At 42.4% G+C, this 144,179-nt stretch overlaps 1 protein-coding gene and 1 pseudogene across 1 annotated transcript; both read right to left on the bottom strand.

Annotated features, from left to right (window-relative positions):
• The window catches only part of LOC121286100, a 24,254-nt pseudogene extending 6,100 nt beyond the window's left edge, over nucleotides 1-18,154 (bottom strand).
• Nucleotides 18,155-34,701: 16,547 nt separating this feature from the next.
• Nucleotides 34,702-90,726, bottom strand: lta4h (leukotriene A4 hydrolase). The gene is made up of 19 exons (XM_041203429.1): nucleotides 90,553-90,726; nucleotides 86,206-86,336; nucleotides 83,215-83,335; nucleotides 76,113-76,181; nucleotides 73,449-73,553; nucleotides 69,419-69,471; nucleotides 66,820-66,892; nucleotides 62,931-63,071; nucleotides 62,666-62,689; nucleotides 61,354-61,424; nucleotides 49,534-49,645; nucleotides 46,760-46,904; nucleotides 46,561-46,664; nucleotides 43,668-43,738; nucleotides 42,199-42,253; nucleotides 41,034-41,129; nucleotides 40,198-40,280; nucleotides 39,318-39,422; nucleotides 34,702-35,064 (listed from the first exon to the last, which is right to left on the bottom strand). The coding sequence occupies exons 1-19, from the start codon at nucleotides 90,706-90,708 to the stop codon at nucleotides 34,947-34,949; spliced, it is 1,833 nt and encodes a 610-aa protein (XP_041059363.1). The 5' UTR covers nucleotides 90,709-90,726; the 3' UTR covers nucleotides 34,702-34,946.
• Nucleotides 90,727-144,179: the final 53,453 nt, after the last annotated feature.

Below are 144,179 nucleotides of genomic sequence, written 5' to 3'. Positions count from 1 at the left end.
GCCAGTACCTTCCTTCCATCATCAGGTCAGAAGTGGGGATGCTCGCTGATGATTGCACAATGTTCGGCACCATTCACAACTCCTCAGATACTGAAGCAGTCCATGTCCAAATGCAGCAAGACCTGGACAATATCCAGGCTTGAGCCGACAAGTGGAAAGTAACATTCATGCCACAGAAGTATCAGGCAATGACCATCTCCAAGAAGAGAGAATTCAACCATCGCCCCTTGACATTCAATGGCATTACCATCGTTGAATCCTCCACTAACATCAGCCTGGGGGTTACCGTTGACCAGAAACTGAACTGGACTAGCCATATAAATATTATGGCTACAAGAGCAGGTCAGAGGCTAGGAATCCTCTGGTGAGTAACTCACCTCCTGGCTCCCCAAAGCCTACCCACCATCTACAAGGCACAAGTCAGAAGTGTGATGGAATACTCCCCACTTGCCTGGATGAGTGCAGCTCCCACAACACTCAAGAAGCTTGGCACCATCCAGGAGAAAGCTGACTGCTTGATAGGCACCCCATCCACCAACCTAAACATCCACACCCTCCACCATTGATAGTAGCAGCAGTGTGCACCATCTACAAGATGCACTGCAGCTACTCTCCAACAAGCCTCTTTCGACAGCACCTTTCAAACCCATGACCACTATCATTAGAAGGACAAGGGCAGCAGATAGATGGGAACATCACCACTTGGAAGTTCCCCTCCAAATCCCTCACCATCCTGACTTGGAAATATATCACCGTTTCTTCACTGTCGCTGGGTCAAAATCCTGGAACTCCCTCTCCAGCAGCACAGTCGGAGTACCTACACCACATGGACTGCTTAAGGACAATTAGGGATAGGCAACAAATGCCGGCCTAGTCAGCGACGCCCACATCCCATGAAATATTTTTAAGTATTCTTTAAACTTGGAAATTAGTTGCATATTCCTTCTTAACATATAATCAGAGAATGATTATTACAAAGAGATGAAGATATATAAGTCTTTAAATGAGTGAAGAACAATCAATCAATCGAGCTTGATATTTTAGTGACTCCGTCACTTGCATCTTTTTTGATGCTGGCATTCTCATTCACTTAGAGTTGTTTTAAACCAGGACACTTCTGGACTAGATCATAAAATGTCCTTTGCAGGCTGAACACTTACTTTAGCAGGGTATTCACCATGGAAATTCCCACCTGAAATAATTTCTCCCCTCTCTGCAAACACAATCTGAAAACTAATTAAGGGAAAAACATGTTCTGATTTTGAAGAATGTAAACAGGTTCACATTATAAATAAAGCTGAGTTAGGATACCAATATTAAAAAAAACTTCTTCCAACTGATTGGTTGACTGAAGGTTAGCTAGGTGTGACAGTTCAGAGATTATTTTCTTTTTTTTACCCTGTGAAACTAAACATCTTCAAAATGGAAGAGACTGGAAAAATAGTTTGAAAACACTTGTCAGGTTTTGTCTGATAATTATAATCTGAAATTAAAGATGCTCATCATTTGTGTTAACTGGCACATCAGAATGATTCGATTGCCCATCAGACAGTATCACAATCGGACTAAACCCGGTCTTTGGAACCCAGTCAGGGAAATCATCACTCAAGCCTCAACTTGTTAGAATTTCAAAGCAGAAATTGCTTGAGTTTCTATTCTTCTAATCACCCAATCACTATAATATTTACAACTAAGTTTTTTAGATGCTTGTCAGTCTAAGCGTCCAATTTTAAATGGAAACAGAAAATGCTGGAAAAACTCAGCAGGTCTGACAGCATCTGTGGAGAAACAGAGTTAATGTTTCGAGTCTGTATGACCCCTCTACAGGTTCAAAACGTTAACTCTGTTTCTCTCTCCACAGATGCTGTCAGACCTGCTGAATTTTTCCTGCATTTTCTGTTTCCATTTCAGATTTCCAGCATCCACAGTATTTCGTTTTTATCTCAGTGTCCAATTTTAAAATCTTCCTCAACTAATATGTCTAAAATAAGTAGTAGAAAGCAAAACTGGCATTTATATAATGCCTTTCATGACCTCAGAATGTCTGAAAATACTTTACCGCCAGTGAACTACTTTTAAACATAATCAGTGTTGTAATGTAGACAAACTGGCAGCCAATTTGCATACAGCTAAATCCCTAACATCAAGAAATCATTAGAAAATCTGTTCTTGTGATGTTGGTTAAGGGATAAATGTTGGTCAGGATACTGGGAGAATTCTCCTGCTGTTCTTCCAGTGGTGTCATGGGGTTTTTTTTAGTCCACCTTAGAGGCCTTGCTTAAATGTCTCATCCAAAAGATGTATCTCTGACAATGCAGCATTCCCTCAGTGCTGCACCACAGCGTCAGCCTGGATTTTGCACTCCAGTCTCTGGAGTGGGTCTTAAACCCATGACCTTCAGTGATTCAGAAGTAAAAGTGCTATCAGCTGCCACAGCTGATGCCTAAATAAACGTTGGGGACATAAATGAACGGTGCACTTGCTGCCTTTATGTTACTGTTAATTAATTTTATTGTTTATTCACTGAATATGCTGAGATCATTTTGAGGGTGCAGCAGACCTGTTATTGCACTGAAGTTAGCCTCACAGAAGGATACTGGGTTATCAGTAACACTGTTCATTTCAGTCACCAAAATAGTCTTCACAAATGCAATTGTGTCATTGACCACACCATGGACCTGGAAGAGAGAAAACTCATATCAGGAGAAATGTGCAATTTATTGAAACCTGGACATTTGGCCACTTGGTTTACAGTGATTAGACTAGAATAAGGAATAAATACAAATGTCTCGTAATGTTAGTGCTTTGTGATACCTACCTGTGGGCAGCAGCATAGGGTGTAGGGATCCTGAACGCGTTCACAGAGTCTGTGGCTTCCTGTGAAAGTTTCACACGGTTACAAGGTTAGAGTCTCACAGACCTTTCAAACAGCGGGTAAATTGTTACAAGACCAATGCTTTACCTGCGATTTCAGACGGATGAACATCAGAATGCAAGAGTGACCGCAAATGAGCAGCTACTTTTACCTGGCCTGGATGAGGTCGGAGATCGTGGATATCTGTTTAATGTACAAGATAACAGCACTGTGTTAACCACTAGTCAAAGGCTCAAAGGAACATAGGAGCAGGAGAACATTCAACCCATTGAGCCTGCTCTGCCATTCAATACAATCATGGCTGATAATCCCCTTCAATGCGTTTCTCCCCCATGCGATGTTCAAGCCCCTTAAGCTGATCATTCAAATAGGGTTGTAATGTGTGACTAAATGTATTCCTGGAGGTTTCATCACATGACTTGCCCCCCATGCTCCAGCCATTAGTTGGCCAACACATCCATCATTGTGACTTACTACCTTCCTATGTCAATTGGAAAGCAAAAAGACTCATTACCCAATTGGATGAGACTTGACTGTCAGCCAAACAGCCCTTCCCCGCATCCCCCTGCCCCCGCACCCCCACCCCCCCATCCCGCCCCGGCTATTTTCAATATTTTTATATCTGGTGAGGAGATCTGGTGAGGAGAAAAGTTCAAAGAAAATGACAAAAATAAAAACAACCTCAGACACTAAGATTGTCTCAATGATTTTTCTCCAGGGTTGCACACAGCAGTGTCCTGGAGATTGATCCTCAACTTCTGGAGGCTCCAGGTCAATCCTGGAGGGTTGGCAACCCTACATTCAAAGCATCAGGAGGAGGAAGACCTTCACTTCAGTAGAACAGTCTGCATAGAGACTGTATAACATGTTACTCACCACTGTCAAAGGCTCTGGTTGTGCCTTTCAGAACCTCCAGTGTAAGAGCTGCTATAATGTCTGCCTGCCGGGCTATCGCTGTCGCTCTCTCCACTGCCTCAGCCCCCAACGATGTGATCATCTGAGTCCCATTGATCAGGGCCAGTCCCTAAACATGAATCACCAATTGAATTAGATGGAAAATCATTTCAATAAACATCTAACAGAATAACTGAGTCATAACTCCACACTTAAAACACAAATCTGTAGGAATGATCACTTGGCCCTGAGATATCTGTAAACGTTTCCAAATGCTTTATTTATGGAGAGAGCAGTGGGCAGAGTGTAACCCTCGTTGACCAGCTTGTACAGCTAAACAGATGAGATAACCAATACGTGCCATAAACTATCAATTCATTCAGTAAATAAAGTGATTTGGTAACTATAGTAACCTACAATATGGCCAATCGCAGAAAAGAAAGCAATTTGCGCTCTTAAGCTTTAAATCAACATCAAATAATTTGGCGAGACTCGTCATTATTTTAAACAGGGAGAACTCTTACAGAGCTGCAGTATGTGCTGGCTCTTATACATCTCTTCAACAAATCATATGACAGTGAACAACCAGCCTTTAAGCAAAAATAATGATTGAAAATAAAGAACTGTCAGAGGTACAGTAAATAGATCATGCTTTTGCTTCTTGAGATATGAGTTAGTAATACCTAGAAATTTGTTCACGTTGTTTAAATCCCATTTTATAGAGAAAAACAATGTACTGTTTTATTACCTCTTTAGCTTTGAGTGAAATCGGCTGGAGTCCATGAGCTTGCAAAACCTGATGAAGTGAGTTAGAGTTACTTGTCTGGACAGTATCACCATCAAATTGTACAGAATCAGGGAATCACATCTTCTTCAGTTTGCTGCCAAAAGGCAGGTCTGACCCACAGTGCCACCATGGGTAGGTGAGTCAGGTCCCTAATCCACCCCAGCCAAAGCAGGGATCAAACCCCGTATCATTGGCACCATTCTGACCCACACCAGCTGTCCTCCCAAGGAGGAAGAGTTGCTGTGGCAACATACACTTATACATGCATGTTGTAGTCTGGATCTATGAACGGTGATGGTAGAGGCTCCAATGTTATTCCCATCACACAGCTGACCAGGAATCTCTGCCACTCTTACCGTTTGCATGTGTTGGAAGGATTTGCAGGTTGATACTCAACCAGTTTGACCACGTTATGAATGTACTGTCCTTGGCCATCAAGTCCCAGAGAGAACCCAGAGCTTCTGCTTCAGAGGCAGCAACACTACCCACTGTGCCACAAGACCTCCACTTTAGGATCACATAGAATCATATAACAACAACATTTTGAATTTACATAGCACCTTTAAGGTAATAAAATATCCCAATGCAATTCACAAAGGCATTATAAAACACAATAAGACACTGGGCCACATAAGGAGACATTAGGTCAAATGACCAAAAGTTTGATCAAAGAAGTAGGTTTTAAGTAATGTTTTAGTGAGGAACAGAGGCAGAGTGTCTTTGGGAGGGAATTCCAGAGCTTAGGGCCTAGGCAACTAAAGGCATCGTGACCAAGGCTGGAGTACAGATAATTAAAATCAGGAACGCTTAAGAGGCCAGGATCAGAGGAAGACAGATATCTCAAAGGTTTGTGGGTCTGGAGGAGATTACAGAGATAGGGAAGGAATGAGGCCATGGAGGGATTTGAAAACAAGGACAAAACCTTTAAACTGGGAGTCAGTATGGGTCAGCGAGCACAGTGGACATGGGTGAACAGCATTTGACATGAGTTAGGACATGGGCAGCAGAGTTTTGGATGACCTCAAGTTTATGGAGGGCAGAATATGGGTGACCAGCCAGGAATGTGTTGGGCGAGTTGAGTCTGGAGGTAAGGAAGGCATGGATGAGGGTTACAGCAGGAGAGGAGCTGAGACAGGGCGGAGTCCGGTGATGGAAATAGGTGATATCAGCGAAAGTGCAGATACGTGTTTGAAAGCTCATCTCAAGGTCAAATATGACACCCAAGTTGTACACGGTCAGGAACACCCTCAGACAGTTGTCAGGGAGAGGATGGAGTTGATGGTGGGGGACCGTAGACAATGGCTTCAGTTCAATGTTTAGTTGGAGGAATCCTTTTCTCATCCAGTACTGGATGTCGGATAAGCAGTCTGACAATTTTGAGCCAGTGGAGGGGTCGAAAGTTCTGGGTATTGTCAGCGTAAATGTAGAAATCAATGACATTTTTTCAGATTTTGTCATTGAGAGGCAGCGTGTAGATGAGAATTAGGAGGGTCTAAGGCTATATCCCTGGGGAACACCAGAGGTAACTGCAGGAATGGAAAAAGAAGCCATTGATGGCAATTCTCTGGCTATGATTAGATATGAATGGAACCAGGGGAGCGCAGTCCCATCCAGCTGGATGACAGTGGAGAGAAATTAGAGCATGATGGTGTGGTCAACTGTGCCAAAGGCTACAGACAGGTCAAGAAGGAAAGGGGGACAAGTTTACCTTTGTCACAGTCAAGTACGCTGTCATTTGTGACTTTAACGAGAGACATATTGGTAATGTGGCAGGGGCAGGTGTCTGATTTGAGAGATTCAAGCAAGGAGTTCAGGGAAAGATAAGTACAGATTTGGGAAACAACAACATATTAAAGGACTTTGAAGATGAAAGGGAGGTTGAAGTTGGGGCAGTAATTTGTAAGGACGGAGAGGTCAAGAATTGGTTTTTTATAGGATAATCACATAGAATCAGAGAATTACATAAGATAATACACCATACAGGATCACAGACCATACAGGATCACAGGCCTTACAGCACAGAAAGCAGCCATTCAGCCCACTGTGTCTGTTCAAAAAAAAAAGTTTTAATTGGTTGAAATCCTCATAAAAAACAGTGAACAGGAATTACCGGCAACTTACATATTTGGCATCAGCCCAGCCACTTTTTGGTGACCACATTTTGCCTTCACCCATCAGTCCCAGGGCAAGATGAGCAAGCGGGGCAAGATCTCCACTCGCCCCAACTGTTCCCTTCTCTGGGATGTAGGAGAGGCAGGAAGCTACAAGTGGGAATGTAGAGTAAAGGTTAATAGTTATGTTAATTAGACAATGATGTTAGCAGTGATGTAAGCATGATATCAGAGTCAAATGACCAAGAGACTCCAAGGGAGCAAGACGCAGAACAGCCTGTGTCCAGAGAGTAATGTACTTACCACGAGGTTTTGTAATTGTTGTAAATAAATAGTTTTAAGAAAAACCTAATATAGGCAATGTCCAAGTCACTCATAGAGAAAGAGAAGCCTCATCAAGCCAGAAGACAACACAGGTAAAGGGAAACAAGTCAAGCCAGGGAAAGAGAGAGAGAGAGAGAGAGAGAGACAGAGAGAGAAAGCGGAGCAGGATCACAGATTGATATAACATAGGGCAGAATTTTAATGGGCCCCAGGGTAGCAGGAATGGAGGTAGGAACCACACTCAGATGTCTTCCAGATTCAGTCCCAATAATGGGGATGTTTCCAACGGCGGGAACAATGGAAGCTTAGCTGCCATGGAAATGGGCAGTAATTTCAATGATTAATGATCCAATTAAGGGCCATTTTCCTGGGCCATTGACATTTTTCCAATGGTGGAGTGGCCCCTTCTGCTCCATGGAGAGCCCGCCAGTTGTATGGAGGGAGGAGGGGCATCAGAGCTAGAGGCTCCTGGCACAGGGTGGGGCCCACCAGCAAATGACACCCTGCAACCCCAGAACTGCCAAGGGAGGGATTTCCCCTCTGTTCTCTTAGCATGTTTGGCCCACCTAAGGATATATTTAATGCTCACTTTCCAAGGACCTCTCAAATGTGCCCCCCGATCTCCTCACTGCCTCAGCAGCACCCACCTCTCTTAGTGACACTGCCAAGTCTCTAGTGCTCCTGCCCTCTGATTGGCCATGAAAGACCCTTCTGCTCTCCTTAATTGCACCCACCTTCCCAGCAATATTGCAGAGTAAAGTCCTGCCTCCTGCCTGAATGTGACAGCCACTCAGAAACCACCTCAATGGTAGGACCTCCACCATTTTGGCAAGATTTTACCCATATCCTTTTATTAAATCAATAATATTTGTAATATATCTTGCATATAGGACACAGTAAGGTACAAAGTAAGGTGGCATTACCATTAAATGCCTGGATCATTTGACTTAAGGTCTCTAAGGAGATTCCGCTGTAACCCTTGGCAAGAACATTGATCCTGAGGGCCAGCAGCATACGGGACCTCTCTGGTGACAAGGGATCCCCAACACCTGCAGGAGAAACATCAGGCAAAAAACACAGATTCATCTTCTAGTTCTTAAACAAGTTCATAGGAACATAGGGCTTAGAAACAGGAGTAGGCCATTTGGCCCTTCGAGCCTGCTCTGCCATTCAATAAGAACATGACTGACCTGATACTGGCCTCAGTGCCACTTTCCTGTCTGCTGCCTCATTATGTGTTCTTGGCTGAGAGCCCAGACATCCATTAAAGTTTGAAAATACCTGAGCCCCAGAGAAAACATTGTTTTTTTTAAACACATATAGGATTCATTGGTTCTATACCATGCATAGTGGGTGATTGGACATGGAAGTTCCATAGTTGGCATGGGGAGCATAAGGGGCATAGGGGGTGGGCAGGGGGCATACCTTGGCATGGGAGGCATGAGAAGGACCTTTTGAACTTATCTTTTCATAGGTTCTCTCGTGCAGACACTTCTGAGGGGCCATAAACCATGACTCATGGAAAACCTGGTCTTACTCCATGAACCAAGAGGACAAGGATGTACCTATCCCCGCAATGGAGCCGTTCAGGTCGGGAATGCAGGGTGTGGGCTCCTGATCTGAACCAACCCGTGCCCTTTAATGGTACTCCTGAAAATCAGGTGGCCCAGAAATGGGGTCATCCTGACTTGGTAAAAACCCAGGCCCTTGACATTGGATTGGTTACAGACTAATTGGCAGAGATTGATTGGTGTGATTATCAACAACTCCATTTGTATTACCAGGCTTCCAGGAGTGGTGGCAGAGGAGCTAGATGGAGTTTGGTCTTTCTCATCTAGAAATTCCAATGTTTGAATTTAATAGTCATTATTTGCTTTGTAACCCTCCATTTAAATAACACGGACAGATTTTGCTTTTATCAGAGCTATTTTAACTAAATATTCACCACATCACTTGACAGCTTTCAGTTTCTTTGTTAATAATATGTTGAAGCAGTGAGGGAAAAGCCAAATTTGGATGCAAAGAAAAGGACAGCTCTCAAGTGCAGTGGTTAACAAAGTGCTGGATAATGAAAATAGCAAAAGGCATTATTTCTCTCACCCACGGCTGTGGAGCGTACAACATTTTCCTGCAGCTCCCTGTGAAAACAGAAGGCTTCATAATCAAGGGGGCAATGGAAAGTTATATCAAACAGAAAGACATCAGATTGTACTCACTTGAGATTATCACGAGGGATAACTGTCCTGGCAAATTTCCCAAAACCTGTGTTTATTCCATACACCACTGTAAAACATAACATCATGGTGATGGTATCCATCAGACAGACATGTTGGTTTTAAAGTTGCTTCATTAAATTTATTAATTATACGACAATTCTGCACACTGGGTTGTAGAATATGGATTCAAATTCAAATAAAGTTCCTGCATTTTTTGCACACAAATTTTTAAATGAAATAATATGTGACCTTGGTTTTCATTGATGACTTTTTCTACAAGGTCCCTTGATTTGTTGACCCTCCTTTCAGCTTCTGGGGTAAGCTAAAAAAATCACAGGGACTTGTGTAATGTCACATTGTTGTATGTTTTTGCACAATTGTATTTCACTTGAAATGGGAGTGAATATCTCCCTCACCTTGATTTCGTAAGTTCCATCACCAAGCTGGAGGAGCTGTTCTGTTGTTAAGCTATTTCCATCCAAGTAAATGTACTATATAAGGGAGGAAATATCACTCAGAAGATGAACTAGAATCTGTTGTTGTAGACAATTTATTATTTTTCCAGATTTGTCTTCATTAGAATTATCCATTCACAATTATTTAATCTAAATTAACAGTCATTTATGAAATATCACTGTTTTAATCACAAAAAGACACATACTTAAAGGGAGAATTTGAATTCCTAACTCCCCTCACTCACCTGCTGAGCCTCTTGATGTTTTCTGTATTTAATTATTAAGAATGTATATGATAAAATTATTGCTGTAGCTACTTACAATCTATATTAATGACTTAGACAGAGACCAAGAGTACTGTGTCTAAGTACAAAGCTGTAGAGCAGGAAATAAGAGTCTGCAAAGGTTAAGTGAATGGACAACAAGATGGCAGATGGGATATAATGGGGGAAGTGTGAGGTTATTCACTTTGATAGTAAGGATAGAAAAAGTAGAATATTATTTAAAAGCATGAAACTTGTAAATGTTGATGTTCAGAGAGTCTTGGGTGTACTGGTACAAGGAACACTGAAAGTTAACATGCAGGTACAGCAAGCAATTGGGAAGGCAAATGGCATGTTAGCCTTTATTGCAAGGGGATTGGAGCACATGAATAAGGAAGTCTTGCTACAGTTGCACAGGGTTTTGCTAAGGCCAAACATGGAATACTGTGTGCAGTTTTAGCCTTCGCATCAATGTTTGCATTGGAAGAGGTACAGTGAAGGTTCAATAGACTGATTCCTGGGATGAGAGGGATTTCCTCTGATGTGCATTTGTTCTATTCTCTCTAGAGTGCACAAGAATGAGAGGTGATCTCATGGAAACATACAAGATTCTGAAGGGCAACAAAAAATGCTGAAAAAACTCAACAGGTCTGGCAGCTTCTGTGGAGAGAGAAATAGAGTTAACATTTTGAGTCCAATATGACTCTTCTTTAGAACTGAAGAAAGGCAGAAATGTAATGGGTTTTATATTGTTGAAAAAGGGGCAGGTAGAACACTTCTGCCTTCACCCCTTCCCCTCTCACCGTCCCAGAACCTTAATAGAGTTCCCGTTCCATACCACCAGCCTCCACATTCAAAGGATCATCCTCCACCATTTCTGCAAACTCCAGTGTGATGCCACCACCAAACATATCTTCCCCTCAACATTCCCTCTGTGACACTCCTCTATCACCCCCAACACCTCCCCATGCAATTAATTGCAGGAGGTGTAATACCTGCCCCTTTACCTCCTCCCTCCTCACTGTCCAAGGCCTCAAACACTCTTTTCAGGTGAAGCAGTGATTCACTCGCATCTCCTTCAATTTGGTCTGCTGCATTCGCTGCTCCCAGTGCGGTCTCCTCTACATTGGAGAGACCAAATGCAGATTGAGTGACCGTACCCTCATTCAGTCCACAAGCATGATCCTGATCTTCCTGTCACTTGCCATTTCAATTTACCATCCTGCTCTCATGCCCACTTTTCTGTCCTCAGGCTGCTACAATGTTCCAGTGAAGCCCAATGCAAACTGGAGGAACAGCACTTCATCTTCCGATTAGACACTTCCAGGCTTAACATTGGGTTTAACAACTTCAGACCATGAACTCTGTCCTCCATTTTGATTTTCTTTTTGCCAAGTGCCAGTCTGTATCATGCTTTCATGTTTTGCTTTCTCACAGAGCTATCCTTCATTCTGCCATTAATACTTACTCTGACCAATGCTTTGTTTCTTTACAACAACCATTCCCATTACCTTTGCCTTTTGTTCCATGACATTTTTGTCCTTTAACCTAACCCACCCTGTAACCCATCCCTGACCTTCCCTTTTGTTCGACACGACCCACCTCTTTCAACAGCAGAAAACCCATCACATTTTTACCTCTCTTTAGTTCTGAAGAAAAGTCATAGGGACACGAAGCATTAATTGTTTCACTCTATCACTGCTGCCAGACCTGCTGAGGTCTTCCAGCACTTTGTTTTTATTTCAGATTTCCAACATCTGCAGTATTTTGCTTTTATTTTATTAAGATTATGAAAGGGCTTGACAGGGGAGACATACTGAGAGGCTTTTACCTCTGACTAGGGAATCTAGAATATGGGAGCACAGTTTCAGGTTATGGGGCTAATCATTTAGGACTGAGGTGAGGAGAAATTTCTTAACTTGGGAATCTTTGGAATTCTCTAGCCCAGTGGTTGTGGATGCTCCGTCACTGAATGTATTTAAGGCTGCGATAGGCAGATTTTTGATCTCTCAGGGAATCGAGGAATATGGAGAGCAGGAAAATGGAGTTAAAACAGAAGGGTCAGCCATGATTGTGTTGAACGTTGGAGCAGGCTCAAAATTATGTATCATTTGCAACCACGTGTTAATCAAATATGGAAGGGTTGCAAAAACGAATGCATGGAATTGGACCAAAGGTCAGACTGCTGGAGGTAGAGGATCATCTTCCGAGTTTGGTGTTATGGATGAGAATTTTCTCCCCATCGGGGGGGCTGAGCGGGAGCGGGCATGGGTGGGTGCGCAGCTGATTGCCACCCGCGATCGGCTGCGTGCCACCATTTTACGTGGGTGGGCCAATTAAGGCCCACCCAGCGTGACATGCACCCGGAAGTGCTCAGTGCTCCGTGTACAGGAGGGGGTAGGAGGCTGAGTCAAGGCCTGTGCGTGCAAAAGAGTGCAGAAATCTTCCTGAGGCACAGAGCTGCCTCAAGGAGTTTAACTTCATTATTAAAAATTTAAATAAAGAAAAAAAACATTTCAGACATGTCCCCTCACGTGACAGTGTCATGTGAGCTGGGACATGTCAATGAATTTTAATGAAAAAATTGATTTGATTTATAAATCTTTCATGAAACCTCATTCTGCCTGTGGTTGAGGTTTCATGATAAATGCGAAGGCCGCCTGGGCTCTTCGCCTGCCCACCGACCTTAAGGTTGGATGGGCAGCTCTGTTAATCCTTTTAATTAGTTTTTAAATGGCCTCAATAGGCTTTTGACAGTTCAGCGGGTGCGCAGCCAACACCAGTGCGTGCCCGCCAAACTGAGAATCAGAATGACACGTGGTGTCATCAGGAAGCACGGCCAACATCACCACGTGTCATTTTACACGTCAGCAAGTGGGACCTGCCCCCACACACCGACCCGAAGATTCTGGCCATGACATTACTGCAGTGCAAACTGTGCTCATCCTGATTGAGGAGACCCCAGGTTACCTTTTACCTCAATGAACATAGTAACCAATGTTACAAACTTACACAAGTACCTTTAAGTGGCAAGACACGTTGAAAATGCTGTTAAAAGAGCATATGTGATCCTTGGCGTTATTAATAGAGGAACAGAGGCGATGATGTAGTGATATTGTAGCTGGACTAGTAATCCGGGTAATGCTCTGGGGGCCCAGTTTCGAATTTTGCCATGGCAGATGGTGGAATTTGAATTCAATAAAAATATGGAATTAAAAGTCTCATGATAAACCCATCGTCGATTGACAACCATTGAAAAAACCCACCTGGTTCACAAATGGGAAACAAGGAAAGGTCTGGCCTGGTCTGGTTGTGACTCAGACTCTGAAATGCCCTTTTCAAACTGCTACAAAGCCTTAAAAAAGGAATGAAACCAGACATCCTGGCATAGACCTAGGCACTGGAAACAACAACAACAAACTCAGCCCTGTTGACCTTGCATCTGGGGGCTAGTGCCAAAATTGGGAGAGCTATCTCACAGACTAATCAAGCAATAGCCTGACATAGTCATCCACATGCAATCATATCTGACAGATAATGTCCCAGACACCTCCATCACCATCCCTGGGTACGTCTATCCCACTGGCAGGACAGGCCCAGCAGAGGTGGTGGCACAGTATGGTATAAAGTCAGGAGGGAGTTGCCCTGGGAGTCCTCAACATTGACTCCGGACCCCATAAGTCTCATGGCATCAGATCAAACATGGGCAAGGAAACCTCCTGCTGATTACCACATACCACCCCCCCCCCTCAGCTGATGAATCAGCGCTCCTCCATGTTGAACAGAATGTACTCTGTTGGGGGACTTCAATGTCCATCACCAGGAGCAGCTCGGTAGCACCACTACTGACCAAGTTGGCTGAGTCTTAAATGACATAGCTGCTAGACTGGGTCTGCAGCAGGTGTTGAGGGAACCAAGAAGAGGGAAAAAGATACTTGACCTCATCCTCACCAACCTGCCTCCCGCAGGTCCATGACAATATCAGTAGGAATGACCAAGACACAGTCCTTGTGGAAATGAAGTCCCGCCTTCACATTGAGGATACTCTCCATGTGCTGTGTCCATGAATTGTTCGGTTATGTCCTGTACATCGCACTAAAAGGGATAGATTTTGAATAGATCTAGCAACTCAAGACTGGGCATCTCTGAAGCACTGTGGGCCATCAGCAGCAGCAGAATTGTACTCAAACGCAATCTGTAATCTCATGGCCCGGCATATTCCCCCACTCTACCATTACCATCAAGCCAGGGGATCAACCCTGGTTCAATGAAAAGTGCAGGAAGGCATGCCAGGAGCAGCACCAGGCATACCTAAAAATGAGGTGTCAACCTGATGAAGCTACAACACAGGACTACTTGCATGCCAAACAGCATAAGCAGCAAGTGATGGACAGAGCTAAGTGATCCCACAACCAACAGATCAGACCTAAGCTCTGCAGTGCTGCCACATCCAGTCGTGAATGGTGGTGGACAATTAAACAACTCTCTGGAAGAGGAGGCTCTACAAATATCCCCATCCTCAATGATGGAGGAGCCCAGCATATCAGTGCAATAAATAAGGCTAAAGCATTTGCAACAATCTTCAGCCAGAAGTGATGAATGGACGATCCATCTCAGCCTTCTCTGGAGGTCCCCAGCATCACAGATGCCAGTCTTCAGCCAATTTGATTCACTCCAGGTGATGTCAAGAAATGGCTGGGAGCACTGGATACTGCAAATGCTATGGGCCCTGACAATATTCCAGAAACAGTACTGAAGACTTGTGCTCCAGAACTTGCCGCGCCCCTAGCCAAGCTGTGTACAGCTACAACACTGGCATCTACCCGGCTATGTGGAAAATTGCTCAAGTATCTCCTGTTCGTAAAAAGCAGGACAAATCCAATCTGGTCAATTATCACCCATCAGTCTGGTCTCCATCATCAATAAAGTGATGGAAGGTGCCATCAACAGTGCTACCAAACAGCACTTGCTTAGCACTATATTGCACACTAACTCCCAGTTTGGGTTCCACCAGGGCCACTCAGCTCCTGCCCTCGTTACAGCCTTGGTTCAAACATGAGCAAAAGACCTGAACTCCTGAGGTGAAGTGAGAGTGACTGCCCTTGACATCAAGGCAGCATTTAACCAAGTGTGGCATCAAGGAGCCCTAGCAAAACTGGAGTCAATGGGAATCAGGGGGAAAACTCACCACTGGTTGGAGTCATACTTAGCATGAAGGAAGATGGTTGTGGTTGTTGGGGGTCAGTCATCTCAGTTTCAGGACATCACTGCAGGAGTTCCTCAGGGTAATGTCCTCGGACCAACCATCTTCAGCTGCTTCATCAGTGACCTTCCTTCCATCATAAGGTCAGAAGTGAGGATGTTCGCTGATAACTGCACAATGTTCAGCACCATTTGCGACTCCTCAGATACAGATGCAGTCCATGTCCAAATGCAGCAAGACCTGGACAATATCCAGGCTTGAGCTGGCAAGTGGCAAGTAACATTCATACCATACAAGTGTCAGGCACTAACCATCTCCAATAAAAGAGAATCTAACCATCGACCCTTGATGTTCAATGGCATTACCATCACTGAGTCCCCCACTATCAACATCTTTGGGGTTACCATTACCCAGAAACTGAACTAGGCTAGCCATGTAAATACTATGGCTACAACAGCAGGTCAGAGCCTAGGAATCCTGCGACGAGTAACTCACCTACTGACTCCCCAAAGCCTGTCCACCATCTACAAGGTACAAGTCAGGAGTGTGATGGAATACTCCCCACTTGCCTGGATGAGTGCAGCTCCCACAACACTCAAGAAGCTTGACACCATCCAGGACAAAGCAGCCTGCTTGATTGGCACCAGATGTATATGATTATGAGAATTTCAATAACATTAGAAAAATGAATTCCTTAAAAATGAACACACTTAGCAAAAACAGAATTCTGTAGCAATCAATGTGAAATGCAACTTCTGAAAAACAAGAGCAAAGAAAAGCAAGTTGACCTAGTGCAGAATCAAGGAGCTTAACTGTGAAATATCTGGAGGAGTTCCCTGACTGTTCGTGATAAACCCAAAAGAAAGGATACAGAGAGGCCATGTCAGATTCCACTGGCTCAAGTTTCACTTCTTCCCCTTGGATAACTATAACAGAGAAGTTCAGAATACCACAATTAATGATGCTAAATGTCTTTGGGAGAAAAGCTGTAGTTGCTTTTTATCTGAGAAAATAAATGGAATTTGCAAATGTCAAAACTGATCTTTATTCTGAGCTGGTGACTGAAAGCAAAACATTGACTTTTATTGTGTCTGGTAATTTCTAACCAATCTGGATAAAATAATTGTTTTCCAGGACATCCCTGATCTAATAGACCCAATCCCTGACACCGTCTCACTGAGAACTTGATGTCATCTACACAATCCAGGTCACCACTGCATACTTCATTCCTCAGGTAGCGTCTCAGAACTTCCTGTCCCAACCATTGAATATTAAAGGAAGGGTCTTTACAGGGAATAGTCAGCCATTCCTCCCTCACACGCGCATTGAAACAAAGAATTTCTAAAAAGATGGTCAGAGTCCCTGGAAAGGATCTCCAAGCAAATACCTTCTTCAACTAGAATTTATAAATCTGCTGTCAGTGAGTAGATATAGTCCATTAAAAATTGCCAGTCTTTGCTGTAAAATCTAAATCTTTGTTCATTCACTTCAAATATCCATTCCCACTTAACCTGCCACCAGCTGTTGGAACAAATCAGTGAAGGAATTAGTTTGGTTTTAGTAAATTAACACCTAATGTATTATATTTTGGGTGTCATTGAAAATGGGCACAGCTGACACAGATTCAGATGAAACAAGCAGATGTCTTATGGCTGCCTCTGATCAGAGGTTACCCAGTGAGGGGCTATAATGCTGGGGTGTGTGAGCACTGGTGGATTGTACTCTGTGGAGTATAATGGATTAAGAGTTATGGTAAAGAGTTAGTGATGTGTTTCATGATATAACAGTGGCATCAGCAGTCAGATTCTAGAGACTCTGTAGAGCAGATGGAATAGTCTGCACTCAAGAGAGATGTGCCTACCTAGTAGCTCATCATGTATATAGTGCAAATAAAGCAGTTTGAAGTAACCTACCTGAGTTAGAACCCAAGTCGGCTACGTGCCTGCCGAACTGTCAAAGGCTTGTTAAGGCCATTAATTAACTAATTAAGGTTATTGAGAAAGCTGCCCATCCAACCTTAAGGTTGGCAGGCAGGTGAAGAGCCCAGGCGGCCTTTGTATTTTTCATGGAACCTCATCCATGGGCGGGATGAGGTTTCATGAAGGGTTTATAAATTAAATTTTTTCATTAAAGTTCATTGACATGTCCCAGCTCATGTGACTCTGTCATATGAGGGGACATGTCTTAAATTTTTTTTGTTTCTTTATTAAAATTTTTAAAACTTAAAATTTATCTCCCTGAGGTACCTCTGTGCTCAGGGAGATTTCTGAGCTCTTTCATGTGCACATGCGCGAAAGAGCACACTCCCAACGCAGGGAACACCTCCCCCACCAGCACAGGGAGTGCACAGCGCTTCCAGGCGCACATCACTCTGGGTTGGCCTTAATTGGCCAGCCCATGTAAAATGGCGACGTAGGCCCTAATCAGTGGCGCCAATCGGGTCTGCACCTGCCCCCGCCCAACCACCCCCTCCTCCCCACCTTCCCCCCCCCCCCAAAGGGGGGGAGGATTCTCTCCTATATTTCTAGCTAGCTTTCTCTCATACTCTATTTTCTCCTTCCTTATCAATCTTTTGGTTATTCTTTGCTGTTTTTTTAATATTCTGTCCAATCTTCTGTCCTGCCACCCATCTTTGCACAATTATATACTTTTTCTTTAAATTTGATACTATCTTTATTTTTTAAGGTAACCATGGATGGTGGGTCCTCCAGTTGGAATTTTTCTTTCTCGTTGGAATGCATCTATTCTGTGTATTCTGAAATATCCCTTTAAATATCTGCCACTGCATCTCTTAACCTTATCCCTTAACTTAATTTTCCAGTTCACTTTAGCTAGCTGTGTTTTCATACCCTCATAATTGCCCTTATTTAAGTTTAAAATACTAGGCCGGTATTTTCCAGCCCTGCCGAAAGTCAATGTACTTTTGGCTGGCCCGCCATGTCTCCTGCCATGGTGGGGCTGAAAAATCCCAGCTCTAGTTTTGGGCCACTCTTCTCTCCCTCAAAGTGAAAGTCAAATTCAATCATATTATGACCATTGCTACCTAGGGGCACTTTCAATATGAGATAATTAATTAATCCTATCTTGTTGCAAAATATCAGGTCTAGTATAGCCTGCACTCTGGTTGGCTCCAGAACGTGCTGGTCTAAGAAACTATCCTGAAAACATTTTATGAACTCCTCATCTAGGCCACCTTTGTCCATCTGATTTTTCCAGTCTACATGCAGATTAAAATCCCCCTTGATTATCGCCGTACCTTTCTGACAAGCTCCCATTATTCTTCCTTTATAAGCTGTCCTACTGTATGGATTACTGTTAGGGGACCTGTACACCACTCCCACAAGTGATTTCTTGCCTTTATCATTTCTCATCTCTACCCAAACCATTTCTACATCTTGGTTTCCTGAATTTAGGTCAGCCCTCTCTAATCTGCTATAACCATCATTAATTAACAAAGCCACTCCTCTACCTTTTCCTTGCTTCCTGCCCTTTCTAAATGTCATGTATCCTTCAATGTTCAGGTCCCAATCTATGTCATCCTGCAGCCATGTCTCTGTAATGGCGATCAGATTGTACTTATTTGTTTTGAATGCTAATTGCATTCAGATACAGAGCCTTAGGTTTTGTCCTGTTATTATTTTGTATCCTCTTGCCTTATCTGTTGGTTTATTCTTAGACTTGTACTCGCTGTCCCTTCCTGTCATGGTCTCTTTATCACTTTCTACATTAATACCTTCTTTTCTTACCCTGTCCCTATTCTTTGATATACCGCACATTCCCACATTTGATCTCTTGCCCCACTATTTAGTTTAAAACCTTTTCTACTTCCCTAGTTTTGCAATTCACAAGAATGCTGGTTCCAGCATGGTTCAGGTGTAGACCATCCCAATGGTACAGCCCTCACTTTCCCTGGTACTGGTTTCAATGCCCCACAAACAGGAATCCACTTGTACCACACCAGTCATTCAGGCCTCTATTCATGTCTCTAGTCTTATTTGTCCTATGCTGATTTTCACATGGCTCAGGCAATAATCCAGAGATTATTACCTTTGAGGTTGTGCTTCTTAATTTGGTGCCGAGCTCATAATACTGACTATGCAGAGCCTCTTTCCTTGTTCTACCTATGTCATTGGTACCTACATAGATCACGATGACTGGATCCTCCCCCTCCCACTGCATGTGCCTCTCCAGCCCTGAGCAGGTGTCCCAAACTCCGGCACTAGGCACGAAACACAGCCTTCTGGACTCTCGCTCTTTGCTGCAGAGAACAATGTCAATCACCCTTACTATACTGTCCCCTTTTACCACTACATTTCTGTTTGCTCCACCAGCTTGAACAGCTTTCTGTACCATGGTACCATGGCCAGTCTACTTGTGCACCATGCAGACCTCGCTTTCATCCACAGAGGCTGCAAGCATCTTGTACCTCTTTGACAATTGTAAAGTCTAAGGCTTCTCTGTTTCTGTCTGCTCATTCCTTTACCTGCCTCATTCACAGAACAAAGTGTCCAGGTATTTCTCACCCTCCCTTATGTTGTGCTGTGTCTGCAGTTTGGCTTCCAGATCAATAATCCTGATCCAGAATTTCTCTAGCTGCTTACATTTTCAGCAGGTGTTTGTGTCCTGAATCGCCTTGGTGTCTAAATGAACCCACATTCCACAGCTGCAACATAACACCTGTCTTGCCATTGTTTTTATGTTGTCTAGTTAATTTAATTTAATTACTTTCTTAATTAACTTAGAGTAATTCCTATGTATGCTACAATTTACTGTGCTTATTAAATGCTAGACGATTAAAAGTTAACGACACAGGTATGTGTTTTAGGTGTTTATTTTAATTATTTTATTTGAATTTGAAAGTTTTAGCTTTTTTATTTCACAGAATCATAGTGCAGAAGAGGGCCTTTGGCCCATTGAGTCTGCACCAACACATGAGAAACACCTGACCTACCTACCTAATCCCATTTACCAGCACTTGGCCTATAGCCTTGAATGTTATGACGTGCCAAGTGCTCATCCAGGTACTTTTTAAAGGATGTGAGGCAACCCACCTCCACCACCCTCCCAGGCAGCGCATTTCAGACCATCACCACTCTCTGGGTAAAAATGTTTTTCCTCATATCCCCCCTAAACCTCCTGCCTCTCATCTTGAACTTGTGTCCCCTCGTGACTGATCCTTCAACTAAGGGGAACAGCTGCTCCCCATCCACCCTGTCTATGCCCCTCATAATCTTGTACACCTCAATCAGGTCGCCCCTCAGTCTTCTCTGCTCCAACAAAAACAACCCATGTCTATTCAACCTCTCTTCATAACTTAAATGTTTCATCCCAGGCAACATGCTAGTGAATCTCCTCTGCACCCTCTCCAGTGCAATCACATCCTTCCTATAATGTGGCGACCAGAACTGCACACAGTACAGCTGTGGCCTCACCAAGGTTCTATACAACTCCAACATGACCTCCCTACTTTTGTAATCAATGCCTTGATTGATAAAGGCAAGTGTCCCATATGCCTTTTTCATCACCCCACTAACATGCCCCTCTGCCTTCAGAGATCTATGGACACATACACCAAGGTCCCTTTGTTCCTCAGAACTTCCTAGTGTCATGTCATTCATTGAATACTTCCTTGTCAAATTACTCCTTCCAAAGTGTATCACCTCACACTTTTCAAGGTTAAATTCCATCTGCCACTTATCTGCCCATTTGGCCATCCTGTCTATATCTTCCTATAGCCCAAGACACTCAACCTCACTGTTAACCACCCAGCCAATCTTTGTGTCATCTGCAAACTTACTAATCCTAACTCCCACATAGTCATGTATGTTATTTATATAAATGACAAATAATAGGGGACTGAGCACAGATCCCTGTGGTACGCCACTGGACACTGGCTTCCAGTCACCCTCTGTCTCCTACAACTAAGCCAATTTTGAATCCACCTTATCAAATTACCCTGTATCCCATGTGCATTTACCTTCTTTATAAGTCTCCCATGTGGGACCTTGTCAAAGGCTTTGCTGAAATCCATAAAAACTACATCAACTGCACTACCTTCTTCTACACACCTGGTCACCTCCTCAAAAAATTCAATCAAATTTGTTAGGCATGACCTCCCTCTGACAAAGCTATGCTGACTATCCCTGATCAAACCTTGCCTCGACAAGTGGAGAAAGATTCTCTCCTTCAGAATTTTCTCCAGTAGTTTCCCTACCACTGACGTGAAACTCATTGGCCTGTAGTTCCCTGGCTTATTTCTACAACCCTTCTTAAATAGCGGAACCACATTAGCTGTTCTCCAGTCCTCTGACACCTTCCCCGTGCCCAGGGAGGAGTTAAAAATTTGGGTCAGAGCCCCTGCAATCTCCTCCCTTGCCTCCCTCAGCAGACTGGGACACAAATCATCCAGGCCTGGAGATTTGTCTACTTTTAAGCCTGCCAACACCTCCAATACCTTGTAACTCCCGATATCAAGTGGCTTAAGAACCTTGCAGTTTCTCTCCCTGAGTTTGATACCTTCATCCTCATTCCCTTGGGTGAAAACGGACGTGAAGTATTCATTCAACACTCTATCGATGTCACCTGGCTCCACCCATAGATTGCCTCCTTGATCCCTTATGGGCCCTACTCTTTCCCTGGTTATCCTCTTCCCATTGATATACTTATAGAATATCTTGGGCTTTTCCCTACTTTTACCAGCCAGAGCTTTCTCATATCCCCTCTTTGCTCTCCTAATTGCTTTCTAAAGCTCCATCCTGCACTTTCTGTACTCCACTAATGCATCTGCTGATTTGCTTCTCTTGTACCTGCTAAAAGCCTCTCTTTTCCTTCTCATCGTAACCTGGATTGCTCTGGTCATCCATGGTTCTCTGGGCTTGTTACTCCTTCCTATGACCCTAGAGGGAACACGTTGAGCCTGTACCCTCCACATTTCCTTTTTGAATGCCCCCCACTGCTCCTCTGTAGATTTCCCCACAAGTAACTGTTCCCAGTCTACCTTGGCCAGATCCTGCCTTATTTTACTAAAATCCACTCTCCCCCAATCCAAAGCATTTTGTAACTTGTTTATTTCTTTGTCCATAACAAACTTAAACTGTACCATGTTGTGGTCGCTATCGCTAAAATGCTCGCCCACAACAACCTCAGCCAACTGCCCGGCTTCATTCCCCAGAATCAGGTCCAGCAATACGCCATCCCTTGTTGGACACTCTACATATTGATCGAAAAAGTTCTCCTGTACACATTTCAAGAAATCCACTCCATCCAAGTTCTTAACACTATGTCTATCCCAATCAATGTTGGGAAAGTGGAAATCACAATATAATTACCCTATTGTTATTGTTTTTACACACCTCCGCAAATTGTGCACATATTTGCTCCTCAATTTCCCACTGATTATATGGGGGTCTATAATAAACACCTAACAATGTCGTTGCCCCTTTTTTATTCCTAAGCTCTACCCACAAAGCTTCATTCGATGTCCCCTCCAAGGTATCATCTCTCCTTACTGCAGTAACTGACTCCTTAACTAATAATGCAATGCCTCCTCCACTTTTACCCCCGCCCCTGTCCCACCTGAAGATTCTATATCCCGGAATGTTGAGCTGCCAATCCTGCCCCTCCCTCAACCACGTCTCAGTGGCGGCTACTATATCACAATTCCCCATGTCAATCCTCACCCTTAACTCATCCATTTTCCCTGTAATACTCCTGGCAATAAAATAGAGGCCATCCAGCCTTGCCTTACTCCCTTGAAACTTAATGCAGCTGTACTCCTTCTGACTTGATTGTTTTACTGTATTACGATGCATTCCTATTCTGCTAACATTGTGTCCCCTCCCCCGCCGAACTAGTTTAAACTCCTCCCAACAGCACTAGCAAACCCACCCGCAAGGATGTTAGTCCCACTCTGGTTCAGATGTAGACCGTCCCGCTTGTACAGGTCCCACCTTCCCCAGAAACGGTCCCAGTTATCCAGGAATCTAAAACCCTCCCTCCTGCACCAGCTCTTAAGCCACGTATTCATCTGCGCTATTCTCCTATTCCTGAGCTCGCTAGCATGTGGCACTGGGAGTAATCCAGAGATTACAACCTGAGAGGTCTTGCTTTTTAGTCTACTGCCTAACTCTCTGAATTCTTGATGCAAGACCTCACCCCTCTTTCTACCTATGTCATTGGTACCAACATGTACCATGACCTCCGCCTTATCACCTTCCCCCTTCAGGATGCCCTGCAGCCGTTCAGTGACATCCCGGACCCTGGCACCAGGGAGGCAACATACCATCCTGGAGTCACGCTGACGGCCACAGTAGTGCCTATCTGTTCCCCTGAATATAGAATCCCCTATTACTATTGCTCTTCCTCCCCTCTTGTACAGACAGGCTGCTTTTGGTGTCAGAAGCTTGGCTCTGTCCAGAACCAGCACCCTGATCAGCCTCCAAAATGGAATACCGATTTGCTAGCGGGACCCCAGGGGACTCCAGCCTGTTTTGCTTGGACTGCCTGGTGGCCATCTATTCCCTTCATTCCTCAAGTCCCTTCATCTATGGTGTGACCACCTCTCTGAATGTGCTATCCACGATGCTCTCAGATTCTCGGATGCTCCACAGTGTCCCCAGCCACTGTTCCAGCTCTAAAACCCGAGCTTCCAGGAGCTGCGGCTGGACACACTTCCTGCACACATGCTGGTCCCGGGCACTGGAAATGTCCCCAGCTTCCCACATGGAGCACGAGAAGCATGCCACAGCTTTGAGCTCTCCTGTCATGACTTATCCCTTTAAATTAAACCTTTTAAATCAATTACTCAAGGGCCTTTCTTTCCTGATCTTCGTTACTATAGAATATACAAACTATAAACCACAAAAATACCTTAAACTATAAACGGTTAAAATAATAAATACTTACCCGACCTGACCCACTACTTACCAGTGATTCCTTTGCCTTGTAGCCGCTAGTGCTGCAGCAGGGCAAGACCACGCTCTGAAGTTAAAGAAGTTGGATCGCAAAGGAAAAATGCAAAGAGCACTTCTTCCCCTATGCACCAATTTGCCAATACCCACACTTACTCTGGCTGTATCTCACTCAGTATGAGCTCACTCCCTTGTCCGTGTGCAAGCACACTGTAGTATGCTTTCTTAAACAGAGCTGAGTTGACTCACACTTGTTAAGCTTCATATAGATCTACCTGAACTCGTGTTCTAAGCTGGCTATTAACACACTGTCCCTAACACTAAGCAGTTACCGACCAATCAACTTATTGGCAACTTACAAAAGTACAGCTCCTATACCATTTTAAATCTATGAATCGCCCGACTCTCTCACCACTCGCGCTGTTTTCAATCACCCAACTCTCTCTCCCCACTCACCCCATTTTCAATCTCCCGACTCTCTCTCCACTCACCCTGTTTTCAATCTGCCGACTCTCTCTCCACTTGCCCTGTTTTCAATCTCCCGACTCTCTCTCCACTTGCCCTGTTTTCAATCTCCCGACTCTCTCCCCACTCGGGCTGTTTTCCATCTCTCAACTCTCTCTCCACTCGGGCTGTTTTCAATCACCCGACTCTCTCCCCACTCGCCCTGTTTCCAATCTCCCAACTCTCTCTCCACTCACGCTGTTTTCCATCTCTCAACTTTCTCTCCACTCGCGCTGTTTTCAATTTCCCGACTCTCTTTCCACTCAGGCTGTTTTCAATCTCCCGACTCTCTCCACTCGGGCTGTTTTCAATCTCCCGACTCTCTCTCTCTCCACTCGGGCTGTTTTCAATCTTCCGACTCTCTCTCTCCACTCGGGCTGTTTTCAATCTCCTGACTCTCTCTCTCTACTCGGGCTGTTTTCAATCTCCCGACTCTCTCTCCACTCAACCCGTTTCCAATCTTCCAACTCTCTCCCCACTCGCGCTGTTTTCAATCTCCTGACTCCCTCTTTCCACTCAGGCTGTTTTCAATCTCCCGTCTGCCTCTCCACTCAGGCTTTCAATCTCCCGACTCTCTCTGCACTTGGGCTGTTTTCAATCTCCCGACTCTCTCTGCACTTGGGCTGTTTTCAATCTCCCGACTCTCTCTGCACTTGGGCTGTTTTCAATCTCCCGACTCTCTCTGCACTTGGGCTGTTTTCAATCTCCCGACTCTCTTTCCACTTGCGCTGTTTTCAATCTCCCGACTCTCTCTCCACTCGGGCTGTTTTCAATCTCCCGTCTGCCTCTCCACTCACCCTGTTTTCAATCTCCCGACTCTCTCTCCACTCACCCTGTTTTCAATCTCCCGACTCTCTCTGCACTTGGGCTGTTTTCAATCTGTCGACTCTCTCTCCACTTGCGCTGTTTTCAATCTGTCGACTCTCTCTCCACTCGCGCTGTTTTCAATCTCCCGACTCTCTCTCCACTCGCGCTGTTTTCCATCTCTCAACTCTCTCTCCACTCGCGCTGTTTTCAATCTCCCGACTCTCTCCCCACTCGCCCTGTTTCCAATCTCCCAACTCTCTCTCCACTCGGGCTGTTTTCCATCTCTCAACTCTCTCTCCACTCACCCTGTTTTCAATCTCCCGACTCCCTCTCCACTCGCCCTGTTTTCAATCTCCCGACTCTCACTGCACTTGGGCTGTTTTCAATCTGTCGACTCTCTCTCCACTCGCGCTGTTTTCAATCTGTCGACTCTCTCTCCACTCGCCCTGTTTTCAATCTCCCGACTCTCTCTCCACTCGCACTGTTTTCAATCTCCCGACTCTCTCTCCACTCGCGCTGTTTTCAATCTCCCGACTCTCTCCCCACTCGCCCTGTTTCCAATCTCCCAACTCTCTCTCCACTCGGGCTGTTTTCCATCTCTCAACTCTCTCTCCACTCGCACTGTTTTCAATCTCCCGACTCTCTCTCCACTCGGGCTGTTTTCAATCTCCCGACTCTCTCTCCACTCACCCTGTTTTCAATCTCCCGACTCTCTCTCTCCACTTGGGTTGTTTTCAATCTTCCGACTCTCTCTCCACTCGCGCTGTTTTCAATTTCCCGACTCTCTCCCCACCCGCGCTGTTTTCAATCTTCCGACTCTCTCTCCACTCGGGCTATTTTCAATTTCCCGACTCTCTTTCCATTCGGGCTATTTTCAATCTCCCGACTCTCTCTCCACTCGGGCTGTTTTCAATTTCCCGACTCTCTCTCCACTCGGGCTGTTTTCAATCTCCCGACTCTCTTTCCACTCGGGCTGTTTTCAATCTCCCGTCTGCCTCTCCACTCACCCTGTTTTCTATCTCAATGCTCCCTATGCAGTGCCTCTTTCCTGGTTGTAGCTGGTATCCACATGGACCACAACGACTAGATCCTTCCCCTCCTATTGCAAATTCCTCTCCAGCTTTGAGCAGATGTCCCAAACCCAGGCACTGGGCAGACAACACAGCTGTCAAGACTCTGGCTTTTTGCGGCAGAGAACACTGTCAATCCCCCTCATTATATTGTCCCCTACTACCACTGCATTCCTTTTTCCACCCCCCACTTGAATGGCTTCCTGTTCCATGGCACCATGGCCAGTTTGCTCATCCATCCTGCAGCCCCCGCCCTCATCCAAACAAGCTGAGAACATAAAACCTGTTGGACAATTGCATGGGCTGAGGTTCCTGCACTCCTGCCCTCTCGGTTCCCTTACCTGCCTCAATTGCAGTCGCACTCTCCCTTCACTGACCAAGTCGGAAGACCCTATCCTAAGTAGTGTGACTGCCTCCTGGTATAAAGCATCCAGGTAACTTTCCCCCTCTCTGTTGTGTCACAGAGTCTGCAGCTCAGTATCCAGCTCACTGACTCTGAGTCGAAGTTCCTCGAGACACAAACACTTACTGCAGATGTGTTTGCCCTGGACCACAATGTTATCTAGGAGCTCCCACATGCTGCAGCCTTGACACATCACTTGTCCTGCCATCCTTAATGTATTTTAATTAATTTTCCTTTTTTGACATATTATCAACTTTACCACCAGTTCATATACTATTTTAAACCTTGGGACTGGAACAGTTCTTAACCACTGAACACTCACCAAACACTTAGCTCCTTTCCCTGTCATAGAGTAAGAACCAATTCTACACTGAACTGTTGGAGGTTAAGGAAGGTGAGTGAAAGCCACCTAGCAGGTAGTGTCACTCATGGAAGATGGGTTCAACTGGAGCATAGGATCCAAATGTCCCACTGCCAAAGGAGGTCATCAACTCAATGCTCCAGCACCTAACTGCTTATTTATTATTCATTCTTGGGATGAGAGAGAGCCTGGCAGGCCAGCATTTATTGCCCATCCACGATTGTCCTCCAGAAAGTGATGGGTCATTTTCTTGAACTGCTGCAGTTCATGCGGTGAAGGTGGCTAAATGCCAACACACTGACATTACCTCCTACCTACTCCTGGCCCAAGACTACACCACTGAACATCAAGCCATTGTTTCCAGGACTGCCACTGATCTCCTCTGCTATGGAGATCTTCACCCCACAGCCTCCAACCACAGAGGCACCCAACCCTGAACATCCCTCTTCAACCACCTTCCAAACTTCCACAACCAGGACTGCCCTGGTAGAACCATAATTTCAACCTGTTCCTGCCAGAGTGAATGGATTTCTTCCTGTCTCATTTTTACCCCTTGTCTAGAGTCTTTATACTTACATTTTCAACTCCTCTGCTGCCCATCATCACATTAAAAGTTTCCAATTTCCTGGCCCTAACCATCTTCTCCTCACCAGGAGTGTCCATTTCATCTCTCTCTCCCCCATCAGGATGGTTTGAGAGCTCTACACTACATCATCGAACAGAGGCCTAACCAGTCTCAATCTACCACCACCATCCTCCTCCTGACTGAACCTGTTCTTACATTGAACAACTTATTCTTCAATAATTCTCACTCCTCCAAATACAAGTTGTTGCTACGGGTAGCTGCACGGATCCTAGTTATACCTTCCTTTTTGTGGGGCACATGAAACGTTACTTGTTCCAGTACTACTCAGCAACGCACCCCCCCCCCCCCACGCCCAAACATCTATTTTCTGGTACATTGATGATTGAGGTGCTGTTTCCTACCCTGAAATTGGAAAATTGCGTCAACTTAGTTTCCAGTTTCCGCCCTTCTCCCAACTTCACGTGCTCCAGCTCTGACTCTTTCCCTTCCCTCACTCCATTTCTGGGGATAGGCTATCTACTAATATCCATTATAAGCTCACCGACTCCCACAGCTACACTTTCTCCCACCAGCTTCCTGTAAGGATTCTATTCCATTTCCCCCCCCCCCCCCCCCATTATTGTTCTAATGATGCAACCTTGCCGACCTGGGCTTCTGATAAGTCTTCCTTTTTCCTCACCATTGTGATTGACAGGGTCCCTTCCATTTCCCATACTTTCACTCTCATGCCTTCCCTCCATCCCAGAACCATGATTGAGTTCCCCTTGTTCTCATCTTCCAACTCACCAATCTCAATGTTCAATAGAACATCCTCCACTACCAGCGTGATGCCATCGCCAAACTATTCTTCCTTATCCCTCCCCTTTCAGCATTCTGAAGGGACGATTCCCTTCACAACACCCTGGTCCACTCCTCAGCCACCTCAACACCACTTCCCACAGCTGCTTCCTGTGCAAGAGCAGATGTGCAATCCTTGCCCTTTTATCTCTTCCATTCCCACTGTCCAAGGCCCCAAACACTTCTTTCAGGTAAAACAGAGATTCACTCATACTCCTTTGAATTTAATACTTTACATTCACTACTCATGGATGTGGTTTCCTTTATGCTGGGGAGAGCAAAGGTACACCAGATGACTGCTTAGAGGAACACATCCATTCAGTCCACAAGCATGACCCTGAGCTTCCTGTTGCATATCATTTTTATTCTCCACCCCACTCCTTCCGACCTCGGCCTCCTGCAGTGTTCCAATGGAACTCAACATAAGCTCAAGGAACAGCACCTCATCTTTCAAATGGGGACTTCCAGGCTCAACACCAAGTTCAAAAATTTTTGCCTCCACTTTTTATTTTCTGTGTGTTTTATTTGTTTTTGTACAGCAAGTGCTGGTGATGATTCTGCTTTTCCTGTTTCCACCTCCTCTAGGCCATCTCCTCTCCCATCTTCTGTCTTACAATCGTTCTGTCATTTCATCTCTGCCTTCCACTGTCAGACTTTCCCTTTTGCACTTGCCTGTTTCCCTGTCTCTGCTGTTGTTTAAAACCCATCACATTTCTAAATTTTCTCAGTTCAGATGAAGGTCACTGACCTGAAACGTTAACTCTTTGTTACTCTCTCCACAGTTGCCACCCGACCTGCTGAGTTTGGGCACTTCAGCACTGTTCCTGAGGTGCTTGAGCAGCGAGAATGAGGACCGCAAATCCTGAGATAGCTGTCTGAAGTACGTGAAGGGCAATGGGGAAGATGTCTCAGTGTTGAGGGTGAGAAAAACTGAAGATATGGTCAGATTTCACCCAGATCTTTTATAAGCCGTTAGCAGAGAGGGAGCCTAAGCCTCTTGCAGTCATCAGAATAACCAGCTGCGAGCAATAGTGCTTACACAAGCTATTTTTTACTAACATTAAAGGGCACAATGTTCTATTACACAATTTGCTGATCGCAAAGCTTCAAAGGTTCTTCCACTATGCAAACTATGATATCTTTTTAGACATCTCTACAGTCCCAGCAGTGCTTGAATATTGGAGAGCAGAGATAACAAGCCTTAACATTAAACAGTGGTGAATAATGTGACTTCATGGCAGACTGATTGCCAAGTGGTGAAAGACCACAATCTAGAAGCACCTGTCCTCAAAAGAAAACATGGTTTAGATTTGCCACCTCAAGCCAGTAACAACACATCTTAGATGATATAGTCAACAAATCTCAACAAGCTGAATATTGTATATCCTGGAGTGATTAGGGAACTGCATATGCTGAGGCCTTCATTAATGCTGCCTAACCAGTCTTTGGACCATAGATATGAATCAAGAACTTAAATTGATACATTTTTCAAATTAACTTAATACCACAAGGCTTTGTTGAGAGGCTAGAGGATGTCATTTTCTCTTTGGAGCAAGGGTGCAACAGGGAGAAAGGTAAAACCGCACAGGAACCAGTTCAATATTGAATGTGGGATGCTCCGGGATTAAACTTGGATCCAGGGAGCAAAAGGGAAAAAAGAGATGGGCACCAAGAAGACAGTAACACCCATAAATTCAAAAGAAAAATACAGTCCTTTAACATATTAAAACCTCCCAAGGCATTTCACAGGGGCATTAAAAATAAGATATGACAGAGTCAAATAGGGAGATATTAAGGCAGGTAACCAAAAGATTGATCAAAGAGGTTTAAGGAACATCTTAAAGGAGGAAAGGGAGGTAGAAAAGCAGAGAGGTGTAGAGGAAATTCCAGAGCTCAGGCTCTAGGCAACTGAAAGCACAGTCACAATTGTATAGTAAACATGGAACATTCAAGAAATCAAAATGAGAGATACCTGTGTTCTGAGAGTTATGGAGGTAAAGATTACAGAGGTAGGGAGGAATGAGGCATGAAAGGATTTGAAAATAAGGGTGAGAATTCTAAAACGGCGACCTTGCTTAACAGGAGCAAATATAAGGTCAATGAGCACAGGAGTGATGGGTGAATAGTGCAAGTTAGGACACAGGGTGTTTTGGATGACCTCAAATTTGTGCAGAGTAGAACTTGGAAGTTTAGCCCGGAATAGTGAAGTCTGGAGGTAGAAAGGCACGTGGGTTTCAGCAACAGATTAAGCTAAGATGGGCAGAGTTCGGCAACACTAGAGGTGAAACAAAAACAGCAAATGCTGGAAAAACTCAGCATCTGTGGAGAGAGAAAAAAATAAAGTTAACATTTCAAGTCCTTATGACCCTTCTTTAGTGCTGAGAAGTGGAATAGTGATTAAATTTATACTGTTTAAGGTGGTGGGGGTGGGGCAGGTGGAGCTGGATAGAAGGCCAGCAATAGACAGGGACATGGAGGGGTTGACAAACCTGAACAAGAGAAGAAAGGGAGTGTTAATGGTGGTGGTTGGTGCTAATAGCATAAAGGTAAGGAAGCAAAATGTGATTGTAGTAGAACAAGTGTGAAAACATAATGTGATTGTAGTAGAACAAGTGTGAAAACATTGTGTGAAAGAACACGGAACAAGTGACAGATGGCCCTGAAGGGGATGCAGGGAAATAAAGGATAAAAATGTGGAAAAAAGGGGATAAACTGCGGATAAATGAATAATAAAACAAGTGGGTAAAAAATGAATGTAGAAGAAAGGGGATGAAAAAAGTGGGTAAGGATGGAGGAGACAGTTCATGGTCTGAAGTTGTTGAACTCAATGTTAAGCCCAGAAGGCTGTAAAGCGCCTAGTTGGAAGATGAGGTGCTGTTCCTCCAGTTTGCGTTGGGCTTCACTGGAACATTTCTGCAGGCTAAGGACAGACATGTGGGCATGAGAGCAGGATGGTGTGTTGAAATGGCGCCAGGAAGGTCTGGTCATGCTAGCGGACAGGTGTTCTGCAAAACGGTCACCCAGTCTGCGTTTGTTCTCTCCGATGTAGAGGAGACTGCATTGGGAGCAGCAAATGCAGTCGACCAAACTGAAGGAGGTACAAGTGAGGAGCTGCTTCACCTGAATGGATTGTTTGGGCCCTTGGATGGTGAGGAGAGAGGTGGTAAAGGAGCAGGTGTTGCACCTTCTGCGATTGCATGGAAAGGTGACGTGGGAAGGGAATGAGGTGGGGGGTGATGGAGGAGTGGACCAGGGTGTCCCGGTGGGAACGGTCCCTATGGAATGCTGACAGGGGGCTGGAGGGTAAGGTGGTTGGTGGTGGAATAATTCTGAAGTTGGCGGAAATGGCGGAGGCTGTGGGGTGAAAAGTGAGGATACAATTAGCACCGTTTTTAGCACTAATCACTACCCTTACTAATCCCTTTGTCCTCTTGTTCACGACATCTTTGTCAATCCCTCCTGTGTCCCCACCTATCGCTGGCCTTCTTTCCAGCTTCACCTGCCCCACCCCACTTAAACAATATAAACTTCATCACATTTCCACTTCTCCTCAGCTCTGAAGGGTCATACGAACTCGAAACGAACTTTTGTTTTTTTTCTTCTAGCATTTTCTGTTTTTGTTTCAGATTTCCAACATCCGAAGTATTTTACTTTTACTACAGAGGTGAAACTAGGCAATCTTAATGAGGGTTTGAATATGTAGTCAGAAGCTCATCTTGGAGTCAAATACAGCACTAAGATTGTATGGAGTTTGCAGAGGAGTGGAGTAATTGGGTAGGGAGCAGAGTTGCAGCAGGGGCTGAAGACAATAGCTTTGGTATTCCCAATATTTAATTGGAGGTTTCTGCTCATCTGATACTGTATGCTTAACACCAGTCTGACAATTTAGAAAGCACGGAGGCAGCAAGAAAACAGGCTGAGGATAGAACTAGATGTCATCAGAGTACAAGTGGAAAACGATATTTTCCTTTTGGATGATGCCACTGAGTAGCATGGAGCTGAATAACGGAAGGAGGCTAAGGATAGATCCTTGGGGGGCACCAGAGATAACTGTGTAGGAACAGCAAAAGCCATTACAGGGTTTCTCTGGCTATGATTAGGTAGATAAGAATGGAAACAGGGAAGTGCAGTCCTACCCGGCAGGATGTAGGTAGAAAGGCATTGGAGGAGAATGGCATGATCAAAGGTGTCAAGAGGCTTCAGTGAGGTTGAAAAACACACGGAGGGATACTTTACCTTTGTCACATTCACACTGGATGTAATTTGAGATTTCGATAAGAGCTGTTTCAGTACTGTACCAGGGGCAGAAATCGGATTGGAAGGGTTCGAATATAGAGATCAGGAAAAGTAAGCACGAATTTGGGAGGTGGTAATATGTTCAAGGACTTGGAGGAAAGGGGGGTTGGAGATGATATGTAGTTTGCAAGGATGAAGGGGTAAAGGGTTAGTTTTTTTTTGGACATATTGGTGATGATGGCATATTCAAAGGGGGACGGGATAGCGCCCAAGAGAAAACAGTTAACTATCAACTAACATAGGAGCTAGGAAATGAAGTTGGGTAGTCAGTGGTTTAGTGGGAATCAGGTCAAAAAAGCTGATGGGTCTTGTGGACAAGACAATTTTGAAAAGAGCATGCAGAGAGATAGGAGAGAAACTAGAGAAAGATATAAATTTAGAGCTAGGGCTGTACAAAACCTTAAAGTAACTTTGGTCCAATAAGCTCGGGAAAGGAGGGAAACTGGCAGAGGCAGCCGATCCATTGATCTCAATCCTTGCGACAATGAAATCCATGAGTTCCCTGCACTTGTTCAAGATATGGTTGAAGGAGACAGGGCAGATAGGTTTAAGACTTGTGCACCAGATAAAAGAAGCTGGGGCTACCTTTGCATTCCAGGGTGATCCTGAAAGTGAGCAGTTTTTCACAGACAAAGCAGGACCGATAATACTTTATATGATCAAACCATACCTGGGAGTGAATGGCTAAACCAGTTGTCTGCCACAGTCTTTCAAGCCTGTGTCCCTTGGACTTGAGGAAAGACAAAAACCAAGCAGAAACAACTTGAAAAATCACAAATTTTATTTCAAACAATGCCCTTACTGATTTCATGGAGCAATACAATCCATTCAAAGTTTCGATTAGAATAATTCTATTTCAGTATTGCTGAAAAGAGACATGTTGGCGAAGCTTTTTGTCTTGCACTCATCAGGACAGTTCACAAGGACACCAATAGTAAAGGGAACAACAATTTATACTGCATAAGAGAGTGCTGCTTGGTTGGCAAGTGTACTCTGATTGGTAGAGGTGTTGGCATGGAGAATGCATCAGGGAACAGTTAACTGCCAATCTTTTGCTCAATTTCAAACCAGGCAGGTCAACTCTGATTGGTCAAGACATTGCTATGGACAATGAACCTGGAAATGGCTATCCCCCAAGCACTTGTTACACATCTGAGCAAAAGATGCAGCAGCAGCACGAGTGGTATTTTCCACTAACAGGATGCTACCATCAAGTCAAAAAGATGTTCTGCCTATCACACAAATTATTAATGTGGTATATGAATTTCAGTTCCAGTGTGATGCTTGGTATGTAGGCCATATATCCCAAAGGCTGGCAGATCGTATGAAATTGCACATCCCTTTGGCTGATCTTAACAGGCAAGAACAGGCCGTACCCAACCAGCCCATGCTTGCAAAAGCCAAAATGATGCTCAACACTTGCTAAACAAACCTGATTGTGCTAAGAATTACACTGAAAACCAATTTAAGATCATCAGTTGGGCTCGTAGTGTTGGTCACTTATGCAGACAAGAGACGACATATATTCACATACAGGGCCTTGTTCTTTGCAGACAGAAGGAACATGTCTATGCATTGTGCCTTTTTCAATTAAACAAAAGCTTGGGGAACATCCATTCCCTGGTTCATTCCCCAGTCCAATGCCTTGACCGGAGTTGACTTGCCTGGTCTGAATTTGAACAAAAACTTGGCAGTTAACTGCTCCCTGGCTTCTCCATGGCAATACCTCTACCAATCAGAGTCCACTTGCCAACCAAGCAGCACTCGCTTCTCATGCAGTATAAGTTGTTATTCCCTTTACTATTGGTATTCTTACGAACTGTCTTGATGAGTGCAAGACAAAAAGCTTCGCCAACATGTCTCTTTTTTCAGCAATACTCAAGACCTGTACTACCAAACGATTAATTCTGTTTCACCGTAAACTGCTGAAAATGAATGAACAAACTTAGTTGATTCCAATCTGTTGAGAATGTGCCACTATTACCAAAGTGCTTCATTCTGCAATGTTAACTGAAAAAGAGTGCTGCTGCAGTAATGGTCAATTATCAGACAAGGTGGAGGTCCTTAGCAACCAGTGCAGCTGTGATTGGGTGCATGGAGGGCTTGTTCTTCTTAAAGGTTTCGACTGCTTGTGGACGAGCTTTTTCAAAGTTGTACAGGTCTCTGTAACATACATTTAAAAACAAACATGATGTAGTTGTGACTTACACAGTATTAATGAACAGCCTTTACAGTCTTTGATTCAGGCATCTCAGTTTTAACTCAGTTTCCATATAAATATTTGCACATGTTCATAGAGGGAAAATGAGTGATCTGCATTCTCCCCCAAACATTGTCACACGTTTAATGCCACCGAGATTAAGGGGAGATAGTAGACATGGGCAAGACAAGGAGCAATGAGCTACAAAAACAATACTACTATCACGGACTAAAATATCTCAGCTTTGAAGCTGGGTTTTTTTTTTTGCAATGTTGCAATTGAATTGCAACACATATGTACACAGGAAAGTCGGCTAAATAAACTGATGACAAATTTCAAACTATACAAGGAAAGTTATAATCCAACAATTCCTAGAAAAATCAGGGAGTGTTCTTACAGAAATAGTGATACTGCAGTCACTAACAGCTTAGGGTGCTGTACTTGCTTGTTTGCATTGATCAACTCCCCTCCCCAGAAAATGTTTCAAACTGCTACGTGGGTAAACATTTAGCAGCTAAACAGTCAACTCGGGCACCAGCCAATATTAATGCTACAAACTGTCTTTCATGGTCTCAACCCCTCCCTATTTCTGTAATCTCTTCACAACCCTCAGACATCTGCACTCTTTGAATGCTGGCCTCTTGAGCATCCCTGAATTTAGTCACTCCACCTTCGATGGCCACACCTTCAGTTGCCAAGATCCAAAAGCTCTGGGAACATTAATTGGGATAGACATAGTGTTAAGGGCTTGGACGGAGTGGATTTCTTGAAATGTGTACAGGAGAACTTTTTAGGTCAATATGTAGACAGCCCAGCAAGGGACGATGCATTGCTAGACCTAATTCTGGGGAATGAAGCCGGACAGGGGACTGAGGTGGTGGTGGGGCAGCATTTTAGCGATAGCGACGGTTGCAAAAAAATGTTTTGGACTGGGGGAAGAGTGGATTTTAGTAAAATAAGGCAGGATCTGGCGAGGTAGACTGGGAACAGTTACTTGTGGGGAAATCTACAGTGGAACAGTGGGGGTTGTTCAAAAAGGAAATGGGGAGGGTACAGGCTCAACATGTTCCCTCTAGGGTGATAGGAAGGAATAACAAGCCCAGGGAACCTTGGGTGAACAGAGATATTTAGGTTACAATCAGAAGGAAAAGAGAGGCTTTTAGCAGAAACAAGGGAAGCAAATCAGCAGATGCATTAGTGGAGTACAGAAAGTGCAGGGTGGAGCTTAGGAAAGCAAAGAGGGGATATGAGAAAGCTCTGGCTGGTAAAAGTAGGGAAAAGCCCAAGATATTCTATAAGTATATCAATGGGAAGAGGATAACCAGGGAAACAGTAGGGCCTATAAGGGACCAAGGGGGCAATCTATGGGTGGAGCCAGAGGACATCGCTAGAGTGTTGAATGAATACTTCACGTCCGTCTTCACCCAAGAGAACGAGGATGAAGGTATCAAACTCGGGGAGAGAAGCTGCGAAGTTCTTAAGCAAATTGATATCGGGAGTGATAAGGTATTGGGGGTGCTGGCAGGCTTAAAAGTGGACAAATCTCCAGGTCCGGATGATTTGTGTCCCAGACTGCTGAGGGAGGCAAGGAAGGAGATCGCAGGGGCTCTGACCCAAATATTTAATTCCTCTCTGGCCATGGAGAAGGTGTCAGAGGACTGGAGAACAGCTAATGTGGTTCCGCTATTTAAGAAGGGTTGTAGAGATAAGTCAGGGAACTACAGGCCAGTGAGTTTCACGTCAGTGGTAAGGAAACTACTGGAGAAAATTCTGAAGGAGAGTATCTGTCTCCACTTGGAGAGGCAAGGCTTGATCAGTGATAGTCAGTATGGCTTTGTCAGAGGGAGGTCATGCCTAACAAATTTGATTGAATTTTTTGAGGAGGTGACCAGGTGTGTAGATGAAGGTAGTGCAGTTGATGTTGTTTATATGGATTTCAGCAAAGCCTTTGACAAGGTCCCACATGGGAGACTAATAAAGAAGGCAAATGCACATGGGATACAGGGTAATTTGATAAGGTGGATCAAAATTGGCTTAGTTGTAGGAGGCAGAGGGTGATGACAGAAGGATGCTTTAGTGACTAGAAGCCAGTGTCCAGTGGCGTGCCACAGGGATCTGTGCTCGGTCCCCTATTATTTGTCATTTATATAAACAACATACTAATCCTACCCCTTACATAGTCATGTAAGTTTGTGGATGACACAAAGATTGGCTGGGTGGTTAACAGTGAGGTTGAGTGTCTTGGGCTACAGGAAGATATAGATGGGATGGTCAAATGGGCAGATAAGTGGTAGATGGAATTTAACCCTGAAAAGTGTGAGGTGATACACTTTGGAAGAAGTAATTTGACAAGGAAGTATTCAATGAACAGCATGGAGCACTAGGAAGTTCTAAGGAACAAAGGGACCTTAGCGTGTGTGTGTCCATAGATCTCTGAAGGTGGAGGGGCACGTTAGTAGGGTGGTGAAAAAGGCATATGGGACACTTGCCTTTATCAATCGAGACATAGATTACAAAAGTAGGGAAGTTATGCTGGAGTTATATAGAACCTTGGTGAGGCCACAGCTGGAGTACTGTGTGCAGTTCTGGTCGCCACATTACAGGAAGGATGTGATTGTACTGGAATGGGTACAGAGGAGATTCACCAAGATTTGCCTGGGATGAAACATTTAAGTTATGAAGAGAGGTTGGATAGACTTGGGTTGCTTTTGTTGAAGCAGAGAAGACTGAGGGGTGACCTGATCGAGGTGTACAAGATTATGAGGGTAATGGACAGGGGTGGATGGGGAGCAGCTGTTCCCCTTAGTTGAAGGGTCAGTCACAAGGGGGCATAAGTTCAAGGTGAGGGGCAGGAGGTTTAGGGGGGATGTGAGGAAAAACTTTTTTACCCAGAGGGTGGTGACGGTTTGGATTGCACTGCCTGGGAGGGTAGTGGAGGTGGGTTGCCTCACATCCTTTAAAAAGTACCTGGATGAGCACTTGGCACGCCATGACATTCAAGGCTATGGGCCAAGTGCTGGGAGATGGGATTAGGTAGGTAGGTCAGGTGTTTCTCATGTGACAGTGCAAACTCGATGGGCCGAAGGGCCTCTTCTGCACTGTGATTCTATGATGCTGTCCCTACACCTCTCTGCCTCGCTTTCCTCCTTTACGACATTCCTTAAAACCTACCACTTTAACCAAGCTCATCTGACCTAATCTCCTTAGGTGAGTCAGTGTCATATTTTGTTTCATAATGCCCTTGTGAAGCACCTTGGAACATTTTATTATGTTAAAGACACTATAAAAGTTGTGGTTGAAGAAAGTTACTTTTTTTTTTATAAAAACTCATTGCTTCATTTCTCTGTAGGTTTGTTCAATAAATCGTAGAAAATTAGACTATTAAACTTCAAAAGTTAAATATTTTTCAATACATAACAACTAATCATGGTCATCTGTGTATGTTACCTCTGGACCCAACTATTCCACAGCATTACAGGTCGGCCTCCCACAATTCTACATCTATGAACTTGGTCATCCAAAAACCACTGTTGTCTGCATCTTAACTTGCAACTAGTTCTATTCACCCATCAGCCCTGTGCTCACTGATCTAAAATGCTTCCTGGTTAAACAACAATAGTATTTTAAATTCTCATCCTCGTTTTCAAATCCTTCCATGACATTGCTCCATCCTATCTCTGTAACCTCCAGCTTTACAACCCACAGAGATATCTGAGCTCCTCTAATTCTGTTCTCTTTATCATCCTTGATTTTAATTGCTCCATAATTCAGTGGTCATGCCTTCAACTGTCTAAGCTCCAAGCTCTGGAATTCCCTCCCTAAATTTCTCCCCCTCTTTTTCCTCAAATGTGTTTGTAAAAACCTACTTTTTTGACCAAATCTTTGGCCATCTACCCTTATGTGGCCTTGGTATCAATTGTTGCTTTATGCCTGGGATATTTTAATATATTGAAGGTGCTATATAAGCTGTTGGTTTAAAATATTGCTAAACTTCAACGACAACCCGATTTGGTTTAATCACAGTAATTAATAAGCTGCTTAATTAAAAGCAGCTAGGATTTTTATATTTAAAAACTTTAAGCAGCCTTCTATTTTGATCATTTGTCTTTCTAACCTATATCTTACTCATTACCTTAAGGACAGAAAGTCCAGTGATGGCCAGTTCAATTTACTGAAGATGACACAGCAATTATTCAATTTTAAATTGAAATGATACCTGTAAAGAGGACGAGTGAACTTCATTCTACCCTGCACAGTAACCATTTCCAAAGCAAGAGGAATAGCTTTTTCCCACAGAGCTCGGAGGCACAAACGCAGCCATCTTGAGTGGAAAGAAAAAGATCTTGAGTTTTCAAACAAAGAAAACTGAGGCAATTTTACTTAAGTTTCTATCAGTAGATTCAAACACAGTAATTAAATGACGAAGGATACAGTCTATAGCACAGTCTATAGAGAGGCCAATGGTATTGGTTTTAGACTCTTCAGCACAATATGATGGAGCAAATTGCCTTTGTGCTGTTAATTTTATGGTCTTATTGCTCTTGATGCAGCTGCTGAATTCAATTGTCTTAATTTCCATATTGTTGTGTTGACATTGCTTAATTTAAATTATTGGATTATTCAAATTTTAAGCGCAAAAACTCTGAATTACCAGGAGTAGACTTTATGCTCTTGCATGATGCCCTTAACTTATAAATCACCTCAATTTGTTTTCAAAACGACAGAGCCATAACCAATATATTTTGCAGCATTTTGTCCGTTAATGTTTTTAATCTCTGTTGACTATATTTCTCTACTGAAATACTCATTTTGGGATGTCATTCCAGTATTAACCCTAGAGTAGCTAACTCAAGTAGTCATTCATTATGTGCAAGCCTCTGTACCCAGAGTGGGCAGGCTGTTTGAACGTGGGATGACGGGGCTACTGCCAATGGGCAAATTCCCATTTTCCCAGAATTTCCACACATTTCTCAGCAGGGATTCAATTGAATAGCGATGAAGGCAAGAAGCCCTGGTTGATTTTCCTATCCCTAGCCCATGTACGCAAAAGCTGGCAGCAGCACCCCATCAGTTTAATGATTTTCACTAAATTATACCTGAATTTTATCTCTGCATTTTTGACATCATTGAATTTGTAAACGTCCTGCATTCGTTTCACATTGTTGAGACGCAGCGGAGGCTAAAGGCCAAAAAGACAAGTGGTTACTGCAATAAAGAACAGCACTACATATTTATTTAACATTAACTGAAGCAGTGGTCCTGTTCAAGATCATTTTCTTACTCTTTGTATTAACCACTCCCTTTATTTGTGGGGGAAATTATGAAATAAAATTCCTCTTAAATTCAGCCACATTAGAATCATTTACATCATCTTTTCTAATCCAGCCCTAAGTACTAGTTAGGCAACAGAATAATCCAATAGAAAGTGTTAATGATGTGCCTAAAGATTCTATTCACTGCACAGCATCCATCAATTCATTATGAAGTGTAGTACTTTAAAATCCTTCAAGGGGTGAAATCAAAGATACAAACTCAATGTTGAATTTAAACAGGGAAGGGGGACATCAGTTAAGTTAAGATAATCTGTAACATTGACACAATTTAATCCAAAATCCTACAGACAAAAACTCCATTGCAGTTCTAAATACAAATTTCCTCTTTTGAACATGTTCACCTTTAAAATGAATATCTAATCAGAAAACAGAAACTTAAACATATATTACTAATCAATTTTCTAAGGTCACATTTTAATATGGTTTTTCGGTGAAGTTCATAAAAGGGGCAGCCAATGCTATTTAATCCATGCTTAACTGAGGATTATACTTAATTCTTTGCAATTAGTAAACATTTATTATCTCCACTTCAATAAACCAATCTAAGTAGCCATTTTTTTGGCACACTGCATTTCAATCCACTGAAACCCATATCCTACCTGCAATAACAAAAGAGCAAGAAATTCAATTTTTTGCTGTGATGTCATTAGCTTCAGATCCGTGTCCGTAAAGCAGTCCAACTCGACATCTGTGGCCTGAAAACAATGATTCAGTTCAATATACACGTGTATCATTTTTTAAAAAATGAACTTCACATTTACAAGCCAGCCTCAGTATTGGCATCAAATCTGTTTTAATTGACATATGTAAATTAATGGTCAAGGTAGTTATCAATAAAATATCTGAGTTTACAAATTTCAAACTAGAAGGTAAAATCAGTGTAATCAGATTCAGGACAATATAGATCTTTTAAACAACTGGACCAATAGGTGGTGGAGTCAGTTCAATCACACACAAATTAAAGCAACAAACCAAAAGCAGTCTTTACTTTAAAAAAATCAAATTCATGGAAAATTCAACCTTCATGCATTAATTCCTATTTTGCTGCATTACGCTGCTTAAAGGACATATATAATTTTATTTTTTTTAAAAAACACTTCAGATTATCAGGAGCAGACTGCATCTGTTAAATGGATCAGTACTACAGTGCGTTGTTCAGGAAAGAGATTGAAGGTTTCAGATATAATTATCAAAGTACCAACCCAGTTCTTGCCTGCATTGAAAGCAAGGCAGATAAGGTACTGGGATGCATAAGAAGGATGATGCACCAGTCAAATGTGGAAGCAAGGTCATGCCCCATCATAACTATTGTGGTAGTTTAGGTTGCCCAGTCACAGGAAATATATTATTTTTTTAAAAAAAACAAATCCCTCAGTGGGCAGTGGATTACGAATGGAATAAATTAAGTTTTCAATTTGTACCATTTTTAAGATTACATTTTAGTTTGTAAATGATCAATGAATAATTCTAATTTCCAGGAAGAAATGCTACACCAACAGTGGTGCAATATGATAACAGAAATATATAGACAGAAGTGGGTCATTGCAATAGGTTTAGCAACAGGGTTTAACAGAATCACACTAATGCCAGGTGGAAATATACAATTCAGCCAGCACCTGTAAAAGCAAGACAAGACATTTTGGACTTTTACGCATCATCAGAATCAAATGTCTCAACACATTAATAACTGGAGGCTGGCTGACTGACTTGTATCTCTGGAATTTGTAACTTTAAAAAAAATTTAAACAGAATAATTTTACTCACTATGCTCCATCGTTTACAAAGAGATATGCAGGCATCATTCATAGAGGTGTCGTACCTGTAAACCAAATGCCATGATACTCATTAGTTTTGTCCCAAGAGTTAACCATAAAAGATCAAAGAGAATTGATTCAACAACAAGCTGTGCAATGAAGACAGCATTTTCCATAAAGTAACCATCCACAGTTCAACTTTGGTACTTTCGTTTGATACAGGTTTGAAATGCATTGTTTGTGACAAATGAAATCTGTACTGCACAATTATTCTAACAATCTATGGTTATAGATTCCAACAACAAGGTCAATGGAAGAAAGCACACTCACTCATCATCGAACAATTCTGATTTTCAAGTCTTAGACAAAATGTGTTTAACAGTTTACTAAAATGGACCAACAGGGCAGCTTTTCAGTTGCACATTTTGTACTATGCCTACATTTTGAGAGGCGCATGAGTTTAATGCAATGATTAATTACATTTAATTTGGAAGGTATTTGTAGGAGAGAGCACAGGATTAGTTTATCAAAGTGAATAAGGCCTTATTTCTAAAAGCCATTCAAGTCCTTTTAAAATCAAAATAGATTTGGTCAAATTAAGCAACATATCAATACTTGTGGCACAAGCATATTTAGATATGGTTCCAGATTGTCAGGTATTGTAGTGAAAGGAATGTGAAAGGAGACCAGCACCTCTTCTATTCCATAAAACCTGATAAAATTTAAATAAAAGATAAGCAAATTAACGCATGGTGAAGGAATGTTTAAATGTATGAACCAAAACAAAAATAGCTCACAGCGTTCTTGTGCCCAAAAATTACAGGAAAAATTACTTGTGCAATTTAGTGAAAAATCTCCCAAACTGGAATATGAAATTGAGGTGACATACTGCAATTACACGTGCGTACACAGCTTCAAAAGGAGATGGTGCAGATTAAAGCCACATCAAATGATTTTTCAAGTTTACTTCTCCAGAACAGAACACCAAGCCACTTCTAGTTGAGATGGCAATAATGAAAAATGATATGCACCTCAGTCTTCAAGTGAAACTGATAAATTAACATGCATATTAAATAAATTAAGTAAAGTGCGATTGATCTTCCTCTCAGGTAGACAACCCCATCAGTATCTTACATATATACACTTCTACATATAAAATAATATATCGTGTGAATTAGTTCATTTGGATTCAAAAATAATTTCTTAAATTCACGTGATCAAAGGTTTTCAGCCCAATTTAGGAAATTTTAAAAACTGCTAAATTATGGAGTTCCAAATTGCTTTTTGTGTGGACCATCTGTTCACTTGATAAACAGTGTTGTCGTTTTCCTTACTCTCTGACATATTTAGTACTGAAGCATTAGGTGAATGTTAAGTGATCTTATGCTGAAATTTCACTCAATTTTAGAAGTGTTAACCTATTTATATGCCATTGTTTAATTTCAGAAGCCGTACTGAAATAAGGGAGAGGAGACTCACCGTGGTGTGAATGGTGGCATTCCAGGAGAATGAAACCAGGCATTCCAGTCAACCTGATTCAAAATCTCAGTCTAGTGAAAAGCAAAAATATTAATGAAATAGTGCAGTATATCATGCATATTGATCAAAGTCCCAACTTCTAATGCAAAAACATGCTCTTATGTAATGAAATAGAATAAATTTAAGGTTGCAGCTTCAAGTTGCGGCCTCTCAACATGTATAGGCACAGGTTACAAATTTGAGTCCGTCATAGGTACCTTCACAGATACTGTTAAGTATGAGTCACTCTCTAATCAGATCCCATGCCCATCACATTCTGAAACTACTCTCACTAATCAATATCTACATATTACTAAACCTAAGGGATATCACAAATCATGTCTTTACATTCAAATTGGATATTATGGCCCTCAATATTTACTAGGAAGGGCTTTTTAAGCTTCCCAAACACCATGCAGCTTTAGCTCCATGGCAACAGACTCGGATGTCTGGAGGGAACAGTGGAAAAGGCTGTAGCCGAGGATAAGACAAATTGTGTGGTGGTAGTGAAATAAGAGCATAAGAAATAGGAGGTGGCCATTTGGCCCCTCAAGCCTGCCCTGCCATTCAATAAGGTCATGGTTGATCCGCTCCAGGCCTCAACTCTTCTTTTGTGTCAGCTCCTCATAGCCCTCAACTCCCTGATATTTCAAAAATCTATCCTCTTTAAATATTTTGTGATCTAGTCTCCACAACTCTCTGGAGTAGAAAATTCCAGACATTCACGACCCTCAGAGAAATTGTTCCTTCACATCTAAGTTTTAAATGCGTGCCCCCTTATTCTGTAATTATGTCACCTAGTTTGAGATTCCCCCACCAGTGGAAACATCTTCCCAACATCTACCCTGTCAAGCCCCCACAGAATCTTGTACGTTTCAATAAGATCACCCCTCATTCTTCTAAATAGAGGCCTAACTTGTTTAGCCGTTCTTGATAAGTCAACCCCTTCATCCCAGGAATCAGCCTAGTGAATCTCTTTTGAACTGCCTCCAATGCCAGTATATCTTTTCTTAAATATGGGGACCAAACTGTACACAGTACTCCAGGTGCGGCCTCACCAGCACCCTGTACAGTTGTGACAAGTCTTTCCTATTTTTAAACTCCAAAGGCAGGGGAATCAACTGAAGAGCAGACGTTAGGAAAGAAATCAGGGTGGGGAAGGTTTGGAGATGGTGGCTGAGAAATCCGAGAAAGATCAGCAGGCATCAGGGATGTCTGTGTTGTGAGGAGTGGTGGAATTGAGGAGTTGGGGATGTTTATAGGTTACTTTGTTCGGACTGAATGGAACTAATTCCTCCTGGTCCATAAGCTTACCCGAAGGCACTTACCTGATGGATCCAGTCCTTCTCACTCCTTTTTGCTTGTTGGATTTCCCAAGGCCTAGGGAATCCAGCCAACATGTTAAAAATAGAAACCCCATAAAAATGGAAGGACTCAGCTAACTTAAAACCTTTCAACAACCAAACTGCCTCAGAGTGGATTGGTTACTTGCCTTGTCCCACCTCCGTTAATGCCAGGAGTCAGCAGGTTGAATTTCTGTTTCAGGTTTTTAATCTGACCCAAAATCTCAAGTTTTTGGAAGTTAAAATTATCCTGCATCTTTCACTTGCCCCAATTGAGCTTCTTCAATCCTTCAGCAGTTCAATTGTTCACACTTCCGTGAAGTACGGCCAGAACAAACATTTAGCCATTTTATTTCCAAATGAGCACAACAGTTATGATCAGACTCACTCAATTCAATCAGTGTAACCTTATTCATGTGGTAATGGAATACAACGGACACTCGACCCTTGCCTAGTCAATGAGTTCTTTGCATAACAATCTCCTACATTCTAACCTCAAATCTAACAAACACACACTCTAGCAGCTTTGTGTTCAAAAACCCAATTGACTTGTGTTCCTGAGTTTTTTATTTCCATGTCCACAATCAGAGGGAAGGACCCATGTCAGACATGATGGCATAGAAAGTACCCAGGTCAAGAAACCCCAAAACACAATGAATGAAAGATATCTATTGATTACCTAGATCAGCTAACAAATTGCTCACTGCATTTGTTCTGTGAGTGAACAACTTAAACACCAAACCAATGAACGATTTAGCTACCTTTTGTCTTGTAGTTTTAATATGGAGCCAGAAGCTTATAAAAACTCAATGTTTTGGTGGCAGACTGCAGCAGCCCAATTAAGGACCACTAGTTAGGGAACATGTAGACCTGGTTCTATTGAACATCGTTTTTTCGCCTTTATCAATATGGCAGATGGTGCACTTCTAGCTTGTAATGTCCTGCTATATTGGAGGCTTTGTTGCTTGTTTTGTGTTTGAAAAATGGGCAAGGTGCCATTGAATTTCTAGGACCTGTTCTCAAATGGTTAATCCAAGAATCTTAAGGAAATGTTTTTGGTGAGCATGGAAGGCTTACCAATGTTAGGATCGCACATGCGAGGATAGAGACGCTGCATTTAACATGGTCAATAATAATAATAATAATATAACCAGTGTAATAGAAACTAAATTAAACTTAGACTACTAATTCTTGCAGTGTCATGTGGTTGTTAGGCATGGTGGCTGGCCCATTCCATGGCGTAAGGCTACTCTTCAGCTAGCAAGTGGAAGGTGGGGAGAGGCGTGGATTCCAAATGTTCCCTCTGAGGCACCATTGTTATTGTTTTTCTATGAATGAAGTTAACAGTGAAAACTGCAAAACAAAAACTTAAAGACCTGCATCTACAAGCTAATAATTTTCAGATTTTTATTTTTCTGAAATTACTAACATTTAAAGAGATGCAGAGAAAGTCCAAACTAAAACAATGACAAAAAATATTTTATTTCACATACCAATTTAAAGGTACGCACCTTATCACTAAAATATGAATACAAACAATTCTTCCAGTCTTCCGTGGTCACACTACTGTAGGCAAATATCTGAATATATGCCTTGAGGAACCCCATGAAGATGTCTAGGAAAAGTTCAGAAAAATAGATTTAAGTTTGACAGATCTATAGAAATTCCACTTACAAAGCTGAATATTAATTTCTAACATGTAACATTTACCTGGTCCTCCAAGTAGCTCCTCCAAATGATACAGTAAAGCAAATCCCTTTTCATATGGAACTGATGAGAACGCATCATCAGGATCAGTATCACAGAGCCCGGGGACCAGGCTGGTCAGAGGATTAGTAGCACCAAATGTCTCAATCTAACAGAAAAAATGAATTTTAATTACCTATCAATTTCTGAAAAGATACCACATATTAACGAGATTATAAGGACCTATTAACAGTTTAAAGTTTATGCTTCATCCTTGTGCACAGAAAATCAAACCAAAATTAGTACAAAAGCAACATATTGCAGATGCTGGAGATCTGAAACAAAAAGAGGATAATACCAATTGTCAGATCAGGCAGCATCTGTGGAGAACACCAAAACTAAAATTAGTTCCTTTTTTAAAAATCAACTCAGAGGCCAGGGGTTAATATATTTTTATCCCTCTCTGCAGGCTTACTGATGTCTTTAAAATAGTTACTAAATTGCAATTTTTTCAAATGCAAGGGCTGTAGTGCTATAAATTAAAGAAAATCATTTATATAATTGGTTTTATTTTCAACAGCAGTGACCCATAGAAGTGAAATGCACATTATTAGTGATTCGACTGTTGGAAATTGAGAGATAATATTTGATGTAGAACTCAATGTTGCTGTAAAAGAACAAACTACCACATTCTGCCCAAACAGCACTCAAAACAATGGCTCTCGTCTGTCACTTGCGTTAGGTGTAGTAAACATCTTCCCATGATACTACTGTTACAGTTCAGGCTTCCAGCCAACAATTTTGCCTTGTGATAAAGGCAAAATGATGGTATTGACTAGCAAATAGTCTATGAACCAAAATGGTGTCCTTCCAGGTACTGCAAATGCATGAGCTTGCCCAGAGTTAGCAATTGACCTCTAATTGCAGAATCGCTAGAGATCACATGGGATCTTTAAACTCTCCTGTTATTTTTGAATGTCCAGGAAATGGAAACCACAAAACTAAAGCTAGGTTATGAATGCCATAGAAGCTGTGAAACAGAAAATAGAGCAATTTGCTTAAAAACAAAAGATGAAATTAATCTTTATTGGATCAAGAAATCCTTGGAGGAAATATTTCTTACAGCTTCATTAGTGAGAGAATATCTGGACAAAATAATCTTTTGCAGACCCGTCACTGAATGTGGACAATGCAAATCTCAATGCGTCTCCAGATTTCATATCTCTAGCAGAAGGAAAGACTAATTTCCTAGTATTTAAATCAGTGGAAGACAGAACTACACATCATAATTGAAGAGACAATGGTGCAAACTGGTTCATTTAATATTGAGCAGATGCTCTCACACTGTCTAATTTCTGAGCACCTATTAATTTCGTGGCCACGTACAAATTAATTAGCAAAAGGAACAAAGTCTCCATTCCCTGACTAATTTCCAGATCAATTATCTGGTCTGGTCTTAAAGAGCAAGCATTTCAACCTTAATTGGTATTTTAGGAAGGTAGCTTTTTGAACTCTATCTTTTCAGGAAAGTACAAGATAGAATACTGGAATTTCTCATTGGAACTGAACCTTTGTATATGTGTAATTGAAACCCTGCTGAAAATGACCTTACTTCATCTTTTATTGTCAAAGCAAGAAACATTACCAATAAATTCAGCTCGACAGATAACACAAATATCTTGAAATTAAAAGGATTTTAAAATAGCCAAGTGCAAGTTACAATGCCTCGACACAGGAGACACAACTGCATAACTTAGGCCACTAGAACTCACTTAACAATTAAAGGATCAGTAACTTGCTTTTTAAAAGAACAATGCAGAAACAAATCTATTAGATGTATTCAGTTATATTTGCACATATAATTACAAACAGTATGAGAAAGTGGAAACAATGCTGTCGACTCAAGGAAAGACAAAAAGACTTCACTTCTGTTTAAAATTAGGTTAATTCCAAGAATTCCACACAAAATTTGTGATTAGAAAATTATAAAATTTAAACAAGGCAACAGCTCCATCCACTGGAAGAAAGATGCTACATGAATAAACTAAAGACAGATAGGTTTTAAAAGCTGCCACTTACACACATCTCAAAAACCTCTTTTGGTAATTAATATCTATCCATTAGTCTTTTGTGCATCACCCCACCATGCCTCCCCCTCCCCTCTAAGCTCTGGAATTCCTTCCCTAAATGTCTACAACCCTCTCTCCTCCTTTAAGATGTTCCTTAAAACCCTACTCTTTAGCAAAGCTTTTGGTCGTCTATCCCAAGGTCTTTTACTTTGGCTCAGCGTCAATTTTGTTTTACACTCCTATTGTAGTAAAATGTCAAAAGGTGCTTCAATGAAGTGCTATATAAATGCAAGTTGTTGTGGTGGTCATTGCACTGCTGTCCATGTCATAGGGAATGCTGCTGTCAATGTCAGGCCAATCCCTTGTCCAGTCTCCCGCTGCTTAGCTTGAGCCTCAGCCCTGGCTCCCACTCTTGCTGTATTCATAACTAAACAGCGAAATAAGAAAAATGCTGTAATCACAGGCACAAAGGAGGGCTCAAAATGGTAATTAAACTGACAGAAAGAGGGAGCTAACTGAGCTGCTGTGGTCAATCTTCATCTCACACAACTTATCCCAATCTCTCTCCAATTACTTGAAGAGGAGTGTAACATTGCACTAAGTATCTAAATGGTCTAATTATTTATTCTTAAAATAAAGTACAAGACACTTTAATCGGAAAGAGCATTAACTGTAATGTGTACACCAATCCATAATTATTAGGATTACCATAACAATTAATTAACTCACCGCTTGGAGCAGATCCTTCCAGCCTCCAATAGCTGCAAATTGCCTGTATTTCTCGTCAAACATGGAACGGCCTATCATTCGCTCCAAATACACTGTATGGCCTTCATTTAACCTAATGTCATTAAAGAAATACATCAATATTCACTCCAAGTGTGATCAAAAGCCCTGCAAGGTAATGAATGGGGTCAACAAATTATTTTATGAATGGAAAATATATTCTACATGCCATGCCTGACTGGAAGAGCAGCCAGGCAGACACTGACAGCATAAGGGAGCACATAAGTGGTGCAGTGAGCTTTCTGTGGCACTGTTAATAATGGTAGAATTAGAAACTAACTTAAAGCCAGAAAAATCTTAAAATTGTTTGGCACAATGAAGTTATGTATAAAAACATAACAGCATTAAGCAAGTCTCTTAACTATGCCCAAACAAAGTTGGCACATGGTCCTCCCATCTCAGAAGCAACTAGTCCAAACCTTGATGGCAAAATACAGTCACCACTGAAGTAAATGTAATGAGGTATGGATAAGGTGCAGCAGTTCAGCAAACAAGCTGTTGGGTCAAAGAGCAGCGTTAAGTGCTTGATAATTCCAAATAAGGAAGACCATTCAGCCCATTGATCCAGAACGACCTTAATTACCATCACTGCAGCATCTAAATTTATCTTTAATTATTCTGATTTGACAGGCACTTACAGCTACTATGAAGGAGTCACAGGACAATGGTCAGGTACCATAGGAACAGGAGTAGACCATATAGCTGTAGCATAACTTCCACACCCTTGTATTCTAGTCCTCTAGCTATATATATTCAAGATTTAATTAGTTTTTAAAAAATTATTTTCCGTACTATCCATGGCATTTTAACAATGGACACCCCCCATGTCTCTTTGGGCCGTCAATGTTTCTAGTTATTCATTATTTAAAAAGTGCTCTGCTCTATCCATCTTGGATTCAAAGTGACAACCTCAAAAGTCACTAGAACTCTGGAGTAAGCTGAAGTCAGAAAGTTATCACTTCACTTGCTGGGTGGAGGCGTTTCCGAAACAAAATTGCACCACAGATACAGCTTCTAGGATACTGGTAGAAGTGATACCACAGTGGGAAGTTCTCCTGCAAAGAGACTGTGACCAAAGAACCCATTTTACAAGCAAGGTTACGAAGACTGCATGCAGACTCCTGGGAGTCAAACGAGGTTTCACATACCCTACCATCCCCCCCAGAGCTGAGGGCTGGTGGAGCATATGAATTGAACTTTAAAAACTGCTATTTCAAAAGCTACTTCATGCATAGCGAAAAATTGGGTGGATAGTGGAGTATTGATGAAGCTACAGGCAACTCCTAATTGAACACCATGACCGACCCCTTTTGAGCTAATGACTGGAAGGGCTATGAGGCTCCACAAAGAAGTCATAGCTGGCAAGAGTGAATCAGGACCCCAGAAGGACAGAATTACACGCTACATGATGGAACTGTGCAAGCAGACGTGAAGCAGTAGTAAGAAACCAGTGACAGGGACAGACTGGGACCCGAGCTTAAACCGCCTTGAGCTCCCAGAGTTAAGGGACAGAGTAATGGTAAAGGTAATGCCATCTAAACCTGGACTGACGCCCCACTGGACAGGACCCTACACAGTTCTGATGACCAGCAACACAGAATCTCTGAATCTTTAGAGTGCAGAAGGAGGCCATTCATCCCTCAGAGTGTGCACTGGCTCTCTGAAAGAGCATTCTACCATGCCCCACTCCCCTGCACAGATACAATGGAATACCAAATAATACTCATTACAGTGCAGTAACGTCCCCAGATTTGTTGGAAGCATGTCTGTATACTGCCTCGCTATGGCAACTGCTAAATGAACAGGGCATCTCTTCTCAAAGAAGAAAAATAAATGGCTCAGTAGGTGTACCAACTGTTGCTTTTCTCTTTAAACTTTCAGGATCAGTAATGCAGCACAATTAAACTGAACCTCTTACTGTTAGATACGAAACAGCCTGCCAATGAACTACACATGAAGTAGGAGTAGGAGGCCACTCAGCCCTTTGAGCCTGCTCCACCATTCAACAAGATCATGGCTGATCTAACGTAACCTCCTGCCTACCCCAGATATCCTTTCAGCCCTTTGTTTATCAAGGGACTATCTACCTCTTCCTTGAAACTGTTCAAAGACTCTGCCTCCAATGCCTTTTGAGGAAGAGTTCCAAAGATTCATTACCCTCTGAAAAAATTTATTCTCATCTCTGTCTTAAATGGGCGACCCCTTATTTTTAAACAGTGACCCCTAGTTCTAGATTCTCCCACAAGAGGAAATATCCTCTCCACATCTACCCAGTCAAGACCCCTCAGGATCTTATACGTTCAATAAAGTCGCTTTGTACTCCTCTAAACTCCAGCTAATACAAGCCTAACCTGTCCAATCTTTTCTCATAAGTTAACCTGCCCATTCCTGGTATTAGCTTAGTAAACCTTCTCAGAACTGCTTATAATGTATTTACATTCTCCCTTAAATAAGGAGGCCAATACTGTACACAGTACTCCAGATGTGTTCTCACCAGTGCCCTTTACAACTGAAGCATAACCTCCCTAATTTTTTGTTCAATTCCCCATACAATAAACAATAACATTTTAGTAACTTTCCTAATTAATTGCTGAACTTGCATACTAGCCTTTTACAATTCATGCACTAGGACACCCAGCTCCCTCTGAACCTCAGAGCTCTGCAATCTCTCACCATTTAGATAATATTCTTTATTACTTTAATACTCTTTACATCTACCCACATTATACTCCATTTGCTAGCCCACTCATTAACCTATGTCTCTTTGTAGCCTCCTTATGCCCTCTTTACAACTTACTTTCCTACCTGTTTGTATCATCAGCAAATTTGGCATAACATTCAGTCCCTTCAGCCATGTCATTTCTATAAATTGTAAAAAGTTGGGGCCCCAGCACTGATCCCCATGGCACGCCACTTGTTACATTCTGCCAACCAGAAAAAGACCCATTTATGGCTACACTCTGTTTCCTGTTATCTAGCCAATCCTCTATCAATGCCAATATGTTACCCCCTACACCATGAGCTTTTATTTTCCGCAATAACCTCTTATGTGCACCTTCTCAAAACCTTCTGGAAATCCAAGTACAGTACATCCACTGATTCCCCTTTATCCAGAGCCCATGCGACTCCTTCAAAGAACTCCAATAAATTGGTTAACCAGGATTTCCCTTTCACAAAACCATGTTGACTCTGCCTGATTGCCTTGAATTTTTCTAAGTGCCCTGTCATAATATCTTTAATAATAGCTCCCAACATTTTCCCTATCAGAGATGATAGGCTAAGTGGCCTGGCCCGCTTTCTGTCTCCCTCATTTTTGAATAAAGGAGTTATATTTGCTATTTTCCAATTTAATGGCAGCTTCCCCAAATCCATGGAATTTTGGAAAATTAAAAACACATCAACTATCTCATTAGCCACTTCTTTTAAGTCCTGAGGATGAAGTCCATCAGGACCTGGGGATTTGTCAGCCCAACAGTTTGCTAAGTAATGGTGATTGTAATTTTCCTGAGTTCCTCTCTCTCTTCCAGTTCCTGATTTACAGATATTTCTTCGATGTTACTTGTATCCTCTTTAGTGAAGACCGACACAAAATGCCTGTTCAATTCATCTGCCATCTCTTTACGTTCCATTATTAATTCCCCAGGATCATTTTCCACAGGACCAACACTCACTTTATTAACTTTTTTTCTTATTTATCTATAGAAACTTTTATCCTTTGACTTTATATTTCTAGCTAGCTTTTTCTCATACTCAAATTTTTCCTTCATTAAACTTGTCATTCTTTGGTGTCCTTCATATTCTGCCCAACCTTCTGACCTGCCACCCAGCTTTACGCAATTATATGCTTTTTCTTTACGTTTTCTGTGTATGTTTAGATATATTGGGGGAGGGGAGGAGGAAGTAGATGGAAACACTAATCTCAGGTGAAGTTACACCACTCACATTCTGTTGCTACCAACAGGAGGGCCAGCAGCAGATCTCAAATTATTTTTTCAGGTAAAGCACCAGAACAATGGCAGGCTGGTGGGCGAGAATGACGATTACCCTCCCAACAACCACGATAGTATGGGAGACGAAAACCGTGCATATTAACAATGACACTTGTACACATCCCGGGCAGTATATGCAGTGCCCAAAAGGGGGAAGGGAAAATGTAAAAGAACCAGGGCGGATGGGGGCTATGCATGGATAAGCAATGGGTTGGCAGAATCTGACAAAACCAAGGTACTGAAAATAAATGAATTCTGGACCATGCCAAAAACTGTCCTACCGATTAACTATTCCGGAATGCTCACAGGGCCTGCCAGATCGCTGTTAATAAAAAAACTAATAAAAATAATAGGTGACCTTTTACTCCGCAAGGTGATGACTACATAGAGGCCCTTGAGAAGGATTTGGGATTGTATTCTCGCCAAAAAGCTAGCAATGATACGAAGGGTGACCTGGCTGCGACGAGTGTGGGGGAAGGACACCATGGCAGGTGAATGGGATTTCATCTGTTTGTGAGGACAAACTTTGACTCTGAGTAACAGGAAGAACTTGTGTATGATAAGGATGCCAGAGGAAGCATAAAATTCTCCACAGGATGGGCCAATTTGCCCCCGTTTATCTGGTAGCCAGGAGTTGAGGGACAATATTGTCAAGGATTGTATGCTGATATTATTAACTGGTTAGGACATACTGATGCAAGATGCTTTAATCTGCCATCAGGCGGTTAGCAGAAGTTAACACAATGTCCAGTCACTATCTCACCTCCTGAGAGCAGCATGATAAAGATAGGAAACCCAAAAATGTTATTACATGATGTTACTATCATCTCTTTAGAAGTGACCTATAATTTGAGTAGTGCAAGACCCACATTGGAGGCAACTGCAGTAGCCATCCTGACTCAATTGGCTGAACAGAGAGCAAATTGCGGCAGCTGATCAGTGACTATAAGAATCAGATAGCCCCTGGAACAAAGAAGAAACAGAGCATACTTGGGGACATAGGGGGCCTGTTCGGCAGTACTAACACAGTTCTAAATTCATGAGGTATTTTGAACAATGATCACACCTCATGGGTGGCACAGGAATGCACTAAATGCTTGCAATTTGTGGCCCAAGGGACAGAATATGTACTTACAGCTGCATATTTGCAAGGAACAGGTTTAATAAAAGGGTTAACTCTGTTGGGAGAAGCTATATTGAAGTCAATTGAGTCACAGTCCAAGCAATGGGCCTGTGATGTACTGGCTCAAAACTTAATTGGCAATATAGAATTGTATATTAGGATATTCGATTCAGCCCCATGCCCAGACACGCACGCAGGAAGGTTGGTGGCCTGAGTTTGATTAAATTGGAACCAGAAGAACTACTAGTAACCCAAACAACTAGTGGCAGTAGGGAAAACACACTCAAGTTTTTGTTGATAATGCCACAAGGCACCAAGAACAGTACACATTCAGGGGGATTTAGAACAGAAATCTCAGAGTGGTCAAGGGTGAATCGGTATATAGGGTGGTGTCACATGGATATGTGACAAAAGACACTAACACTTGCTCTTGGCCATGGACGAGAGCTGTATCGAATCACAACATTACATCGAGTGCACATGTAACAAAGATGGCACACGTAGTGGTTACGATTGAGTCCCATACAGGTGGCTCTCAGGCGTCCCTAACCCCGTGGTGTTTCCTGACTGATGAGAAGAGTTACCTCTATGGAGGATTGGAATGTGCAAATAATCATACATTTTGTTGCAGACTCATTCACCTTGGGAGGTTTTCACCTGGCAGGAAAGACCCTGACAGGTATGATCTTTGGCCCTTGGCATGGTGATAAGTCGAATGTAGAGGATGTACCCAGAAAGGCAGGCCGAGAAGCAGTCAAAAGGGCTTTGGCTACAGTTGTGGATCATGTTGATTAGAGTTGGCAGGTCATCACACAGGGAAGGGTGCAGGTGAACTTAACCAAGAGGGCCACTAAGGTATTGGGGAACTTGGCCAGCATACAATTGGTGGGAAATAGGCAGAATGGCTGCCACTGTTGCTTCGGTGCTCATCCTGATATCAGTATATATATTCGCTGTTACCAAAAATGGATGATTTTGCATGCTGTGGAGATGGTAATGATGTCCAGCCGGGGGTGTGTCCCAGTATCAATCTTCCTGAAACCAGCTCCAGAGGAGGGGAACCAAGACAACAATTATAATGTATAGTTTGAACCACCATATTCCAAGCCTAGCCAGACATCACTAGGACGGCCATCAAAGCTGTAAGAGAATTCCAAATGATTAAGGATTTGATGGCCACAGGAGTCCAGTGGGATCCCTGGATGACCCTGTTGGCTGAAAATTCTACTAGTAGGTTGTGCTCACCTGGATCAGATACAATCTGTCAAGGGGCCAACAGGAGAGACTGAGTTGGAAAGTGAAGGGTTACCAGAGTTCATAGTATTAAAGCTGTTTTTTTCCCCTCTCTGTACCTTTCCATCATGAGCTCTGGGTGTGTTTATCGGTGTGTACGGGGCAAAGGTGATTATACAAAGGGACACAAAGGTAATTATACAAGGGACACTTCCTGATAAACTGCTGCTTGAATAGTCCTGCTGTAACTGATGATTTTTGACAGACTTCTGTTTGAAAGCTCTCCCCTGTATGCCTGTAATACTTTGACTTCAGCTTACTCCAGCCTCCTGGTAGCTTTTGTTCCACACCACTCACCTTTGCTAGTTTTACCTATTTGCTTAATCAATATCTTTTTGTAATTTTGCTTCCATCCACACCATTTACAATGCTGCCTATTTGTTATTGCCAAGTTTGGATATATGGTTTTATATCCCATCATCTAAAACATGAATAAATCTGGTGAATAGTTAAACCAGAACACAGGTTCCTGCAGAGCACCACTAATTCCATTTACTGGACTTGCCCATTATCTCTTACTGTTCAGCCAATTTCTTAGCCTAGTCAATAATTTGCCTACAATTCCATGAGCTTCAAATATAGCTAACAGTCTCTTTTGAGGGACAATGTCAAATGTTTCTGGCAGCCCATATAAATAACAACAGTGACATTGCCCTGTCCACTAATATAGCTGCCTCTTCAAAAATTTAAATCTGGTTCGTCAGGCACAACCTACCCTTTAGAAAGCTATGCTGGTTGTCTCTGATCAGCTGAAATTCTCAAGGTCACGCTATCCTTAACTCAGTCTTTAGTAACTTCCAAAAACAGATGTTAGGCTAACTGTTCTATAAATTCCCTAATTGCCCTGCCTCACTTTTTCTGAATCAAATGGCATGTGTAATTTTCCAATATGAAGAGATTTTCTGAATGAAGACAACTTTTGAAGATTCCAGTTAGGGCATCTGCAATGTTCCCACCTCTTTTTAAAAACACTGGGATAGAAAACCACTGGTCCAGGGGATTTATCACTCTTTGGTGCGATTATTTTCATTACTGTATTTTGCTTACATTAATTCTGATGAGTTCTATCTCTGATTCGACAGAAGTTTCTTAGGAATTTCCAGTCTGCCATCCCCCTCCTCCACTGTAAATACTGAGAGTAACTCTGCCATTTCCTTATTTTTATTTGCAATATTATTTATCAATTTTTATGGGGCCCTGACTACCCTCTTTTCCCTAATAATTATTTGTCTATTTTGATGCGTTTCCTTTATCCGCTGAGATGACTCGTACTATCCCATTTTATCATCTTTTGTTGTTCTTTGTATTGCTCCCAGTTCCGGATCTTGTACTAGCGTTTCCATTTTTGTATGCTTTTTCTTTTAGTTTTGTGTTGTCTCATCTCTTTTGTCAGCCATGGCACTTTATCAAGTAAACCTCTTATCCCTTAAGGGCATAAACTAGCTCTGTATTATATTAAATTTTCTTTTGAACAGCTTCCACTGATTGTCTGTCCTTTCACCTATTAACAGGTTTACTCAAATTTATTATACAGTCTCTGTCTCATTGCACTGAAGTCAGCCTTACCTAAATATAGACTCTTAGTAGCTGTTTTGTGTTTCTGCAGAACCTTGCTTTCTATCTCACCTGGATTCCGTCTACTCTGTACGCCATCAGACACATCAACGCCTTTCTGATGCTCCATCTCTCTACGAAGTGTAACCAAGATCTGGAGTAAACTACCTAGATATTACTCCCCCTCTGTGTCAGTGTGTCCCCAACCCAGTGATTTTGATGCACAGTGGAGGCATCTACTGCAAGCATATTCAATCAGATAGTCTCTCTGGCCACAAGCACCCACTTACTGCAATCCAGGCACACAATGTGCTCTGCCATATTTTAGTCTACATTATTTAAACACTCATGAAGCTTAACACCATCCAGGACAAAGCAGCCCACTTGATTGGCAAGCTACCCACCACTTTAAACATTTACCAGTTCCACCATTGGTCCAGTGTGCACCACATACAAAATGCACTGCAGCAACTTGCCAAGCCCTGACCTTTTCTACCTAAAATTACAAGGGCAGCAGAGGCATGGGAACATCACCTGCAAGTTCCCCTCCAAGCCACTCACCTTCCTGATTTGGAAATATGTTGCCATTCCTTCAATGTCACTGGTCCAAATCCTGGAACTCTCTCCCTAACAGCACTGTGGGTGTACCTACACCACATGGACTGCAGCAGTTCAAGGCAGTGGCTCATCACCACCTTCTCAAGGGCAATTAGTGACAAGCAATAAATGCTGGCATTGTCAGTGAGATGTGCATCCCATGAAATAATTTTTAAAAATTCCATCTACTTTTTAGTTTTATGTACGTTTTTTAAAAACACACTAACTTGAACTAATTACGAACACTGGACGAATTTTTAAATGCATACTGCCTCAAGCTTATACAAGCCACTGCAAGTGCTGGAGGCAAAAAGCAGCATTTTTTCCCTTTCTGCAAAGGATTCCCACACTCAAAGTCCCAGCTTTACACCATTTATAATTTACTTAATTTCAATTAACCAAATCCTTAGTAGTTTGAAAAAAGGCCAAAGTGAAGCCAATATTCAACCAGGGTACAAGACCAGTACAGATCTATATTATACAATAACTGAAATGAACAGGAGTAAACTTGAACATTATTTCCATGCTAATAACTCACTTAGCAGTGAACACGAATTTAGAAAGGAGAAGTTCTGCCTAACTGTAGCCTTGGAGGAAGTAACAAACAAATTAGACTGTAGCGAGTCCAATGTGTGTCCTCAGATTTACAAAGCTACTAACACAAAAGGTCATTTGGTAAACTCGAATAGTTAGATGTTCAGGAGTGAGGACGAAAGGAAGGAAGCAGACAAACACAAACTTATAGAGGAACAGGAGGTGGCCATTCACCTCTTGAATATTTTTCGCCAGTAATAGCTCATCTCAGCTCCAGTTAGCCACTGATGTTCCATATCTCTTGACACCCTGACCCAACACAAGTCTATCAATTTCCTTCTCAAAAATTTCAATTGACAACCCATCCCCAAAAGAAAAGTGTCCAAAGCCTTCTGGGTTGCAAATCCCAAATCTCCACAATCTTTTGTGTGAAAAAGTGCTTCCTGATTTCAAAATGAGCTAACCTTAATTTTAAGATTATATCCTCTTGTTTTGGATTCCCCAACCAGGGAAAATTGTATTTCTCCTATGAAATTTCTTTGAACCCCCCCCCCCTATTAGACCTCCTGACTCCCAAAGCCTGTCCACCATCTACAAGGCACAGGTCAGGAGTGTGATGGATTACTCTCCACTTGCTTGGCATCCAGTCAACAAACACTCTCACACTCCACCACCAACACACAAAGGCAGCAGTGTGTACCATCTACAAAGTGCAGTGCAGCAACTCACCAAGCCTGCTTAGACAACACCCTCCAAACCCAAGACCACCACCATCTAAGGGCAGCAGACGCATGGGAACACCACCACCTGGAAGTTCCTCTCCAAGCCACTCACCATCCTGACTTGGAAATATTCCTTAACTGTTGCTGGGTCAAAATCCTGGAACTCCCTCCTTACCAGCAGTTCAAGAAGGCAGCTCACCAACACCTTCTCAAGGGCAATTAGGGATGGGCAATAAATGCTAGCCCAGCCAGCGAAGCCCACATCCCATGAATGAAGGAATTAAAAATAAACTCCTTAACCTTCTAAGCCCAAGGGAATACAAACCAACTTTATGCAACCTGCCCTCAGTAGGATGATACTGGGTTAAAAGGTTTGAATAATCTGTGCTGTACCCTCTCCAAAGCCAATTTTTTTTCTAAAGATTGGGTATCTAAAACAGAACACAGTACTCCATATGACGTCTGACCAAAGGTCTGTGGAACTGATATATCATGTCCTCCCTTTTCAATACTATGCACCTTGAGGTGAAGACCAATGTTGCACTAGCCTTTTTGATTACTGTGTACTTGTGCAATAGTGAATGGCATCTTGTGCGATCTTGGATACAGGCAGCAGTTTTGGATAAGCTCAATTTTACACAGGGTGGAAGATAGGTCAGCCAGAAGAGAATTGGAATTGTCAAATTTAGAGATAATGAAGGCATGGATGAGGGTTTCAGCAGATGAGCTGAGGCAAGGCAAAGTGAGACAATGCTACAGAGGTGTGAGTAGGCAGTCTTGACAATGAAGCAGACATGTGAACAGAAGCAAATATGAAACACCAAAATTGTAAGCAATCTATTTCACCCTCAATCATTTGCCAGGGAAGAGGGTTGCAATCCGCAGCTCAGGAAATGGAGTCTGTAGCTGAGACCAAAAACAATGGCTTTGATCTTCCCAATATTTAGTTGGGGGAAATTTCTGCTCATCCAGTACTAGATGTCGGACAAGCAGTGTGAGAAATCAAACATTGAGGTGGTCAGGAGAATTGAGGTGGTGATGTACAGCTGCAAGGTGCAGCACTAACATGGAACCAGACATTTTCTTTTCAGTTGACATCGCCGAGTGCCTGCATGTAAATGAGAAATAGGAGGGGCCAAGGTTAGATCCTTGGAGGTCTCCAGAGATAACTGTACCAGGGAGAAACCACTGCAGGTGATTCCCTGGCTACCATTGGATAAGCAAGTATGAAATCAGGTGAGTGCAGTCCCAATCTACTGCACAACGGAGGAGAGACACTTGAGAAGGATGGTGTGATCAACAGTGTCAGATATTGCAGACAGGTTGAGAAGTTTGAGGATGAATAGTTCAATGGGATATCATTTGTAATTATGATAAGGTTTGTTTCAGCATGCGGCAGGGGTGGAAAGAATCAAGCCTGGAGTTAAGGGAAATATAGATACAGATTTGGGAAGCAACAGCACATTCAGTCTTTATTCCAATAACAATGATTACATGTTATCCATTTCTCTTTCCTTGATGCTGTACTTTACATTTGTCTGCATTAAAATGCATCCGCAATTATTCCATTCACATACATAGCTTATCCAATGGCTTTCCTTAGTTTTGAACAGCATCCTTAGATTGCATTACCATTGCTAGTTTAGTGTTACAAATCTAATTCATTTCTGAATTTAAGCCATTGATATCATTTTCCCTCTTTACCAGAAGAACCTGGTCTTGAATGAAAAGGCCTAATTTTCATTCTCTTAGTTTCAATGAAACAGACATCAGGCAGGCACTCTACTGCATTTGGTAATTACTCCCTCCAAATTTAGTTGGTGAATTATGAAAATTTAACTAACTGCATCATTTCTGCTGACTACATTTAACATTCAAATGATTCAGTAACTATGATCAAACAAAAGAAAAGTATAGTTACTGAAATTCCAGTCATTATTCATGTACATACCAGAAATGCTCCCAGGTTTTGTTGGTGACCAGATTTCCTGTCCAACTGTGGGAAATCTCGTGTGCAATTACCTACAAATGCAAATGTTTTCCTGTTCAATCACTTAAACCTTTGACATTCAATCACTAATGTTTGTGCATCAGAATGAAAGCAGCTGTACTAGCAGAACTGGAGGGGTTCGTCATTCATGGCACTCTGAACAGCCTGTAATCAATGGCAGCTGGACACAAATTACTGCCTTTATTTTACTTCCTCCACACCCCTCATTTCTCGAAAAAGGAAACATCACTGAAGCCTAACCTTCAGAAGAACAAAAAACAACCTCAACAGGACTAAACCACAAAATAGCAAGCAATGATGAACATTACATCGTATTCAAAAGGTTGAGTACATGGCAGCCGGGACAAAAGCAATTAAGAACCTAAAGACAGAAAGAAGAGAAGCAGGCCATATGTCTCTGTAAGTCTGCTCAGCCATTCAATAAGTTCATTGCTGAATTTTACATAAACTCCAGTTTCCCACTCTATTTCTATATCCCCTTATTCCCTCAGTACCCCATAATTACTCAATCTGAGACTTGAACACATCTGACAAATGAGCATCCACAGTCATCTGGTAGAGAAACCCAAATGTACAATCTTCGACTGAAGAAATCTCTCATCTCAGCATTAAATGGATGACACTTTATCCTGAGACCATAACCCTTAGTTCCAGCCTCTATAGTCATGGGAAACTGTCTTTCAGCATCCATCCTATCAAGCCCTCCAAAATTTTCATACATTTCTAAAAGATCATCTCATTCTTCCAAATTCCAGAGTGTATCCAAATCTCTCCTCACAGGAAACCTTATCCTAAGTAACTATCTAGTAAACTTCCATTGCACTACTCTAAGGCAAGTGCATCCTTCCTCTGGTAAGGAGGCCAAAATTGTACCTAGTACTCCAGGTGTGGTCTTGCTAAAGTTCTATATAATTGCAACACGATGTATTTACTCTTATATTCCAATCCCCTTGCAAATTTGTTGCTTAGTATCAAGTAAAACAAAATAAAAATTTAGGAAACAATGAAACGGGAACTTTCTGCAACTGTTCTTTTCCCTCCTGCAACAAAACACATTAAATTAAAGGGACAATGAGTGTTAACTAAAGTCTAAGACATGATTCACTATGATTGATCTTTGCTTTGTTCAAGCTGCTGATATAAGGCAATGACAGTAGCTGAAAAGACAATCCTCTCAGTCCCGTTAGCAAAACTCATTTAGAGGTTTGAGAGGATTTCAACAAGCTCCATTTTGATAAAATATCATACTTACATTAGAAAGACTTCTATCACCAGCCTAGAACGAGATAAAAATACATTACACATTTTGCAACCTTTAGCCAGATGAACCAGAAATGAAAAATGATGCAAGTTGTCCAAATAAATATGCAATAAAATTCATATGAGTTTCCAAAGGTGACACATAATAATCATTTACAATATCAGATTCAGTTCCGTTCATCAGTTTACACAACACATGCATTTTGAAACAGAATTAAAGAGCTGCCAGTTAACCAAAGTTCATTTGCAGATCTTACCAGCAAAGTTGGCGTTACAAAAGTGAGGCAAGGATTCTCCATCCCACCATAGGGAAACGATGGAGGGAGTATAAGGAGGTCGTACTGTCCCCACACATATGGTCCCATAAGATCTTCAGCTTTCTTCAGCATGGTTTCAGTCTGTCACCACAAGTAACTTATTAGTGTATATGTATTTAGGACAATGTCTCAAGGCATTCTATTTTATCAGTTACAAATAGCATGAATTTCTCTTCAATAATTTAAGCCTATATTCAACTGCTAACACTTTCGTCACTTTGTCAAGAGAAACAGAATATTTTGTATTTAAATTGATAACAAATTCCCTTTTCCTCTCTTGCCCATGTCCAAAGTGCTGCGAGCTTGTTCCCAGGCTCGTTTCCATCAATGCTGCTCTAAAATTAATGCTAGGATGTTCATGAATGCTGAGCAACTGTCCCTATAATTTCTTTTGCTTTTTTATAGTGGAAGGGCCAGGCCTAGGAGACTGACCAAAAACTTGATAAAAGAGGTGAGTTTTAAGCAGTCTTAAAGAAGGAACTGAGGTGGAGTGACACTGGTGCAGGTATTTGTAATGGAGTGCAATAAAGTTGGAAACAAGCTTGGGATCAAAAAGGCTGCAAAGAATCTGATTCATCTTGAGACAATGGTTGGGAAGAGGGATGGAATTGGTTTTGAAGTTACAGAGTATGTGGCAAGAGCTAAAGATGAAACATAAAAGATTTTTGGCAAAGGAGACCATTCTGCCCATTCTAGCCAAAAGTGTGAGATCCAACCTAATCCTACCTTCTGGCTCTTGGTTGCAGTTCTGTAGGTTATAGCCTCAAGTGCATATCCATATAAAAGCGATGAGGGTTTCAGCCTCTACCACCCTTTCAGGCAGTGCATTCCAGATCCCCATCATCCTTTGAGTGAAAAAAAACTCAATTCTCCTCTAATCCTTCTATCAATTACTTTAAATCTATGCCCCCTGCTTAGAGAATTCCAGCGGAAATAGGTTTATTTTTATTTATTCATGGGATATGGGTATCGCTGACCAGACTAGCATTTGTTGCCCATCCCTAATTTCCTCAAGAAGATGGTGCTGAACAACATTTTTGAACTGCTGCAGTCAATGTGGTGTAGGTACACCCACAGTGCTATTGGGGAGGGAGTTCCAGGATTTTGACCCAGCGACAAGTGAAAGAACGGTGATATATGTCCAAGTCAGGATGATGAGTGGCTTGGGGGGCAACTTGCAAACTTGTAGGTTGTGGTGTTCCCAAGCATCTGTTACCCTTCCCCTTCTAAGAGGTAGAGGTCATGGGTTTGGAGGGAGCCTTGGTGAGTTGCTGTAGCGCATCTTGTAGGTAATACACTGCTGCCACTGTGTGTCAGTGGTGGAGGGACTGAACGTTTGAGGATTGGGTGTCAATCAAATAGGCTGCTTTGTCCTGGATGGCGTCCAGCTTCTTGAGTGTTGTTGCAGCTGTACTCATCAGACAATTGGAGAGTATTCCATCATATTCCTGACTTGTGCCTTGTAGTTGGTGGACAGGCTTTGGGGAGTCAAGTGGTGAGTTACTTGCCACAGAATTCCCAGCCTCTGACCTGTTCTTGTAGCCACAGTATTTATATGTCTAGTCCAGTTCAGTTTCTTGACAATGGTAACCACCAGGATGTTGACAGTGGGGCATTCAGCAATTGTTACGCCATTCAATGTCATGGGCAGATGATTAGATTCTCTCTTGTTGGAGATGATCATTGCCTGGCACTCGAGTAGCACAAATATTACTTGCCACTTATCAGCCCAAGCCTGAATGTTGTCCAGGTCTTGCTGCAAATAGACATGGACCGCTTCAGTATGAGGAATCATGAATGGTGCTGAACATTCCAAGGTCTTCCGCAAACATCCCCGCTTCTGACCTTATGATGGAAAGAAGGTCATTGATGAAGTAGCTGAGGATGGTTGGGCCTAGGACACTAAAGGACCTGCTTCCTCCTACAATTCTATCTAGACCCCTCAATTTAACACGCCTCAATAAAATCTCTCCTTAGCCTCCTCCGATCCAAAGAAAAAAATCAAGCCTATCCAATCTTTCCTCATAACTAAAATTCTACATTCCTGGCAACATCCACGTAAACCTCCTCTATACCCTCTCTAATGCAAACTCATTCTTCAATAATGTGGTGATCAGAAATGTATACAGTACCCTAGCTGTGGTCTAAGTAGTATTTTATACATTTCTAGCATAACCTCGTTGTTATACTTTAGGCCCTACCAATAAAAGGAAAATATTTAGTAGGCCTTGATTACCTTATCTATCTGACCTACTACCTTCATTGTAGGATTCTGAGAAGTGTAGAGGAACAGAGGGGCTTTGGACGTTCAATTTTGGATCCAACAAGCTACTTTCCCTTAGAAAACACGAGCTTTTAACTCTGACCAGTCTGTCATGTGGGACTTCATCAAAAACCTTGCTAAAATCCATATAGACCATGTCAAAAGTACTAACCTCCCTGTTAAACTTGTTTGTCTGTCACATCTTTCCTTAACAAATCCATGAGGACAGAACTTAATTAGTCCATGCCCTTAAAAATGACAATTTATACATGTCTCAGAATTTATTTCCAATCATCTGGCCAGCACTGGGGTTAGGCTGACTGGCCTGTTATTATTCTGTCCATTCATTCTTTGTCAAACAATGGTACAATGTTAGCAGCCATCAAACACTACGCCTGCAGCCAGGGAGGGTTGGAAAATGGTCAGAGCTTCCACTAATTCTTCCTGTAGCAGCATGGAATACATTTCATCCGGGCCTGGTGATTTATCCATTTTCAACGATTAATATTTCCTCCGTTTACGCTTACCGTCCTCAACTACAATGTCTGCTTCCTTCCTTTCCTATGTAAAAATAGGTACAAGGTATTCATTAAGAATTACACCCATCTCTTCCACCTCCACATATTGGTTACCTTTTGGGTCGTTGATTGCCCCTACTCTTTCCTTAGTTAATCTTGAGCTTTTATATATTTATGAAACGTCTTACGTTTGCCTTGATTTGACTTGCCAATATTTTTCATGTCATCTCTTTGCTTTCCTGATTTTCTTTTCAATTTCACCTTTGCATTTTCTATACTGCTTTCTGCAGTATTACTGCATAGCTTTGACATCTGACAAGTTTTTTTTGCCTTATAATATTCTTTTTTTAAATTCATGCATGGAATGTGGGCGTCGCAGGTCACCTTAAGACTTTTAATTTCAGATTTTTATTGCCAGATTCGAACCTGGGTCCTCAGAGCATTTCCCTGGGTTTCTGGATTACTAGTCCAGCAACAATACCACTCCACCATCACCTCCCCCACATTCTGTAGACACTCTTGACATCAGGATGGGGCATGTATAGATACAGGAGTCCCACCCTTTTTCTGTGTGTGAACACGCTTATTCTGAAACCTCTTTCGTTCTTCCTTGAATGCAGCCCATAGGCCTCATTTGATGCTCCTTCTAGCATAAGACCACTACTCAGCTTCAGTCTTTCTAATGTTTAGCTGAAGGAATTTGCAATTCATCCAACAGCGAATATTTTCAAGCAACCTGACTAAAAAAGGGGCAGTGGTAGAGTCAGGAAGCTGACCACGTCTTTTATGATGTTATAGAGGGGCTGCATGCAGATTAGGATTGAGGAACAGGGCTTGGAGAACTGCAAGGTACAGGGGTGGGAACTGAAGTCATTGGAGATCATCTGGCTACAGTACAATAGGTAGTGGATAAGGACAGTTCCAACGAGCTGAACAGCAGAGATGAAGTGTTGTAGTAAGATACTGTAGCTGACCATTCCAAAGCTACAGAAATAGAGAAGGAACATAACTGCTCTCCAGCATACGTTGAACAACACTTGAAACAAACCTCTTCAAATTCATATGCAGCAGCATCCACCATCTCTTTCTCTGACCAGACTCTAGATCTTGGACCAATTACTCTGCAAAGTAAATTCACTTTATATAATTAAGTAGCAAGCGGATTATATAAATAAGTAGCAAGTATTTTTTTTTAAAAACGTTCAGGACAAGCATCTAGTTTCTGATTCTGGAAGAGGGCATTAAAGTTTAGCAACTGCACATTCTTTTAATCTCCTTTTACGCTATGAATTGGTAATGACTGACATTAAATATATAGTGTAAAATGCCTTCCAGGTTCTCCATCAGGTATTAACTGATTTCAATATTGCAGTAATCAGTTGTACTTTTTTATGCCCTCTCCCACATTTTCTCTGCCTTTCTCTTGTCCTCAAAAATGCTGACTTACATTGGAATATGCCTCCAATGACTCTGCAAGCTCCCTGGTACCTCACCAAATGATCATAAAAAACAAACTAGATTACTGCTTTATTGGACGAGGGATAAATATTGGCCAAGACATCAGGAGGGCTCCCTTCTCTTCTACGAATTATGCCATAAGATCTTTTACATTCACCCCAGAGGGCAGATGGAGCCTCAGTTTAACACCTTATACACAGCACATCCCCTCAGGCTATACTGCACCAAAATGTCAGCCTAGGTTACATATTGAAGACTCAAGCATGTTAAGATTGAACTCTCAAATTCAACTCACTTGAATCCCAACACTGAACAAAGTCTGGCAAAGTCCTGCGTGTCAGGCAGTTCCCTGGGACCAAAGATGATTTTCTTCCACTCCAGGGTTGTGGATCCTGAGGTGACTAAAAAGTCCAATGCTGGATTCGCACACTCTACCACAGAAGGGGCAGGTAGCATTTGATTAGATGAGTGGTTGACACTGCCATACACTTCATGTATGAACAAAGGCAGTAAATGTTGGCAGAGGTTTCACCCAATGAGAGATATCACCACAAAGCCACTTTCCAACAGGTGTCACTGTATCCTAATTATAAGCAGCAACTTTGATTTCTCTTCACACTATCCCTCAAATGCTCAGCCAATTGTAGTTCTCCCACTGCAATCCCAGCCAAGGTAGATTAATCTGTAACTAATGAACCATTCTAAATTCTTCAATGCTATATTAGGCAGTACTCGCTGCCTCTCTCCCTGCACCTCCTACCAACCTCCAAGCCATGGTGAAGTCACCATCTGCTACAGAAAATGCTTGGAAAATAAATGATTGAAAACAAGCATTCCTGCAGCATAAAAACATGCATTTTTTATTTGTTCACAGGATGAGGGTGTCGCTAACAAGGCATCATTCATTTCCCATCTCTAATTGCCCTCTCAAAAGTAGTGGTGAGCCACCTTCTTGAACTGCTACATTCAGTATGCTGTAGGTACACCCACAGTGATATCAAAAAGGGGGTTCCATGATTTTGACCTAAGCATATCACTATCATGCTCATCACTACCAAGACTATGATGCATAACTCAGCAATGGCATGTCACCTACAGCCACATAGACAATATATTGTGGAAGACCATACATAATCTGTGTACAAAACACACGTTGTGCCTTGAGCTGGTAATATTAGCAGAGTGGGACTCTTCCTGTTGGTTAATTCAAAATGAATTTTCCATCCTACAGGTCCTTAGTAGCAGGAAGATAATATGTGACAGGTCCACTTACCCTTCATGACCTCCTCAAACAATTTATATAAAGTCAATTTTGAAAACTTAAAACCTCTGACATTCTGCTGAACTGTTTTCAGGAAGTTCCGCTGCATGCAAAGGCAATGAACTCGAGTGCGGTGGAGGCAAAAAGGTCAGAACCAATTAGATACAATAAAGGAGCTGAGAGCTTTTTCTGTATGGAGGAGTCAAGCGAAGCTGGATGACACTCATTGATCATAATTGTCTCATCTTGTGTTCCATATTTCTAATGTTAGAAAATAGTTGATTGCACTTTAATTTACTGTCACCTACACCAAGGAATATACCTGTAACATACACCAGTGGGAATCAGGTTTTCACATTGGTCATAGCACACTTTCACTCTGTTGAGAATGATCAGTCCAATTTCCTTTAGCATTTCTGTACCACTGGACACACCATGTTAGAAGGGTTATCCTTCCAAGTGATGTCCTTATAATGCAACAGATTTGTAAATAATTCATGAAATTAACAGATTCAACTGCCCCTGTAGTGCAGCTGTTGCATTCTGAGAAAGATATCCTGCAACAAAGCCCAAGGTCAAGTACAGAAACAGAAGAGGATTTTTCTTTCCTTATACTGACATGAAACTACAATTTTCTACTAGAAAAGAAAGATGGTTACAGAAAAACATTTTTCAGAGCTTCTTTAGAAAGCTAATGCTGAACTACAAAACACAGATTCAAGAAATTACTGAGAAAAGTAGACAGGACCAAGATCTTCTAGCTGTAGTCTTTGGAAGTTAAAAAGCCACACGAATTGGACAGAAATGGCAGAAAGATGCCATAGTAATTTACAGTCTCAGATTGACTATTTTACACTTCCTAGTTTCCCATTCTTTCAGGAAATATTAGGTTTGGTATTTAAGTATTGCAATCGTTTCAACAACATACCTGCTCTCCAAAGATCCAACAACCAGTGCAATTAAGTAACTTGGCATTGGAACCTAGAGAGAAAAATATGGTTCAATTTTGGAGAAAAGTGCTATTTGTATCTATGTCATAAATTGATAGCCCATTGCCAAGACCTAACCATAACAAACTGTGGTAGTTAGAAAACGAGATATAAAAGCTAATACATAATCCTCACTTTACAGATATGTCGTTCCTTAAATAAAGTGCAAATCTGGGTCATGTTACTAGGAGCATGTCTTCTACTTTAATTTTAACACTTTATGCCAATAATTCATTATGGAAAAATTCACATGAATAAGTGACCATCAAAACAGCATTTTGTGCTGAGTGGTTCACTGGTATAAACAGAAGCCAGCCAGGAGAAAAGATAATTTGTTCTGTTAGGAAATAGAGATAGTTTAAGTTATTTATATTGGTATCTGTTAATGTTAGGAAAGAGTTTTAGCTTAAAAGTTTAAGTTTGATGTCTAATTCTGTACCTATGCGTAAGAAAGGTCAAATTGAGTTTTAGTTTCACTTTTGAAAAAGTGCCTGTATTTCTGAAAGTTTTACGGCTTAAGAAAGGTAAACAAACAAGGGTAGAATAACTGAACTGTTGCTTAGCAGCAGGGGTCCAGAGAGGCAGGTCCCTCCCACAGACATACACAAAAGCTAGAAACAGCAGTTTGCTTTGGAAGCTGTTGGAGTTCAGTTGGTTGTGAAGACATCTGCCAGGGAAGCAGCCTAGAAAGGGCAGAAAGCCAGCTCCAAGCTAAAATTGGTTGAAAGTAGCTGCTAGGGAGAAACTGGAGCAGAAAGGAACGATAACCAGTCCCAACCTAAAAAAAACCCCAAAAATCGAGTGGACTGGAAGAGGAAAAAGTCTCAAGCAGACCTTCTTATCCAGGGAAGGACAGAAGCCTGGAAACGGTTCTGTTAATGAAGTTAAAAGTGAGGGGCAGAGAGAAAGGCTCCAAGCTTCAGATTTAAAGAAACAAAAGCTGCAGAAAGCAGATTTAAAGTGAGAACAACTTGCAAAAGACAAGAATGTCCAAAGAGGCGGCTGAAGGTCTGTCACCCTTTGCTATGGGCATGTGAAGCAATGGTGTACTGTTGACGGTTGAGTCAATGAGTGTAAGGAAAACAGCTTGAATGCATGTGGTGACGCAGGGGAGAGGAACATTGGAAGGGGAGTTCGAAACCCTGGAGGCGAACCCTTGCGTGTCTGAGAGAAAGTGTTGGAATGGGAGAAGATTCCAAAGCGAATTCTTGGAAAGTGGAGATTAGAAACCCTCATGTGAAAGACGGAATTCAATGAGACCGATTGGCTCATGGTGTGACAAGCATCTGAGGGGAGTTGCAGAGAGATTCATAGCATCTGTGTGGGGTGGCATCTGTCACTTGGTTTCAGAGTGTGGTGTGTCTAACCACAGGTTGCCGTAGGTTTACATGGACTCTATGCTTTCTGTGAACATCAGAATATAAGATAGCTTTTGTAACTTGTGTTATCCTTACAAATCTGCATACATCTATAAAAGTATAGTTGAGGGTGAAGGAGTATTGTAATATAGCCCATCTTTTCTTGTTTAATATATGTTTTATGCTTTTGTTAGAAGTTCATTAGCTGACTCCAGTGACTCTGTTCAGTAACCCCCCTCCATGTATCAAAGCAAACAAATAAAAGTTAGGATCTATCAAGCTGAATTCCACCTTGGAATCAGACTTGTCCAGTGGCAGCCTCAGCTGGGGATCATAATTCCATCAACCATAACTCTCCCATCACAGTATGGAATTATATTTCAAACAATCCTGGAGCTTTTGTATCTGTAGCTGTGTGATGACCTTTTCCAGATGTTTCTCATACTTTCAGAAATTTCCTTCAGATTATCTTTCTTTAAAGTCACTTTTCAACAATTTCCTCCAGTCTTACAGTTCTAGATTATTGTGAAGTACTGGCCTAAAAATTAGTCTGGATCCCAGGCATGGTGCACAGCTATCAGCCCATGCCTTAACCAAGAGGTAAAAGATCACTTTGCCTTCTAGCCTCATCAATGTAATCAGCACAGTACTCACATGCAATCTGACCAGTGCATTATAAAGCTTTATCATAACTTCTATAGTTCTCTCTATGTATCCTTCTCTTTTTTATTTGCTTTACCATATTACCTGGACATGCAAGCTTTGTGGGAATACTTTACCAGCTCAGTGGTAAATTGAACTTGCTATTTGTTTTTTCAACTTCATTAAATATCAAAATTTTTACCCATAGCTGATCTGATTGTAACCTCAACCCCACATTCCTGTCTAACCCCTATAACCTTCCACCCCTTTGTTGATCAAGAATCTATCTAGCTCTGCCTTAAAAATATTCAAAGACACTGCTTCTACTGCCTTTCGAGGAAGAGAGTTCCAAGACTCACAACTCTCAAAAAAAATTTCACCTCATTGCTGTCTTAAACGAGTGACCCCTTATTTTTAGACAGAGGCCCCTAGTTCTAGATTCTCCCAAGAGGAAGCATCCTCTCTACATCCACCCTGTCAAGACTCCTCAGAATCTTTTGTTTCAATCAAGTCGCCTCTTACTCTTCTAAACTCCAGTGGATATGAACCTAACCTGCCCAACCTCTCCTCATAGGACAATCTGCCCATTCCTGGTATTAATCTAATAAACCTTCTCTGAACTACTAATACATTTACATCCTTCCTTAAATAAGGAGACCAAAACTGTATACAGTACTCCAGATGTGGTCTCACCAATGCCCTGTATAACTGTAGCATAACCTCCCTACTTTTGTATTCAATTCCCCTCACAATAAATGAAAACATTCTATTAGCTGTCCTAATTACTTGCTGTACCTGCATACTAGCCTTTTGTGATTCTTGCACTAGGACACCCAGGTCCTCTGAATTTCAGAGCTCTGCAATCTCACTATTTAGATAATACGCTTTTTTATTCTTCCTGCCAAAATGGGCAATTTCACATTTACCCACATTATACTCCATTTGCCAGATTTTTGCCCACTCCTATGTCCCTTTGTAGTCCATCTTATTGCACAATACTAGATCTAATATAGCCTGCTCTCTGGTTGGCTCCACAAACTGCTTTTCTAAGAAACTACCTCAAAAACATTCTATGAACTCATCTACACTACCTTTGCCCATCTGATTTTTTGAGTCTATATTTAGATTAAAAATTCCCATGATTATCACTGTATGGTCCCAACAAGCTCCCATCATCTCTTCCTTTATAATCTGCCCTTCCAATCAAGTACAATTAGGGGGCCTGTACACCAGTCCCACACGACTTCTTGCCTTTATCATTTCTCATCTCAACCCAAACCATTTCTGCATCCTGGTTTCCTGAACTTAGGTCATCCTGCTTGAATGTGCTAATACCAACATTAATTAAGAGCCACCCCTCCACCTTTTCCTAATTTCTTGTCCTTCCTAAATGTCACATCAATATTCATGCCCCACTCTATGTCAATCTGTAGCCATTTCTCTGTAATGGCTATCAGGTCATACTTACTTATTTCTATTTGCACTGTCAGTTCATCTGTTTTGTTTTGAATGCTACGTGCATTTAGATACAGAGCCTTTAGTTTTGTCCTTTTATTATTTTTGTAGCGTCTAGGCTGATCTGATTTACTCTTTGATTTGTACTCTGTCCCTTCCTGTGTCAGTCTGTTTATCACTTCCTATATGTGTCTTTCTCTCTTGCCTTGTCTCTACGCTTTGGTTTACCACGTCTTCCTACTGCACAACGCTTCCATTATATTGACCAAGCATATTCAATGGAAGAACTGCAGCAGCCTGATTCCCAAACATTACCTTCAAAGTTTGTCACTAATCACTATTTATTTCAACACACAATAACTTACCTTGCATATGGTGATCATTTAAAGACTTAAAGATTGAAACTTTAATCCCAAAAATTTCACCACTAAACTATTAAGATAAAATGTGTAACCATTTATCCATCAACTTATAAAGAGGTTCTACTTCCAAGGGTCTCGTATCCAATACTTACCGTTTGTCGAAAGCAGTAAATCTTTCTGTTTTCATCTTGGTCATCAGCCAACTCCCCATCTTGGTTAGCACTCATAAGAACAACAAGTTCTTTCGGGACAGATACCTAAATGGGAAAAAAAAATTAAACAACTGCCCACTTATCTCAGTAGCTTTAGAGTAGGAAAGTAAAAGTACAAACACCTCATACAATGGATTAATACACAATAGTTATAATACAATTCCAAAGCAAATGTCAACAAGTTTCCTCTGAAGGCAATCACAGAACCCTGCAACACAGGAGGTCATTCAGCCCAATGTGCCCATAGGGACTCTTTGAAGGAGCTATTCAATTGGTCCCATTCCGCTGCAGGTTTTCTTCTTTTTCAAGTATTTACCCAATTTCCCTTTGAAAGTTACTGTTGAATATGTTCCATCAACCTTTCAGGTAGTGCATTCCAGATCAGAACTTCCTGCATAAAAAAAACTCTTCTCCCCTCTTGCTCTTTTGCTAACTACCTTTAATCCATGTCCTTTAATTACAGGCCATTCTGCCACTGGGAACAGTTTCCCCTTATTTACTTAATCAAAACCCCTCAATATTAAACATCTTCATTAAATTTCCCTTAACCTCCTCTGTGCTAAAGTCAACAATCTCAGCTTCTCCACATAACTGAAGACCCTTGTCTCTGGTATCATTCTGGTGAATCTCCACTACACCCTCCTAAAAGCTTTGACATCCTCAGAATTCAAAAACACTGCAGCTGAAGCTCAGCCAGTGCTTTATGAAGATTTAGCACAAGTTTCTTGCTTTTATAAACAATCCCTCTATTTATACGCACAAGGACCTTCAAGAGCAATCTGGGATGGGCAAGCCTCGCCAGCAACACCCTCATCCTATGAAATAATTGAATTATAATTAAGAAGGATCCCATATCACTTTTTCAAACAAGGTTTTATCAACTTACCCTGCCAACTTGAAAGATTTGTGTATGTAGACTGCCAGACCTCTCTTCTTGCAACCTCTAAAATTCAATAGTTTAGTTTATAAGGCCTCTCCTGATTCTTCCTTGCAAAATGCAACACTTCAAGCTTCTTTGTATTAAATTCCATCTGCCATGTGTCCACCTATTACACTTCCCTAAATCTGCTGCTATCCTCTTCACTGTTTTCCAAAATTCCAAGTTTTCTTTGTAAACTTTGAAATTGTAGCCCTACATCCAAATCCAAGTCATTAATACACAGCAAAAAGAGCATGGTCCTAATATTGGTCCCTGGAGGGCTATACTCATAGGATATGGCATAGAAGCAGGCCATTTGGCCCAATTAGTCCATGGCAGACTCCCCTCACCACTACACTCTACTTTGCATCAAAGCTGTCATTTTCTCCTTAATCCCATGTGCTTCAATTTATCTAATGTAGATAAATCTACCAAATTAGTGGCAGGAAATAGGCTCACTACCCAAAATGTCACCAATGTTATAGGTACAGAAGGAATGACCAAGGAGGGAAGTTACCAACAAGCAAGTCAAAGATTATTCTAATAAATGTCTTAGCGCTATTACAGTGTTCCAAAGCCACTAGCTAGGAACAGATTGCTTCATCAACAAACGAGTCAGGTCTATTAAAGAACTAGCACTAAGAGAGGGGGAAGAGATTAGATTATCTTAGAAGCAAAAGAGACCTCTACCCAGTAGCATCAGTGCGTTGGAAAATATTCCCAATTCACAGTGAACTACACAGTGAAATAAATAGCCAAATCGTTTAGTAAAGTTATAAATGCCCATTTGGATGGTAAAGCTGTATTTAAATTTTAAAAATACCCATATATACAATGGTGAAATTATCACATTTAATAAAATGGAATTCAGCAGGGTATCCAGTCTCCTCACTTTATTTCTTTCATGTAACCTTCCCCTTATTTACTCACAAGTGCAGTTTATTTTCACTTGTTTCAAAGTGAAAGAATATATAAAAGGAAACAAAAACTGTGCCAAGGCAAACAGTGAAGTTTCAATAAATGTCAGCCTTTGTTTCCAAATTGCTTGAAAACATTTTGTGAGGGACGGATGTGAACACATACGTGATGCAAACTGTAGGCACTGATAAACAAAGATAGATCACACCCAAAAGTCTGCCTTCTGTTGCCTAATAATAAGCAAGTTTAGAGTTGAAAGCCCAGATGCAGTGACCCTGACAGCCAAGAGGAGACAGCATCACACCAACTAGGTTACAAAATTCAAACAGAATTACCTGGAAAAACTCAGCTGGTCTGGCAGCATCGGCGGAGAAGAAAAGAGTTGACGTTTCGAGTCCTCATGACCCTTCGATAGAACTAGTTCTGTCGAAGGGTCATGAGGACTCGAAACGTCAACTCTTTTTTTCTCCACCGATGCTGCCAGACCAGCTGAGTTTTTCCAGGTAATTCTGTTTCTGTTTTGGATTTCCAGCATCCGCAGTTTTTTTGTTTTTATCTTAGGTTACAAAACTCATTAGCTTTACAAATTGGCCAATCAGAAGAATTAGTGAAGCCTGCTCACAGATTGAGCATTCCTTAAAGTTGTAACTGCTGAGCAGCAAGCTGTGGCACCCTAGTGCTGACAACAATGCAATCATGTCAGCACCTTAGTTTGATTTGGTTAATAAATCTCCATTCATCTTACTGGCCTAGATGAGGTTACATACCCGAGCACGGTACGTGCTTTTCACAGACGGTGTGTCCTGGCAAGGGACCATGCTTCTGCAATGTATAGCCTATAAATATACAAAAACAACAAAAAAAGAGTTCAGTCACCAATATTTTAATAGATATAAATAATCTAGCGCCTAATTAATTAGATGAAGTGAAAAAAAATCACCCCACCCTATAATTTTGTAGATTAGGAATACTCAATTTACTGTTGCTCCAAAGCTATGATGCCAAACAGTAACTCATGAGAAGGGCTCTTTTACAAAACCAACATAAGTCTTTAATATTAACATTAGCATTATTCGGACATATCTATATAATCAAACTCTGTCCACACAATGTGTCAGGTTGGAAATATAAGATCATCAGAAATAGAAGTAAGCCATTTGGCCCATCAAGCCTGCGCCACCATTCAATAAGACCATGATTGTGGCCTTAACTCCACTTTCCTGCCTGCCCCCATAACACTCAACTCCCTTATCAATCAAAAACCTGTCTAACTCAGCCTTGAACATACTCAATGACCCAACCTCCATTGGTTTCTGTTGGAGAGGATTCCAAAGAGAAAAGAAGTTCCTCATCTCCGTCTTAAATGAGGTATCCCTTATTTTCAAACTCTGCCCCCTAGTTCTAGACTGTCAGCATTTACTTGTCAAACCCCCTCAGAAGCTTATGTTTCAATAAGATCACCTCTCATACTTGTGGACTCCAATGAATAACTTTCACAGATAGGCTGTCTGCCTTAAGTTACGATTTAAACACTTAATAACCTAAATGTAAAACTAAAAGTTGTTTATTCCCTAATTTTTCAAATTATGCAGAAAAAAAAGAGGTCAGCAATCCTGTTCAAGTGTGAAGATATCTGTCAGTTATAATGAATAATACTGATGGATGCTGGGAGATATTGTGCCGTAGCCATAGAGTTGGGGCAACTGCAGGCACAGAGCTATAAACTTAGGATCAATGTCAACTGTATGCACAGACCTTTGAGAGGCTGAAATGCCCAAGTAAAAACTTAAATCAAGGTTATCAAAAACATGAAGGATATTCCACAGGCAAGTTGAGACAGAGTCATTACAGCACAGAAGGCCATTCTGCCCATCAAGTCCTTGCCAACTCTGTCGAGCAACTCAGTCACTACAGTTTCCTGCTTTATCTCCACAGCCCTATAAGTTTATTTCCCTTAAGAGCCTATCCAATTTACTTATGAAATCAAAGATTGTCTCTGCTTCCATCTCTTAGGCAGCAAGTTTCAGGTAGTTATCATCCTATGCATAAAATGTTCTTCCTCCTGTATCTCTTGCCCAAAACCTTAAATCTATGTCTCCTAGTCTTGTGTCGTGGAGCTAATGAGAACAGCTTTTCTGTGTCTACCTGTCATAATCATGTTCATCTTTATCAGATCGCCCCTCAACCTCCGGTACTCCAAGTAGAACATGCTATTAAATATGCAATACTTCAATGTTACTATGTGAGAAATCTTGAGACAGTAGCTGACAGGCTAAGGGGATAAATTGGACAATTCATAAAATTTCTTAAGTATTCTGAGTAATTTGAATGCTCCACTTTCTCTAATAAGTTTATGATCTAATTAAAGCAGCAAACATTTCAATTGTAACTATTAAATTCAAATAACCCAGAGAACACAGGTCAAATCTCACAATGGCAATTTGAAAATTGTGTATTCAATTTAAGAAGAATCTGGAAATAAAAAGCTGGTATCAAAGTTACAATGAAGTTGCCAGAACGTCATAGAAATCCAACTGGTGCATCAATGTATATTGTCGTCAAATTTGCTTACGATACAAAGATAGGTCAGAAAGCAAGTTGTGAGGAGGGTTAAGATTTGGGAGATAGAGTATAGTGTGGGAAAATGTGGGGTTGTCCACTTTGGCAAGGAGAATTGAAAAGCAAGTGATGTAAATAGAAAGAGACTGCTGAATGGCTGTGGTGCAGAGGGATCTGAATGTCCTCATACATGAATCAAAAACATGTAGCAACATGCAGGTACAATAAGTAATTAGGAAGGCAAGTGGAATGCTGGCCTTCAGTACAAGGGGGATGCAGTGTAAAAGTAGGGAAGTCTTGCTACCACTGTACACGGCATTGCTGAGGCTGCATCTAGACCACAGCATACAGTTTTGGTCTCAATTATTTAAGGGAAGAATACTTGCATTGGAGATAGTTCAGAAAAGGTTTACTAGGTTGATTCCTGGAATGAAAGATTTTTTTAAAATTCATTCAGAGGGTGTGGGCATCATTGGCTAGGCCAGCATTTATTGCCCATCCCCAACTGTCCTTGAGACGGTAGTGGTGAGCTGCCTTCTTGAACCGCTGCAGTCCATGCGGTGTAGGTACACCCACAGTGCTATTAGGGAGGGAGTTCTAGGATTTTGACCCAGTGACAGTGAAGTAATGGTGATATATTTCCAAATCAGGATGGTGAGTGGCTTGGAGGGGAGCTTGCAGTTGGTGGTGTTACCATGTGTCTGTTGCCCTTGTCCTTTGAGATGGTAGTGGTTGTGGGTTTGGATAGTGCTGTCTAAGGAACCTTGGTGGGTTCCTGCAGTGCATCATGTAGACAGTACACACTGCTGCTACTGTGCATTGATGGCAGAGGGAATGAATGTTTGTGGATGGAGTGCAAATCAAGTAGATTGCTTTGTCCTGGAAGGTGTTGAACTCGTTAACACTGCACTCATCCAGGCAAGTGAAGAGTATTCCATCACATTCCTGACCTGTACTTTGTAGATGGTAGGCAGGTTTTGGGGAGTTAGAAAGTGAGTTACACACCACAGGATTCCTAGCCTCTGAGCTGCTCTTGTAGCCACAGCATTTATATGGCTAGTCCAGTTCAGTTTCTGGTCTTATGGATTGTCTTATAAAGAAAGGTTGAGCAAGATGGGCCTATACTCATCGGAGTTTAGAAGAATGAGAAGAATATATGAACCTGGGGGAGCTTGACAGGGTAGATGCTAAGATGATGTTTCCTCTTGTGGAGGAATCTGAACTAGGGGGCACAGTTTCCAAATAATAGGTCTCCCATTGAAGATAGAGATGAGGAAAACTTCTTTCAGCAGCTCTTCAACCTTTGGAATTCTCTATCCCAGAGAGCAGTGGAGGCTGGGTAGCTGAATATACTCTAGGGTATTGGGGCAGGAAGGAAAGTGGTGTGGAGGTCACGATCAGGTCAGCCATGGTGATAATGAATTGCACATCAATTGAAAGGGCTCTTGCAAAAGTCACAAATGACATCTTAGTTGGGTGTGACGATGGTAACCTATCTGTCCTCTTGCTCCTGACCTGTTTGCAGTCTTTGGCATGGTTGACCATGCAATTCTACTCCAAGGGCTCTCCACCATCATCCCACTGGGTGGGATTGCATTCACCTAACTCCATTTACATAGATCCAGTCATACCCAGGGTGCTGCTCTTCTTGCTCCCATACCATTACCTTTTCCAAGGGTCTATCTCTAGTTCCCCATTTCCCATCGCATACTGCCCCTCAGTATCATCTGAAAACAGTGTCAATTTCCAAATGTATGGTGATGATACTCAACTCTACCTCACTTCCACCTCTCTCAACCATCTCTTACATTATCAGACTGCTTTTCCAATATCCATTACAGGATAAGGAGCAATTTCCTCTAACTAAACAATGGGAAGACCGAAGCTATTGACTTCTGGAGACAGGCTTTTCAAACCACACAATCAGTAAGGGCGCACAAGAAGACAGGTAACTACACCAGAATGAGACAGAGGCTGAGTGAGTAGCAAATTAGGTTCATGTGGGAACTCAGTGCATGGGGGAAAAGAGGTGCAGTGTACATAGGAATTATTCTAAGTTAATTATGTGAGCAATTAAATGGAAAGGGGAGTGGGTCTAAGACTAGTATTTTAAACTTAAATAATGGCAACTATGTGGGCATGAGAGCTGAGCTATCTGAAGTGAACTGGGATACTAGGCTAGGGGATAGATCATTAGAGAAGCAATGGCAAATATTTAAGGGGATATTTCAGAATACGCAGAATAAGAATATTCCTATTATAAAGGAAAATTCTAAAAGAAGGACCCACCATCTGTGGTTAACTAAAGTTAAGGAAAGCATCAAACTTAAGGAAAAAGCATATAACTGCGCAAAGAGGAGCAGCAGGTCAGATGATTGGTCAGAATATAAAGAACAACAGAGAATGATTGGAAGGTCAATCAGGAGAATGAAATTAGAGTTTAAGAGGAAGCTAGCTAGAAATGTAAAAATAGATAGCAAGAGTTTCTATAGGTATTTAAAAAGGAAAAGACTAGGTAAAATGAGTATTTATCCTTTACAGAGTGAGAGCAGGGAGTTAATAGTAGATAATAAGGAAAAGGCAGATGAAATGAACAAATATTTTGCTTCTGTCTTCACTATAGAGGATACAAAGAACATTCCAGTAACAGCTGTAAATCAGAAACTGGAAGGGAGAGGGGAACTTGGTGAAATTACAATCACAAGGGAAGGGGTATTGAGAAAACTGATGGAGCTGTGGGCTGACAAGTCTCCGGGACCTGAAGGATCTCATCCTAGGGTCTTAAAAGAGGTAATAGGTGCGTTGATGTTAATTTTCCAAAATTCCCTAGGTTCTGGAAAGGTTCCATCAGGCTGGAAAGTAGTAAATATAACCCCTCTATTCAAGAAGGGAGGGAGCAGAAAACAGGAAACTATAGGCCAGTTAGCTTGATGTCTGTTGTGGGGAAGGTGTTAAGAGTTGGTCTTTAAGGAGGTTATAGCTGGACACTTAGAAACTTTTTTTTTTAAAGAGAATTTTTTTTTCTGAGGATTGTGCAACTTTGGAACACTCTGCTTCCGAAGGCAGGGTCATTAAATATTTTTAAGGCAGAGGTAGATAGATTCTTGTTAGTGTAGGGAATCAAAGGTTATCAGAGATAGATAGGAACGTGGAATTCAAAACACAAACAGCTCAGCCATGATCTTAACGAATTGTGGAACAAGCTTGAGGGGCCAAATGGTCTACTTCTGTTCCTATTTCATATGTTCTGTCATCATTACAAACTCTGATCTCTAGCTATCAACTCCAGCCCTCTCCTTGACTAGTGTCTGAAGCTGAACCGGACAGTTTGCATCCTTGGTACCAAATGTTACCCCAGCTTCCTACTGCATATCCAAACTAAGATTGCCTATTTCTATCTGTGTAACATCGTCCATCTCTGCCCTATTTGGTTATCTGCTGCTGAAACCCTCACCCATGCTAGACCTATAGACTTGACTATTCCATCTCACTTCTGACCACCCTCCTTAGTTTTACCTTCCGCAACTGTAGGTAACCAAAAATTCTGCCTATTACCTAATACCCCTTATATCAAGTCCCGCTCACTCATCTCATCTGGGTTCACCAACATTGGCTCCCAATGGAGCAATTTCTTGATCTTAAAATTCTCATGCTTGCATTCAAATCCCACCATGATGACTCCCTTCTGTAGCTCTGCCAATTCTGGCCTCATTTGTTATTTATTTAGCATGTGCATTGTCACAGAACCAAGTAACAGTCTTGTCAGTGGCTAGATGGAGTTCTTTTAAGTCCACCTTCAAATTTAATCAGTGGATACTCCTCAACAGTGTGCGTTGTTGTTCGGAGTACACCACAGCTGCAGCCTGGATGATCTTGGCGACCCCACTGATGTCGGGTGGCTGCACAAGGGCCTTGGCCAGTTCGGAAACAGTTTAAAAGGGCCCACTGTCAGTGGGAAATCAAAGTTAGGTGGATGAGCAGTGGGATCAAAGATGAGAGTGAGGATTCTGATGGATGTTTACTCCTGCCATGGTCCTCAGCTGTTACTCCTCAAATGTGGTGGGTTTAACCATATGGGCTGGCCTGAGGGAAGGCATACCATGCATTGAGGAGAACCTTGAATAAGGGCAGTCTTGGGTTGGAGTAGATCTTCTCCAGTAGCTTGCCTGTTGTAATTAATCTCTTGATGTTTGGTGGGGGCAGGGGGGAAGGTTTGGGGAATAGGGGGGCAGGACTGGGAGCTAGGAGAGGTGCATTGGTCGAAGAGTATCTGTGATGATGCGCATTGTGGAGTTGAATTCAATAAATTTGATATATGCAAATCAATCTGGCCTCTTGAGCATTCCTGATTTTCATTAATTCATCACTGGTGGCCCAGCCTTCAGTAGCCAAGGCCCTAAGTTCTGGAATTTCCTCCAGGCCTCTCTTTCTTCTTTTAAAGGCATTCCTCAATGCCCACCTCTTCGACTAAGCTTTTGGTCATCTGCCCTAAAATCTTCTATGTGACTCAGTGTTAAATTCTGTTTGATGACACTCCTGAAAATGCCTTGGGGCCTTTTATTACTTTGCAGTAACCATATAGATGCAAGCTGCTGTTGCACATGCATGCAGAGCCAAGAAGAACAGCCAATCAAGATCATTTGAACTGGTATGCAAAACAATGCCAATACTGAAATATAGTCCCAGAGCCAAGTAAGCATGTTGGAATTAGTTATTTCACAACGTAACTGTTGTAATGGTATTAATACATAAAAGTTTGTACATGTGCAGCAATAAAATCTTATCAACAGAGCCTCTTAACCAATCCATAAAACTGAATTTTTATCAGGAACAGCAGATATGAGTATTTGAAATTTAGAATGCAGGCATGATGAAAAATTAGGTGCCCTACCTAACATCTGCATAGGAATAAAAATAATCTAGATTACAAAGAGGTGGCATAACAAGCTCTAAGGATGGTCACTAATAACATTAAATTGAATTTTAAACAGTCACTTTTTAAATGATCATGACTAGAAATTTAATATGCTTCTACATATTACACAGGTGAAATATTGTTCCCAAAAATATGCCTTAAGGCAAACTCAACACCAATGTGTTTTTTTTAATTTTCCCAGGTCAGCTACTATTCCCAGCTCAGAGTAAAATTCTCAATTCAATACTCATCATGAGCAGTTTAGTGTGTGAACTAACACCCATCATGAAATTGGTCAAGCTTATTCTAATCAATAAAACAAATTTCATCTTTATTCAAACACAGAAGTCCATTGTACAATGTAACTTAAAAGTCAGCTATTGTAAGCATTGTACCTGACATTGGCTGAACAGGTATGGGTGCTTCTTCCCAGCTGTTTGGTCAGCAGTGAGCCACTGCAAAGCTGAAGCTTCTGGTGATGTCTCATATGAAACCTCCACGACTGCATGCTGGCCCCTGCAGGATTAGAAATTTTATAAATCAGTATCAATAGTCTCACATTATTCCTCTAAAAGCATAGTGCAGTGTAAAGCATACAGACCAGAAAATCTCAGGTTTGACATCCTTTTTATACCAAGTTAGTTGCTATCCTTATTAAAATTAGCTAAGTTACTTCAATAGTCTTCAGTGCCCTAAATGGAGGGAAATGTAAATATGCCAGGATTCCAGTGTCTACTTGCTATCCAGTTATTCCCAAGAGAAACTTGTATGCAGAAATGAAATGAAGATAAGCTTAGCAGTGACACCATTCATCTTGGACTAGATGACAATCTTAAGTTTAGCTCAGTTGGTAGCATTCTGACCGCTATCAGAAAGTTTAGAATCAAACCACTCCAGGCCAAGAGCACACAACCCAGTCCAACATTTTAGCACTGCATTGTTGGCACTGCCATCTTTCAGATGTTAAACCTGCTCTAGTGGGCATAAGACACCTTTGCACTGTTTGGAAAAGCAAGGAAGCTCTCCCTATTCAATATTCATCCCTTTGCCAATATTAAAACAGGTTAACTGATCATTTATCACATTTGCTTTTGTGGGTTTTTTTTGCTGTGCATAAAGAGAGTGCCATCTCTCACTAGAGTCAATACACATCAAAAGTAGCACTTTAAGGTGCCCCTAATACTATTAAATAATTCCAAGATAATTTTTCTATTTTTACCAGCACTCACTATGTAGGGTAACATGGATACCCTATCAAGTAACTGAATTGCTGTATTCCTGATGTCATTTTTGCTGTTGTATTAGGTCAACAAAAAACTGACATTGTCTGTGCATGTGGAAAAGATTGAGAGCTGGAATGTTTCCCTTGATGCTGGGATGCTTAAGGGAAAAGAGGAACGTTGTCAAGGCTGTCATTTAAAAAATTAACACTGGTCTTACAATTACAAGTCTAATTACAACAGGCAAATTTAAATCATACATTAATAGTCCATTATTGCAAAATAACACTAACACATGTGGTGAGGCCATTGATCAGTTATTTAGCATCACACAAACCCATTAGGACACGAACAGCAACTAACGTTTATAAAGCATGTTTAAAATGTCTCAAGGTGCTTTTTAACAGAGGCTTAAAAAATGCCGTTAACTTCAAACAACGGACCATCTTGAAAGTTCTGGCCAGGTCTAGGATTGCTAATATAGTTTTCAACAACACTGATCCATCAATGACCTTGTTACCTTTGTTACTCACCTCTGGAACCCAGCTCCTGAATGCATTGTTTTGGATCTGTCCAAAGTTTTGGATGGGGTTTGGCACTATGTACTTACAAATGCGTTAATAATTGTATGGGTTTCCAATTAGTTTCCCCTTCAATCACTATATCTGCATTCCAACTATAACTTTCCCATTGGAAGAAATAGTTTCTCATTATCTATTCCATCATTTTACCATAATTTTAAACACCTCAATTCCAATACCACTCACTCTTCTAAACTCAAAAGGAATACATCACAGAGCTATGCAACTAGTCCCACAACTTAACCCTTTACACTCTGGCATTATATTGTGAATCTGCACTGTACCCTTCCAAGGACAATATATCCTTCAGCTCTTCTGTGATTAATTACATCTACCAAGTAGGAGACCTTGATGCCAAAACTGGCACTAATGTAGTAATTCACGGCACACATTGGTTTCTGGTCCACCGTGAATGTGGACCCGTCCTACATATTAAAGAAAACCTAATTCCCCAGAACTTCTAGGTTCACATTGGAAGTACAGTTAAGGATGGAAGAAACAGAATTAACATTTCAGGTCAATGCCCTTTCTAGCATTTACTATTTTTCATTTCAGATTTTTAGCATGTGCAGTATTTTGCTTTTGTATTACAATTAAGTGTATGCCACAGGATTAGACAAGGTGATTCAAGTTTCAGCATAAGCTGCAATGGAGATGTTGGGAGGTAAAGCTGGTTAAGTATTTGTGCTTGGTTCCAAGTTAAATAATTCACCAACATTTGTCATTCAAATTCACATACGAAAAATAGGTCCTTGGAGAAGTACCAGATGCTAGTCACCGTCCACTGAATCATTGACTTATACAAAAGGAGATTTCTGCAGCACTTATTCCCTCTTCTCTAGAGCTTTTCTCTAGCTTTCTATTAATCGCAGGAGATGAACTGGCTGCAAGTTTGTGGGAAATGGCTCATCATTATGCTCCCAACAATAAGCGTGGGGTAAGCTTCATGGACCAACTGGTCCTTTCATGTTTGCAAACTGTGGTATAGAAGAAAGGGTTAAAACTGGACTCTTCAGAACCATAGAAAACGAATGTGAAAGAAATCTGAAAACACATGCCTTTAAAATATCTCTGGTTGGTGTACAAATTCCAGATCTAGGTGTGATTGCAATTATAAATGGAATCCTAACAAACAAGTTTAAAAACAAATTGGGGTGAGAGTGACATTATAAATGCCCTCATTCCTGTATCCAGATTTATACTGGAAACTGTTATAATACTTGTCAAGTTATTATTAGAAACTACCCCATGAAGGCACAGCAGCAGCATCATTAGCAGGAGGATATAATTAAAGTGCAAGTTTTACATTGGCAGTTTCCATTATGAATGTGGGCACAAGTCGATGTGGATGTATGTAAACGTAAGGATATAATATATGCCTTTAAGATGGGGACTAAATCGATTTATCCTGCTCCAATTATCCCCCACCCTTTAACCTCGTCTCATCTGAAAACTACAAGGTCTTGACTCCCACCTGCAACTCCATGAAAACTAGCTAGTGTTAAATAACAAGCTTTGACAGCAATTATTAAATGAGAGAAAATTTAACAAAGTAGAAAACATTTCCTAGGTTTTAGCATCATACCGTAGCAATTTAAATGGAAGGGTAATCGTTAAGGGTGTTCCTTTAAAGCAGTGCTTATTTCCAAGTGAAAACTCGACTTCCTGTCCATTGGCAGTAGCCTTGAGTATTTTAAGGTCTCTTGTATCCAAGGTCTGTAAATAAAGTGCAAATGTTGAAACTATACAAAATAATTACAGCTAAGTATGAAGCAGTTTTACAAAATTTTGCTTAAATCAGTTCATAGCTAACCCAAATGAAGCAGGCATCTTAAGCATCATTTAAAAACTAGAAAGCATAATTTTACTTGCCTTTAACTAAGCAACCAAAAATCCCAAACATTGTAAATATAAAAATGCTTTGTTTGCTGGGGTAACAAAACTACAAAATCATTTATACTGAACTAGTTTACACCTTTGTTACACAGAGAGCACAAATCTATATACTTCTCATCCCAACCTATATCTGAAAGAAATGGACACTTGGGAAAGGTCCCAGAGGGCAGTCAATGCCCATAAAAAAGGTACTGCAGCTACCGTCAGAGCTGCAGAGAAAATTGGAAAAGGCGGCAATGTAGCAACGTGACCATCTCATTTTTAGATATCAATCAAGCAAATGTGTGGCAATTTTTCAACAGTAGCAATGTTTCAACAGCTACAGCTTATCTTCGGGAGGAAAAGGATAATAAATTGCACAGTTTTTTTTAAACTGTAGATTACATTAGGTTCTACATCAGCAAAATTCAGAGAGCTAATTATCACATCACAAAGTCCACATACCTCGGTTCTCTCTGGGAAGTGGTTCATCAAAATGGCCTAACAGTTTACTCAGCTCAATTTTGCTGAGTGTGCTCCAATCAGTTGCTGCAACATTGGCAAAAACTCTTTGTACTGTGGCTCAAAATCATGACTGAAATAGATTTATCAGAAAGCTAGTCTCAGAATTCTCCAATGTCTAAAGCCTGATCATGATTTTAATTGTCTTTGATATTTTTAAAGTATTACAAATAATTAATTAAGATTTCATCTACTAATCCACAGCATAAAATGAAAATACTGTACAATTCGAATTTTTCCCCAAAGTCAGTATATGAATTCTAACTTAAAATTACAATTGTTTGAATAAACATAAAACTCAACTACTGCAACTGATGTGATGGAAAGCTTGTCACATTTTCAGAACATTTAGTTGAGCTCTGTTTAAACCATTCCATTTCTCTCTTCCTTTAGGACAGTCCTTAAAACCTTCCTCAGGCCAAGTTTTGATCACCTTTCCTCATATCTTATGTCACTTAGTATCAAGTTTTGTTTGCCAACATTCTTGTGAAGCACCTTGTGATATTTTACTATGTTAAAAGGTGCTATATAAATGCAAGTAGTGACTGCACTCCACACCCACCTCCTGGCTTGAATTTCACATTATTTTACAGGCTCTCAGGGGTCCATGGGCCCCAGTCGACACACCTTCCATCACTTTATTGATGATTGAAAGCGTACTGATGGGGCAATAACTAGTCAGATTCATTGTAGGCCAAACTGGATTTATCACGTGTTTTGTGTACAAGACATACGAAGACAATTTTCTACTTTTGTCAGGTAGATGTCATGAAACAGCTTGAATAGAGGTGCAGCTAATTCTGGAGCACCTGTCTTCAGCATCATAGTTGTGATGTTATCATGACCCACTGTCTTTGATGTATCCAGTCATTTCTTCATATCATGTGGAATGAATCGAAATGGCTGAAGTTTGGCTTCTATGACGTTGGGGTTCTCAGAAGGAGACTGAGATGGGTCATCCACTTGGCATTTCTCGCTAAAGGAGTCTGAAAATGCTTGTGTTGCTTTTTGCACTGGTGTTGGGTTCCGCCATCATTAAGAATGGAGAAATCCCTGAAGCTTCTTCCTCCATTTAGTTAATTGCCCAACACCATTCACAATTGGATGTGGCAGAATTGCAGAGCTTGGATCTGATGCATTAGTTGTTGAAATGTTTATCTGCATCAGGTATGCCAAACCATGAAGTAACAGATTGCGGTTGAGTGCTGAAGGCCTACAGAACATCATGGCCATCCAGTTTTGAACTGCAAGATTTGATCTGAATATATTTCATTTAGCATAGTGGTTGTGCCACACAACACACTGGATGCACCCTCAGTGTAAAGACAAAACTTCAGCTCTGTTCAATACTGAGAAGGAGAGAGGCCACTGCAACAGGTGGTTTGATGAGAAAGAGGTCAATTGGTTGCCCCCTCCTACTGGTTCCCTCCCCTACTCCCTACTCGGCAGATATATCCTTCTGCCCAACCAGCTAGCTCTACAGTAGTGCTACCAACCCACTCTTGGTGATGCACACTGAAGTATGTTCTATGCCCTCTATCTTCAGTGTTTCCTCCAAGCGGTACACAGATTCATAAGCTGAGAAAAGGCAGTGGTTGTTAATTAGCAGATTCCCTCACTCATGTTTGATCTGATGCTATGAGATTTCACAGGGTCCAGAGTCAATGTTGAACACTCCCATTGCTCCTCAAGTCCAAGAGGTACCACCACCTCTGGGTGACTCTGTCCTGCTGGTGGGGCAGGACGTACCAGAGATGGTGATGGAGTAGTGTAAGACATCAGCTGAGAAGTATGAATCTATGGGTAGAATCATCCCAGATTTGCACTGGAAAAAAGAATGTTTTACCCGCCGGCCACAACGGCGGCTTTTCACGTCATACCATCCCAATCGACCCTCATTAGTCATGCATTCCCAGGAAACACGCCATTTTTGATGGCAGACAGGCTTCATTCGCCTGCTATGCCATTACCTTGCCACTTCCTCAAGCCAGATGCCATATTTAAACTGCAGCCACATGCACCCGTTTTAGCACTTCCAGCCGTGGAGTGCTGCACAAAAGATATGGTCTCGAAAGGCAAGAAGACTGCAGTCCCTTAATTCAGTGATGCATCCTTGGAACACCTTTCGGACACTCTGGAGGCCCATTGTGATGTCCTCTACCCCTGCTCTGGCAGCAGGAGGTCCAGCAATCTCACCACTACGGTTTGGCAATGGTGATCAGTGCCAATGCTGCACAGAAGAGGTTGGCCATCCAATGCAGAAAACAGAATGAATGATTTTATCCGTGCTGTCAGGGTAAGGCAACCATCTCATCACTCTAAACTCACACTCACCAACTCATCACACATTCACTGGCATCACACTCACCAACTCATCACACATTCACTGGCATCACACTCACCAACTCATCACACATTCACTGGCATCACACTCACTGCCAGCTCAAGGCACATCACCACTCACTCTCTCTCACACACACCCTCACCTCCTCTGGAGACTGCTTCCTTAGCCCTCACCATCTTGGGGCCACTTGCACAGATCAACTTGTACCCCCACACATACCCTGGGATACCCTCCTTCCCCAGTATAGCCCTCACCCTGCAGCCTCTTCACTTGCCTAAGGTCACTTCCCCTAGCAAGCCCTAGCCCTGCAGCCATTAAAGAGTCTTACAACTAGCCTGGTAGATAGAGGCTTGCCCGTGAGCTCCACCTAAGTGATGGGGTGCTGCCTGCGCAATCTGGTGCTGGTGCTGCACGTCAGCGGTGGGAGTGGGCGATGGGGAAAAGATTTCGGTGAGCTGATTTATAATGATATGCAGACTTGTTACAATTAAGTTCCTGTTTCCTGCTGTCAGGACGCGCCATTGATGGGCAGAGTGGACAATTGCAAACTGGTTTCAGGACATTGTGAAAACGATTTTTGGCCTTCTTAACATATTATCCGCTCACACCACCAAACATGCCCATTGCCAATGGACACGGAAAATTCCGCCCTATGAGTCTGCCTATGTCAGGCTGTTGTTTGACGAGTCTATGCAGCAGCTTTCCCAATTTCAGCATGCCCTCAGATGTTAGTGAGGAACAGAATGACTGGGCTGGGTGTGTCACTGTTGTATCTGGTGCCATGGTGATATTGCAGAGTTAGACTAGATGGGCTGAAAGTCCTTAGACAGTCAATTGACTTTCAGTTACTTCACTGCAAAAAATATCAAGCATTTATCAATGCAAATCTCAACAAACAAAATCAAGCATTACCTCCTAATAACCTGAAAACACAGGTCACATCCCACCCCATCATATTGTTTCTCCCCCACAAAACACCCTATCCACCGTCAACCTCTCCCAGGACACATCCCGTCCTCCTCTTCTCCCGGGGTGCTCCACCCGGGCAGGAGATGTGCAGAGATCGGAAGAATTGGGGGAGCCGGTGCCCGGCCGAGGAGTACCGTACCGGCAGGTGCATCCTAAATACCAGGGCCGGCGCCGGGTTCCCCGCACTCAGTCACCGGGGCAATACCACCCGTGCTTACTTACCAGAGCGGTCAGCCCGTCCCGCAGAGCTTCAATAGTCAGCGCGGTTGAAGCGGAGATCCGCCGGCTCTGGAAGTCCACCAGCAGGTTGAGCGCCAGGTGCCGGGTGGTGAAGTCTGCCACCGCCGTGAACGAACTAACATCCAACTCCCCTGCCATCCTCCCGATAACTGAGCCCGCAACAACAAACCACATTGCGCAGGCGCAGCTACACCATCCCCCTCCTGATTGGCCAGCGTCAACACCTCCCAGCAGGCGCCACGAATCTCCCGCCCACTCAGAGCGGAGCACGCGGCGGTGACGGTTAGCGAGCTGGGATGTCAAATCAACCAATGGGGGTGTTGGGGGAGGTGGAGGCTTTGAGAGCTCAGGCACTTGGATTGACCATAGCCTGGTGGCTCTGTTGCTGACCAATAGGGTGACACAAGGACTCACCAATGTGGGGTTAGGGGGCGTGGTTTGACTCTAGGGCTGACTGATAGGATGGAACTTGGACTGACCAATGGAGAGGTGGCCCTGTTGCTGACCAATAGGGTGGCTCTGGGCCTGACCAATGGAGTGGTAATTGAAAACAAAAACAGAATTACCTGGAAAAACTCAGCAGGTCTGGCAGCATCGGCGGAGAAGAAAAGAGTCGACGTTTCAAGTCCTCATGACCCTTCAACAGAGTGGCAATTGGACTGACCAATGTTGGGGGGGGGGGAGGGGCTCTGGGCCTGACCAGTGAGGTGCCTCTATGGCTAACCAATGGGGGTAGTTCTGGGGTTGACCAATGGGTTAACACTGGGGCTGAGCAATGGGGGTGACTCAGTATATTGCCAGAGTTTTTGATCCTGTAACACCGGTTATTGTACAGGACTTTGTCAAAAACAGTACAAGCAACGGCAGTTGTGTGAGAGAACCAGAAGTGTGGGAGGTTAACATGACCTTCCCCAACAATTTTGAAACTCTGCCAATTTATCCTTGTTGGATCACTTGTGAATTGCTCTTACTGAGTCTTCAACCCCCAGATTTGAGCAGCAAATACTGGATTTATAACATGGCATTCCCCAAACCCCAGCTCAGTCCCCTTCCTGCAGCATTTTAGCACATCATTGAGGCTCACACTCAGAGCAGTACTGAGGAAATGCTGCACTGTTGGAGATGCAGACCTCCAGATTCCTCCCAAGTGAACGTAAAAGACAGCATAGTAATATTCACAGAAACGAAGGTGATTTCTCCCTGGTAGCCTGACCAATTTTATCCCTCAACTAACCTTACACCTGATCGTTTATCTCATCACTGTTTGTGGGAGCTTGCTGTCTGCAAATTACATGCTGGTTTTCCTTTATTACAACAGTGACTGCACTTTAAAAGTATTTAATTGGCTGCTAAGCGTTTTGGGATGTTCTAAGGTTGTGAAAGATGCTTTATAAATGCAAGCTCTTTCTTTAAAGTGCTAAGCCTGGCCACATTTCTCAAGAATTCTACTGATCTAGGCACCCTTCTCATTCCATGCATCATCACAGAACAGTAAGTAACAGTAAGTACATGTCTATAGATTCCTAAAGGCAGTAGCATAGGTAGATAAGGTGTCTAAGAAGGCATATGGGATACTTGCCTTTATTAGCCAAGGCATAGTATATACGAGCAGGGAGGTTATGTTGGAGCTGTATAGAACACTAGTTAGGCCACAGCTGGAATACTGTGTGCAGTTCTGGTCACCACACTATAGGAAGGATGTGATTGCACTGGAGAAGGGTGCAGAGGAGATTCACAAGGATGTTCCCTGGGCTGGAGTATTTAAGATATGAAGGGAGACTGGATAGGCTAGAGTTGTTTTCCTTAGAGCAGAGAAGGCTGAGGGGGGACCTGATAGAGGTATACTATATTATGAGGGGCATAGATAGGGTAGATAGGAAGAAACTTTTGCTTAGTGGAGGTGCCAATAACCAGGGGGCATCAATTAAATGAAAGGGACAGGAGGATTAGAGGGGATTTGAGGAAAGATTTTTTCACCCAGAGGATGGTTGGAATCTGGAACACATGCCTGAGGGGGTGGTAGATGCAGGAACCCTCACAACATTTAAGAAGTATCTAGATGAGCACTTGAGATGCCATCGCATACAGGGCTATGGGCCAAGTGCTGGAAAATGGGATTAAAATAGATAGGTGCTTGATCACCAGCACAGACACGATCGGCCAAAGGGCCTGTTCCTGTGCTGTATAACTCTGAGACTATGACTAATAGGGAGGGACCCGCCTCCTTGGAGATTATAATGCATAAGGTATTGATTAACATGAAACCTGTAATCTGAGTGGAAGATCACTAAGACACTGGATAGTGGTGGTAACAGTGTCTTCAGCCCCAGCAGTAAAAAGGGCCGAGATTGGAGGATCAATGTCTGCCCCTACCCTCGATACAGTTGGTAATGGATCTCAGGAATGCCTGATCTGCGGCATGTGCTGTTATTAATGGTGGGTAATGTCAGAGAATGCTGGTTGACACAGGATTAACAGTAACCATCATTTAGACTCCATATCCCAAACCCTGCTACAACTGAAGGGAAGAGTTTGCTTTTGGCAGGTTTTGATCGGTCCCTCAACCCACTTAAAGACAGCTGGCGCATGTGTAACTTCAGATGTGACATGTGCTAAGGATTGTTACAAAAATATAATAATTTTCATAATATTATTCTGGTTTATTATCAAGTACGTTTATGGGTTTGAGTGTAAATGGTTCTGTGTGATTTAATTACATTTGGAGTCAGGAAGGCTGCAAGCTTGAAATTATCAAAAGAAGCTAGGTGTAAAAATGTACTTGAAGTGTTAATGAGTAAACATGGATGCTGTCTTAGCATGTAAGGTGTGAAGGGAATTTCCATTTTTGGATAAATTAAGTTGTTTCGTTTTCAAAGGGATGTTCAGATGTTTACAACTAGCCAAGCAGTGTGTTTATTTTTCCCAAAGGCTATTGACCTTATTGGCAACATGAAAGTTTTCATATTATGGGAAAAGTGCATTTCCAAAGATATATGGAACAATGGAATTTAAAGAGAGAGAAACATACACAAAGGGGAATGAAAGGCTATGTTGGGAGGCCATGTAAGATCTTATAGGAGTATGTGAAACAGCTTTCGGGAAGCCTCCAACCATTTGTGCATAAGTCTGCTGTGTCCAATAACTAAAGTTGGAGAAAAGCCTTTGGGAATTCCACTATCAAGTGGATGCTGTGGTAATCTGCTGGCTTTTAAAAAAAATTAAAACCTATTTTTGACTGTTGCCTTAAAGTGATGTGTAATTTAGAGTCAGATTAATAAGGAATTTTAGGATTTGTTATATTATTAAGTAATTGTAGTCATGTGTATGTGCTTGAAATCTTTTCTTTTGTTAATAAATATTTTAATTTAATTTTTAAAATCTCTAAAGGTCTTAGTGGACCCATTACTTTGGAATTCAGTGCACACCTCTTGTAATAAATACAAATTGCAAAACCATTGTGATAGCATGGCCAAGTTTCCCTTGTGGATTTAGTCTGCGTGGCACACATCATCTGCCACATCATAACAAAATTGGGGGCTCTTTGAGGAATATTTAAAATTCCGTAATTGGGTTGGAGTTGGTGAATCTTAAGGCTATGAGTACAGGAAAGCCATTGAACTCAGGAGTTGGTGTGAGGGATGTTAAAGTGTTGAGACTGCAAAAATGACTTTATCCAGGGCTAAAATGTTCTTAGAAGTAGAAGATATAACTGATTGGGTTACAAAAATATCTAAGGTTAAGTTAACAGAATTGGTGAATAAGTTGCAATTGAGGTTAACTGTAGGGACAAAGAAAGTAAACATAGTTGAAGTGATAGCACAGCATTTGAAATTGGAGGTGACACCTGACACTAATGAGTCACAGCTGGAGGTAGTGATATTTCAGTTACGAATGAAGATACTTGAACCTGAACACGTAATAGAAATGAAAAAAACTGGAATTGGAAGCAGAGGAAAAGGAAAGAGGGCCTTTCAAAGGGAGCAAGCAGAAGGGCAGGAGAGAGAAAGAAAACGGCAAAGGAATTAGTACTGGAGAAATTAGCAAGAGAGGAAAGAGAATATCAGCTTAAAAAACTGTGAGCTAAAAAAGAGATCTCAGATGCTGAGGAAGGTTCTGATGTAGAAATAAACACTTCCAATCTAAAGCCCAGTGGGGAGATGACTAAATTTGTGCAAGCTCTTCTAAAGTTTGAAGAAAGGGATGTAGAGGCAATCTTTATTTCATTTGAGAAGATAGCTAAGCAGATGAAATGGCCACAGAAATCTGGACATTGCTTTTACAGTCGAGGTTAGTGGGCAGAGCTCATGAGGTTTATGCTTCACTGTCAGAAGAAATATTGGTGAATTATGATGCAGTAAAAAAGGCTATTTTGAGTGCATATGAGTTGGTTCCTGACAGGTACAGGCAGAAATATAGGAATAAGAGGAACCAGCCTGGTCAAATTTATATTAAGTTTGAGAGAGTAAAAACATGTATTTTTGACAGGTGGATACAGGCATTAAAGGTAGAAACAACATATGCAGCTCTTAGAGAAGTAATTCTTTTGGAAGAATTTAAAGATTCAATTCCTTTGGTAGTGAGAACTCATGTGGAGGAATAGAGGGTTAAAACAGCAAGATAAGCAGTGGAGATAGCTGATGATTATGAGTTAGTTCATGGAGCTAAACCTTTTTCTCGTCACCCTTTTAAACCCGAGAAGGATAAAAGGGGAAAGTGAAAGGAAGGTACTTGGTCAGGGAAGAGAAGGAGTAGTTGGAAATTCTCAGCAAGTTTTTTTTCTCAGAGCAAAAAGAAAGGTGCTGAGGGTAGAAGTAACACTCAAAAACTGAGGTCTTTTCATTGTAATAAGGCTGGGTACACAAGGTCAATGTGTTGGAGGTTACAGGGAAAATCTATTGCAGTAACTGGAATACAGAAATGTTCTGGCAGTAAAAGTACTGTGGGTTCTGAGGTTCAGGCACAGGAAAAACCAGTGGCTTGTGTAAAGCTAAAACAGGGAGAATCAGTCATAGGTAAAGAAGTGGGAATGTATTCACAATTTACCCAAGAGAATTCTGAGGAGCAGCTTGCAGAAATGTTTAAAGGTTTTGTATGTGAAGGGGAAGTCTTTCCATGTGTACAGGGTGGAGTAGGCAAATATATTAAATTTTTAAGAGACATGCGGCTAATCAATCCTTTAATTTTGTGGGATAGTGATATTTGTTGTTCAGAGGAAGTATTGCAGGAAAATGTGATAATAAGTGGGGTTCATGGAGATGCTAAACCTATTCCATTGTGGAAGTTAACTTTAAAGACTAAGTAGAAAACAGGTGAGATGATTGTTGGGGTAATGGGAAAATTGTCCATTGTAGGGGCTCAATTTATTTTCGGTAATGATATAGTTGGGGCACAAATGTGGGTGATGCCTACAGCAGTCGAGCAGCCTGTGGCGGTGCATTTGACAGAGGCGTTGCAGAAAGAGCATCCTGGATTGTTTCTGGGTTGTGTAGTAACGAGATCACAAACTCAGGTTAAAATAGGAAGAGGAGGAATTTAAAAGGCAGGGAAAAAATTTTGAAATTCAATTAGCTGATATGATCTTTGGTAAGATTGTTCAGGGAGAGAACATGAGGGCATAGAAACTGATATAGATAGGTTAAGTGAGTGGGCAAACATCTGGCAGATGGAGTATAATGTGGGAAAGTGTGAAATTGTCCATTTGGCAGGAAGAATAAAAGAGAAGCTTATTATCTAAATGGTGAGAGATTACAGAGTTCTGAGGTGCAGAGGCTTCTGGGAGCCCTCGTGCATGAATCACAAAAGGCTAGAAAGCAAGTACAACAAGTAATTAGGAAATGTTATAATTTATTGTGAGGAGAATTGAATACAAAAGGAGGGAGGTTATGCTTCAGCTTTACAAGGTACTAGTGAGACCACATTTGGAGTACTGTGTACAGTATTGGTCTCCTTACCTAAGGAAGGATGTAACTGCTTTGGAAGCAGTTCAGAGAAGATTTTCCAGACTAATACCTAGAATGGGTAGGTAGTCTTATGAGGAAAGGTTGGACAGACTAGGCTTGTACCTGCTGGAGTTTTGAAAAGTAAGAGGCGACTTCACTGAAACATAAGATTGTGAAGGGTGTTGACAAGGTGAATGTAGAGAGGATGTCTCCTCTTATGGAAGAATCTAGAACTAGGGGTCACTGTTTAAATATAAGGGGTCACCCATTTAAAACAGAGATGAGGTGAAATTTTTACACTCAGAGGGTTGTAAGTCTTTGGAACTCTTCCTGAAAAGGTGGTGGAAGCAGAGTCTTTGAATATTTTTAAGGCAGAGGTAGATAGATCCTTGATAAGCAAGGGGGTGATATGTTATCAATGCTAGCTGGGACGCAGATTTAAGATTACTGTCAGAACAGCCATGATCTTATTAAATGGTGGAGCAGGCTCAAGGGGCTGAATGGCCTAACCCTGTTCCTTGTTTGTGTTCGTATGAATGGAGGAGAATAAAGCTGAAGTGTTTAGCTCAAGGAATTTGGTAGAGTTACAACAAAAGGATCCACGAATAAAGCAGTCGTATCAGACAATTTACTCAGAAACAGAGGCAGAATGTATTCCAGAATGTTATTACCTTAAAGGTAATGTGTTAACAAGGAAGTGGAGGCTGTATCATGTTTCAGCAGATGAGAAATGGATGGTAGTGCATCAAATAGTTATATCACCTGGATACAGAAATGAGATTTTCAGACTAGCTCATGAAATTCAAATAGGGGGACATGTAGGGATTATGAAGACTCAGGCAAAAATACAAAAACATTTTTATTGGCCTGGATTGCATGGAGATGTTGTTAAATTCTGTAGAACATGTCACACATATCCAATTTAATTCCAATTCAATCATTTGAGAAACCTTTTTCTAGAGTCATGATTGATTGTGTAGGATACCTTCCTAAGATGAAAAGTGGAAATCAGTACTTGCTGACAATAATGGACGTGTCCACAAGGTTTCTGGAAGTGATAACTTTGGGAAATATTGCAGCAAAGAGAATTGTGGAAGAGTTGACTAAATTTTTTACAAGATGTGGTTTGCCAAAAGAAATACAATTGAATCAGGGTTCAAAGTTCATGTCACAGCTGTTTAAGGAAGTAATGAACAGTTTGGGGATAAAACAGTTTAAGCCAACAGTTTACCACCCTGAAGCACAAGGTGCTTTGGAAAGATGGCATCAAACTTTGAAAACCATAATGAGGGCTTATAGTCCAGACTATCCACAGGATTGGGATATTGTTATTTGTTTTTAGGGATGGTCCTAATGCATCAACAGGATTTAGTCCTTTTGAATTAGTCTATGGTCATGAGGTAAGGGGACCCCTGAAATTGATTCATGAGAAATTGGTGGGTCAAAATTCGGAAACTACTCTCCTGGGTTATGTGACAAACTTCAATGAAAGATTGGACAGCTAAAGAACATTTAAAGATATCACAGCAGGTGATGATGGTGAAGGCAGATAAGCGATCCAAAGCTCGTAGTTTTTGTTGCTGAGGAAAAAGTGTTAGTTTTGTTACCAGTACTGGGTGAATCTTTAAATAATCACAATCCGAGAATTTTAATGGCACAGAAGGAGGCCATTTGGCCCATTGTGCCTGCACCGGCTCTCCAAATGAGTATTATGCCCTGCCTTTTCCCGTACCCTGCACATTGTTTCTATTCAAATAATCATCTAATGCCCTTTTGAATGCCTCAGTTGAACTTGCTTCCACCACTTTCCCAGGCAGTGCATTCCAGGCCCGAACCACTTGTTATGTGAAAAAGTTTTTTTTCTCACATCACATTTGTTTCTTTTGCAAATCACTTTAAATCTGTGCCTTCTCATTCTTGATAATTTTACAAGCGGGAGCAGCTTCTCCATATCTACTCTGTCCAGCCCCATCATGATTTTGAACATCTCTATCAAATCCCCCCTTAGCTTTCTTCTCCCAAAGGAGAACAGTCCCAACCTCTCCAATCTATCCTTATAACTGAAGTTTCTCATCCCTGGAATGATTCTTGTAAACTTCTTCTGCACTCTCCAATGTGTTCACGTCCTTCCTATGATGTGGCGCCCAGAACTGCACACAATACTGCAGCTGAGGTCTAACAAGCGTCATATATAAATTCCATATAACCTTCTTGCTCTTGTACTCTATGCCCCTATTAATAAAGCCCAGGATACTATATGCTTTATTAACTGTTCTCTCCACCTGTCCAGCTACCTTCATTGATCTATGCACATATCGACCCAGGTCTTTCTGCTCCTACCCCCACTTCAAAATTTCACCCCTTATTTTAAATTGTCTGCCCATGTTCGTCCTACCAAAATGCATCACCTCACACTTCTCCACACTGAACTTCATCTGCCACCTATCTGCCCACCCCACCAAATTGTTTATGTCCTTTTGAAGTTCTACAATACTCCAAAGCTTCATATAATCTGCAAACTTTGAAATTGTCCCCTGCACACCAAGATCTAGATCATTAATATATATCAGGAAAAGCAAGGGTCCCAATACCGACCCCTGGGAAACTCCACTACAAACCTTCCTCCAGCCTGAAAAATATCCATTGACCATTACCCTCTGTTTCCTATTACTCAGCCAATTTTGTATCCACATTGCTACTGTCTCTATTCCATGAGCAATAACTTTTCTCACAGGTCTGTTGTGTGGATCTGTATCAAATGCCTTTTGAAAGTCCATGTACTCCACATCAACAGCATTACTCTCATTAACCTTTTCCGTTACCTCTTCAAAAAACTCCAGCAGGTTAGTTAAACACAATTTCCCCTTCAGAAATCCTTCCTTATCAACCCATATTTTTCCATGTGACTACTAATTCTATCCCAAATAATTGTTTCTAGAATCTTGCCCACCACTGAAGTCAAACTAACTGGTCTGTAATTGCTGGACTTATCCTTACAAGCTTTTTTGAACAAGGGCGTAATGTTTGCAATTCTCTTGTCCTCTGGCACCTCCCCTGAGTCTAGGGAAGACTGAAAAATGATGGCCAGTGCCCCTGCAATTTCTACTCTCACTTCAATATCCTTGGATGTAACTCTTCTGGTCCCACTACCTTGTCAACTTTAAGTACTGACTGTCTATTCAACACTTCCTCCTTATCAATTTTGAACCCTTCAAGTGACAGAGTTTCCTCGTCTGTCAGTATGGCCTGGCTAGCATCCACCTCCTTGGTAAAGACGGATGCAAAGTATTCATTTAATTCCTCAGCCATGGCCCTTTCATCCATGTGTAATTTCCCTTTCAGGTCCCTAAATGGCCCTATTCTTCCTTTAAGCACACTTTTACTATTTATATGCCTATAGATGACTTTGGGATTCCCCTTTATGCTGGCTGCCAGTCTTTTCTCGTAATCCCTCTTCACTTCTCTAATATGCTTTTTCACCTGCCCTCTGAACCTTCTGCATTCCTCTTGGTTCTCAATTGTATTTTCTACCTGACACCTGTCATAAGCACACTTTTTCTTTTTTATTTCTATCTTCTTTCATCCAGAGAGCTCTGGATTTGTTTGCCCTACCTTTCCCTTTCGATGGAATATACCTTGACTGTGCCAAAACCAATTCTCTTTTGAAGGTAGCCCATTGTTCAGCTACAGTTTTTCCTGCCAATCTTTCATTCCAGTCTATCTGGCCCTGTTCCATTGTTGCCCTGTTGAAGTTGGCTCTTGTCCAGTTAATTATTCTTACTCTGGATTGCCTATCATCCTTTTCTATCATCATCCTAAAACGTACAATACGATGATCACTGTCTCCTAAATGTTCCCGCACTTACACTTGATCTACTTGGCCCACCTCATTTCCAAGAACCAGGTCTTTTCTTGTCGGGCTTGAACACATACTGCTGTAGAAAATTTTCCGGAACACAATTTAGGAACTTTAGCCCCTCTCCACCCTTAACACTACCATTGTCCCAGTCTACATTTGGGTAATTAAAGCCCCCCATTATAACTACTCTATAATGCTGGCATCTCCCAGCAATTTCCCTGGAGATTTGTTCTTCTACATCCTTCCCACTAGTTGGAGGCCCATAAACTACACCGAGCAATATAATTGCACCCTTTTTGTTCCTTAGCTCTAGCCAAATTGATTCTGTCCTTGAACCCCCGGGACGTCCTCTTTCTCTAGCACTGCAATGCTCTCCTTAACCAATACCGCCAGCCTGCCCCCTTTCCTTCCTTTCTGAACACCTTGTACCCGGGAATATTTAACCCCATTCTGCCCTTCCTTGAGCCAGGTCTCTGTTAATGCCACCAACATCATATTTCCACATGGCAATCTGCATCTGTAACTCCCCAAACTTTTTTTACTATACTCTGTGCATTTAAATACATGCAGAGTAATTCTGATTTAGATTTTGTTACTTTCTCCGTTATCCTGACTTCACCTATTAACTTACTATTCTCTATATTAGTGCTATCTATCCCTCCCAGTATTTTGTGCACCCTGGTATTCCTCTCTAATATTTTCTCTTGGTTCCTACACACCTGCCGAGTTAGTTTAAAGCCCTCCCAACAACCTTAGCAAGGAGCTCAGTCCCAGTTCTGTTCAGGTGCAACCCGTCCGGCTTGTACCGGTGTCATCTCCCCCAGAGCCAGTTCCAGTGTCCCAGGAATCTAAAGCCCTCCCCCCTGCACCATTGTTCCAGCCGCTCATTCATATGCCTTATCCTCCTATTTCTGTACTCACTGGCACATAGCACTGGGAGTAATCTAGAGATCTTCTCGTAATAAATACAAATTGCAAAACTGGTGTGATAGTGTGACCACGTTTCCATTGTGGATTTGATCCACCTGGCACACATCAACTGTCATGTCATAACAGGTTGGCAGGGGAATGCAGATGCCTTGGCTCCTTATGGGGTTTTAGTGGATACACTAGCAAATGTTGGTATTTTAATTCAAGTAACAGTGGCTCCCACATACAAATTTCTGATTTACATTTGATGTTTGCTATGATGAATATTGAGACATACATCATTCCAATCCCCCAGAACCCTGATGTTTCCTGCAAAAAACATGCAGATGTGTTTGCTAAGAATAAACACGATTGCGGAAGAATGGAAGGGGGAAAAGTCCATTAACGAACTTCCACACCAAATCATCAAATAATAATCGATACATAGAGAGTCATCCATATGAGAGATATAATTGAATCACTTATACAGCAGGGTGTTGTTAGAAGGTCCACGGTCACTACAAATTCCCCTATTTGGCCAGTAGGGAAACCACTAAAGTACTACAGGTCTCATGGTGACCTAATTATAAGACTGATTATAAGATTACTCAGTGATTCACTGATATACTTAAAGCATTAAGATAATTACAACAGGTCATGAATAGTGAAGATCCGTTCACACATAAGTCTCCATCCACAATCCTTGGGAGTGGGAGAAAGAGGTAATCAGATCCTAAACCAATGCTTAAAAAGTTTTGTGCAGAATATCCTATTCAGTTGGTAAATATGCTGCCAATGGCAAGTGGTGGCAGATGAGAATGAGATTAATGGTTTTGTATTTTGACAAAAGGGTATGAACCTCAGAATACCAGATTGGAGATGTGGTTATGGTACTAAATTATGGTAAGAAAGAGCATGTATATGAGCTGAAATGGAAGGGACATTTCCTGATTGTGGATAGAGCTTATTCAGCCATTTACCTAATTCAATTTCTGTAAAGACTACAAATCAGTTACCAATTAGTACTGTATCAATGAGCTGAAAACAGCTGAAGAATAAGTAACCAGAATCAGAAACAAACCTTATAAGTAAGCATATATATTATGCTTGATCTTCTAGATAACATTACAGAAAGACAATGGTCAGGATGCTCATCATTATGATATGGCCAAATAAAGGCACCTAAAGGCCTTTATTCACATTAGAAAGGGCGTATACACCATCTTCCTAATTCATAATCAAGCTCAATACAGAGGAAGGATAGAGGTCACACACCTTGTGAGGAAGAAGAAGGTGTGTGCCTTTAGAGTATATGTGAAATATAGGAGGAATTTCCAGTTCTTCAGGTGGGATAGGACAGAAAGGGTGAGAGGGTGGCATCTGTAGGAGATACCAGTGTAGCACAGCAGGAGAAGAATAAGTTGTGACTGCCTTGGTTTTTGCCCTACAATAAGACAGAGAGTTGCCACAGTCTGGGAAATCTTTATGCAGATTGTAAATCAGTGGTAGAATGGGAGAATAAAAAGGAAATAACAGAATCATACTCACTTTCAAATCCATAGATTGTGCGATGGGCCCACTAAAGGACTAATACTAAGAGTCTGAACAAGTGTTGTTCAGTGGTGTACGTTTAGATTTCTCCTGTATTGTTTAACTTCAGTAATGTTTGCTTGCCAATTTTGTTATATGATGAAAAATGTAACTTTCTGGAGACAAATAATTGAACACAAGTTAGAGAATTCCCAATTTAGAGAATTAAATAAGATATTCCATTTATAACTGAACAACAGTTAAAGGAATGGAATATAGAGAAAATGATAAACTTCACAAAATCCAACTGTGAGTAGAAAAGATTGAAAAGGGTCTACCCAAAACTTCATTCCTGCCATTCATAGGTAAGATGCTTGTTAGGCATTAATTTGGTTATGCTAGTATTAGCTCACCACAGAGCAGCCTAAGTTTGAACTGTAGAATTAATCGGAGGTTTACTAAAAGGGCTCTCATACGAACATATGAAATAGGAGTAGAAGTAGGCTGTCTGGCCTCTCGAGCCTGCTCCACCATATAGTAAGATCATGGCTGATCTGTTTGTGTTTTGAATTCCACATTCCCATCTACTCCAGGTAATCTTTGATTCCCTTCCCAAACAAGAACCTATCTATTTCTATCTTAAAGATATTCCCTGATCACGCCTCCACCACCTTCGGAGGAAGAGAGTTCAAAGTCGCACAACCCTCTGAGAGAAAAAAAAATTCTCCTCATCTCTGTCCTAAAAGGCCAATGCTTAATTTTAAAACAGTGCCCCCTATTTCTGGCCTCACCCACCAGAGGAAGCATCCTTTCCATGCCCACCTTGTCAATACCGTTCAAGATCTTAAACACTCCAATCAAGTCACACATCACTCTTCTAAACTCCAGTGGAAACAAACCCAATCTGTCTAACCATTCCTTATAAGATAACCCACTCATTCCAGGTATCAATATAGTAAACCTCCTCTAAACCGCCCCCTACACACTTACATGTTTCCTTAAATAAGGAGACCAAAACTGCACACAATATTCGGGATGTGGTCTCAATCAATTCCTCTCATAATAAAGGGTAGCATTCCATTAGCCTTCTTAATTACTTGCTGTATCTGCATACTAACTTTTTCTGACTCTTGGTCTAGAACCCCTAGATCCCTCTGCAGCTTGGAATTCTGCAGCCATTCTCTGTTTGAGTAATACTCTGTTTTTTTATTCTTCCTGCCAAAGTGAACAACTTCACATTTTCCTACATTATACTCCATCTGCCAGTTTTTTGCCCACTCACTCATTCTATCTATATCCGTCTGCACCCTCCTTATGTCCACTTCACAACTTTCCTACCTTTATGTCATCTGAAAATTTAGCTACTATGCCTTCACTCCCCTCATCTAAGTCGTTGATATAAATTGTGAAAAGATGAGGCCCCAGCACAGACCCCTGTGGGACTCCACTTGTCACATCCTGCCAATCAGAAAAAGACCTACTTATGTATACTCTCTGTTTTTTGCCAACCAATCTTCTATTCATGCTAATATGTTACCCCCTACTATGAGATTTATTTTCTACCATAACCTTATCAAATGCCTTCTGGAAATCCGAGTACAGCATGTCTGCAGGATCCCCTTTATCCACAGCATATGTTACTCCTTCAAAGAACTCAATAAGTTGGTTAAACATGATTTCCCTTTCACAAAACCATGCTGACTCTTCCCGAGTACCTTGACTCTTTACTCTTAAGTGTGCAGCTATAACTTCCTTGATGATCGATCCTAAAACCTTCCCCACAACAGACATCAATCTATATCAAGGCCTATATGTTTTCTGCCTCGTTCCCTTCTTGAATAGAGGGGTTATATTTGCTACTTTCCAGTCTGATGGAACCTTTCCAGAATCAAGCGAATTTAGGAAAATTAACATCAACCCATCTGTTGCCTCATTAGTCACCTCTTTGAAAACCCTAGGATAGAGCCCATCAGGACCCAGAGACTTGTCAGCTCTATTAGGAAATAATGATAGTTTAAGTTATATTTGTATTTGCGGGCATTAGGAATGGTTTTGGCTTTGAAGTTTAAGTTCGATTTGTATTTCTGTATCTGTATGTTAAGAAAGGTCAAATGGAGTCTTAGTTTCACTTTAAAAGGCTGCTTACATTTCTCACGAGGAGTTTACAACTGCTGTAAGGTAAAGGTAAACACACAAGAGTAGAAAAACAGTGCTGTTACCTAGCAATGGGGGGCCAGATAGGCTGATTCCTCCCACAGACATAAACTCAGAACTAAAGAAACAGCAGTTTTAAGTTCAGTTGAAGCCAGGACCCAGAGAGGCTGGACACTAGGAGAGGGAACTGTAGGTTTCTCAAAAGAACAAAAAAGCCCCAAGCCAAGAAAAATCCCAAAAATCCAGGAGAATGGAAGAGGGGTTAGTCCAAAGGAAGGACAGAACCTGGGAAACGGTCCTGTTAAGTGAAGTGAAGAATGAGGGGCAGAGAGAAAGGCTCCAAGCTTGAGGTTTAAAGCGAGAACAGCTTGCAAGAAGGTTCAAAGAGACAACCGAAGGTCAATAATTCTTTGCTATGGTCATGGGAAGCAGCGGTGTACTGTTAAGGCTGAATTGGTGAGAGAGAGTGCACGGAAGACCACTTGAATGCATGTGGTGACCCAGGGAAGAGGACCATCAGAAGGAGAGTTCGAAACCATGGAGGTGAACTCATGTGGAAGATGTCTGAGAGGAAGTGTCAGTTTGGGAGAAGATTCCAAGGCGAGGTTTTCGAGAGCGGAGATTGGAAATCCTCAAGTGAAGGGTGGAATTCAGTGAGTGTGGTTGGCTCACAGTATGACAAGCATCTGAGGGAGTTGAGGAGAGATCCATAGTATCTGAGGTGGCATCTGTCACTTGTTTTCAGAGCGTGGTGTGTCTGATCACAGGTTGCCATAGGTTTACATGGACTGTGTATTTACTGTGTACATTAGAGTATAAGATAGCTTTTGTAACTTGTGTCATCCTTACAAACCTGTAAAGGTATAGTTGTGGGTGAAGGAGTATTATAATATAGTTCATCTTTTCTTGTTGAATAAATGTTTTATTCTTTTGTAAAAAGTTCATCAGCTGATTCCAGTGACTCTGTTCAATAGCTACTCTCCAAATATCTACACAAACAAATAAAAGTTAGGATCTATCAAGCTGGGTTCCACTTGAGGATCAGGCTTGCCCAGGGGTAACGTCAGCTGGGATCATAGCCCATAGCTCTATCAGTTTGCTCAGTACTGCTTCCCTAGTGATTGTAATTTCACCAAGTTCCTCTCTCCCCTCCACCTCCTGATTTACAGCTATTACTGGAATGTTTATTGTATCCTCTATGGTGAAGACAGAAGCAAAATATTTGCTCATTTCATCCACCATTTCCTTATTATCTATTATTAACTCCCCACTGTCACTCTCTTGAGGACCAACATTCACTTTACTCTTTTCCTTTTTAAATACCTTTAGAAACTCTTGCTATCCATTTGTAACATTTCTAGCTAGCTTCCTCTCACACTCTAATTTCTTTCTCCTGATTAACCTTTAAGTCATTATCTGATGTTCTTTATATTCTGACCAATCATCAGACCTGCCACTCATCTTTGTGCAGTTATACGCTTTTTCCTTAAGTTTGATGCTTTCCCTAACTTCTTTAGTTAACCACAGATGGTGGGTCCTCCCTTTATAATTTTTCTTTATAGTAGGAATATACCTATTCTGAATATTCTGAAATATCCCCTTAAATGTCTGCCACTGCTTCTCTATTGATCCATCCCCTAGCCTAGTATCCCAGTTCACTAGCTCAGCTTTCATGCCCACGTGGATGTCTTTATTTACATTTAAAATACTAGTTTTGGACCCACTCTTCTCCCTTTCAAACTGGATCTAAAATTCAATCATATTGTGGTTGCTGCTACCAGGGGTGCCTTCACTCTGAGGTCATTAATTAACCCTGTCACTATACACAATACCAAGTCAAGTATAACCTGCTCTGGTTGGTTCCAGAATGTGCTACTCTGAGGAACCATCTTGAAAGTATTCTATGAACTCATAAGGAATACCAACCATATCCAAGAAGGATAGTGCAATTGGGAGTCACCTGGACAACTGCTGATGTGTCCTGCTGCATGTACTTCCTTCCTAACAGCACTGTAGGTGTAGCTGCACAACATGGACTGCAGGAGTTCAACAAGACACCAGCATCTTCTAGGAACAGGAGAAGGCCATTCAGCTCGTTGAGCCTGCTCCGCCATTCAATATGATCATGGCTGATCGAACACTTCAATGCCTTTTACCCACACTATCCCCATAACCCTTTACGCTATTATTAATCAAAAATCTATCAATCTCTACCTTAAACATACTCAATGACTGAGCTTCCACAGCCCGCTAGGGTGGAGAATTCCAAAAGTTCATAACCCTCTGAGTAAAGAAATTCCTCCTCATCTCAGTCCCAAGTGGCTTCCCCCTTATTTTGAAATTGTGTCCCCTGGTTCTAAATTCCCCAACCAGGGGAAACATCTTACCTGCATCTATTTTTTGTCTATCTCTTTAAGTATTTTGTAGGTTTCAATGAGATCACCTCTCATTCTTCGTAACTCTAGAGAATAGAGGCCCAGTTTCCCCAATCTCTCTTCATAAGACAGTCCCACCATCCCCGGAACAAGTCTGGTGAACCTTTGTTGCACTCCCTCTATGGCAATAATATCCTTTCTGAGGTAAGGGGACCAAAAATGCACTCGGTATTCCATGTGAGATATAATCAAGTTTCTATACAATTGAAGCAAGATTTCACTACTCCTGTACTCAAATCCTCTTGTGATAAAGGCTAACTTTCCATTAGCCTTCCTAATTGTCTGCTACACCTGCATGTTAGCTTTCAGTGACATATGGACAAGGACATCCAGGTCCCTTTGTACATCTGCACTTTCTAATCTCTTACCATTTAGGAAATACTCTGCACATCTGTTCCTTCTACCAAAGTGGATAACCTCACATTTTTCCACATTATATTCCATCTGCCAAGTTCTTTCCCACTTACTAAGTCTGTCCAAATCCTTTTATAGCCACTTTACATCTTCCTCACAACACACATTCCCACCTAGCTTTATGTTATCTGCGAACTTGGAAATATTACATTTTGTCCCCACATCCAAATCATTGATCTATATTGTAACAACTGGGGTCCAAGTACTGATCCTTGTGGTACCCCACTAGTCATAGCCTGCCAATGCAAGAATGACCCGTTTATTCCTACTCTCTGTTTCTGCCTGTTGCCAATCCTTAATCCATGCCTCCCATTATCTCCTATCCCACTTAGTAAGTAATCTCCTGTGGGGGACTTTTTTTTTTAATATTCATTCATGGGATGTGGGCATTGCTGGTGGCCAGCATTTATTGCCCATCCCTAATTGCTCTTGTTCAGAGGGCATTTAAGAGTCAACCACATTGCTGTGGGTCTGGAATCACATGTTGGCCAGACCAGGTAAGGATGGCAGATTTCCTTCCCTAAAGGATATTCGTGAACCAGATGGGTTTTTACCACAATCAACAATGGTTTCATGGTCATCATTAGACTTTTAACTCCAGGTTTTTATTGGGTTCAGATTTCACCATCTGCCGTGTTGGGATTTGAACCCAGGTCTCCAGAGTCAGAGCATTACCCTGGGTTTCTGGAATACTAGTCCAGTGACAATACCAGAATGCCATCACCTCCCCACTGTGTCAAATTGGCTGCCACATTTCCTATATTACAATAATTACTACACTTCAAAAGTTCTTAATTGGCTGTGAAGTGTTTGGGACATCCAGTGGTCATGAAGAGGCTATATAAATGCAAGTCTTTCTTCTTGAAGGGTTAAATTATGAGGCTGAGTTGCTTCTACTCCCTAGAGTTTCAATGGCTAAAGGGTGATCTGACTGAGTTGTTCAGAATAATGAAATGATAACTACAGGGAAATGATTTCCTCTGGTGGGGGAATCCAGAACAAGCAGGCACAACATTAAAATTAGAGCAAGGTAATTTGGATGTAAATTGAGGAAACACATATGGTGCAACAGGCCTAAGGGGCTGAATAGCCTCTTCCTGTCCCAATGAAATAATCGTCTGACAAGTTTACGTCTGACAAGTTTGCGTCTGTGCATTTCAGGAACCCAATTACAATGTTAAGTGAGACCTTACTGTAGATCAAACATTACTTAACAGGCAACTAATACATTGGACTTTAAAAAAAGTATTTTTGCATTGACTAACGCAATTGAGGTACATCTTACACCCCTGTCGATCTGTATCGCACTTCCAGCAGATGTGTGGCATTATAAGAACAAGTCCAATGTTACTTCCAGCTTTTCAGCAGGCTCCTTTCTCCCTCCCGCATTAGGTTAAAACTTCTGCGACTGAAATTTCATCTGGGTGCAGAGGTGCATTTCAGTGCTTGAATGGCCACACTTAATTTTTTTTTGGAGGAAATACAATCCACATTCCTGATCCCACACCATTTTCGTTTGGCCTTTTTGCAGGTCAGGAATGCCTAGTATTCAAAATGTACACCCGCCCCCACCGAAGTCAGGTTCCCATTTTAATTAAGGGACAAAAATTGGATTTCCTCCCTCACACCATTGTTGTCTGGTGGTGTGAGGTTTTGGAAGCCCATTAAAAACACATTAGGTTTGACAGTTTGTGAAGAAAATGGAAAGCCTTCTGAGGAACTTTCTGAAAGGTAAGTGTAAAGTATTTCACACCTTAAAACAGCACTATTAGGTGCTGTATTGTAATGTAGATGTGTTTTAATGCAGTGATTCATCATAGGAATCTAGCCTTCAATGGTAATTTGACCCTTACATTGATCAGCCTTCTGTAATTTTTCACATGCATTACAGTGCATTTCCAATGGAGAAAGCACCACAATGCAGTGAAAGATGTTACAATGTATCCTGTCAGGCTGTGCTGTCAACTTTTCTACTGTGATTTAAACAGCTTTAAATTCTCTCCCCTTTCACGATTTGACACTTGAAAAAATCTACACTTGAAAAGATCTAACCACCTGTTCCTTACATTGATTGGCAGGCACTGTGCTTTGAAATTTAAATGAGCACCTCCTGTTCTTTCCTTCCCAGGGATCAGTCTATTGTTTTGGATGGCTGTAGCCATTATAAATGCTTGGCTGAGTTTCAAGTGCAAATGGGTTTCAGCACAGTAGTTGTTCAATGCATTTGAGAATAAATGACTGTTTCAAGAAGTTGTAATAACAGATTGTCCCATTGATATGGGTTCTGGTTTGTTGATACAAGCTAATAGTATTACACATAGTACAAGTTATTTTTCACATGGGAGAAGGAATGTAAAATATTTTGATGGTGTATCGAATCTGAGGACTGTACATAATGCATACTGGATGACTGGTTATGGAGGTTGCATGGGGGAATAGAGGTAGCATGGGGTGGCACAGATGATCTGAAAGGCATGGCAGGTGGTGGGGGATGAAGGGGATGAGATTTAGGGGCCTTTAAGCAACGTTTGGACTGTAATACTGTGTGGGAGAACTCCAGTGCAGCTCGCAAATTACACCGTGAACTTGACCCCAGTGTGAAAACACAGAAATGGCATATGAAATCACGCATGGGCTGGGAGCGTGGTTTGCAAGCCAGAAAAGTGCGCAGGTCAGATTATCCCGAGGCTAGAGGAAGTTTCAACCTTGGGCTGCCTTTAGAAAGTCATTCCACTCAGCCTGAGTCTTCCAGAACTGACTTCCACCAGCAAGGCCCACCTCAGCCACTCCTTGTTCCTTAAATCTCCATAAGTCCCATTGGCTCTGTCCCTTTCTTTTCAAACAAAAAACCAATTTTCACAAGCATCCTGCTTCCCAAAAGCAGCATCTGCTTTCTCTCACTCTCTCGCTCTGTCTCTCACACACAACATAGTTTTGCCTTTACTGTGAGCCACTGTGGAAAGGTATGGAAACTGTCACTTGATATTTCAATAGGTTTCTGTTTGAGTTTCATCCCCACGATGATCAGACAACATAGGCCTGTCCCGGAGCTGGGGTGCTTCCAGAATTCCCAATATTACCCCAAGTTGGAGGAGATATTTTAAAACATAGCTGTCTTGAAAAGTCCAGTGTTAATAACAGCTTCCTATGACATCTCTTGCTGGCTGGTAATGTGGGATACAACAAGATCAGAATGTCATCATGGCATCCACCCTCTCACTGCCCTGTCCCAAATCTCCCCATGGCCTCCCTCCCTAGGATCTGTAATGTTTCCTCCTCCATGATGATAGAGGGTTTCAGCTTCAGGGGGAAACATCACCTGTTATTGATCTCTCCCAACCTTTAGGAATGGACTTCTCAATAGAGATTGCAATATGAGAGAATTACATGACCATAACATGCAGTAATCTTCAGGTGCCAGCAGGCCGTGAATGAAGGAATGCTCTCGGGCAAATGTTGGGCATGTAAATAGCATCATACTGGACAGTGTTGGTAAGTAACCCAAGCACTTTAACACAAGGGAGGGGAGAAAACTGCAAGTGGCCAATATGCTTAGTAAAGTGGATTATTGGAAGGTGTAAAAACAAAAAAACTGCGGATGCTGGAAATCCAAAACAAAAACAGAATTACCTGGAAAAACTCAGCAGGTCTGGCAGCATCGGCGGAGAAGAAAAGAGTTGACGTTTCGAGTCCTCATGACCCTTCGACAGAACTTGAGTTCGAGTCCAAGAAAGAGTTGAAATATAAGCTGGTTTAAGGTGTGTGTGTGGGGGGCGGAGAGATAGAGAGACAGAGAGGTGGAGGGGGTGGGTGTGGTTGTAGGGACAAACAAGCAGTGATAGAAGCAGATCATCAAAAGATGTCAACGACAATAGTACAATAGAACACATAGGTGTTAAAGTTAAAGTTGGTGATATTATCTAAACGAATGTGCTAATTAAGAATGGATGGTAGGGCACTCAAGGTATAGCTCTAGTCCTTAAAGCAGCTTATATTTCAACTCTTTCTTGGACTCGAACTCAAGTTCTGTCGAAGGGTCATGAGGACTCGAAACGTCAACTCTTTTCTTCTCCGTCGATGCTGCCAGACCTGCTGAGTTTTTCCAGGTAATTCTATTGGAAGGTGTAGTTGACTTCTTTCACCATTGCTGTTGTAGTGAGATCATTAAACAATTGGGGCGGAGTTTTCTGCTCCCACCGACAGTGGGAAACGTGACATGTGGGGGCATTGAATTCAGCACGATGGAAAAAGTCAGTTTTCCAATGGTGGAAAATTAGTTTGAAATGTTATTCTCCCAGTTTAAAGGCAGGTTGATTTTCCCGCTGATCCATGTCGGGAACCACATTTACACTCATTTCCATCTCTTGAATGCTCATTAAAAGGCCAATTCACCAGAATTATGTTCCAGCTCCAAATTAAATGCCCCACCAGTGGGTAATTAGAATGGCCTGTTTCACAATTGTACACAAGTGGTGTGCACCTCGTGAGCTTTACTTCATCAATGACTTCGAGATAAGAAGATGCTGCTTTCGCCAACCTTTAGCAGTGTCGCTACGAGATTTCGGGTGCTTATATCACAGGCGTCGCCAAGGCTGAAGAGGGGAGGCAGACTAATGGGGGAAGGTGGATGGGGTGCCTGAGGAAGGTGGGTGAGGTGTTGGAAAAGGGGAAGAGTGTATTAGGGGAGGGTTGGTTGTGTCTAAGGTGGAGGCCTGGGTGGAGAGCTCTGGGGACTGGTGAAAGAAGGAAACAGCCACAGTTAGAGGGGGAAGTGGGATGCAGTAGGGTGGTAGGTTCAGGGTATGAGCCTGGCAGGTGAAGGTCGCATCAGGTGGGTCACGGAAGAGGACAAGACAGGGTAGCTTGGATAACAGGTGGGGGCAGGGTCAAGGTGGGCATGGGGACGGTAACAGGTGTTGTTTCTGAGGTGAGGGAAGGCATGTGAAGGTGGATGGTTATAGGGTGCAGGGGAACGGGGGAAGATTCAAGGGTGACAGAGAGAGGAATGGTGATATTGGGTGGGTCAAGGGTGATGGGTGAAAGTTGGTGGGTGGCAGGGGGAGAGTAAAAGGTGGTGAAGCATGTCTGGAAAGTTACATGCACCATTTTCTCAAGGCTGTTCTTCACAACACAGTTGCTCTGTACATATGAATCCTCAAAGTGGGAGGAGGCTCTTTTCAGGTGGGTGAAGTTCAAGGTCAACACTAGTAGCCGATTAAAGGGACACCCTAATAATTATGAGGCAGCTGGATGTCAAAGATGCTCACTTGTGTTCTCTGCGCTATGGTGAAGGCCGCAGTGCAGCAGATTTGTCCCCAACTCATGGATCTCATAACATCGAGATCCCAGCAAGGTGTGGAGCTGCCATTCATTCTGTGCCATTTCCCACCTGCTGCTATCAGAGGCAGGGATGAAGGGAGGGAGGGAGGTGGATGCCTCCAATGTGGAGGGCTGCCAACTCTCTACTCTAATCTACTCTAAACCTCCATCATCCCGAATGAATAGTTATGGCTGATGAGGGATCATGCAGTTGCCATGGCAATGGACTCTCTATAGGAGTTCCAAGGATAGTGGAGACAAACAGAAAAGTGTCCTCGTGAGGCTTCCTGCACACAATTCTCATTACCCTAGTCAAAGAGCAATGTCTCCATATGTCTTTATGTATGAACAGGAGGAACATCCATCTCTGGTCTTCCAGGTTGTCCTTTACCAGGAAGGGGTGGAGTGGGGATGCCATGTACAGGCGGAGGCCAGGTGAAGGGCTTAGCACTTGCCTGCTGGCTTTGAGATGGAGGAACACTAAATTTATCACTTCAATTCATTCACACATCCACTGAGACATTGATGATGCAGGCTACAGACCTGCCTTGGTAATGACTCTCATCCAGATGAGGAGATGCAGGGCCCGTTGTTGGTTGGCACAGGGCCATGAGGAATAAGGGCCTGGCCTGAGCAGCAAGAGGCAGCGGGGCCTCTATAAGATCAAGTGGCTGGTGAACATGGGCCACTGCAACAGTGAGGGTTGGCCTGACCAAGGATGTATCGCCAGCGGTGCTCTTATCTAGAGATGAGCAAAAGGCAATGCTGGAGGCATCCTCGCATGCCCCAGGATGTAGTTGCTTACATCTGCCAGCTTCACCAGTAGATGTTGTGGGCACAAGGAGTCTGAAGGAGTAATGTGGAGCAAAAACAAATACCTGGAAAAACTCAGCAGGTCTGGCAGCATCAGCGGAGAAGAACAAAGTTGACGTTTCGAGTCCTCATGACTCTTCAACAGAACTAAGTAAAAATAGGAGACGGGTGAAATATAAGCTGGTTTAAGGTGGGTGGGGGTGGGGGGGGGCGGGGTGGGGGGAGAAGTGGCAATGGGTGGTTGTAGGGACAAGCAAGCAGTGATAGGAGCAGATAACCAAAAGAAGTCACAGACAAAAGAACAAAGAGGTGTTGAAGGTGGTGATATTATCTTATATATCACCACCTTCAACACTCTTTGTTCTTTTGTCTGTGACATCTTTTGGTTATCTGCTCCTATCACTGCTTGCTTGTCCCTACAACCACCACCCCACCCACTTCTTCCCCCAACCCCGCCCCACCCAACTTAAACCAGCTTATATTTCACCCCTCTCCTATTTTTACTTAGTTCTGTTGAAGGGTCATGAGGACTCAAAACATCAACTTTGTTCTTCTCCGCCAATGATGCCAGACCTGCTGAGTTTTTCCAGGTATTTCTGTTTTTGTTTTGGATTTCCAGCATCCACAGGTTTTTGTTTTTATATCTGAGTAATGTGGAGCTCCTGGTCTATATTGAGTCAATGTCTGTCCGGATGCCCTTTAAGTATGGCATCAGGACCCTTCGATCCCAAGAGGTAACATTGGTGCTGGCAACTTCCTACGCACTCTGCCACAAAATTTGCTGGGCTCCTCGCTGAAGCAATTAATGAGTTGAAAAGCAGAAGACCATCCCACCACCCAGCGGTAATGACGCTGAATTTCCTGCCTGTCACTGCACTTAGTCTCCAGAATGGAAAATTCCACCTTTGTCTGCACTGAGTTTCATGTGTGGAACGGTAGAGTTATTATTGATTGCCCGAGTTACCTCCTGTCACTAACCCTGTGCTTTGGGACCTATACTACTATGACTTGAACAATGCCTGTCTCTGTGCCCGGCCTTATGCAGAATCCCTTCTTCATCTGCATCCTTGAATCCTGAAGCACTTCCCACCCTATAAAACATAACAATATTTGTGAGATTTAAGTACTGTATTTGCCGGACTATAAGGCATGTTTTTTCTAGGAAAAAGATACCTACAGTTGTCATGTGCCTTATGATCCAAAAGCTACCCTGTCACACAAACCTTTAGCACGTTTCAGAGTTACGCACAGAGATGACGGTACAGATAGTTGGTTATGGGTTACTTATACATCTGACAGAATTCAAACTGGAAGTGGTAAAGTATGCAAAAGGGAGTGCAAATAGAGCAGCTGAAATACATTTTGTCCTCTTCCAATCAAGAAAATAATACAAGAATGTAAGAAGCAAGAGGAAGAACGAATGAAAACAGAAAAGAAAAAGCAGTTGATTTTGTGGACATGCTGCAAAATGTCACAGCTGGAAGAAGAGGTGAAAAATTGGACAATAAACCGCAGGAAAAATGGAAACCCGGATTTTCTGGTGCCAAATAATAGTGAGAAGTTTGTCCTCGGCCCAGCCATTTTCAGCTGCTTCATTAATGACCTTCCTTCGTTCATAAGCTCAGAAATGGGGATGTTCGCTGATGATGCACAATGTTCAGCACCATTCATGACTCCTCAGATATTGAAGCAGCCCATGTCCAAATGCAGCAAGACCTGGACAATATCCAGGCTTGGGCTGACCAGTGGCAAGTAACATTTGCTCCACACAAGTGTCAGGCAATGACCATCTTCAGCAAGAGAGAATCCAACGTTCCCCCCATGACATTGAATGGCATTATCATCACTGAATCCCCCACTATCAACATCCTGGAGGTTACCATTGACCAGAAACTGAAATGAACTAGCATATAAATACTGTGGCTACAAAAGCAGGTCAGAGGCTAGGAATTCTGTGGCAAGTAAATTATCTCCTGATTCCCCAAATCCTGTCCACCATCTACAAGGCACAAGTCAGGAGTGTGATGGAATGTTCCACACTTGCCTGGATGAGTGCAGCTCCAACAACACTCAAGCAGCTTGACACTGTCCAGGACAAAGCAGCCCACTTGATTGGCACCCCATCCACAAACATTCACTCCCTCCACCATCGAAGCAGCAGTGTGCACCATCTACAAAATGCACTGCAGGAATTTACCAAGGCTCCTTAGACAGCACCTTCCAAACCCCTGACCACTATCATCTAGAAGGACAAGGACACAGATACATGGGAACACCACCACCTGGAAGTTCCCCTCCAAGCTGTTCACCATCCTGACATGGAAATATATTGCCTTTCCTTCACTGTCAGTGGGTCAAAAGCTTGGAACTCCCTTCCTAACAGCACTGTGGGTGTACCTACATCACATGGACTGTGATTCAAGAAGTCAGCTCACCACCATGTTCTCAAGGGCAATTAGGGATGGGTAATAAATGTTGGCTTAGCCAGTGACACCCACATCCCACGAATCAAGAAAAAATAATTGGGAGCCGCATTGACACTGCAAGTTCCGGGGAGCCAACTTACACTTGAATCTAGTGGATGGGCAGAGCTCAGGGTTGCCGGGGATGGGGTTGAGTGGTGCCACGGAGGAGGGGCAAGGTGAGCAGAGTCAGTGTCTAGTGGGACTAGAAATAAGAGTTGAATGAAGGAAATGTTGTGGACACTTAAAAACCCTCAGAAGTCATTGAAGTAAAGACAGATATCAATGAGTTTGTTTTCGGCTCATGTCAAAGGAGGTGAGGCTTCACTGGAATTGTACCTTGATGAATCATGCTGCAGCCATGAGAGCAAGCCTATGAATAAGGTAAGAATGTTTTTTAAACGCAGTGAGTAGCAAAAGCCATAGTTTCACTGTTGATAGGGAGATCTGGGCCGGAATTCTTGTATCTTCCAAAATGATTGTATGTGGTACAAGAAGAGTAGCTGTAATGAGTGCAAAATAAACTTCAAATTCTCTCCAACTATTTAAATCTTTATCTTTATTGACAAGTTTATCAGCAGCCAGCAGACACAGTCATGATGACTTCTGCTTCTAGCTCTGTTGTTGTGAAACAGTTCTGTGGCCCCTCTGCCATCACTTTAGCTTTTCAAGCTACTGTCTCTACTTCCCCTTTTATGCTTATCAGAACAACTACTGCAAGATTTCACCTTCGCACAATTGGAGGGTTTTTCCTCATTCCCAAACACACCATCAATACTTGAACAACGTTTTCTTACTCTCCATTCTGTCACCTCATTCTGCCAGTCCATGGGCCTCATTTCTTTGCCATTATCCTGAACATTCAACCAATATTTAAACTTGTTCATAGCTTTTCCTGTACATCCCACAATTGTTACATCCCTTCATTCACTAGACCCCTCTGGAATAGATACCGCCCAAGTACCCACTCTGGACGATCGTCCTTTGAGTATGATAGCTCTGTTCTGTATGTCATGATCACTCACATCACTACGATCCCGTCCTCGATCCATCACATTCTGTTCACCAGAGTCCAAGATTTCGTAATTAATTCCAATTAATCATGAGGAACGAACCATAACATTTTAGTTGTCATGTTTGACAAGTACTGTCTTTAATCATGACCTATCACCTTATCAGGGGATTCCTTATGATCTTTTATAGTGTACCAAATCTCCTGAATTGGAACTCAGTCTTAGGTGGTCTAATCCAATGCCTCGGTGCTATATACATTTTCTGATATCTCAGCCTTAATGAAGCCTTACAAGCAAAGCATTCAGCATTCAATGCTTAGAGACAAATAGTAACTTCTGGAGCAGGAGGGCTGTCACAAAGAACGGAAGGTAATTTGGGATTCTGTCCATAGACAGGTTATTGAGAACTATATCCTCCAACCATCTGAAAAGAATTCTTTGCTTGAATTGTCTATGTTAGAGAAGGTTGACAATTTACACTCTGTTGATCAGACAATATTTTACACACCCCGTCATTGACCACAGCATGGTTCCTTTCACAAAGACCATTGCTAAAAGGACTCTCAGCTGCTGTATTCAAGATCATGATGTTCATGTTTTCACACATACCCTAAGCCCCTCATTAGCTAATTCACCTCCATTATCAGTCACAAAATTTGCTGGTGTCCCCAGTCCAGTCCCTATTGTTATGACCCCAGTGGAGATCAACAAACCAAAAAAACTAAATTTACCAAACAACCCTAATGAGAAAACCAAAGGACAAGATTTAATTTTTAAAACTTTTACTTTATCAGTTAAGCAAAATCAACGTAAACATGAATTAACAAGCAAATTGCGGTCAATGGAAACTATAAATTATACATTAAGTAGCAGAGACTATAAAGATAGGTCATGGATTTATTGGAAAGTCCACTCACTTAAATGGCCCAAATTCCAGCCACAAAATCCCTCAAAGCTCTGAACTTCCTCGGGTAGAATTCTAACTCCTTTTCTTTGAGGATTTAGGCACCATTCTCATCCAACAGCAACTGCCAGCTGACCCAAGTTCTAAGGACAAAGTCTTCACCAAAATGGCACACTTCTGGAGAACCTCCTTAGCTCTGTTCACACTAATCTTGATGGTGTGGATTCAGCAGTATCACTTTTATCTGAACCCTCAGTAACAGCTCTGTGCACTGTAGGGCTGGTGCTGGTCAGTCAGTTCCATTAAAATAAATGAAGGAGCAGCAGCAGCCTTATTTTCCTTTATGGCCGCTCCCATCCAGCTTTTGTGTTCCTTCAGCCTGTCTGCTCTGCATCATTGGGTCATCTGAGTTCAAATGGCTCTGTGACTTTTACCTGATGTCAACCAGCTTGAGTTTCCCCAGAAACCTGATGTTTCTGTTTTAGTTTTATTCTTCCTAGAAATCTGAAGGTTCAGTTTTCTTTCAGATAGGGTGACACTTATAAACTTTATTTACACACATTACAAACAAACACTCCAAACACAACATCCAGCAGCTTTCTCCTGTATACTGGAGCACAAGTGACTCCCCAGTTAGTGCCCACAGCCTGATTATAATTAAACATCCAATTAATATAAAATTAATACATGCTCACTTTTTAAACTGCTTCAGGCCTTTCAATCCTGCAGCAGTTACACTTCATCCCGTCCATTAAATGTAGATGGCAGGCTCCCAATGAGGGCCATTCATAATGTGTAAGTCCCCCGCTCCCTTTCACTCTCCTATTGTTATGGCAGCAGCTGTCCAAACCCTCACACAGAAACTCTGATCCTAAACATCTCCACCTCTCCACTTCCCACGCCCCCTTCAAGATATGGTGGGTGTTTGGGGGAGATGGTCGTGTGGTGGTAAGGTCACTGGAGTAGTAATCATTGGAAATGTGGATTCAAATCTCACTATGGCATCTGGTAGAATTTAAATTCACTTAATTAAATCTGGAATTGAAAGCTCATCTCAATAATGGTGACCATGACAACCACCATTGATTGTCATAAAAACCCATCTGGTTCACTAATATCCTTTAGGGAAGGAAATCTGCCCTCCTTACTTGGTCAGGTTTACATGTGACTGCAGACCCACAGCAATGTGGTTGACTCTTAACTTCCTCTGAAATGGTCTAGAAGCCACTCAGTTCAAGAGTGATTAGCAATGGGTAATGAATGCTGGCCATGCCAACTGTGCCCACATCCCATGAAATAATAAAAAAATGGGCACAATGATGGTCAATTTCAGGCACTAACATCCAAAAACACACCTGAAAGACATCCAACCTGGTGTTGACTTGGGTAATTTGTCAGATGTCCATGACAGCCACCTAAAACAAAGATATAAGAATTCCAGTTTTGAAATTTTCAATTTTCATACAGCCCCCACAGCACTTGGATAAGAGAGTTCCAGATTTCCACTGCTCCTGAATGGCCTGGCTCTAGTTTAAAGATTATGCACCTTGTTCTGGACTCCTCCCTATCTACTCAATCAAATATTTTAATCTTAAATACCTCCATTAGGTCATCAATTAAACTTCTTTATTGAATAGGACACAAACCTATGAAACCTATGGTCATACTTTTAACTCTTTTAGTTCCAATATGATTCATGTGATAGCTTCCAATAAGCCATTTAAACAGACCATAGACATCTGTACGTGGCAAGTTGAAGAAAAGTAAGGATATATTGTAATTAAGTTGGTAAGTTTCAAGCTCTCATTTGATTTCTGGACTTTGGAATTATAAAACCTCAATTTTTATGACAATTTTATGATTTTAAGAGGGTGTCAATTAAACTGAAACTTTAGAGCACATGCTATAATTCTCATCAGAGTTGCTCAGATTCCATCTGATGAAATCTTTCTGCTTGCATAAAGAGCTGCAGCTGCTTAAAGGGTTTTATCTGCGCCCAAACACAGGCTTGTACATTTACCATGGCTTCAAGTGATGTGTCACCTGTTTTGAATTAGATGGTGGTTGTTGGAAAGGTTACTTTTTTTCCCCCTTTGATAATTTGAACTTGTCTTTCAATAGGATTTGTTGACTCAATGACACTCCGTCATCTAAAACATACTGCCCTGCACAACGCTGAACATTACAACACTAAGCATTGGAATCCCTCATCCTTTCAGCTTACCAGTATCAGCCTTACCTCACTGCTGTTAGTATCAGGGTGTGGATTCAAGCCCTACTCCTGAACATAGTCCACTCCCAGTACTGAGGGAGTGTTTCATTGTCAGATGAGATGTGAAGATGTTTGCCTTCGCAGGTGCCTAACAGGTATCCCTGAACCAACATCAGTGAAATGAATTATCTGATCATTTATCTCACAGTTGCCTGTGTGTAAATTGGCCATGCAGTCTGACCTATAGAAAAGTGAATGCACTTCAAGAAGTAATGTGAAGCACTTTGAAACATGCTGAGGGTGTGAAAGATGTGACTGAAATATAAGTTTCTGTCTTTCCTGCCCCTTGATTCAAATGGCTTCAGAAGCTTGTCATTACATTTTGCATCTCTGATTAATATGCGTTAATGTATTAAAGTTACCTAGACATAAATGGTTGACGTATATAAGCAGGTTAGTGTACTCTGCATGTGTGTTACTGCAGCATTGTGAGTGCACTGAAGGAAACCACGAGCTTCCATGAGAAAAATTAAATGCTTTTTGAATAATTGGCCCTTTACTGCCCCCCTATGCTCTCTTGGAGGTTTGCGATAAATTTTTTATTCCACTTTGAGTTTGATTTAAGATGGTCGCTTACCTCGGGAATATTTTTCAGAGGCTTCAACTTATCCAGTTTCAGGTTTCTACTCCAACAACATGGATTTATATAGCATTTTTGGCATAGTGAAACATCCCAAGGTGCTTCATAGGAGTATCAGCCAGTTTGACTCTGAGCCACAGGGAAGAGGACATGGGCAGGTGTTTGCTCTTAAGGCTGTTGCCAATCATTAGACTTATGAACTCATCGGCCTTCGATTTTGCACGACAAGTTACTACCCGTCAACCATCCAAAAAGCCCTGCGCCCCTACCAAGTCATCTGGGAGCTGTGACCACGGCAAGCAACTGTGCCTTCCTTTCAGCAACGAGATTGAAGAATGGTTAGAGAGCAGCGCAGAGTCTGAACCAGGTAGTGTCAGTTTGAACAATGAGAGGTAGGACTTCAGTCCTTGTGGAGACAAAGTCCCTTCTTTACATGGAGGATCCCCTCCTTCGTGTTGCATGGCACCACCGTGCTAAATGGGATAGATTTCAAACAGATCTGGGAACTCAAAACTGTGCATGCATATGGCGCTGTGGCACTTCAGCAGCAGCAGAGTTGTATACAATCACAATCTGTAACCCCATGGCTCGGCATATCCCCCATTCTACTGTTACCGTCAACCAGGGGGATCAACCCTGGTTCAATGAAGACTGCAGGAGGGCATGTCAGGAACAGCACCAGGTATACCTAAAAATGAGGTGTTAACCTGGTGAAACTATAACACAAGACTACTAAACAGCAGAAGTAGCAAGTGATAGACAAGACTAAGCAATCCCACAACCAAAGGATCAGATCTAAGCTCCGCAGTCCTGCCACATCCAGTTGTGAATAGTTTTGGATAATTAAACAACTCATTGTGGGAGGAGGCTCCATAAATATCCCCATCCTCAATGATGGGCGAGCCCAACACGTCAGTGCAAAAGATTAGGCGGAAGCATTTGCAACATCTTCAACCAGAGGTGCTGAGTGGATACCCATCTCAGCCTTCTCCAGAGGTCCCCAGCTTCACAGATGCCAGTCTTCAGCCAATTCGATTCACTCCGCTTGATATCAAGAAACTGTTGAAGGCACTGGATACTGGAAAGGCTATGGGCCCTGACAATATATCGACAATAGTACTGAAGACTTGTGCTCCAGAACCAACCACGTCCCTAGCCAAACTGTTCCAATACAACTACAGCAGTGACTTGTACCTGACAATGTGGAAAACTGCCCAGGTACGTCCTGTACACAAAAAGCAGGACAAATCCAACCTGGCCAATTACCGCCCCATGACTTTAGTCTCGATCCCCAACAAAGTCATGGAAAGGGTTGTCAACAGTGCTATCAAGTTACACTTAAACAGAAAAAACCTGCTCGCTGATGTTCAGTATGGGTTCCTCCAGGGCCACTCAACTCTTGACCTCATTACAGCCTTGGTCCAAGCAAACCTAAATCTCTTTGAATATCAACATTTAAAGTTTCACTTCACACCTTTTAAAAAACATTCCGCTTTTCTATTCTTATGACCAATGTGAATAACTTCACACTTCCCCATTTTATTCCATCTGCCATCTTATTGCCCACTCACCTAACCTGTTTCTGTCTCTTTTCAGCTTCCCTGTGTCCTCCCCACTGCTTACCTTTCCACCTAGTTTGGTATCATCAGCAAACCTTAGTATATTACTCTTTGTCCCCTCATCTAAGTCATTAATATAGATTGTAAAAAGCTGAAGAGCCAGCACTGACCCTTGCGTTACTCCACTATTCACTGCCTGCCAAATTGAAGAAGGCCCATTTACGCTCACTTACTGCTTTCTATCTGTTAGCCAATTCTCTACCCATACTAAATATTACCCCCAACTCCATGATCCTTTATCTTGTCTATTAACTTGTTGTGTGGCATCTTTTTGAATGCCTTTTGGAAATCCAGGTATACTACATCTATTGATTTCCCTTTATCTACCCTACTCAAAAAGCACTAATAAATTTGTCAAACAGGATTTGCCTTTAGTAAAACCATGTTGACTTATTCTAATCATAACAATTTGGGTGTGCCTACACCACATGGAGAGCAGTGGTTCATGAAGCCACCTCACCACCACCTTCTTAAGGGCAATTAGGAATGGGCAACAAATGCAGGCCTAGCCAGCAATGCCCACATCCCATGAAAAAAAATTTTAAAGTTCTCATCAGAGAGTTGCTCTGCACTAATGCTGCACTAACATTCCATACTGAGGAACACCTGCAGCAGCAAATGGACAGACTCTCTCACACCTGCAAAGAGTTTGGTTTGACCATCAGCATCGGGAAGATAAATGTCATGGTCCAGAATGCTGTCTTACCGCCATCTATCAGCATTGACAATGTGACACTGGAGGTTGTTGATAGCTTCACATATATAGGCTCCACAATCACCAGCAATCTACCACTTGATGCTGAAATCAACACACATACATCGCTAAAGCTGCAGCTGTTATGTCCAAGCTGAGTGAGAGAGTGTGGAACAACAGCAACCTGACTGAGAACACCAAACTGCGAGTATACCAAGCCTGTGTCCTCAGTGCACTCCTCAACAACGGTGAGACCTGGACAACATACACCAGGCAGGAAAAAGCGGAACAGTTTCCACCTTCATTGCCTCAGACGTATCCTCGGCATCTCTTGGCAGGACAAGGCCACCAACTCAGAAGCCCTGGAGCATGTTAATTCCATCAGCAAACGCTCATTGCTAAGGCAGCAACATCTGCTCTGGCTTAGTCACTTCATCGTACGGAACACAGGAGCACAGGACTCAGGATCAGGAGTCGGCTATCCGAATGGCTGATGGCCATAAATCCAAAAACCTTCCGTACGGTGAACTGGCCACTGGGTCATGACCTCCTGGGCGTCCATACCTCCACTACAAGGACACCTGCAAGTGAGATATGAAGATGGCGGACATTGACACAGACAACTGGGAGACACTCACTGACGGCCATGACCTCTGGAGGCTGACTGCTTGGAAGGGCATTGGAAGAAATGAGCAGAAATAAAAAGCTTAGCTAGTCGAAGAGAGTGCAGAGAAAACAGAGGCCAGTGAATCATACACCTTCTCAGCCCATGGTCTTCCTCTGTAGAAAATACAGCAGAGACTGCCATGCCAGATTGGGGATCCTGAGCCACACCATATGGTGTTTAACACAGAGTTAACCACCACTGTTCAAATCATTGCCTTACAAGATGGAAGGCTACCACCATAGCTAATATGATATTATGATATTATGATACTATGATCATTGTTCCCAAAATGTGACCAACTGACATCTGATTCACTTGTCCCACCTCATTCCCCAGCAATGATCCAGCAATGCATCCTTTCTCATTAGGATAGAAACATACTGATCCAGAAAATTCTCCTGAACACACTTCATAAACTCTTCCCCCCTCTGCCCTTTACACCATTATTATCCTAGTCCATATTCAGATAATTGACGTCCCCCGTTATCACTACTCTATAGTTCTTGCATCTCTCTGTAATGTGCCTTTAAATTTGTTGTTCTTTATCTTTTGTACTTGTTACTGGCCTATAGAATACACCCTGTAGTATAATGATACCTCTATTGTTTCTTAATTCTAACTAAATAGATTCTGTCCTTGAACCCTCCAGGACATCCTCTCTCTCTCCAGCACTGAAATATGCTCCATAATCAATACTGCCACCCCTCTTCCTTTGTTTCCTTCCCTATCTTTCCTGAACACTTTGTATCCAGGAATATCTAGTACCTAGTCCTGACCTTTATTGAGCCAGTTCTCTGTTATCACCATGACATCACTATTCAATGTGAACCATTCACAAATTACATTAAATGCAAAGGACATAACAGACACCTTGGAGGATATTTGATGGGCAAGCAAACAACAACAACTTTAATTAATGTAGCTCCGTTAATGGAGTAAAACATTCCAAGTTGCTGCACTGAAGTGTTATCAAATAAATGTTGGCACTGAACCAAAGGAGACATTATTAGGACAGGTGATTAAAGGTTTGCTCAAAGAGTGGGGTTTTAAAGGATATCTTAAAGGAGGAAAGAGAGCAGTGAAGATACAGAGGATTAGAGAGGGAATTCTAGAGCTGAAGTTCTGGATGGCTGAAAGCATGGCCATCAGTAATGGGGTGAAGAAAATCATAAGTGGATAGAGGGCTATAGTTGGGGGAAATGCTAGATTCTCAGAGGGTTGTAGGCCTGGAGAAGACAATTGGTTGAAGAATATTGGACCATATGACCCAGGATTAGTCAATGAACAGGTGTATCACAACAGGGTGTGATACCTGAACAGGTATATCACAAAAGGGCTAGATACCTGAACAGGTGTATTGCAGCAGGGTGGGATACCCAAAGAGGTATATCGCATGGGTGGGTGTATCGCAACAGTAGGGGTTGGGGGGAATCAGTCCCTGAGGCAGCTCAAGTTCAGCTGGAAGGCTGAAACTCATCTCTGACATTTGACAAAACAAGACATGTAGACAAAATCCACTGCCCACATTACATTAACTAGGGGCTAGAAAAGGCAACATGGTTGTACAATTTGCAGAATTTCTGCTCCTATTTTTGAATGCAAAAAAAAAATCAGCATTTTTTCCAAAGCTAAAATTGAAAAAGTGACCTTTGTTTCTTTGATCTAGTGAACCTGAACATTTGGTTAGTTTGAAAGTCAAATGACAGGGTAGTGATGGAACATTAATTGTAACTATATTTCCTGTTGTTAAAGCAGAATTGGAAATGAGTTGTGGGAATTTTTCTGGTTTCTAATGTCAACCAGTGAAAGTGTTTCCATCATCATTTCATTCCAATAATTACATGAAATTGGTCAGATGGCTGCAAATATTGAAGTGTGAAAAGGGCTCAGAAGACTGATACAGAAGATGAAATTAACCCTAGCCGGTTGTGTGAGATGGACAATACTGAATCGCAGCAAGTTTCACATTGACTTCAACAAGAAAGAAAATCAGGTGGAGCATTAAGTGGACTGGCAATTCTCTATCACCCGATTAACACCACCAATTTCATCCAAATGTGTGCTCACTTGCTGCAGATCATCCCATGGGCTCTGTTGAATGTTGCAATTCAATACTACCAGAATGTGCCGTATTACTTTGATCGCAGAGCACTTACAGTCTGGTCATCAAAGTAAATTTAGGGGGTAATTATACCCCCATAAAACGGATGGGTTTGGTTTGAATAGGAGCTTAAAATGTAAAAAAATCTAATTGTAACACAACCTATCTTGAATTTGTGAAATTTTGGTTTTTAACAGGGAAGGGGAGGTGTGGGGCATGAGAGAAGGCTCACCAATCCACTCAATTAAATATTTATTAAGGCTGCATGGCTCCAATTTTATTTCTCTTCCAGCTTTAACAGGTATATCACAAAAGGGCGAGATACCAGTTGGGTTTCTCAAACCTCTAGAAACCTGGCAGCTAAAGGGACGGGAGGACCTCTGCATGGAAGAGGTGAGTGCTTATTTAGCATTGCTTTTGGGCCAGAAGGAATAAGAGTGCATACCCCCAGCACCCCCAAACAAACCTGCTCCATGCATTTGAGCCCCACCCCCGTCACTACCCATAGAGAACAGACCTGCCCATCATCACTGACCCACCCCGACCTCCACACCCACCCCACCAATCATTGGCACCCGCCATCTCTACCTCCAAAATGTCTGCAATGCCCTGCATTGACTTTGGGGTTTCCCAGTCAAAACGTCTCCTGCTGGGAAATTCTGCTATAGTGGATATTGGGGTCATAGGATTTGAAAGTGATTGGGTCATTTTCAATGCATCATCTATCCTTCTCTAGTCAAACTGAAGAGCTCCTTAATGCCTTAATCTGCATATATTCCGTGCATTCCCTTAATTGACTAATATTTTGTAATCTATAAGTTACAACCTGGAAGGTGCGGTTAGTTACCAGTTAATAAAAAAAAATAAATAAGTAAATAAACTCCTTGTGAGCTTTTTTAAATCTGTAAGGTATTTGCCAAATTTTTATGCTGTTTTAACTATTTAAGGGCAATAAATTTGTTCATATATCTTAGTCTGTATGAACCTGGTTTAGTTTTCTATCTGTTCAGAGTCCAAGGATGTAGTGATGTTAGTGATTAATGTTAGACATTGCTATGTTACATCACAGCGCAAAGCACAGGTGAAAAATGAAGCTTTCAGACCATAAAGGGGGTAATCTCATTGCGGGAATCTGCATCAAGCTGAACTGGTGGAAAAATAATGCTGGAAAAGCATGGCAGTCAATGGAGTGAGTGCCCATGTTACATTGTTACACTTTTTGCCGTGACTATAGCAGAAGAACCACAACTTTGGCAGTAACAACATTTATTCCATTCTTCCAAGGGTTTCACGGCTCCTCCAGTGAGGTTACTATAATCCAAGGGGAAAACCAGTGGGAATATTCAGCCACAAGTATTTCTAGTCACCCAAAGGAGAAATCACTATCATCAGCTAGCTTGCTGCATTTAGATAGCATTTTTCTTGCGCTCTGGACATCCCAAAGCCCTGTACAGCCAATGAAGTAGTTTTGAAGTCTAGTCACTGTTGGAATGTAGGAAATGCAGCAGTCAGGGTGTGCTCAGCAAACTCCCACAATTAGTAACGTGATAATGTAAGTTTGTTCTTTCTTTCAGCAATGCCTGTCTTAAATGTAGCCAATGTGAAGTGATGTTCTTCCCCTGGTAAAGGATGCTGTCTGACTTGTACCCTTCTGCTGAATGGAAGCAGGAGGCATGGTGTCTCCTTGTGAACCTCTTGTGACTATACCTCACTTGCTAATAACTGGCCTCTTATGTATCCCCCACTTCATTCTCACAACCATTGGTGGCCACACCTTAAGTTGTCACATTCCTCAGCTCTCAAATTCCCTCTTAAACCTTTTCAACTATTACTCTTCCTGTAAGATGCTCCTTAATACTTACCTCTTTTTGACCGAGATTTTGATCACCTGTCCTAATATCTCCTTCACTCATTATACACCTAACCCTTACACTCCCGCCCATTATACACCCATCTATTACACATCTGGCTGTTACACATCCATCTGTTACATATTCAGCTGTTACACACCCGCCCATTACACACCCACCAGTTGTATACCTGCTTGTTAGTTATCTGTCCATTATAGACAAGCTTATCACACACCTGCCTGTCACTCACCCATACCCACTCATTACACACCAGCCTGTTCCACACCAGCCAGTTACACACCCACTGTTTCATAACCACCTGTTACACACCTGCTGTTGCACAACCACCTATTACACACCCCCTTTTTATACATCTGCCCATTATAAATCCATTCATTCCACGCTCACTTATCCATTACACATTTGCCTGTTACATACCTGCCTATCACACACCCGCTCATTACACAGCCACCCATTGTACACCTGCTTATTACACATCTACCCGTTAAAAAAGCTCATTACATACCTACCTGTTATATACCCACCAATTACTCATGTGTACCTGCCCATTACACACCCACCTGTTCCACACCAGCCAGTTACACACTCACTATTACACAACTGCCTGTTACACATCCGCATGTTATACAACTATACATTCCGCACCTGCCTGTTACACACCCACCTGTTATACACCCACCATTACACACATACCCATTACATACCAGCTGTTATACACCTGCCCATTATATGCCCACTTGTTGCGCACTCACCCATTACACACCCGCCTGCTTTAACACTCCTGATATACACCAACCTGTTACACAGCCACCTGGTATACACCCTCAAGTTGAGCGAGTTGGGGTAGGAGGCAAGGACTGCACTGCAGCTGATGGTAGTGCAAAAGCAAGTGCAATGGGTGGGTGAGGGAAGCAGCCATGCATTAGGGTAACTTTGGATAAGTGACCATTCCTCTGCAGCTGAGACAGTTCAGGCGCAGCCACATTTCACTCCTTGGGCACAGGCTGCAAACTAATGAGTGTTTTAGTGTGCTGCAGAGCAGTTGGAAGACTGTACACGTTGTACAATCTCTTTGCTAAAGCTGGCCATGGAGCAGACACTGCTGGAGGGGCTCAAAGCTCCTTGCAATGTCAACATCCTGGTTTGGACCAGTCTCCCCCATGGTTCAAGCTAAAAGTGCAGCCTTGCAGTGTGGATTAGTAGAATGGCTGCACCTGAGCTGAGAGCACAACAGGCAGTCCAGTGGGCAAAGCTGCCACCAATCAGTCAGGTGGAGTGGAGCGGAGGTGGGTGGGGTCTCAAGCAGCCGTGCAGCACACTAAACTCTGGCCATCCAAGTGGTGGCCAGCACTCTCCGGGATGCATCAAAGGGCCTTCACACTTAACCAAGAGAGGTTCTTAGTACACCCATGCTAACTCATGCGTCTCTCTCTTTCATCCTGCAGGAGGAGTACTTCAGGAGGCTTTGAGCTAGTTGTATGCCTGATGGCTTACAGGGAATGGAGACAAAGAAGAAGAGAGCAATGGAGGTGCCTGGCTGAGCAGAGGGAGGAGCAACACCCTCAGGAAAATGGAGCGGGTGGGGCTTCCGCACACGTTGTTGGAGGGCCACAGTGAGCTGACACTGGTCGGCGCCTAGATAGACCTACGGTCTATAGATGGCACTTATCATTCCTGCAGATGACTGAGAACCAGTGTCGCTGAAGACTGCACATTTTCAGGGAATTAGTCAGTCACATCTGCCATTTGCTGCAGGATTTGGCACCACGGGGACATGGAGGGCATCCACTGCCAGTGGCAGTGAAAGTGACTGTGGCACTCAATTTGTACACCAGTGGCTCCTTTCAGGGCTTCACAGATGACCTCTGAGGGATATCACAAGCCTCCACTCACAAATACATCGATGAGGTCATGGATGCTATCTTCATGAAGGCACACGACTTTGTGCATTTCGCCTGGGACTAGGAAAGCCAAGAAGCAAGAACGCAGGGATTTGCGCAGATATCAGGTTTCCCATAGGTGCAGGGTGCCATCGACTGCACTCATGTGGCACTCAGATCTCCGTGGCAACAAGTGGTCAACTACATCAACCGCAAGGGCTTCCACTTGCTGAATGTTCAGCTGCTGTGTGACTACCACAAAGACATCCTACAGGTCTGCACATGGGTGCCAGGGAATGTCTATGTCTCCTACATTCTCAGTAGGTCTAAGATCCCTGATCTCTTCCAAGGTCCAGAGCGGTTGCAGTGTTGGCTCCTTGGGGACAAGGATAACCTGCAGACAATGTGGCTGAAGATGTCTGTACTTCAGAGCATAGCAGAGCAAAGGTACAATGAGGCTCATGCTACAACTTGTGCCTTGGTGGAGCAAACCATTGGAATGTTGAAAATACGGTTCCGGTGCCTGGACTGGTTTGGTGGAGACCTGCAAAACAGTCCACAGAGGGTGTCGCGCATTGTTATTGCCTGTTGCACTCTTTATAACCTGGCACTGCAACAGGGGGAGGAGCTGAGGGAGGAGGAGATGGAGGAGCTGCATGTTTCCTCTGATGAGGAGGATGCCGACAGGGATGAGGGTGAGGAGGTCCTAGAAAGTGAGGATGACACCAATGAAGCCTACGCACTGGCCAGACATGACAGCCGTGCTTGAGAGGCCCTGCAACATTGTATATATCTCTCAACCTGTTCCAGTGAACATGTTTTCCAACCTGCAGCCATTGTAATTCTAATCCACAGTCCAACAGAAAATAAAAAGGTACATTCTTTACAACAGTCCAACAGAAATAAAAAGATACGCTTTTAATAACAGTCCAATGGAAACAAAAAATGTTTGTTCTTTACAAGTCTAATATAAAAGCAAAATACTGCAGATGCAGGAAATCCAAAATAAAAACAGGAAAAACTACTTCATCAGAATGTTTTGATGAAAAGCCACCAACCTGAAATATTACCTCTGTTTCTCCCTTACAGATGCTGCCAGATCTGCTGATTATTCGAGCATAGAGATCTCCCTTTCTCTTCTCCTGAGATATTACCAGGGAAGCTTTTACATTTGAGGGCAGAATCTGATAGCCATGACAGAGACATGGCTACAGGATGGCATTGATTGGGACCTGAAAAATAAAGGGTGCATGACATTTAGGAAGGACAGGAAGTTAGGAAAAGATGGAAGGGTGGCTCTGTTAATTAATGATGGTATTAGCACATTAGGGAGGGATCACCTAAGTCCAGGAAACCAGGATATAGAAGTGGTTTGGATGAGAAATGATAAAGGCAAGAAGTCACTTGTGGGAGTGGTGTACAGGCACCATAACCATACAGTAGGACAGCATAGAAAGGAAGAAATAATGGGAGCTTATCAGAAAGAGATGGTGATAATCATGGAGGATTTTAATCACACATAGACTAGAAAAATGAAGTGGGCAAAGGTAGCCGAGATGAGGAGGTCATAGAATGTTTTCAGGATAGTTTCTTAGAACAGCATGTTCTGGAGCCAACCAGGGAGCAGGCTATACTTGACCTGGTATTGACCAACGAGATTGGATTAATTAGTGATCTCATAGTGAAGGTGCACCTAGTAGCAGCGATCATAATATGATTGAATTTTACATTCAGCTTGAGGGAGAGAAGAGTTTGTCTAAGATTAGTATGTTAAACTTAAATAAGGGCATTTATGAGGGCACGAAAGCAGAGGTAGCTAAAGTGAACTGGCAAATGAGGTTAAGGGATAGGGTCAATGGAGGTGCATTGACAGTTATTTAAGGGGATATTTCAGAATACACAAAATAGATACATTCTAACAAGAAAGAAAAATTCCAAGTGGAGGACACATCATCTGTGGTTAACTAAAAAAAGTTGAAGATAGTGTCAAACTTAAAGAAAAAAACATATGGGGCAGAATTTTACATTCGGCGTGTGAGTGCGCGCCCGACACACCAGAACATCAAATGGTGCACGATGATGTCAGGCTTGCATCCCCACGTCATTGCGAAGTCACGTGACATTTCATTCAGCGGGGCATGTGCCAGAGTTGGCTGCGCGCCCACTGATAATTGAAAGGCCTATTAAGGCCGTTAACCTGGTAATTAACTTGAATTTTATACTGCCCGTCCAACCTTATGGTTGGCCGTCAGGCGAAAAGGCCAAACAGCCTTTAGCAGCCACGAGCGGGATGAGGTTTCCTGAAGCTATTACAAATTAAATAATTTTCATTTGAACTTAAAAACATGTCCCATCTCATGTGACACAGTCACATGAGGCGATATATTTCATTGAGTTTTTCTGCTCTTTATTAATTTTCTCAAAAAGCTTCGTGCCTCAGGGAGATTAAAGCTCTCTGTGCGCTAGGCCCGGCTATCCCTCCTCCCCCTGCCTGCACAGGAACTGCTCGCAATCCATGCAGGGTGGGACTTAACTGGCCCGCTGCATGAAATCGCGGTGCAGAGCCGATCATGGTCAGCTCCGTGACCGCTCCCACCAAGCCCACCGGACGAATGGAAAATCCTGGCCATAATTGTGCAAGGATGGGTGGCAGGTCAGAAGATTGGATAGAATATGCCAAAAGATTAATAAAGAAGGGAAAAATGAGAGTGCAAGAGAAAGCTGGATAGAAATATAAAAACAAAAAGTAAGAGTTTCTACAGTTATTTAAAAAAAGAAAAGAGTTAACAAAGTGAGCATTGGCCCTATAGAAAGTGAGTCTGGAGCATTAATGATGGAAAATAACGAGACGGCAGATGAATTAAACAAGTATTTTGTATCGCACTTCACTATAGAGGATAGAAGTAACATCCCTGAAACATCTATAAATCAGGAAAGGGAAGGGAGGGAGGAACTCAAGAAAATTACAGTCACCAGCGAAGTGGTACTGAGCAAATTTTTGGAACTGCGGGCTGATAAATCCCTGGGTCTTGGTGGACGTCCTCCTAGGGTCTTAAAACAAGTGGCCAGTGAGATAGTTGTTGCAATGATTTAAATTTTCCAAACTTTCCTTGATTCAGGGAGGGTGCCATTAAATTGGAAAATAGCTAATGTAACTCCTTTATTCATAAAGGGAGGGACACAGCAGGAAACTACAGGCCAGTTAGCTTAACATCTTTTGTAGGGAAAATGTTAGAAGCTATTATTAAAGATGTTATAGCAAGGCACTTGGAAAAATTCAAAGTAATCAGGCAGAGTCAACATGGTTTTGAGAAAGGGAAATCATATTTAACCAATTTATTAGAGATCTTTGAAGATGTAACGTGCTGTGAATAAAGGGGAACTGGTCAATGTACTATACGTAGATTTCAAAAATTGCATTTGATAAGGTACTACATCAAAGGTTATTGTGGAAAATAAAAGCTCATGGGGCAGGGCATGGATAGAAGTTTAGCTGGCTAACAGGAAACAGAGGGTAAGCATTAATAGGTCACTTTCTGTTTGGCTAGATGTCATGAGTGGCGATTCTTTTTATATTCATACATGGGATGTGGGCATTGTTGGCTAGGACAACATTTATTGCCCATCCCTAATTGTCCTTGAGAACATGGTAGTGAGCAGACTTCTTAAACGCTACAGTCCATGTGGTGTCAGTTAACACACAGCGCTGTTAGGGAGGGAATTCCAGGATTTTGCCCCAGCGACAACGAAGGAAAGCAATATATTTCCAAGTCAGGATGGTGAGTGGCTTGGAGGGAAATTCTAGATGGTGGTGTTCCCATCTATCAGCTGCCCTTGCCCTTTTAGAAGGTAGTGGCCTTGGTTTGGAAGATGCTGTCGAAGGAGCCTTGGTAAGTCCTGCAGTGCATCTTGTAGATGGTACATACTGCTGCTACTCTGCGTCGGTGGTGGAGGGAGCGAAAGTTTGTGGATGTGGTGCCAATCAAGCAGGTTGCTTTGTCCTGGATGGTGTCAAGCTTCTTTAATATTGTTGGAGCTGTGCTCATCTAGGCAATGTGTAGAGTATTCCATCACACTCCTGACTTGTGCCTTGTAGATGATGGACTGGCTTTGCAACGTCAGGAGGTGAGTTACTCACTGCGGGATTCCTAGCCTCTGATCTGCTCTTGTAGCCACAGTATTTATATGGCTAGCCCCAGTTCAGTTTCTGGTCAATGGTAACCCCCAAGATGTTGACAGTAGGGGATTCAGTGATGGTAATGCCATTGAATATCAAGGGGTGATGGTTAGATTCTCTCTGGTTGGAGATGGTCATTGCCTGGCACTTGTGTGGCATGTATGTAACTTGCCACTTATCAGCCCAAGCCTGGATATTGTCCAGGTCTTGCTACATTTGGACATGAACTGCTTCAGTATCTGAGAAGTCGCGAATGGTGCTGAACATTGTGCAATCATCAGTGAACATTCCCAGTTCTGACCTTATGATGGAAGGAAACTCACTGATGAAGCAACTGAAGATGGTTGGGCCTAGCACACTACCCTGAGGAACTCCTGCAGTGATGTCCTGGAACTGAGATGATTGACCTCCAACAACCACAACCACTTTCCTTTGTGCTAGGTATGACACCAACCAGCGGAGAGTTTCCCCCCTTATTCCCATTGATTCTGGTTTTGCTAGGGCTCTTTGATGCCACACTCAGTCAAATGCTGCCTTCTGGTAAAGAGCAGTCATGCTCGCCCACACCCGGAGTTCAGCTCTTTTGTCCATGTTTGAACCAAGGCTGGAATGAGGTCAGGAGCTGAGTGATCCTGGCGGAACCCAAGTTAAGCACCAGTGAGCATATTATTGCTAAGCAAATGCCATTCGATAGCACTGTTGATGACCCCTTCCATCATTTTACTGATGATCAAGAATAGACTGATGGGGCAGTAATTGGCCAGGTTGGGTTTGTCCTGCTTTTTGTGTACAGGACATACCTGGGCAATTTTCCACATTGCCGGGTAGATGCCAGTGTTGTAGCTGTACTATGCTTGACTAGGGGCATGGCAAGTTCCGGAGCACGTCTTCAGTACTATTACTGGAATATTGTCAGGGTCCATAGCCTTACAGTATCCAGTGCCTTCGGCCGCTTCTTTATATCATGTGGAGTGAATCAAACTGGCTGAAGACTGGCATATGTGATGCTGGGGGCCTCTGGAGGATGGTGATGGCGGTGTCCTGGCCATTATCTGTAAGGTATGATTCTGTGAGGATGGCTATGTCAGTCTGTTGCTTGGCAGCTCTCCCAATTTTGACACAAGCCCCCAAATGTTAGTAAGGAGGATTTTGCAGGGTCAACGGAGCTATGATTGCCGTTGTCTTTTCTAGTCCCTCGGTAAATGCCAGGTGGTCTATCTGGCTTCTTTCCTTTTGGACTTTTTGGCAGTTTTGACACAACTCAGTGTGCCACAGGGATCAGTGCTGGGGCCTCAGATTTTTATCATTTAGATAAATGACTTGCATGAAGAGACTGAAGGTATTGTTCTAAATTTGCTGATGACACAAAGATAAATAGGGAAGTAAGTTGTGAAGAAGTCATAAGGAGGCTACAAAGTCATATTATTATTCATTGTGGTATGTGGGTGTCGCTGGCTAGGCCAGTATTTATTGCCCATCCCTAATTACCCTTGAGAAGGTGGTGGTGAGCTGCCTTCCTGAATTGCTGTAGTCCACATGGTGTAGGTGCACTCACAGTGCTGTTAGGGAGGGAGTTCCAGGATTTTGACCCAGCGACAGGGAAGGAATGGTGATATATTTCCATGTCAGGACGGTGAGTGGCTTGGAGGGGAAATTCCAGGTGGTGGTGTTCCCATGTGTCTACTGTCCTTGTCCTTCTAGATGGTAGTGCTTGTGATTTGGAAGGTGCTGTCTAAGGAGCTTTGGTGAGTTCTTGTAGTGCATCTTGTAGATGAACTGCTGCCACTGTTTGTCAGTGGTGGAGGGAGTGAATGTTTGTGGGTGTGGTGCCAATCAAGCGGGCTGCTTTGCCCTGGATGGTGTCAAGCTTCTTGAAGCACTCATCCAGGCAAGTGGGGAATATTCCATCACAATCCTGACTTGTGCCTTGTAGATGGTGGACAGGCTTTGGGGAGTCAGAAGGTGAGTCACTCACCACAGGATTCCTAGCCTCTGACCTGCTCTTGTAGCCACAGTATTTATATGGCTAGTGGAGTTCAGTGTTTGGTCAATGGTAACCCCCAGGATGTTGAAAGTGGGGGATTCAGCAATGGTAATGTCATTGAATTTCAAGGGGCAATGGTTAGATTCTTTCTTGTTGGAGATGGTCATTGCTTGGCACTTGTGTGGCACAAATGTTACTTGCCACTTGTCAGCCTAAGCCTGGACATTGTCCAGGTCTTGCTGCATTTGGACATGGCATGCTTCAGTATCTGAGGAGTCGCGAATGGTGCTGAACATTGTGCAATCATCAGCAAACATCCCCACTTCTGACCTAATGATTGAAGGTGAATGTTGTTAAGTGAGTGGGCGCAGATCTGGCAAATAAAGTGTAATGTGGGAAAATGTGAAGTTGTCCATTTTGGCAGGAGGAACAAAAAGAAGCTTATTATCTAAACGGTGAGAGATTGCAGAGCTCAGATTCAGAGGGATCTTGGTGTCCTCAGGTATGAATCACAAAAGGTTGGTACAACAAGTAAATAGGAAAGCTAATAGAATGTTATCGTTTATTGCAAGGCAAATTGAATACAACAGTAGGGAGGTTATGCTTCAGTTGTATAGCGCATTGGTCAGACCACATCTGGAGTACTGTGTACAGTATTGGTCTCCTTATTCAAGGAAGGATGTAAATGCATTGGAAGCAGTCCAGAGAAGCTTTACTAGACTAATACCTGGAATGGGTGGGTTGTCTTATGAGAAAAGGTTGGATGGGTTAGGCTTGTATCCACAGGAGTTTATAAGAATAAGAGGCAAATTGATTGAAACATTTAAGATCCTGAAGGGTCTTGACAGGGTGGATGTGGAGAGGACATTTCCTCTTGTGGGAGAATCTAGTACTAGGGGCCACTGTTTGAAAATAATGGTTCACTCATTTAGGACAGAGATAAGGAGAATTTATTTCTCTTCAGAACTCTTTTCCTCAAATGGTGGTGGAAGCAGAGTCTTTGAATATTTTTAAGGCAGATCTAATCTATAAGTAATGGGGTTATCGGAGGTAGAAGGAATGTGGAGTTCAGGTTACAATCAGACCAGCCTCTGTTGAAAGTGGGGGATTCAGCAATGGTAATGTCATTGAATTTCAAGGGGCGATGGTTAGATTCTTTCTTGTTGGAGATGGTCATTGCTTGGCACTTGTGTGACACAAATGTTACTTGCCACTTGTCAGCCTAAGCCTGGACATTGTCCAGGTCTTGCTGCATTTGGACATGGCATGCTTCAGTATCTGAGGAGTCGCGAATGGTGCTGATAGAGCAGGCTCATGGGCCAAGTGACCTACTCCTGCTCCTGATTCGTCTTTTTGTATGTTTAATGTCTCATCCAACACTGCAGCACCCCCTCGGTACTGCACTAGAGGCTCACCTGGATTATGTATTCAGCTTTCTGCAATGGGGCTTGAGCTCACAACCTCGTGCCTCAGGGGCAACAGTGTTATCAACTGAACTATGCCTGATGCATCAATATGGGATCCAATTCTTTGCCCCTCCCCTGGAAGAAAATCTGCTGCAATTGAGTCCAGGCACACAAGCAAAGAGATTCACAATAAAAAAAAATATAGAGATAGTTTGGTGATTGGATGCAAGGAGAAATGGAAGAGGGGTCACTGTGAATCAGTGGAAAGGGGCTATCGGACCCAGCATAAGACCAGACAAACACAGAGTGGCTTCAGACATGCAGCCATGGCATGAGTCCAGACAGATTCACTTCAGTCCAGATAGACACAACATGAGATTAGACAGACGCAGCATCTCTCTGCTTTTGCTGTGCCTATCTGAACCCGCTGCGAGAGCTGAAGCAGATCCTATATGAGTTCAAACAGAGGCAGCAAGATAAGAAATGAAGCCTGAGCTCAAACGTTGGTCTGCTCCCCCTCAGGCCCAGAAAAGAGGTCCATCCTTGTGTGCCTTATAAATTAATAAGTCTCAATCTTTTTTTCTCCTATAGCCTTGGGGGGGCTCACTCAGAGCAGAACCATGTTCTGAGGAGAGAGGTGAACTGTATTTCCTGCCATGTTGTCAAGTGGGTGAAAAAGAAGCAAGAGTTAGCTGTAAGAAAACAGCTACATGACGTGTGATCCAAACACCATCTCCAACCAATAACAGGAAGTTAGCATTCCTGCAATTCAGACTTAAAGATCAGCAAAGGTTAATGAACAGCAGATGCCTGCTGCTTGCTGCACCCATGCCTGAGATATGACTTAATATTCAGCACCAGCTTCTCAATTCACGGCTCCTTTTGAATAGACAGGGTTAGTATCATGCTGCAACAGCAAACATTGCAAACACTGACACAACATTTGAACACAATATTCCCAGGGAAAATTGGAAAAATGCAAATTTGCAGTAGTGTGAAAGTAAAATGAATGAAGGCTTATTAACGTGATTAAATTTAGCCCAAGTACTTCAGGGAACTGCAAGCAACACAGGAGAGGTATCAGAACCTTGAACTAGCACATGTTTGTTAGTGGAAACAGTTAAAGCAAAATTGCAAAGCTAAAGCAGCTTGCCCAGTTTTCACATTGCCCTTTTATGTTGGTGAAGTAATCGAATCAAGCCCTGCTTATTCTGATTTGAATCTCTCTCAGTTTCAAATTTCGAACAGAGGCTGTGCATGTATTGAGCATGCTCAAATCCCTGTTTGACAGTCATGCTGAGGCTGCACTCACACTCCACCTGGAGTGTCAGTGTGTCATGGAGTTGCAGTGCTTGCGCAGTCTGGACCTAGAGTCAGGATCTGGCTTGACAGTAAAGTAAAGCAGACTGAGTGGAGTGAGTCTCACTCCCCTTCAGAGTCACTTTGACCCTGATTTACACCAGGTTTAACTTCACACCCACACTAACCTTATAAAAGCTAATATCCCACAGGAGCCCCATTGGTGCTGCTGTTGGGAGGGGAGAGCACGGAATGTTCAAGGAGAATGTTGCAAAGGGACTTTCCAACCGGTTACCCAGGAGTGTACTCCTGCAGTTACAGCAGGAGACCAGTGAAGGTGACACAAACCCTTATACCCCCATAGTGTTAATACAACCACAAACCATTTTCAATAATACTGCACACATACAAACAATGACCCTGGTCCATCCAACGTATCCTACACGATCATGGAATCACGCTGTCCACACACAACCATGGGATCCACTGGGAAAGATAAAAACCAGGAAAAACCCAGGCCGATTTAGAAAAAAATCTAGAAATACATCTCCAAACCCCTCTCCCACCCTGGTTGACTCAAACTAGGTCAGGAGATCACTGGGCCCAGTTGCACTGAGTTCTACATGTAGAAGTGCTAGTAATTCTTTTCAGATTCTGTATTTGCTTGAGCTACTCGATTGGGCTAAATTTAGTTAAGGAGACCAATATAGCAGAGTTTCAGAATGGTTGCTGGTACATCTAATATTGAGAATGGAGCTGAAGCCTGTGTCTCATCTCAGCCTCAGCTCAGGTTTATCTCTACATCAAGATTTATATGGAACTCAAGCCCAATGGCTCAGATCTTCCTATCAATGTCAAGGCCTTTGTGCACAATTCTGACCAGACAGAAAACTGCCCACTTATCTGCACACATTTTTTAAAGTCAAACTTTTGATCCTGGATCCAACAGAAATCCCTCAGTGCAGGAATCTACCTAGAGACTAGCAAAGAAGATCAGTCCAGAGGGCATGCACACTTTTCACAACATCGGTCCCACATTCAGATAAGTGTTTAAAGTTCCCTAAACTTTACAGTGAGTTAGTGAGTGAGTGAATGTGAGTGAGTGAGTAAGTGCGTGAGTGAGTGAGTCCATATGCTCGTGGACGGCCTTCCTGTCTCTCCATTAATTGAGCCCCTTAAGTGGCCAATTGATGACCACTTAAGGGCCACATCCTGCTGCCACTAGTGTTAACCTAGCTGCAGGCAGACCTGTCCCAATGTGGCCTGCACGACAGATTAGCCTGTGCAAACTGCTTGTGGCCTCTGTGGGGGAGACCCTGGTTCAAAGGCACTCAGAGACTGATTAAGGGACTCAGCTCTCTGGGGGAAAGATTTCAGCACTGGGGTCTTTGATCCCGGGGAATGTCCACAGTGACCATTTAACGTCGGTGGGCCATCCCCGAGGAGGTAACATGGGTCTCTCACTGGCTGTCCAGCTGGCAGGTGAGACCCCTGATGACCTCCATAAATCTCCCCATACAGTAATCATAAATAAAACCATAGTGTTTTACGGTATTGAGGCCATTTGACCCATCATCCCTGTGCCAGCTCTTTGAAAGAGCAATCCAGTTAATCACATCCCTTGCTCTTTCCCCATAGCTTTGCAAATTTCTCCTTTTCAAGCATGTATGCAGTTCACTTTAGAAAGTTACTGTTGAATCTGCTTCCTTTCAGGTGGCGTGTCCCAGATAACCTGACTGCCCTACAATCAAACAAATATATGGCAGTTAGTCCTTTGGTCACCACGGGCTGCTGGAGATTCTGAATTGATTGACTCCTGCCCGGCTTATCAAAAAGCAATTTCTTGGAGGATGTAAGCAGGTGTAGACCCCACATTAACATATACAAGGGGCATAACACTTGGTCTTTAAATGGCTAAGAAATGAGCCTGGTGAATATAACAATGGAACAAACACACATGGCCATCTCACTACCAAGCTTGTCTGCATTGTGTTGGTTTTATGCCTCAAAATGGACACTGCACAGATCAATTTTCAGCCTTGTAATTTTAACATATTGATTTGCTTTGTCTCTCAAGCTTTCCTTTCTGCACTTTGTACTTGGTCACAGATGATGACATCTTTCCGATATCTCAAAGAATTGCTCTTTGATGTGTTGACTGATTGTTACTGATGAGTTGTTGAAGGACAGCTCAGCTCAGGCGTCTCCATAGTGAAGCTGGATCCTGTTTTTCCCTGATAGCCAAACTGGCACTTTCACTAGGGATCATTGACTGCTCCTTGAGCCTGGAACCTTGACTGATTTATTGCCAACAATTCCAATCGGGGTTTGAACAGCTAGGAATCTCTTTGGAGCTGCTCCTGATCTAGAGCTGGAAGTGCAGGGTGATACAATGACTCGAGGATGTTTGGCGTGGAGTTGGGGAAGCGGCTCCAAGAAGATTCCTGGTCTATGGCTCAAAATCACTTTGGAATCAGGTTTGCATCCTATAGGCTGAAGGAAGGAAATGGAACTTGCACTTAAAGAATTGTTACTTTGTCGTGAGCTTTCCTGTAATCATAGACTATTAATCAAGAGGAGAATCAGGTCATTCCTCCATCCCCAACCACAATGTAACTCGAGGGAAATAACTAATCTGTCACATTTCAAGATTTCTGACCATTTAGAGGGAATTGTTTTGAAGTTCCCATTGCCTGGCCTGAGAGGGAGTTGATGTGGAGATTTACTGGGTCATCTCATTTCACACCCATTGGTATAATCACTAGTATAAAACCAATTTTTAATTCATTCATGTGACGTGGGCGTCGCTGGCTAGTTCAGCACTTATTGCCCATACCTAATTGCCCTGGAGAAGGTGATAGTGAGCTGCCATCTAGAACCGCTGAAGTCCATGTGGTGTAGGTACACCCAAGGTGCTGTTAGCAAGGGAGTTCCAGGATTTTGACCCAGCGACAGTGAACAAACAGCGATATATTTCTAAGTAAGGATGGTGAGTGACTTGGAGAGGAACTTGCAGAAGGTGATATTCCCATGAATCTGATGCCCTTTTCCTTCTAGATGGTAGTGGTCGTGGGTTTGGAAGTTGCTATTTAAGGAGGCTTGGTGAGTTCCTGCAGTGCATCTTGTAGGATGTAAAACAGATGTAAGTGGCTGAACTTTAAGGAAACCTGTTCAGTCTTTAATCATCGAGTTTAGCCCACATTCTGCAGTCTGGTAAGAAAGGAAGCCTGCCTGATTCATCTGTTTCACCCTCCATTGACTTTGCTGCAGGTCTTACCAACATCTTATATACCCACACAAAGTTACAAGCACTTTAGGACATCTCAATCTAGAGGGTAATGGGTCTGACTGCAACCTGGAGAAGGACATAAACCCTCACAGAAGTGATTGACAGTGAGAGGCATGGAGTCCTGGATGCTGATGTCAATGAGTCTACCAGTCATATGGCTGTGCTTCACCCTACTTCACCCTCAGTACTGCCACTGAGTTCTTTAATCTTTCAGGGGATGTGGGCATTGCTGGCAAGCCAGCAAATATTGCCAATCCCTAGTTTCCCTTGAACTGAGGGGCTTGCTGGGCCATTTCAGAGGCATTTAAGAGTCAGCTACATTGCTGTGGATCTGGAGTTACATGTAGGCCAGACCAGATAAGGATGGCAGATTTCCTTCCCTAAAGGACATTAGTGAACCAGATGGGTTTTTACAACAATCGACATTGGTTTCATGGTCACAATTACTGAGGCTAGCTTTCAATTCCAGATTTTATGAATTGAATTTAAATTCTACCAGCTGCTGTGGTGAGATTTGAATCCATGTCCCCAGTCTGGGCTTCTGGCCTGCCCAATGACATTAACAGCCTACCCCCGTCCCGCCATAAAGGGTACAAACATCCCCATCCTTAGCACTGATGATCACCTCTGCAAAATGTTCACCAACCTGGCCAGATAACTGGGCACTATCTCCTTTTCCCCAGCCCATCCAGAACACCAGCACCACTCTAGACTCTCTTAAAGCAATATTTCCACAATTTACTCTTTAAACACCCTCTAATTGAAGGGACTTCTAACCCAGTATCCTGCACTATGGTTACACGGCTTGCCTGTCATCAATTACTGGCACTCATCACCTGAAAACCCCTCACCAACATCAATGTCCTCACATCCACAGACATTTCATCCCACCTGTAATGGCTAAAAGCAGCAGGGCACCAGCGGGCATTTGCTCTAAACCCCTCACCAGGTTACAGAGCATCTACACTCACACTCTGTAACCCATCCTATCTTCCAGCCTCCTTTCCTGAATATCCACTGGGACTCTGGTGGTGCCCCAAGTGGGAGGAAGATGATGAGGAGGAGCTTGGGAGTTATTTCTTCTTCATTGGAGGATACAGAGAAGAAAGAGGAGGATGAGAACCAGTACACTATCATCATGCAGGTGTGTGATCTCAGTTTCTGCATCAACACCCTCCAGCTCACCACTTGTGGCATCCGCTCCTGCACTCTCAACTTCAGACTATCACCCAGGGAGGGCTGCTGGAATCGGACACTGGTGGTGAGGAATTGCTACCAGGTCATTCCCACAATACGAGGAGAGTGGGGGAGTGAGTATCAGGGCATCAGAGGTGGGAATGGCGGGGATGTGGGGGAGCTGAGGCGTAGGGGAGTCTCTGGGAGTGGGGTTGTGGGGGAATCACTGGGAATGTGGATGTGGGGGAGTCACCGTTAGTGAGGTGTGGGGGATGGGAGTCACCGGGAGTGGGGGTGTGGGGGATGGGAGTCATCGGGAGTGGTGGGGGTGTGGGGGATGGGAGTCACCGGGAGTGGGGGCATGAAGGATAGGAGCTGGGGGGACTGAGTCACTGGAACTGAAGAAGTTAGTCCACTCCATGTCCAGCCTCTTTAGAACACTTCTCTTGCACTGTTCAGGTCACTGTTGTTGTAACTATTAGCCATTGAAACAGAGGGTAGGCTTTATGACTGAGTAGCCATCCATTGATTTGATGACATTCCCTGAAGAGATCAAGGAAACCCAAATTATAAAGGATGAAGTTATCATGACAGCTTCTTGCCCATTGATTGCTGACATGTCAGATCCTCTGATTGTTGTCACTCACTATCTGAACATTGAAGAATCGGAAGCCCTCTCCAGTCAAGGTAGCTGAGTAAATTTTCTGTGAATGCCCTCAAAAGTAATGTGTGTGCGTCCTTTGCACCTGCAGAACCAAGGAAAGCCAGCAAGGCACCATCAATTTTCATGGTTTTGATTCACTCCTGCCTCACCAAGATAATGAGTTGGCCTGGTCTCCTACC

The sequence above is a fragment of the Carcharodon carcharias genome, chromosome 13 (assembly GCF_017639515.1).
Source record: "Carcharodon carcharias isolate sCarCar2 chromosome 13, sCarCar2.pri, whole genome shotgun sequence".
Taxonomy (NCBI): Eukaryota; Metazoa; Chordata; class Chondrichthyes; order Lamniformes; family Lamnidae; genus Carcharodon; species Carcharodon carcharias.
Note: the sequence above shows the minus strand (reverse complement) of the source record. Positions and strands in the feature narration are given on the sequence as shown.

Coding starts and splice junctions, on each gene's coding strand:
- lta4h (XM_041203429.1), bottom strand. CDS start 90,708: ATGGCAGGGGAGTTGGATGTTAGTTCGTTCACGGCGGTGGCAGACTTC. Junction 46,665..46,759: donor GGAGCTACTTGGAGGACCAG/GTAAATGTTACA, acceptor AACTTTTCCTAG/ACATCTTCATGGGGTTCCTC. Junction 41,130..42,198: donor TTTGTAAACGATGGAGCATA/GTGAGTAAAATT, acceptor CATTGTTTTCAG/GCCACAGATGTCGAGTTGGA.